This window comes from Aplidium turbinatum, chromosome 13 (genome assembly GCF_918807975.1).
Source record: "Aplidium turbinatum chromosome 13, kaAplTurb1.1, whole genome shotgun sequence".
Taxonomy (NCBI): domain Eukaryota; kingdom Metazoa; phylum Chordata; class Ascidiacea; order Aplousobranchia; family Polyclinidae; genus Aplidium; species Aplidium turbinatum.
Window position 1 is genome coordinate 1,717,086 of NC_137484.1, and position 144,179 is coordinate 1,861,264.

At 39.5% G+C, this 144,179-nt stretch overlaps 2 protein-coding genes, 1 long non-coding RNA gene and 1 other non-coding gene across 4 annotated transcripts; all 4 read right to left on the minus strand.

The window, feature by feature from the left end:
• Window positions 1-16,844: 16,844 nt before the first annotated feature.
• LOC145781780 (uncharacterized) lies at window positions 16,845-29,379 on the minus strand. The gene is made up of 3 exons (XM_082593452.1): window positions 29,210-29,379; window positions 27,884-28,055; window positions 16,845-16,958 (listed from the first exon to the last, which is right to left on the minus strand). Exons 1-3 carry the CDS (start codon window positions 29,332-29,334, stop codon window positions 16,935-16,937), a joined length of 321 nt encoding a protein of 106 aa, XP_082449578.1. The 5' UTR covers window positions 29,335-29,379; the 3' UTR covers window positions 16,845-16,934.
• Window positions 29,380-37,838: 8,459 nt separating this feature from the next.
• LOC145782209 (acetyl-coenzyme A thioesterase-like) lies at window positions 37,839-107,257 on the minus strand. Its single transcript, XM_082593980.1, has 15 exons — window positions 107,033-107,257; window positions 104,347-104,460; window positions 92,203-92,290; window positions 88,213-88,343; window positions 83,025-83,126; window positions 78,132-78,206; window positions 68,302-68,516; window positions 68,084-68,191; window positions 59,727-59,846; window positions 52,236-52,377; window positions 51,790-51,993; window positions 45,065-45,201; window positions 43,075-43,203; window positions 41,138-41,264; window positions 37,839-38,833 (listed from the first exon to the last, which is right to left on the minus strand). The coding sequence occupies exons 1-15, from the start codon at window positions 107,078-107,080 to the stop codon at window positions 38,705-38,707; spliced, it is 1,869 nt and encodes a 622-aa protein (XP_082450106.1). The 5' UTR covers window positions 107,081-107,257; the 3' UTR covers window positions 37,839-38,704.
• On the minus strand, window positions 62,728-62,830 carry LOC145782636 (U6 spliceosomal RNA). The gene has a single exon (XR_014290864.1). It is a non-coding gene; the product is annotated as a U6 spliceosomal RNA (small nuclear RNA).
• A 15,281-nt stretch (window positions 107,258-122,538) lies between the features above and the next one.
• LOC145782574 (uncharacterized) lies at window positions 122,539-128,162 on the minus strand. Its single transcript, XR_014290847.1, has 4 exons — window positions 127,276-128,162; window positions 124,391-124,573; window positions 123,339-123,467; window positions 122,539-122,661 (listed from the first exon to the last, which is right to left on the minus strand). It is a non-coding gene; the product is annotated as an uncharacterized LOC145782574 (long non-coding RNA).
• Window positions 128,163-144,179: the final 16,017 nt, after the last annotated feature.

The window sequence follows — 144,179 nt, forward strand, 5'->3', positions numbered from 1 at the left end:
CTGATGTACAAGACATCTCTGCGGCTGCTTGGGCGGACCATAAATGGAGTTCTGAATGGAAGACAACCGCCACCAGACTTCATTCGTTCATCCCCGACGCCAACACACGCCCCATCGGCCTAACACTACCAAGACAGGCATGGGTGCGCCTCAACCGTCTCCGTACGGGCGTCGGGCTTTTCCGCTTAACTATGCACCAATGGGGAATGGCCTTTTCCTCCTCCTGTGAATGTGGTGCCGAGGAACAGACCGCAGACCACATCATCAATGACTGTTCTATCTTCAAGCCACCTAACGGAGTGGAAGGTCTGCGTGTCATGGATGATGAAACCAAAGACTGGCTGTTCTCTAGTAGCCTTCCAATGTAGTCCGGGAACATCTTGAATCTGGGGTGGTAAAAGGATAGACACTCGTCCCCAGAGGCTCACACGACGACGACGACGAGTGACAATGTCATTAAGGCCCTGACCTTCAACTATATAAATAGATTCACCGTAGGCTACTGCTTCTATAATTGGGTTTTCAGATATTTTGATCCATAAGGAAGGCAATCATCATTTGCTAAAAATTCCTTCATTTTATATTTGAGGTCTGATATCGTTAACTGTTCTTCGTCATTCTGTTCAAGATGGGTACACATCTTTAGAAATGCCTGATCCTGTTCCTCATCCTTCAGTCGCCTAGATTTTCGACGTTTGCCTCAGGTACTCTGCCGCATTGCAAGGGTACGTTAAATCCATATATAAAATTAACACCACAAGAATGATGGTATAAACAGTCTGCAACATGCAAATCGCCACCGTAATATTCAATACGACATTTCACGGCGAATGACCAATCGTCAGAACGTCTCGCACAACACTCTAATATAGCCTAACTAATATAGTCCTTGCAAAAACATCTGTTTTAACAAAACTAAAGCCAGGTCTGTCCGTGAGAACTCGAGTCCCACAAAACAAACAATGAGTCTTACCGTCGAAATTGCAATCAAGAAGCCTCTGGGGACGAGGGTCTATCCTTTTACCACCCCAGATTCAAGATGTTCCCGGACGCATATTTACAAAAGGTTCCCTATTTTCTGCCTATCTCGAAAACTGACCAATCAGAAGCCGTATCGCTTTCTTACGTCAACTCATTTGCAAAGTTTCTTTGCGTGATTGCGTCGAGTTCGTAGGTTTTCTCCAGGATTGCCAGTTCTGCGGTTTTCTCCTGAAGTTAGGCTAGTTTTATTTCAAAGTCGCGGAAAAATGTTAGCAGTGGCGTTTTTTCTTGTTTTTTTTATATTCACAAAAAAGCTTTGACTATATTCTGGACTTGTTTCATCACTTTCGACGACTGGGCTACTTTTCAGTAGCAGTTGGGCTATAAATTTTAAAAACATCTGGCAACCTTAGTTTGCTCTGGCAGGCTAATCGCTAGGCTAGTACTGTGGCAGACTATATCTCGTAATATTTTTGTATATATCAAATAATCACTGAATATACAATGTGCAGTAATGAACCGTGATGATTATCCAATTCTTACAATACATTTTATCTGCAACTTTAGATTTGGACTATCGGACAAAAAGAAAGCATTTCACCCCTACATCTCATTCCTATATATGATGCAAACATTTCACTGAAGTTGAAATCTTGACTTTATAATTTACAAATTTTGACTCATAACTTTCTGCGTTTGCAACCCAAATGCAAAATACAAAGCATATTAGAAATCAAACCGTTGGCGTTAAGTAAGGATATCTTTGTTTTTCTAATGAAATAAAAGAAAAATGTGGAAGACTCAACGACAAAATAAAAGACAAAAAATGGACAACAAATGTATTAGGCAAATAATAGATCAATAGCCGCCTCAAAATTGAATTTTTCGAGCTTTTGCCGAAGCAAAATCAGCGATAATATCTTCAAAATCAAGTTTTTGAACGTAATGAGCACAATACCATGCAATAGTGACAATCAAGGAAGCAAGTAAATGATAAGATTGATGATACAAGCAATTTGAACAACGTAATTAATGCTTCCAACACTTTGATCAAATTTACCCAAGTCAAATATTCTATAGTGTAAATATCTACTTTACATCGCCATTTAGATTACACTATGTTTCGTGATATACACAAGTAGACGTAAATATACTTAATCAATGACTAAGACAGTTAATCATGCAAACAGCTATAGGCCTATCCCTTCGTAGATAGGGTGATTACTTATTAAAAGTCAGCATTTTGTGTCTGCTTCGTAAAGATGACCTGTATTTAATAAAATATATCACATGTTAAAAAAAAGAAATAAAAAATAAGCAAATACTTCTTCGAGATATGGCCATCAAAAATAGTCCTGAATGACCTGGAGATTATGTAGTCAAATCACAACACACTGATAAACAATCTACCCTGCCACAATAAGGTATTGCTAATCAATGAAAATTTGATCTTATTCAATAAGAATACAACAGCAACTTCACCAATACTCACTTCATACGATTGGTTGTAAATAAATGTGAAGTAAGCACACAATAAACATTACAGTACAATACCAAGCATGCTTGAAAAAACTGTTAAGGTGTATATGAGTAGCAACTCCATTGGCTGTGAGGTATAACAAATAACATAGGTGAAATGATGGTTGGTTATCAATGTTGCGCAAACTCTGGAACCGCACCCATGGTCTGAATGCATGCAGTAAATGTCTGTGAAGTGAGCCCAGAAAGGTTTCTTTTTTTCCAAAGTATAAATAGATCTCTAGCTTTTCCCAAGAAGGTCAAACTCGGTTGTTGTTTGATTCCATCAGCTTCAATTGGAGAACACATCTCATCTCTTTTTCGAAAAGCTGAAAAAATACAGTGTACATTAGCAATTTCTGAGTAGTGTACACCCATTGGTACACAACATACAATTTAGACCTACTATCCTCGCCAAAACGAACCTTTTTTGCCTCGAATTAAAGTCAGAAGACGGTGAATAAATGAGCAAAACTTATTTGCTGGGCCGTAATAAGTACTGTTGTCCCTCTACACAATTTCAATCTAATTAATTAAATTTAACACTCAAACTAAAGCCATTCTTTTGATCTTATTCTTACCTTTTGTAGGTGTTGTAACAGACATGATTTTCCACACATTTGCAATTAAATTTATGAAACAGGCAGCATCTTTTTTTCATTTCTTCATCTTTCGGAAATTAAAACATTGGTACTTTCACTGCAGTCTTGTACCCACTTTTACAGCTTGTTACACAACACACAAACCCCATTTCACAAATATAGATTATTAAAGCACTGAATTAATCACAATAAAACGTAAATGAAAGATCCGACTAAAACCTTGGATTGCTACTAAAATTTAACATATGTATTAGGGTGCCACAGGCGCCCTCATGTGGCCGAAGTCACCTGAACTTTTTTTCTGGTGTGACATTTCACATATTAAGGCACTTTGCAAAGTTTGATTGAAATTGGACAAAAATTGGATGTGCAGATTGAAAACGAAAGTCTAAACTGAAATACAGTAAAATTAGGGGATTTCCCTAGTTTGAACATCAGTTTTTTTTGCTATTTCTCATCTTTTTCTCCACATTGAAACAAGGTAAATTGAAGAATTAGGTTAGGAGACCAGTGCCAGTATGTCAAGATCTCAATTGAGGTCAAGCATGACAGCTCCGCGCCTGTTACATTGATTCCCCATCTTGCAACATTGAATCAACATAGCTGGCTTGACCTCACCCAGGGTCTTGGAATAAAGGCTTCCGATATTACTATCAGGTATTGGAGGCTCAAAACTGCTTGGTGTTCCTTATTTGCCTGCACAAACATCCGATTCAAACGGAAAGCAAATAGCCAATGCAAGCATGGAATTGTTAAACAATTGGAACTGTACTGCATGTCTTGCTGCAATGGTGCTTGACACCACAAGTAGCAATACGGCCACAAAACTGCGGCTTGTATCCAGTGCTGTATTCGTAAAAAAAGCACAGGGTATACTGTCAGATTTTCCAAAATGATAAATAATACACAACTTACAAAATAGTCTTTATTTTACCATAACATGAATTATCAACATCAAAATTATACGAGTACGGAATTAAGTTCATGATACACCCAGGTACCATTGGTCCTCAAATGGTTAAGTAATTAGTTAGTAGTTGTCAAGAATCAGTAAGGATAGCATGAGCACTCTCTTTGGAAAACCAGAGGGTATACCATAATTGCTCAAAAAAGCAGAGAGATACTGCGTATACCGCCGTATACCCTCAAATACAGCACTGCCTGTATCCAAATACAAGATCATCTTGGAAAAGGCCTACTTTGGGCAGCATGCAGGCATCATATTGGGGAGATAATACTGACGCATGTTTGGGAAGAACTCAAAATAGAAAGCAGTAGTGGACCCAACATTTCCATATTTCAATGCTTTAAAAGCAATTTTCAAACTCTTTCTGATAGCGCATCAGGTTGTTTTCATACATCAAAATCGCACGAGGAAATTGATCTGCTTGCCAGCAAGCGGGAAGAATTGTCTGAACTGATAAATCAGATGAAGCTCCATCCAGAATCATCCAAATTTTTAAGAAGCGACTAATTAGAACTTTTGAATTTGTATCAATTGTACTTAAACATTGAGCCACCTACCAGCAAAGATGTGTCTCTCCAAAGACCTGGTGCATTACACAGAGCCAGGTGGATGAGCAAACTTATATATTCACTGAAAATTGTGCTCTTACAATACGAAATTCATAAATTGCCCCCAAAAAATGCCATCATGAAAGCATCTCAACTCGAAAAGTTAAAGAGGTTTCTACAATTTACTGTTTATTTCTATGTATCATGTTGGTTTACATATGTTGATGCGAAAAAGAAAGTTGATGCTTTCAGAGTCGTTAATGATGCCGCTGAGCGAGGCGTCAAGTTGGCCCATGACTTCTTGTCAACTTCAAACCTTGAAGAACGCTACCAAAACATTCTCCAAGTAGTCGAAAATGCGAGGAAGGTATTACCTAATCAACGTACTCGACAACTACAGTCTGAGGGCACATGGTTTTTAACCACGTAATTGTCAAAGTATTGACTGTATAACTCCATAAAGTGTTGTTAGCTTACACAACGTTGCAATCAGCATTATTTGCAGCCTGTCATAGCATACCAGTAGCCTATTATGCTGCATTTTACTTTGTAATTAGATACTAGATAGTTGTGTGTTATTAATTGCCATTTTACCTTACCATTTCACTATTATTGCAAGCGTTAAAGTAAATGTAGGCCTCCATAAATTTTACGCTATTGTGGTTTTGTTGTTAAGTAGTGGATGTCTGGACTCAGTGCCGGATTAACCATTAGGCAAAGTAGGCACGTGCCTACAAGGCCAGTCAAAAATCCAGGCCACTTTAAAATCAGTAGAAATTTGGTCATGTTTTCAAAATAATTATTTTCTAAAGTAAAAAGTATTTATCTTAATTGCTCTGTATTTCCAGATGAAGTAAAGGTCGCAAAAATCTTTAAAAAAAGACGAATTGAAACATGTTGTCACTTCAAAACAATATTTTGCAGCGCTTCAATACTAGTAGCAAGTTGCTTCAAAGTTCCACTATCGAACTGACACTAGCCATTGGTGGATAAATTCTTGGATGAGTGCAGAGAGAATTTTGACTGTTATTGGCAGCAGGCACGTGATTGCTGTGGCAGCAGCATATATAAATCTGAAAGTCGGCGAGCACCAAAGCGACAGAAGAATGTCAGTGATGGAGCTGCTACAGATGATGTGGACAGTGGAAGGAATGTCGGGCCAGCAAAAATTTAAAATCAACACGTTTTATGTGATCATCGACCAACTAAAGAGCGACTACAGAAACGTATCGATGCATATTCCATGGTGCTGCAGAGGTTTGGAGTTTTGACAGAGTACGACTCCATGTCTGTTAAAGACATCGATGTTGCTGTTGCAGGTCTGGTTGGTGTGTATTCAAAGGACCTTTCTTCCGGCTTCCCATCAGAATTTCGTCAGTTTATGTGCTGGTATAAAGACTATAAAGAGCAAAGACGCGATGAAACAGCAGCAACAGGAAGGGCCCAGAAGATGTTTAAAATGCTGCACACAACTGGTGTTTATAATTAGAATGTAATTAGAAGTAGCACTTAGAATGCACTTGTCTCTAATGGCTACGAATTGCTCGGGGGAACGCTCGTTTTCACAACTGAAACGAATTAAAGACGTCAAACGATCAACAATGTGTCAACAACGTCTTGGTACACTGGCACTTTTGTGTATCGAAAGCGATCTACTCCGTAAGATTGACCTCCAAAAACTAGTTAACGTGTTTTCAATTGCAAAAACGCGCTAAGTTGTTATTTAGTTAGGCATATGGCCAAGTTTTTGCACGGTACCCTGTGTTATAGTTGCAACAACGATCTTTGTGACAATGATTTGGCAACACTGATAATTTCAATATTTTAGTTGGCAACCCTGATTTTCGGGCCACTTATAAAATGTGCCTACAGGCCAGCAGACCCTTAATCCGGCACTGTCTGGACTCTAATCATTGTGCTTTGTGTTTATCTTTCTGTGTTACGTTGTTACTGACTATGTTTAGTGTGTAAAGATCCAAATTTTTGTTTTTGAGTCCAAGTTCCGTACAAACATAGCTGAGATTTTGATCTTCAAAGACCAAAAAGTTTTCAATAAACAAAAACGATTAGTTAATGATTTTACTTTTGATTTTTCAAATGCTGTAGTAATTTCATCTCAATAGGCATTTTCTTTACATGGATCCATTTTTATAATGCATGAAACCTCATATTTTTAGGCATTTTTCATAAATTGTTGAACATATACAATTGACACATGGTATGTACGACTGTAAATTAGTAAGTAAGTTCACCAGAAAGTGTTCGAAGTTCAAATACTCCGTAACTGAGAAGAAATGTCTGAGTTTTGATGATCTAGAGAGGGTTTTACTATTGAAATTGTGAAAATTTACCTTTAACAACTTTAAACCTAATCTGCACGTCCAAATTTTATCAAAACTTATTGAAATTTCTCACACATGCTTTTTTTACTAAGTGTCACATATAAAAAAAAGTTCAGGTGTATCGGACGCAATTTTAATTTTTGAGGGGCGCCTGTGGCACCCTAATATGTATGTATATACTTTTGTTTATAAATAACTTTCTGGACTACTAACAAGCTAGCCTTTTAGTTAGCCAATATTGATTTACTTCCTATTTTAGCCTAGGCTTACAGCTATAACCGTACGGAACCACTTTAGGGGGCAAAATGTGTGCAATTTTAATAAAACATTGCTTAATTCAGTGGCGTATTCTCCATACATGCACTGCATGCCTTACAATTCTGATGAAATCAGAAATCTTTCAAGGACAACGAATTTATGCGTAGAAATAGAAAATGTTAATAGCAGAACCTCCTCGCTCTCTTAATTTCAATATTCGAAACAGCTGTTCATTTTTAAACTTTGGCAACTTTGCTGCCCCTGGCAACCAGCCTAGACTATCTGTGGTTTTATTAGCCAGCTTGGAGAAAGATATTAATTGCACAGGCTTTCTCAAGTTTGCAACGTTCTAACCGCTTTACCAATTGCACAGGTGGTAGGCTACCTGAGAAGCCATGATGCCAGCAATTGCCTAGGTTAGGCTACCAAAAAAAAAAAAATTAACATTGCCAATTTGTCAGGCTCAACTTCACTTGCACCAGTAGGCTACCTAGGCTACAGTTAACTGACTAACTTGCCATAACTGCTACATCGAGTGCCAAGAAAATTACACTAACTCATTTTCCATTGATAATTATTTTATGCGCGCTTTCATTCATTTCAATTAACTGACTAACTTGCGAACTTAAACCTACCAGCTTGCTCCTGTACCAGAGATTAAGATGATGAACTGTTTTATTTTGGTCAACGACGCACGAGTACAAAATAATTGACACGGCGAGAAGAACACAATAAACATAGCCAGGTCAGAGACTTTAAAGAACCGGCCTGCCACGCTCCGTGGAGGCGGGGAGCGGCGTGATTATGGGGTGGCGATGCACCCGGAAGGGAAATCCACCAGCTTAGGTCGCGGGGGCCAGGCTGGGGAGTCTAGGTACCTGTGGAAGGAAAGTGTGGATCGAGATTTTTGTGCGACTCGTCCGCAAAAGTTAGAATGGCGGAACGGGCCAGGGAGACGGGATTTGCTTTCTGCAAACGCAAAAAGGTCAGCTGACGACGGGCCGGGCGACAGAAGTTTTATAAAGCCAGGCAGCGCCCACGTCTCCATCACGTGACCGTAACACAGGTACGTTTGACTCCTATACCCGGTCTGCCCGTAGGCAGAGCGGATAAACTTTGGGGTCTCCCACGAGGAAGAGAAGCTTAGCTACAAGGACGATTTGAATACTCGTGGGAGACGAAAATTATTTAAAATCTGGAGCAAAGGCTCAATTAATTGGTGTAAAAAAAAAGATGGTAAGTGGGAATATATTGTATGCTTTACCTACCGAAAAAGTGTTGACGTTGAACCAACGAGCACGGATGTGCACTGGCCAGACGTTGAGGCAGGTTCGCCCAGATGGGTCGGGGGGACTAGCGATCGAAGCGTAGATATGACTAGGCTACGTTACCAGGAAAAATATATAATAGTGGGATGAAACTTTGGAGGTTGCATCGAGTTGATCGGGAAATCATGATTATCGATGAGTTAAAAGCAACGCGAGGTTGATCCGAGCGGGAAAGAGCAGCATATCGGGAGAAGGTAGTGTGTGATAATCTAAAATATTGAAATATGAAAATACAGATCCAGTGTTGTTAATGATATTACGTCATTGATGATGATATGAGTCCATTCACGATATGCAATATATACTTAATTCATATATTGCTATTTTATTTTATTGATGATGATTGTATTCTTCATTGAGCTGCAGCATGCTGATGAAACGACAATTGTTTACAGGTAAATTGATAATGAAACAATGGATTTAACATACTATGACGTCACACAATTACTGGCGGGTTTTGAGGTTTGCTGTCTTGCGCGCTCGGATGCTTACTGCAGAGCTTCTGCTGTTGGGGAATTGAGCTTCTGATCGCTGGAATCGTCTTTTCTATGACGTAGCCCCTCCACGAGTGAGCCCGGCGTTCCAAGCTTTCCAGACACGGAGGGAACCTTCGATTGAGAGGGAGGCCACTTTTCTAGCCACCTCTGCTACCCCACGAGCAGGAACACCCAAGGCCGCCAAAGCCCGAGAGCTCAACGGAGCATAGCTCCCGAGGGAGCCTACGACGAACGGAAGTGACAGGACGTCCCTGCAAGGGCGCTTCCTGTCTTCCAATATGTTTACACATAACTCGCCGTACTTGTCGTGTTTCCTGTCGGCGGCTTTTCGAAGGGAATCCGCGCCGTAATCGAACGGGCAAGTGACGTCACATACAACCGTGACACCGTCAGGGCGTTGCAGGACAATGTCAGGGCGCAGATCAGCACCGCCCGCTTCCACGTGTTGTGGAACCGTACTATCTATGGTAAGCAAGGGTTGCCATTCGGCAGGTACATGCTTCACGATCTCCCACAATACCGAATTGTGTCGTTCCGTGACAACAGGCATCACGGTAGGGCAGTGATTCAATATATGAGGGAGAGTCTCTTCTGCTTTCCCACACGCGCGACATATGGCAGGTTTATATGGGTGGCCATGGCTTGGTTTTGATTTCAAGGGAAGTAGGTTTAGGCGGGCTTTATAAGCAAATGCACGGTTCGCGTGATCCAGGAGCTCCGGTCGCCGAGTCCAAGAATTCGAAAATCCGGACAGACAGTGGGCACTGACCGTCTTGCCTTGGTCAGGTTTGGATTCCCACTGTCTCCTCCACCACAAGTCATTGTGTTGGTGGAGGGTCGGAACCACTTTTTTTCTTAGGGGAGGGGTGATTTTGGAGCTCCCCGCGGTCAACTCGAGACCGCCATCCGGGCGTGCGGACCAACGTACATTTAGACGACGGGTAGCCGCCGGGACGCGGCCCCACAAGCTTTCGCCTGTTGGGCACGGTCGAGAATGGGCACCTTCAGGAGGGGGGTCCTTATTCAAGTAACTGGCTAGCTGGCACGGGGTAGGATCTGGAGTGCCGAACCTCAGACTGGCACAACGCCTAAGCTGCCCGAAAGCGATGGCAGAGACACGGTCGTCAGGAGACGTCAGCATCTTGAAGGCCTGGGCTATCGAAAGCGTGTCGCTTTCGCGACACAGATTCAACACACCAAAGCCCCCCAATGCAGGCTTACAGTAAAAGAAAGCGCTGCACGCCCACCTGGGAAGACGCCACGCCACCTTCAAACACTGCAATACCAGTCGATCGAGCTTTAGAAGCTCATACTGTCTGAAGCGCCGCACTCGCAGATGGTATGACGCGGACGGAAGAATGATAGAATTAAGTGCCAGAAGTTTCTGGCTTGGAGTAAGGAAAGATTTCATTAAAGAGGAAATGTGTTTCTCCAGGGTGGAGATGAAAGGTTGGGTAAGGGACGCATCCGAGGCGTAACCGGTTCGAGCGCCAAGATATTTGTACGTTTCGCCTTTGGGGATGACTCGGATTTCCTCCCCGGCTAGGGAGAAAGGTTCCGGGTCGACCCGCAGACGGGACGCCGACGCTTTCCTATAGGATAAGGTGCCACACTTGCGTGGGTTGAACCGTAGCCCGGACCAGGAAGAGAAGGGATCAGTAGTAGATAAGAGGGAGATCATCTGCTCGCGATCGGAAGAAACGAGACAGATGTCGTCCGCATATGCCATACAACGTACTTTGATGTCTTCTTTAGCAGGAAGGTTGTAGCCGCAATCCGTTTTGTCACGGACGCCCCTGAGGAGCACCTCGATGACCAAATTGAATAGCAGCCCAGACAACGGGCAGCCCTGACGGACTCCCCGCCCCACAGGGATACGGTCGGTTTCACCATTGCCGCAGCGGACGGTGCAGGTGTTAGCGACGTATATGTCGGAGATGCACTCAATAAGGTCTGTGGGGGCGTCGAAATGACGCAGGACCTCGGCTATGCATTCGTGCCGGACACTGCCAAAGGCGTTTCGAATGTCCAGAAACGCAACCGACACAGGCCTTTTGCGTGACTGTGCATCCGAGAGGATGGTGTCGAGCATGAACACATGCTCGTAGACGCCCTCCGTGGGCATGAATCCCTTTTGCTCTCGGCTGATAACATTCCCCTCCACCGCCCATCGCTGCAGGCGTCGGGCCAATATGGCGGCGTAAATCTTATATATGTTTCGGCAGATGGAGATGGGCCGCCAGTTGCTGACGTCGTGCAGATCACCCTCAGGGTCTTTGCATATGAGTGTGATCCTGCTGGTTCTCCACTGGTCCGGTACACGACGGTTGATCCGGCAGGTCTCGAAAAGGCTGGCCAAGAGTCCCCCTCTTGGGTCCAGGGTCTTCCAGAAACCGTAGGACAATCCGTCAGAACCAGGGGCGGAACCGACATCAAGCGACTGGAGGACCGCCTCCACCTCCCGGGCCGTAATGGGACCTTCACCGTCATCGATGAGGGAGAGGTTTACATTGCCATACTCGTAACGGTGGGCGTTCATCCACTCAGGCATCTGCGAGCAACTCCCAGCTTTAGGAGCGGCCATGTCACGTCGAAATCTCTCCTCAATTTCTTGAGGGGGAATTTCGCAGTGAAGGTCGCAGTTTTTTCCTTCAACGATCCGACGGACCGTTCCCTTCGCATCCCGCGAGAAGGCGGCTCGCAACTCCACTCCCCTACGATATCGGGCTCCGTTCCCGCGCGAACCCCCGCCGTCCGACCGAGGAGAACCCCCGTTCGAACGACGGCGAGCCGCGCGAGCCCGGGCGCCACGATTGAAGCGTGGTTTGCGAGGACGTGTCCTCTTGGGCGGCGAAGTGCCAGCGGTCCACTCTTCCAATTCAATGCAGAACTGGTCGAAATTTATGCCACCCGCTAAAGTAAGGTTCACTAAACTGCAAAGAGCCCGCCTGGAGCTCTTCGTCTTACTTTCCCTGACCGGTTCAACAGGGTCTTGGATGGATCGTTGAGTGTTGGGTGTGATGGACATCCCTGGGGTAGTCTGTGGGAGTCCGGGGTCATGCATGGCTTGGTTGCATGCCATGGTGTCGCTTCGGGGTCGAGTCAAGGTTTGGGAAGAGATAGTGGAATGGAATTCATTGTGGGTGGTTTGGGTAGGTGGGGTAAAGGGTCGGGCTTCGGCAGACAGCGTCGAGGTACAGGATTGTATAGGGCAGATGGAAACAGGATTAAAAGATAAGGAGGAGTGAGATGGGTGGTGTTGGAGAGACTTGGAAGAAGAGGTCTGCATGGGCGGCTTGGAAGAGCTGATTGAGTCCCCAGCTTCAGCTCCGGTGGTAGCCGTCCGAGGCAGAGAAGATGGGCGCGAAGCCGGCTTGGATAAACCGAGCGAGTCCACTGCCACGGCTCCGGTGGAGGTCGGCTTGCGTAGAGGTGCATATAGAAAAGGATTCGCACTGACAGTAGGGCCGTAACCGTTCGTGGTTGGGCTATCAGGCGAGGAAGTGGAGGAAGAGGAAAGAGATTTGCTGTTCGACGAGTCGGAAGAGTCCCCACTTTCCGACCCAGGTCCGGCCGAAGACAGGCGAGGAAGAAACAGCACATCTAGATCAGGCAAGCTGTCAGCATCAGCTGGGCTGAGCGAAGTCTTGCCTGAATGGGATAGAACAGTACGGAAAAGTTCTGGTATAAAGTCAGGTGGGGGGGGCAAAGTGGAAGTGCTTTCCAGGTCTTGGCGCCAGAAGACTTGAGAGCGGATGACAGAGGAAGAGGAAGGAAGGGATGACCCCTCGACCGATGCGCCTGCAGTCGAGGGCCGGCGCCTTTCATGCCTAACAACAGAGGCGTAGGAAGGCCCAGGCTTGGTCATCATAGGGGGCCTTGTTTGGCTCTCCGACGGCGTCGGGTCATTGCTCGGCCAGGGAAGGCAGGTTGGCAATTGAAGGCCCTTGGGGCAGGATCGCCAGTGCTCTAAGGCCCCATCCAGCTTGTAAGCTCGAGGGAGAACACGGCAGCACCTGCTACAGGTGATCAGGAACTCGGCGCGCGAACCATGGAATGCTCGCATATGGTCCTGATACGCCTGCACATCTCGGTAAGGTCGAGATGCCCTCCTGCAAGTGGAGAAAGGACAGAGAAGGGGGAATAGATTGGGGAGGGTGAGGCGAATAGGGCAGACGGACTGCAGTCTATTCGACCTCAGATATAGTGGAGCTGACTCGTGGCATGCGACAGGTAAGCCACTGTGTGGTGTGGGATCACGGATCGGACACTCGTCGCCACGACGAAGCAACGAGTTCGTGAAAGCAATAAAGTCTACCGGTGAGGCTTCACCATCTGGGTTGAGTGGGACTGAGTGCCCACTCACAGGAACCTGCTTCCTCGTCGGCCAGCCTAAACTAGTGGACTCAGCAGACGGGGAGGTAAAATCAACACCGGCCAGGTTATCTTGAAAAGTCTTTGAACCTGTGCGACTTAAATGGCGTGACATATTCAGTAGAAAATGTATAAATATAATATATAAAAAGTTGGTTAAGTTTAAGATGTTTCGGAATTTACAGCGACAGCTCAAAGTTTAGAAATTGAAAGTAACGGATTACAAAAACAAAGAACTACTGGCGGATTACAAGAGGGTTGAATCAGAGGTTACTACTTAAAATTTGATAATTATTTTTTTTTTTTTTACATAGACTCAACGTTACTAAATGCAATTAGAATTAGGCTTTGAATATCAGTTAATTACGGTACTGCAAATAAGTTTGATGAGCTAGGAGGTTAAAAAATGCTTTGAGAACAATTGACTAAAAAGTCAATTGTGACGTCACTACTGAAAACTTAAACCAACAAATAGGGTGACCCTTTGATTTGAAGTACGATTAGTTAGGATCGATATAAATAATTGTTCAAAAGACTTTAAAGATAAAGAGAGGAATATTGTTCAAATTATACGGTATAGAATATTAACAAGATAAGGTTATGATTCAAGTGAACACTTCAAGGAGAAAGGAAGTTATGGAAGATGCGTGTTTCAGATGCAAGAAAAGGAAGATTTGGCAGACAACTGGCAACACTAGATTACCAATGCAGGAGTTTGAATGCCGAGATTTCGAAAATTAACTGAACAAGGGTGTTTAAATTGGGAAAAAAAGGATTTTCGGATGGATTTATTATTGCAATAGAGGCACAAGTCTACGAATTAATTAATTTAAGTAGCAAGATACTAACTGATTAGAATTAAGGTTAAAAATGAAACAACAAAGTGAAATGGAAAAATAGGCTAGGAATTAATTTAAAACTCGATACAGCTAAATTTAGGTTAAATAATGAACATATAGCAATTACTGTAGTATACAATTAACACGACATCAATAATTACAGTTTTATATGATTCCTTTCTTGTGAAATGTTTTTCCTTTTCTTCTTAAACCTTGTTCTTCGGGGGAAAAGATAGGGATACCAAGCCCGGGCTGGAATTGCAGATCCCAGGGTTTGATTGGGGTGGAAATAGTTAACTAGGATGGGGGTGGGGATAAAAAAAAGGGGGGGTTTTCAGAACAACTCACTTTTTCTTTAAATTCTTTCTTTTCTTGACTGAGATTTGGAACTAAGCATCCGCACGACAGAACGGTGATCTGAATCTAACTTTACGCTTTCTTTGTAGCCTTTTCTTTATTTATTTCAGCACTTTCGCAATAAATCACCTGGCTCACTTACTAATCTCTTCACTTTTTCTTTAAATTCTTTCTTTAGTCATGACGCAATTGATTTGCAAGTATGCTACTAATTTATTCGACCACCGCTTTACCAGTCTGACTGATTTTCCCCAATTCAGAGCCAAAGACTTGAGGTTGACGAATTACCTTTCTTTAAATTTCCGAATGGTTCGAGACTGAGTAGGTTACGCGTCCGGGAACATCTTGAATCTGGGGTGGTAAAAGGATAGACCCTCGTCCCCAGAGGCTCACACGACGACGACGACGAGTGACAATGTCATGAAGGCCCTGACCTTCAACTATATAAAGACGAAAGAAAGAAAACGTAAATGACGCAATGACGTAAGAAAGCGATACGGCTTCTGATTGGTCAGTTTTCGAGATAGGCACAAAATAGGGAACCTTTTGTAAATATGCGTCCGGGAACATCTTGAATCTGGGGTGGTAAAAGGATAGACCCTCGTCCCCAGAGGCTCACACGACGACGACGACGAGTGACAATGTCATGAAGGCCCTGACCTTCAACTATATAAATAGATTCACCGTAGGCTACTGCTTCTGTAATTGGGTTTTCAGATATTTTGATCCATAAGGAAGGCAATCATCATTTGCTAAAAATTTCTTCATTTTATATTTGAGGTCTGATATCGTTAACTGTTCTTCATCATTCTGTTCAAGATGGGTACACATCTTTAGAAATGCCTGATCCTGTTCCTCATCCTTCAGTCGCCTAGATTTTCGACGTTTGCCTCAGGTACTCTGCCGCATTGCAAGGGTACGTTAAATCCATATATAAAATTAACACCACAAGAATGATGGTATAAACAGTCTGCAACATGCAAATCGCCACCGTAATATTCAATACGACATTTCACGGCGAATGACCAATCGTCAGAACGTCTCGCACAACACTCTAATATAGCCTAACTAATATAGTCCTTGCAAAAACATCTGTTTTAACAAAACTAAAGCCAGGTCTGTCCGTGAGAACTCGAGTCCCACAAAACAAACAATGAGTCTTACCGTCGAAATTGCAATCAAGAATTCGAACACTTCGTTTCCTCGTGACGCAGGACCCATTCCTCTCTGTTTTTCTTAAGCTGTATATCGATTGGGTTGGTGTAACGTTTATGACAGTCTATGTGTACTTTTCGACCAGCTGTCGCAACAATGTTGTCCCCTCTATTAGTACTGGCAGCATTAATCCTATCAGCACCCTTTTGATACAGTATACTGGAGGCTTCAGAAGCTTGAATTTCCTTGTCACAGATCGTAATTTCTTTGCAGGCATTTTCTCTGAACCCTTTACCGTGTATCCGTAAACTTCCTCCGAAAATCACGGTGGACCAAAACTTTGCCAATGTGAAATAATTGCATTATGAAATTTACTTTTAAATGAGCACCAACACAAACAATAATTTCATAAAAATTAAATAATTCAGTATTTGTACATCTCGAAATGAATTTGAATTTTTTGAATTTCGAAAATAGCGGATAACCTTTTTTCCCGAAAAAGTTTTCTCGGAGATTTTTTTTGGTCATGTACACAATGAACAGAACCAATGTGCAGAATTTCAGCTTTACACCAATTAAGTCACGGTAAAACCCTTCAACGACTGGACTATGGGATCAGAACACTCTGTTCTCCTTTATCACACCGAAGTTCGGTGGCTCTCTACGGGTCTTGTTTTGTCTCGAGTTTTTAACTACATGGTGAAATCGAGATTTTTGTTTGAGAACGCAAATCCCCGTTGAGTAGGCCAAGCACTTTGGCGACAACAAATTTATTGGTGCATTGGCTTACTTGACAGACATTTTTTCAAGTTTGAACCAGCTCAATATGCAAATGCAAGGAAAAAGTGATACCATTATAGATGTAGCCTACATGATAAAATTCAGGGCTTCTGACGTGGCTTGCGAACACATACCCGATCTGGCTTGCGAACACATACCCGACCTGGCTTGCGGGCACATACCCGACCTGACTTGCGGACACATACCCGACCTGGCTTGCCGACACATACCCGACCTGGCTTGCAGACACATACCCGAGGACACATACGTTGTTTACAACTGAACTAAAGACCTCAAGTTGAAACTGTGACTTCAAGTAAAATTTATTCATAACTTTTCATGGATGGAGTCGGCAGTGAAAGTTGGGTGAGGTCGTTCAAGAATATCATCAAGGATTGTAGTTTTGACCTTTCTGAAATAAAAAAAATCCATTACTTACTATTGAAAGGGCAGGGGGAGGCACGTACCCCCCAGTCATTTTGAAGTTGCAGTAAATTTTTACTTGAAAAAAAAATCATACCTAATGGTAGTTTAAAATTTTTCTGAATTATGAAGTATCGAATGTGTGAGGAGAGTCAGGGTTCCTGGTCACTTAAATTGCGCAGTCTATGCACTTGAAACTTGTCTGTTTGGAAAGTTCGAATGCAAGTTGGACCTAGCAGCAGTGGCGTAGCAGCCACTTGGCGGTTCTGGCTCTGCGCCAGGGGCGGCAGGCTGCAAGGGGGCGGCAAAATGAGGCTGCACAGTGCACACAGCACGAGAAATGAAGTAATGCAAAAATAAATAAAAAGTAAAACAAGAAAATGATCTATAAAGAGACAGCTAGCACACCTTAAAAAATTTAAGGATGGAACAACAGCTAAAAAGCTCGAGTTGCTTCTTGCGTGATGTTGGATAGCTGTAGCCTGTATTACGTCTGTTGTTCAATTCTTAGTAACATTTATTAGGTCATAAATCTGTTGTTATAATCACGATTCATTTTCTCTATCTCAGCAGTAGTTTCTGTAGTCAGACCTCGTGTGCTGTAAAGCTGACATACTGGTGTATTTTATTGTTTTAGCGTAGTTAGATGGGGAAGGCAAACATAGTGTTGAGAGTTGGCTGGCACTACAGATTCAGTTTAGTTAGGGCAGGATAGGTTTTCTGTGCCAGCATCATAATTTTAGCTAGATGTTTATTTAGGATTTGAGGTAGACTACCGGTGTGTCGTTGGGAAAGACTCTTCTGGTTACTTGGAAGACTTTTGGTGGCCAGGGGCTCTTATTGGCTTTTGCCACTAGCACGAAAAAGTTTTAGCGAGTCTCTCACGTTTGGCCCTATGAGAGGGGGGACGTTGTACCCGGGACTGAGGGGGGGCCGGAGAGATGGCTAATCACAAGCTTCTTCTTTCTTTCGTTTGAGACTAGATCAAATCAAATTTCAGGGCAGGTGATGGAGAGCCAGGTGAGTGTAGCTTCGTCCAGCGTTGCTATACCATGCGTTCCATTTGGTGCCTTATAGATCGGACATTCGAGAACGACATGGTCAGCAGTTTGTTCCTCCGCGCCGCATTCGCAGGATGGTGAGGGAGCCAAACCCCACTTGTGCATGTTGGAATGGAAGCGACCGACTCCGGTTCGGATTCTGTTGAGCTTGACCCAAGTCGGCCGAGGCAGGTCCATACCAGGGGGGCGCACCACCGGGTGAGGTATAAAACGATGTAGTTTCGTGTCGGCGGCACACCACGCTGCATTCCAATTGTCTTCCATGATGAAGGTGAACCAGTCCTGGCCATTTAAATGTTTAATTGTAAACGTTTAAGTTGTTATTAATTGTAAACGTTTAAATGACAGGTTGTGGTTAAATTTATACAAGTGTTAATTTAGACTCGAAAATGAAATGTGTCAAAGAGAGTGGAGCATTTTTTAAAACGAAGAAGAAAGCAAGAGAAGCAGAATTAAAAAAGAACGAGGGAGCTATGCTAAAATTTGTAACCTCTTTTGGTTCAAATGTTTCTTTAACATTACGGTACCAGAGAACGATTCAAATGAATTATCGCTGATTTTGCTTCGGCGAAAGCTCGAAAAGTTCAATTTTGAGGCGGTTATTAATCTTTTAATCGCCTAATGCATCTGTTGTCCATTTTTTGTCTTTTATTTTTGGCCTTAACGCTGAGACAGTGAGGTTTCTTTCTCAAGCAATATAGAACTTCTGAGACGCGCACATGATTTGTAATTATTTTTATTGAAAAGATTGCTTGAACATGAAACTATTTCAAATTTTGCTGCAGTCTACTTAGGGCGGCATTTTTCAACGAAAGCCAGGGGCGGCAGCATATGCTCCTACGCCACTGCGTAGCAGTGACATGCCAAGAATACGTCACTAATGAAATAAATGTTTTTAAAAACATTTTTACCAATCAAATATTTACAAACGCAACTATTTGTGACATCATTATCGGCTTTCCGTTAGGGGAAGGGCGGGACCTTCGAGCCGATTTTTAAAACACGTCACATATTTTTTGTTTGGTGTTTAAGATTTTTCTCAAAGCTTACATATATTTATCTATCCACAGTGTCTATGCCTAAACGAATTTTGAGCATGATCCAAGCGGAAAATCTCTCTGTAAAGAACACAAAAGCATCAATCATTTCATTTTCAGACTAATGAACAAGAAAACAGTTCATGCACAAGTTTGATTCACAATTTGCAAATTGGATGAACAAGACTGCACTTCATCACCAGAGGCTTAGCCAGCACAACATTTTTTTGGGAAGGGGCAAATAAGTGTTATTGCACATATCATTGAGCCCGGAAAGGAGCCACTGAAGGCGGAGCACTCACAATATTGGGTCTGGGGGGCTTTCGTGAACCCTTCCGTTACTGTAGAATCAAAATCATTTTTTTGTAAATAAACAAAGAAAAACAGGTTTCATACTCTGGGCAGTTGTTGTTACGTGACAAGTCATTCAAAAGGTGCAATAGGTTCATGACATTTGGTGTGATTGCTCAAATAGAGCACTTACAAGTTAAAATGTCCGCTTTGCCCCAAATTCCCCTAACTGACCACATTAGGGCCCTGAGTAATTAGGCTACGAGCCTACGACAAAAACCTCAACAAAAATCCTGCAAAAAAGATTACAGGCTACAAAGCCATTTAAGACAAAATAATAATAAGTTTACTTTGGTTTTGAATTTAAATATTTTACAATAAAATGTAGCAATGCGAGGCCTCTTCCTTCGGGTCCCGGTGCCTTTTACCGGCTGAACCGGTGGTAGTTAGCCTCAAACTGCTGCAAAAAGGTTCTGCAGATGTTGTAGCACTCAAAATTTCAAGTAAAATATAGCAATTCATTTGACCAGAATGAATTTACGTAAAAGCAAAGAACCCCTTTTGCAGTTCTGCCATTTACAATTTCGCAGTGACCCTCCTGCTGACCATATCGCAAAAAAATTAATAAAATTGGTCGTGCCGGATTCCACTGTCTCTAAGCCTAACTTATATCAGAAGCTTATATCAGAAGCCTAACTTATATCAGAAGTGTTATACTTCATGTGATAGGTTATGACTAGGGAGTGTCACGATTTCTTTCTATCTCTTACCAGGAAAAAGACTTGGAAAGGTTCAATGACGTAGTTTAATGGGTCAAACCGAAAAGCAGTCAATTAAATGTCGAATAATTCTACTAGTGAAATGATAATCTGACTTCTTGAAGAACTTTAACGAACGGCTTCTCAAATAACTCTAATTTCTGCATCAACTACCAATCCACAACTCATAGCACACCTCTCATAATCAACTCATAATAATCACCATAATAATAATCATTACACAAACTACACCACTATTTATATAGTTGGTTGTTCAGTCCAGTAACTTCGAGAAGGTGACGTAGTATTGCATCACACAAACTCATCGTCGGTCACGTAGCATTGAGATGTAAACAACAGAAGTCTCTAGAATGTCACGTAGGGCCGAAGGTTGTAGAAAACACGTTACATAATACAGATTTCGTCATCAGAGGTTACTTTAGGTCAATACCCGATAATAACACATCGCTCAAAATTCCATAATGAAAACAACACGCTCGTTGAAGATACAAAGCAAGCCATCGCGAGGCATTGCACCTTGATTGTGACAGGGAGATTTTTTGGTAACCTAAAAAACTCAAAAAGGTGACTTTAATTTTGCAAAAAAGTAACCAAAAAGTAACTTTATTCAACAAAAACAAGAAAGCGAAACAAATAACAGCAATTCAACATAAAAAGCATCTAAATTAGTTTCAATTTTAGCTCAAATTAGAATTACACATATGCAATGTTTTACATTCTCTGGCAGGAAGTTTCTGTCAATCAAACACTTTAGCTGTTGCAGGGAAAACAAGTGGTTAATATAGTTAACACAATTTGTTTCATCGAAAAAATTACTTTACGAGTTATCGGGAATACACGCGATACGAACAAGCATGGGCTCGTGCAAACCTAAAATCCGTATCATAGTAGAAGATATATTAATTTAAAAGTCTTACCCAGTCTTACCATTACATAGAATGTAAAATGTAAATTCATCTCTACAGTAGCGATGAAAGATAGATAAATAAGGGAATTAGGCAAAAAAAGTATGCAAAGTAAAGTGACCTAACAAATGAAAAGTAACCTAAAAACACAAAAAGTGACTTTTGGTAACTTTAGTGACAAAAGGTGCCCTAGTTATTACATTTCAACGTATTGTACACCCCAGAGCGTACCATAATCACTTGTGGAGAGCGCGTGGACGCGACTGCACGGCCGTATTGAAATGACGTCACTGGCAATGTCGTGGGGCACCATCTTAGCGGACATAAAAAGGTTCTTATTCAAATAGAATTATATTTAAGTCAGTAGCGTAGCCAGGAATTTTGAAAGGAGGGGGTTTTGTCGACCCAGCGGCGGGGGGTCTGGGGGGTCTTCCCCAGAAAATTTTGAAAAATTACTTTGAATTTGGTGCATTCTGAGAGCATTTTCAACAAAAATGTGGGTATGAATATTTCTGTAAAATGGTGCTGTCCGGTGGCATAGTAAAAGGGTAAGATCATGTTTTCTTTGGCATTTTTCGGAAATAAAGCCAAGTCTCTATGTTTTCTTGTTGCTAATTCCTGGCTGAGATGTTTGGTATTGGTAAAACTCGCTCTTTTAATGCAGTTTTTTCTTAAATTAGACAATTTTTTTAGACTGAAAGCATCATTCTCAAGCATAAAGAGACTGAAAGCATCATTCTCAATATCGTGACGTCACATGCGTGCCAAATGGGGGGTTGTAGCCCCCAACCCCCCCCCCCCTTTGGCTACGCCACTGATTCAAGTAGAGAAATACAATTAAGGAATTCTGTTTAGATCTGAACCTTCTGATCATCCCAATAAGGGTGGAACAGTCTGTTAAGGTTTTTAGATGAGTAGTCTCCAGTGACCTAGGCTATGCAGAAAAAATTTATTGGGAGGTTTGAAAAAATTGTATGAGACCATGTGAAACAATGGTGACCGACATTTACTTCGCAGCAGAATTGAAAGTATCCCTATGACAGGCCATACAACGTAGGAGCCCTGTAATTATGTTAATGATGAACACTATCGTAAGTTTCACTAGTTATACGTTTTTTCGTTAAAAATTGGTTGGTTTAATGAGCAATGCAAATTACAATGTGTCCTGAAGTTCTGTTCTGTTGCTTAAAGCTTTGTGTTGATTGCAGCGGCGCCGCTGACGTGTAAGGTCGCGTCTTCCTTTACACCTTTGTTGAGTTACCATTGACACGCTGTTTGGGTTGAAGTATAGTTTTCTGTTGCTGTTACGTGAAGGTATATTTATGTTCTGCTATGTTATGTTCTGCTATGTTTTTCAGACGCAGTGCCTATTTAGTTTATTAAAGCCATTAAATGGTGTCATCTACTTTTGTTACTTAATTCTATTCGTTACAATTTAATAAACTACATAGAAATCGAAGTTAAAAGAGTTGATAGAAAGTGCAAGTCTTGAAAGCAATCGGAGATGGCCAATAATAACTGGAAATGTCTTCAACCAGAAAAGCTATCCGTAGATCCAAATTCACCAACAGCAGAAGACGATTGGAAGTTTTGGTTCAAGACTTTTACAAACTTTCTGGGAGCCATGCCTCGTGCTGAAGGAGAGGAACCAGCCAACAAGCTCAACATATTGACAGCTTTCCTTACTGCAAACACTTACAAAACTGTGTCTGAAGCCGACAATTTTGACGATGCAATAACAGCTCTCAAAAACTTATACGTCAAGCCAAGGAACGAGATCTATTTGCGACATCTGCTTGCTACTGCACAACAAAAAGACGGTGAGTCAATTGACGAATTTGTTTCACGTCTAAATAATCTGAGTCGAAATTGCAACTTTGTCCCCGTCAATGCAGTAGCTTATAGAGACGACATGAAGAGAGACTCCTTAATCAGTGGGATTTCGTCCACACTCATAAGAGAGCGTCTTCTCGAAAATCGGACTTTAACGTTTGATCAAGCTTACGCCAAGGCTCGAGCTCTAGAATTGGCAAAAAGCACGTCCGAAACGTATTCTCACCACAACATGTGTGCTGTGCAAAGTTGCTCAACTGAGCTGCCGACAGTTCGACATGAGTACACTCAAAGTAAAAGCGAAGATTCGTCCAGCCAGGATCGCACAACCGCAGCAATAAGACAAACTAAAAAGCACATATCGAACAAGTTTACATCCTTTTTTTGTGGTAGTCGTAATTGGCACCGCAGAAATCAATGTCCTGCAAAAGACGAAAAATGTGATTATTGTGGCAAAACTGGCCATTATGCCAAGTGTTGCTTAAGTCGTAAGGGTGTTGTTACAAGCAATTGCATAAACTCACCTCGTCTAGCTTCAATGTCTACACTGCATTCTACATTTTCTAAACATGTTGTAAGTGAAGTGAAAATTAACGATGCCTTCGCTAACGCTTTAATCGATACTGGAAGTACAAACAGTTATTTAAGCAAGACCTTTGTGGACAAAAACCACATTAAATATACGTCTCTTCGTTTCGTTGCAAACATGGCTAACACTTCGTTAAAAACCGACATTTATGGTATTTGTAATGTTAAACTGAAATTTGCCAATCACTTTTGTGAACAGGCAGAATTTCTTATTATGCCTGAATTGGTTTCTGACGCAATCATAGGCGATGATTTACTCGAACGCCATAAAAGTGTAACTTTTCAATTTAATGGTAATTTGCCTGAACTTTTTGTGTCATCTGTTATGCCTGCAGCACAAGTCGAATATCCTGAGTTGTTTTCACACTTGCTACCTACATGCAAACCAATGGCTGTTAAAACTCGTAAATTCTCATCGGCTGACCAAGAACTAATTCGAATCGAAACGGAACGATTATTACGCGAAGGCCGCATAGAGAAAAGCAATTCCCCATGGAGGGCCCAGCCCTTAATCGTCGACAATGGTAATGGAAAGAAGAGGATGTGCATTGATTACAGCCAGACAATCAACTTGTATACCTTGCTAGACGCTTACCCTTTGCCATCCATTGAATCCATAGTAAATGAAGTTGCCAAGTGGAAGTATATATCCACATTAGACTTAAAATCTGCGTACCATCAAATACCAATTTGCCCCAAAGATCGCCGTTATACCGCATTTCAGTCGTCGCACGAGCTGTACCAATGGAAATACTTACCATTTGGATTGACAAACGCGGTACCCGCGTTTCAACGAGTAATTAACAACTTTATTGCAAAACACAAATTAAAATGCGTGAATGCCTACTTGGATAATATCACCGTGGGAGGAATGACACAACAAGAGCATGATAACAATCTTGCAGCACTACTCAAAGCTGCTAAAGAAGATCACTTTACATTTAATGAAGCAAAAAGTTTGTACAACCGCACTGAAGTTTGTTTGTTGGGTTACCAAGTTGGAGCTGGAATTATAAAACCAGATCTCCAACGTATCAAAGCATTGCAAGATTTGCCGGTACCAACAACAAAGAAAGAATTGCAGCGAATCATGGGATTGTTCGCCTACTACGCCAAATGGATCTCTAACTTCTCTGCAACAGTTAGGCCACTCATGCAAACAGAAAAATTGCCTTTAAGTTGTGAGGCTTTGGCTGCCTTGAACAAACTGAAAACGAAGTTAACCCATGCTTCTTTACAACCAATCGACGAATCTATTCCTTTTACTGTAGAAACAGATGCTTCAGACTTTGCCATTGCCGCAACATTAAATCAAAACGGCCGTCCTGTAGCATTTCACGCGCGAACCTTATCAACTTCGGAGCAAATGCATTCAGCAATTGAAAAGGAAGCCTACGCAATTGTAGAAGCATTAAGAAAGTGGAAGCATTTACTGCTGGGACGACACTTTAACTTGATTACGGACCAAAGAAGCGTTTCCTTTATGTTCGATTTAAAACATCCTTCCAAGGTAAAAAATGATAAAATACAACGTTGGCGTTTGGAACTTTCACCTTATAACTTCTCTACCGTTTACAGACCAGGAAATAAAAACACTGCACCTGACACCTTCTCTAGAGCAACATCGGCATCTGTGACAACAACATCAGAAGCCGCTTTAAAATTGCTACATGAATCACTTTGCCATCCTGGTATTACACGATTGTGGCATTATATAAAAACGAAAAACCTTCCTTATTCTTTGGAAGCCGTGAAAGCCGTCGCAATGCAATGCAAAGACTGCGCCGAAATTAAAGCAGCTTTTTATAAGCCCAAAGAGCAACAACACCTCATCAAAGCAACCCAACCTTTCGAAAGAATCAGTATGGATTTTAAAGGTCCTGTAGCATCTGCCACCAAGAACAGATACTTGTTGGTGATCGTGGACGAATTTTCTAAATTTCCCTTTGTATATCCGTGTGCCGACATGAAGACATCTACTGTTATCGAAAAATTATGTGATTTATTTTCCGTGTTTGGATTTCCGTCGTATGTCCACACCGACCAGGGTGCAAATTTTATGTCGAGCAAACTGAAAGAGTGGCTGCATGGAAAGGGTATTCCGACCAGTCGGTCGACTAGATACAACCCTCGAGGCAATAGCCAAGTGGAACGATATAACGGCATAGTGTGGAAAGCTATTCTTTTGGGACTGCGAGTCAAAAAAAACTACCCGAGACTTTGTGGGAAAACGTGTTACCCGATGTATTACATTCGTTACGTTCACTTTTATGTACTGCTACAAACTGCACTCCCCACGAGCGTATGTTTTATCATTCTCGTAAGTCTTCAAATGGGGTATCGATGCCTGCCTGGCTAAAACCAGGACCGGTGTATGTAAAACGTCATGTACGAAACAAGAGCGACTTATTTGTTGAAGATGCCGAGCTTATTGAAGCTAACCCCCAATACGCTCACGTACGCCTCAATGATGGACGTGAAACTACTGTATCATTGCGTGACTTAGCACCTAATCCGAAACAGATTACCACCACTCATGATGACGAAACGCTAACGGAGCCATTAGAAATTGATTTTGGAATGTTGGAATCAGCTCAACCTCGCTTGGATCATGCTCCAATTTTACAAAATGTCGAATCTTCAGAAGCTGGTCCTACCAATCCTGAACAAAACTCATCGTTACGTCGCTCCACACGAACACGCCGTCCTGTTGTGCGCTATGGCTTTGATACGTGACTTAGTTTTTGCAATTTATGTATTTATTTACTGGGTTTGGCTTGAATCCTTGTACTTGTTATAATGCCGTGATGTAATTTATGTAGTGTCGAGTTTTCAATTTAACCGGGGGTGAATGTCGTGAAGTTCTGTTCTGTTGCTTAAAGCTTTGTGTTGATTGCAGCGGCGCCGCTCACGTGTAAGGTCGCGTCTTCCTTTACACCATTGTTGAGTTACCATTAACACGTTGCTTGTGTTGAAGTAGGGTGGTGCTAGTATAGTTTTCTGTTGCTGTTGCGTGAAGGTATATTTATGTTCTGCTATGTTTTTCAGACGCAGTGCCTATTTAGTTTATTAAAGCCATTAAATGGTGTCATCTACTTTTGTTACTTAATTCTATTCGTTACACAATGTATGTTACAAAGCAATCCACTGGCCACAAATATTGCATGTAACTTTTGAACGGTCTTTCCTGTGGAGTGCGAAGACATTTTACTAGTAAGTTACGTTAAAATTGCATCTCGTAGCCAAAGGGTAATTTGAATGCTCGTTGTAGTGGTTTGATTTTACTCTAGAACAGAAAAAGTAGGTCTAGCAGACTAAGGGTTTCAAACTCAAATTGTTCTGAGGGCCAAATAAATACTTGTAAATCAACCCGAGAGCCGCAATACATGATAAGAAGTCAAATAACAAAATAACACAATAAAAATGCAATAAAAAGAGATAGTAAGAACGTAAGATCATAATGAAAAAGTGGTAAACAAAGAGATGGAAAAACATTGTACCAACGCAAAAATACGCAAACAAAAAAGGGCGCAAACGAAGCGACAGACTTGGAGAGTAATATTCTTGCTATCAACTTTCAAAAGTGAGGAAAAAACGAATTTCGAAGACTAATTTGTTTCTTGGCAACCACATAACACTTTAGTCATTTTCTAAAGTGAACTGCTATAAATTTTACTGTACTATACTGTTTATAAAGTTGTGCTGAAGAGGGTTCAATACCTGAAATTGCGATCTGCAACAGAAGAATTTGAAATTGGACTTGGTCGTAGATTTATTTTGAACAAAAAACTAAACCTTTAAAAAACTGACTTTAGCAAATACCAAGATTACTATTGCGATAACGATCCAAGAAGGAAATAGACAATGTGATTGTGATGTGATTGTGATGTGATTGTGATGTAACAATACGAATTTCTTGCTCGCAATAAAATGGCGCGACAATAGCGCTAAATAGTTGTGTGAAATTTGATGGGCATTTTCAGACTGAGTACTTTGAGAGTGCATTTTATCTTTGTAAATCTATAGAAAAAATATGAACTGTAATTGTTAGTTATTTTAAAGTTTAAAAATGCATTGCGGCCGCACCAAAAGTCCTCGCGGGTCGCGTGTTTGAAATTCTGTCTAGACTCCGCTACAAGGACAGAAATCTCTACAATACATTGAGTGAGGTAACAAAAGAAATGGACCATGAGAAAACAGCTTATGGGTGGTACCTCTAATGCAGCGCTGTCTGCATGTTAATACTGTAGTTCTTATATAGAAAATGAAAGAGTAGATTTCATACTGTAATTGTAACCAAAACTTGAAAAGTAACAATTTATCTCGATTGAGGGAATCAACTTTTCAAGTGAATCTACTATGAACAATGTGGACACGATATTAACTTATGATCGCTCGTCATGACGTCATTTCATAATACCTTTAAGGTTTTGACAAGTTGTTCCAACAAAGGTGTGTCGTCATCACTCCATCTTTTTATCAGCTCAGGTTTTAGCATGACGTCATTAAGTTGTGACGGCCGGTGCAAACGATAATTGGTCGCAAGCCCAATGTTGTTCCCTTCGAGGCCCAAAAAATCGCTTTCGGAACTTCTAAAAAGTATGGAACAACTATTGAAGAACAAAAATTAAAGATTTGTTCCCTTTGCAATACAAGTTGTGGCAAAAGTTTTAAAGATGAAATTGAAAGATGACAAAAATACTCGACTTTTGATAGCCTTGTCCCATTGTCGGAAGGTGCTATCAGTGCCGGTCTTAGGGGTGTGCAAACCTTGCGATCGCACAGGGCCCGCAAATTAGGGGGCCCGCAATTTACTCAGAAAATGCAGCAATTTTTGTCATTTCCAATGGAAAAATTCAATTCACAAGCAAGTATCGGTATCCTTGAAGTCAGTTTTTGATCAACCAAGGACAAAATTAATAAATAATAAAACTGTAACAACCGGTAAAAAAGCAATCAACCTATATCTCTAAAACAAAGTTTGCCTAATTTTAAATGAAACTGCATTAAAAGAGCGAGTTTTGCCAATACCAAACATTCCAATATCTCAGCGAGGAATTAGCAACAAGAAAACATAGAGACTCAGCTTTATTTCCGAAAAATGCCAAAGAAAACATGATCTTATCCTTTTGCTATGCCACCGGGCAGCACCATTTTACAGTAATATTTATACCCAAATTTTTGTTGAACACGCTCTCAGAATGCACCAAATTAAAGTAATTTTTTTAAATTTTCTGGGGAAGGTCCTCCCAGACCCCAGTCACTGGACGTCTCCTTCGGCAAACACGCCGTCAGGATTCGCCCACCGGCCGTCAAAACCCCCTCCCCTTTCAAAATACGCTACTCAATAATTGGTGAATTGGTGAATTTACTACGCTACTGAATTGGATCATTGTCATTGGGGCCCGCAAAGCATATTCCGCACAGGGCCCGAAATACCCTAAGACCGGCACTGGCGCTATGGAGCATTTATTTCATCAAATTAACTTCATCTGTGTAAAAATTAAATTCAAAATGAAATTTGAGATAAGCTATCGCAAAAAGTTGTTTTTTAGTTCACTTTTTAAACTATATTTTGCAATCTTGGAATAAGATTTTTGTAACACTAAATTTTTCAGTTTCGAATAAAAAAGTTCATCAACGCAGGTTGCTTCCAGATAGTACAAGACGTCGCTTATTATCTACATTGAGACCCATTGGTTAAATTACATGCGATGATTACTATGAAATACAAGCATGGACTGACCTTTTTCCTCCTTGCCGGGCCGGCCCAGGCCTCCACCAGTCCATCCAATGGTCAGCCTTGGTTGACCCTAGCAACATGAACCCAACCACAAGCAGATACATCGATAGACTTCGATCCAATTTCATTCCACCGGGTTTGTCTTGATACAATCTCGACTTTCTTTGAAGTGAAATCTCTCAAAATGTAATCGAGCAATGCCTTTCGAATATATAAGAAGCGACCTGAGTGCAATCTGTTGTTTAGCAAAACAATAATTAATCGGACAACAAAGGAACATTCTCAATAATGACGGTAATATTCCCACAAGTAGGCTTATGTATTGAAATTGTATTAACTTGGCGCCAAAATGGCGAGTACATGGCGAAGCGGGACGTTCCTGTTTGCTTTTGCGGCACTCACCGACGTTCGAATGCTGGCTTGAACGTAGCAGATGGCGCGGCCTTGGACAAGATGATTAACCTGCTGTAATTGAATTATTACGTCATATAAGCTCCCAATCAACTGAAGATCACCAGATAATTTACTTAAAACGTATTTTGATTGACATGTTATTGTGTTTGTTTATAAACGAAGCTGAAAAATGCTTTTATGGCGTCATTATGCATTGTCGCCTCTTGACTTTGAAATCAATGATATCGTTCATGACCTCGGGCTGTCCGTTTAGGTTTTAGTGACAGTGGTTCTCAACCTTTTCACACCAGGGGATCGGTAAAAATTAATAAAACGTTTGAGAACAAAAGATCGTTACGAATAGAACAAGTATTTGTAATCTTTTGTCACTCAAATTTCTAGTTGCGTATCATAGTGCAAGATTTTAGCATAAGCTTTTTATTTATGACAAAAAATTACATCAAAACGGCAATCAAATCAACTCAAAAAACGAAATATATCAATCCACTTACAAGCAAAATCAATTGCTGTTGCTGCCAGTAACCGAGCCAAACGAATTATGGTTCTGGAGTAGGAACCCTGCTTCGGCATCCAACCGATTTCTTTGCTTAGAGTCGAACCAGCACCGCTTGATCTTGAAGCTTTTTTGTTTACGTTGTCACGCGCCAACTGAGCTATCGGGGCTGGTTGAAACAATCACTATCAATTTGATGCTGTTAAGGTTAGACAAAAGTATTCGTTTCTAAGTGATATCCAGAATTCTGACAATGACTTTTTGTAGCTGACTTGCCTTCTTTGGTCCCTGCCTTCTTTACCTTCCCTGCCTTCTCTGCCTTCGGTTCTGGAAAATTCCCATGACAAGCCTCAATTCCTCTCCTTTTTTCAAAACTTCAATTTCTTTAATTCCAATTTTTTATCGCCATCAACCTTGACTTTTTCACCAATTAGGGACAAATTCCCCTATTTGTTAACACTGCACATGCATCAGGCCCGTAGCCAGACATTTTCAAGGGGGGGTTCCAAAATTCAAAAATATGGACCTTTTGATAACACTTTTTCTTGACGTGTCCACAAGTAAGCAATCAAAACATAGGAAGTGGCAGTACATAATAATTATATATATAGACCAGTGTTTCTCAACCTTTTTTGGGCCAACGCCCTCTTCATGAACTGGCAAAATTTTACCGCTCCCAACAAAAACGACTAATTACGAAAAGCGAAAAAAAATACCATTAATACTACAAAAAGTGCTCAATGCCAACCAAAAAGCCAAGCAGAGTGAATTACATCAAATATAGGCTAGTTACCAGTCTCTAAAACCTTACAGCCTGTTTTACTCTAAAAGGGGGATTGTCAGAAGGTCCTTATTCAAACTAGGCGTTACGTTACCAGTCCCAGGTATACAAGTCCCCTCCCACCCCCCTTCTTCGTTATATGAGCTGTCTTCGGACTATATGTTTGGGCATGATGTCATCAGCCACTCGACAGTCTCATCATCCAGGGCCTTCAGTCCAAGCGTTCCATGTGGTGGTTGATGGATTGGGCAGTCATGGACGACATGATCTACTGTCTGGTCTGTGGCGCCACACTCGCATCCCGGTGAGGGAGCCAGGCCCCATCTGCACATGTCTGAACGAAAGCGACCGACGCCGGTTCGTAGGCGGTTAAGCCGGACCCACGCAAGTCTTGCGAGGGGCATTCCCGGAGGGTGGGGATCGACGTCGGGTAGGAAATCACGGAGTCGAAAGGTGTTGTTTTGCCACTCCATGTTCCATGTGTAGTTCGTCCAGTGTGCCGTACTTATTCCAAGATCTTCAACGTTGTTCAGAAGCTGTCGTGCGGCGGGCGCAAATAGGCGTCTTGATTTCAGTCGCTGCTGTTCTCCATGTAGGCGCTGGAATGTACTGTGGAGGAGGTGGTCGGGTTCCAGTGCGCGACGAGCAAGGGAAATCATGGCTCCTTTACGGCAAAGCTCAGCAGGTTGGATGCCTGCAAGGATGGGAAGGCATTCCGTTGGAGTGGGACGCAGGCATCCAGTCACAGTGCGTAGTGCGTCATTGATGGCGGTGTCAATGTGGCGGGTGTGAGAGCTGCGGCACTACACTGGTGCGCAGTACTCAGCGGTAGAATGGACGAGGGCCAAGGTAGCTGTGCGAAGGGTTTTCGCATCAGCTCCCCAGCTGGAACCCGCCAGCCGCCTCAAAAGTGCAACGCGCGCAGATCGTTTTTTGCGCAGTGACTCCAGGTGTCGTCGGTACGTGAGTGACCTATTCAGGGTTACGCCGAGGTAGGTGGGTTCGGCGCAGTATGGCAGGCGTTCGTCATCGGTGGTAATGTTGATCTCACGTTTTGCTTCCTTGTTGTTTAGATGGAAGGCCGCCGACACTGTCTTTGCCTTGCTGAGCTGTAGCTTCCATTTCTGGAGATATGTTAATATAGTTGACATGTCCTGGCTTAGGTTCCTCTCCATTGACTGCTAATCTCCGGCTGGATGTAGGAGAGCCAGGTCGTCTGCGTAAGCATACTTCCTGGAGATGGTGTCAGGCAGGTCATAGATGTAAGTGTTAAAAAGGAGGGGGGCCAGGACAGAGCCCTGTGGGACGCCGTTCCTGAGTCGACGTAGTCTACTTCGTCGGCCGCTACCGGTGGAAAGGGTAAAGCTGCGGTTTTGCACAAGTTCCATAATCATATGGACCATGTGCCTGTCAGGAAAGAGACGGAGTAGTTTGCAGGTAAGGCCGCTGTGCCATACAGTGTCGTAGGCAGCCGTGAGACCGACAAACACGGTGCCAGCCTTCTTTTTTGCCGAGAAGCTATCCTCGATGTCTTGGGTCATCAGAGTGACCTGGTCTACGGTTGATCTTCCGTGGCGAAAGCCGGCTTGTTCCCGAGGGAGCTGAGGGTCTATTATCGGTTCGACACGGGCGTAGATGAGTCTTTCGAGTATCTTGAAGGGGATACAGAGCAGAGAGATGGGTAAGCTCTTCGGATCCCCTGGGGGCTTCTTCGGCTTTGAGACTGCAACCACTAGGGCTCTTCTCCAGATTCTTGGGATGCGCAGGTGACGCAAGCAGCAGGAAAGGAAGTCTTTTAACCAGGACCTCATAGTGGGGGCAGCTTGGAGTATTAGTTCCGGGCATAGGTGGTCAAGGCCCCCCTTGGTAACTCATGACAAAGACAGGACTCAATGGACATGGCTCTTTCGCCTTAGTTGTGTGATGTTTTAGGCGTTACCAAACTTATTTGCAGCCCGAGATTCTGGATTTCAAGCGCTCTGATTGGCTAAAAATTATCCTTGAAGCTCCACCTCTTTTAGTATTTTACAGCAATTTTTGAATCTGTTGGGACTGCATAGAAAATAAAACAGCCCCACCTAACCGAATAACTTCACAGACTTTTTAAAGTTATACTAGTAAAGTTTGTCTCCAAAGCAATACTGTTAGTTTTTTTAAAATACAGCTTAGGAATATCATCAACTTTTCAACAAAGTTAGAATTCCTTTTTTTCAAAATTTAGGATAAAAACATGCTCAGAACGCACCAAATTTAATGTGATTTTTCAAGTTTTTCTGGAAGGACCCCCCAGACCCCATGCGAAGTCGTTTGCAGCCCCACTGCTCACAAACAGCACCAGCCGCCACTGCTAGTAACTATATTTGATGAAAAGCAAATATATATTTATGAGCATGAAAACAGTAGCCTATAGGCCTACTGGTATTCAGTGTGAACCTTGGGCTTGGTGAGAAAGTGCCAGTTTCTTCACATTCGGTGTAAAGCCAGTGAGAAACATTCGAAGATCACCTCTTATGGATATGTCAAGTGGGCTTTGCTGTTTGGTATGTAGCAGAACAACACAGCTGAATCCCTTTTCCACCAGGTATGAGGTAAGAAATGCTACCACGAAGATACCAGCTCTGACGACATCGTTACGCTGGGCGGTGGATGGGTTAAACCAGAATGTCTCCTAATAATCAAAACGCCCCGTTAAGCCGAGGTAATCATACCGCCCCCTGCAAAATCAATACGCCCCCCCCCTCCCGGGGGAGGTACCGCCCCCGTTGAGAACCACTGATATAGACCAATAAACAAAACAAACTTCAAATTGTCAACATTACAAAAACGAAATAAATAGGCTACATTTTGCAATAAGCTTATAACAATTTCTGTTATTCGCTTTTAGTAGGGGGGGGGGGCTTAAAATATACTTTGGTATAAGTACACCTTAATTTTGTGCAATGAGACATACTTAGGGCACTAAGAAAAAACATTGAAATTGGTTTGAAAAATCCCCCGGATAATGGGATTTTAAAAAATCCGGGGGAGTAGCGCTGGCAAAAATGTGGTTTTCAGACATTATTCAACAACCACTTGTCAGAAACTGTTCAAATTGGTCTCAAAAGATGCAGAAAAATTAGGTGAATGGTTAACAACCACTTTTGGAGCTCCAACCAAAGAACATTATTCTAAAATTGCCCACCTAGTCCCTTTGCTTGCCCACCTAGCCCTTTCTTTGCCTCCCTAGTTTGAAACTAGGTGGGCAATTTTTAATACTTAATTTTTGTTTAAGTTAGATCCAAGTTAAAGAATGAACAGCTAAATGGAAAGCTTTAGCATGCATTTAGAACTTATGAGCCTACCTTTGACCTTACGGTACTTATAATATCCTTAATGTTCCACTCAAGCAGATTAATTAGCAATTTGTGTTGTGAGTAGCCTACCTCAAATTTTGTGTGAGATTCTAAATTAAGTTTATTTCCTGATTTTCATCAAAATAAAATACCAGCTCTTTAGAATCATCTAATTCTGCAAAAATTCAACTCATTATAATATCTTAGCAGTTGTGTTTCATAGATTATCGCAGTGGCGTAGCCAAGGGGGGGGGGGGGGGGTTGGGGGTTACAACCCCTCCCCCTTTGGCACGCTTGTGACGTCACGACATTGAGAATGATGCTTTCAGTCTCTATGTCTCTAAAACAAAAGTTTGCCTAATTTTAAACGAAACTGCATTAAAAGAGCGAGCTTTGCCAATACCAAACATTCAAATATCTCAGCCAGGAATTAGCAACAAGAAAACATAGAGACTTAGCTTTATTATCGAAAAATGCCCAAGAAAACACCATCTTATCCTTTTGTTATGCCACCGGACAGCACCAATTTACAGGAATATTTATACCCACATTTTTGTTGAAAATGCTCTCAGAATGCACCAAATTCAAAGTAATTTTCCAAAATTTTCTGGGGAGGCCCCCCGCCGCTGGGTGTCGCCTTTGGCGAAGACGCCGTCAAAATTCCTGGCTACGCCACTGGATTGTCGCAGTTGTTTCTTTCTACTTTAGTACAAGAGACCTCTGCAACTAAATGTTGCTAGATTAAATTTTAAGCTTATTACATTATTATTTATAAAATATTGTGGGCGGGGATGAATATAGGAAACAATTATGGATCTCAAAAGTTTAGTCTAGGTATACCGTATAATATGCCTTTTTACCCACAATTTGTCTGAGAAATCTACATTTTCAAGCTTAGGCTACCTGTTTTACGCTCGGGAAAAAAATGCCTTTTTTCCCATCATTTACGCGCGAAAAGTGCCCCTTTTAACATAACTCTCGCACTAAGGGTGCCCTTTTTTGAAAATTTGCCCACCTAGTCTCAATTTGTGAAAAGATGCTATGTAAGCGGGGACGACCGTATTGAAATTGATATTGAATTCAAAGTATTTTGCGCAAAATTATATGATTCTGAAACGTTTTGGCTGCGAAGATTTCGAACGATTGTTTTTTGGGTCGCGCCAACAAGTATTTACGGACCCCTGTTCTAAACAAGCAGCAAAGACATATCATTCGGAAATACAGAAACTTTTGTGCATTTATCGAACAATCGCGCTCATCTCGGTCAATGCTGAACGCAGTTTTATAGCCATGAGGCGAGTAAAAAGGTATTACGACAATTAAAAGCCGATGATCCAAAAACGAAATTTTAAGACAGGGATCTCTGAATAAAATATCTCTGTTCTTTAGACTCAGAGATCCCTGGGTTAAGGTTAGTGTTAGGTTTATTGTCTTTATCGTAAATAAATCATCGGCTTTGAATCGACCGCTTTGAATTGACGCATAACCGAGTAAAATCGTTGCTTCGTAGGCTACCACAATGACAGACCACCGAATGTTTTCGACTACCGTATTCACAAACAGGTGATGCCGAGGTATGTAGGTTTGGCACAGTAGGGCAGGCGTTCCCCATCAATCTTGATGTTTATCTCACGCTGTGCCTCCCGGTTGTTAAGGTTGAAGGCCGCCGACACTGCCTTTGACTTGCTGAGCTGTAGCTTCCATTTCTGGAGGTATGCTGATGGTGTTTGCATGTCTTGGCTGAGGTTCCTCTCCACTGACTGCCAGTTTCCTGCTGAGTGCCAGGTCGTCTGCGTAAGCATATTTCCTGGAGATGGTGGGGGGAAAGTCGTACCGGTAGGTGTATATGTTGAACAGGAGAGGAGCCAAGACTGAGCCCTGTGGGACGCCGTTTTTAAGTCGGCGTAGCCTGCTTCGACGACCGCTACCGGTTGTGAGGGTAAAACTGCGGTTTTGCACAAGTTCCATCATCATCATATGGACCATGCGCCTGTCAGGGAGCAGACGGAGTAACTTGCAGGTAAGGCCGCTATGCCATACGGTATCATAGGCAGCCGTGAGATCAACAAACACGGCGCCAGCCTTCTTCTTAGCCGAGAAGCTGTCCCCAATGTCTTGGGTCATAAGTGTGACCTGATCTACGGTTGATCGTCCGTGTCGGAAACAAGCTTGTTCACGGGGGAGCTGCGGATCTATTATTGCTTCGACACGGGCGTAGATGAGTCTCTCGAGGATCTTGAAGGGGATGCAGAGCAGTGAGATTGGACGGTAACTCTTCGGGTCCCCTGGGGGCTTCTTCGGCTTAGGGACTGCAACCACAAGGGCTCTTCTCCAGATTCTGGGAATTCTCAGGTGGCGCAAACAGCAGGAAAGGAAGTCTTTTAACCAGGACTTTAAGGAGGCAGCAGCATGGAGTATCAACTGCGAGCATAGGTGGTCAGGGCCCGGGGCTTTACCTGGCTTTATGTGCTGGAGGGCGGCGGAAAATTCTTCCGGGGTGAACTCACCCGAGATGTTGTCCCCGTCTGGGGTTGTTACCCTCCAGAGGTCTGTCATTTCTTGCAAGACGGATCTATCTGATTCGTGGTCTCTCGATTTGTATTTCCCGTTCTCCACAAGTTGTGAGGCCATGGAATTTGCTGAAACGGGACATTGTTGACGAGAGGCACGTGATCTGCCAGTTAGGTTGTTCAGTGTACTCCATGCTATGCGGCTGGAGTGCGTGAAGTCGATTGATTCAACGGCTTCTGTCCAGCGCTTCTTCCTCTTTAAGTCCAGCCTTGCCAGCAGAGCTGTTGGTGTCATTGCCCTGAGGGGCGTGGAGGAAGTCGGAGTAGAGGCTTTCGCACTCCTTATCCCAGCACGGTATGTAGGTCTTCCGTCGGCCGCGGGGGATGGATTGTTTTGCCGCTGATGTTATTGCATCACAAAAGTCCTGGTAGGCTTCTTCCACGTTCTTGGTGTGTGGTGATGGGAGATACTGTGTGGCTTCATTGGTGAGGAAGCTATAGTACTCCCAGTTAGCCATTCTGAAGTTCCATAGCTTAACATAGTGAACCATTGTCTTGCAAGATCTCCACCATGAGATGGAACATGTTTGGACACATTCTGAGATTTCACCAGGACTCACCTCCTCAGAAAGCCCTTGAATTTGCGATAATTGGCAGCAAAAAGTACCAAGGCCGAACCGGACGTCACCGTACCAATTTATTACAACTGCTGAGATCTGACATCAGAAAAGCTGGCCTGGGATCCCTGCTCAGCACACCACATCTCCATCGATTGCAAAACATCGCAAAGGACAAAACAGAATGGAGATCCTATCAACATTGTTGAAAGACTGATCGAAGCCAGCGGATGCCAAACGATTTGGCTACACTGGCGGCGGAGACAGTTACAATAATAATAATAGCTTAACAGGCTTGCTCGGGACAGGCATTATGAGCGTTGGAGCCGTGATAATCGAGGGTCGATGTTGGGACCTGGGGAACTTCTCTAGCACACATCTGTCCGGTTGGCAATTATCGGGGTCATCACTTGCGAAAGCCATAACTTTAAATCCAAATGGACACCATTGACATTGCAACACAAGGCATTATGATTAAAGTTTAATACTTTACTATTGTACAATGTATAATCTTCCATTTATCTTATTAATATTTAAGGAACAAGAGATGGTCAAGTTATGAAGTTTATTGGTCCACCAATAAAAATCATCTAGTTGCCTCCTCCGACCATTGCTTGAAATACGCTAACCAGGAACAAGAGATGGTCATTGGTCAAGTTATGAATTGGAGCAGCCTCACATCGTTATCCAGACAACACACGAGATCTACTCGTTCTAAGGAGGCTGTTCAATATCGCTAAGTAGGCTACCATGTTCGTTATTTCCCACATGAAGTTTGCCACAACCATAGGTATCATATGCTTATTCATCAGCTACAAACCCAGGTGGTGGACTACAAAGCTCGAACATTCACAAAGCTAAAACTAAGTCAGTTAATAGGCATAACTTTAAATTCATTAACTAAGTCATTTACTCAGCGGACTGTGAATTGAGTGGCGAGAATAATCAGTTTCATATTTTTTATTGTAAAAACCAAGCTACATGGAATTCTTGCATTGTTTAAACATCAGATTACAGCACAATAACGTTTGAGAATTGCCGGTCTTGAAGCTTTTTTTCCGAGTATGAAATAAAGGATTAGTTTAATCAGGCGGCAAATATTAAACTAACCCCGTCTGGGTGGTGGAGGGCGACGAGAAATGACAAGTTGGCCATCTCAATACCTGACTAAGTGTTGAGGTCGATGCAACCTCACACTGCGGAACACCGAAACGTCATTACAAGCAAACCATGGATGGCTACAATAGATAAACGAATATACAATTTAAAGAACAACAGCGCAGATCTCTCAAAACGACTACAATTGCACTGAATAAAGCAGCGACAGTATGTAGGAAGCACAATTGTGAGATCACTGAGGATGGGCGGTCGTAGCAATGGCAGCCTTGATGAGAAACTGTGAGAGGTGGTCCAGCACATCGCAATGCAAAGTATCGGTGTCGGAAACTGCCCGTTCATTCGTCTCGTTGTAGTAGGCGATCTGAAAATATACTTTGACGTCACAATCATCTTTCGTCACAATGCTCAACATTTTTTGGAAACTTTAATTTCTGGACCTTAAATATAACCGTCAAAATAGTCTGGTTTGAAAGATAGGGCCTACAAGGCCCACATAGCTAGCCATTCTGATGAGATGATGCACTCTCGGTCTCCTACACTTTTGTTTGTCGTATCCAGGCTTACACCCGGTGGTTGAAGATTTAGATTAAGTGGACGGGAAGGCAAAGAAGCCAATCTTCTTGTTCATCTTCAGGCATACCTTTAAGTGTCTTGCCAAAGACACAGCCAGTTCGCAAGCGATTGGGCTTCACCCATTTCTTACGTGATAGTTCTGCTCCTGGTAGAGCATTGGTTTCGGGAAGGACTGTGAATTGAACTGGTCAGTGGTGACGTGACTATTTTCCATTCACAGTTCATAACTTTGGAAATATGGAAGTTGGGAGTTGCAGATAGCTGCAGAATAGCGGGAAAAGGAGCATCGAGACTTCAAGCGCTGGGGCGTTTGGAAGTACAATTTTATCTGTAATCATAGCTTGTAAAACCAGCCTACGTACGTGATTTTCCCTACGAAGTCTACCTGGAGCAATGCCTGATAGTATCGGCAGAAAGTCAGTGGGAGCTGGAAGCAGGCAACCGGTGATTATTCTCATGGTGGTGTTGAGGACAGTGTCAATTTTGCTAATATGTATGCTGCGGCACTAATTGGGAAAAGCATATTCGGAGGTGCTGTAAACAAGTGCAAGCGGAGTGTGGAGGCACTAGCAAGTTGTTGCGTGCTGATAGCTTAGCATGGAGAACTAGCTTTACTAGGTAAGTGGGGCATGGGTTGTGTGGTAGGGGTTTCCATTAAGAAAGACCGACAATTGGCGCGGTTTATACACGTTCATCACAGATGTGCCTTCAATTTCAGTGGCCATCCATTAAACTTCACAGTCATTGTTAAATGAAGCAATCGATTTCCACTTAGCAGGTTCCTAACATATGTTGCTATTCCATGCTATTGGTGCAAGCTGCCATGGTATATCCACTGTTTTTTTTGTCGTATCCAGGCTTACACCCGGTGGTTGAAGATTTAGATTAAGTGGACGGGAAGGCAAGGAAGCCAATCTTCGTGTCCACCTTCAGGCATGCCTTTAAGTGTCCTGCCAGACACAGCCGCATGCTCTTGAGCGGTGTCGAACCGGCGCCCTTTCGATTGCCGTTTCAGTGTTCTCCCCACTCGGCTATGCAGCCGACATAATATATCCACTAATCTTTAACTTCGATACTACCATGGTGTGGGTTTCTTGTAGAAAGATTGCTGTTATGTACTCAGTTGCGCCTCTATACGGCTGCATTGACACTTTCTGCTTTGTAAAGCGCTGAGGAGCAACGCATTCTGCGATGGATACAGCGCTATATAAAAACTAACATTATTATTATTATTATGTTGTGCTCTTGTGTTAGGTGTTTCAAGATGTTGTATTTGACATTGGTAAGGCCTTCCAGGTTTAACTGCAACAGTGTTACTCCGACCCTTACAAAAGGTGAAGCTTCCTTCACTGAGAAGTGCACTTGCTCAGGATTAGGAAGACGAGTTCCACTCGTTGGACACCGGGTGGCAACTTTCTAAAAGATACCATTAAAAAATCCCCTTTGAGCAACAAAGGAAAAAGGCGAAAAATAGCTAAATTAAGTCATCGGTTTGCCACCGGCTGACTTGGCGCAGAGGATTAGAGCGATGATAGTCGTTTCATTGACGTGGGTTTTATTCCCACCACTGCTATGCTCCGTTTACTTACGTAATTACCAAACAAAGTTCGAATGGGATTTTTTTAATGGTACCTTTTCGAAACTTGCTACCGGGGCCGAGGGTTTATCCTTTTACCGCCCCGGGTTCCCTGTGAGTTGAGAACTTTGGTTGCTGCCATTCTCTTCACAAACGTGAATTACCGAGACTCATCACGAGGAGGTTGTCTACATCTGGTGGTTAACCAATGTGATGACTAATGCGGAGGCTAACTAATACACTCATACAGAATGAAAGGTACCAAACAAACAAACATGCGCCGGCTTCTAACAATTATGCAAAACACGTCATGGCGTCATATCTCGAAAACAAGAGTAAATCAAGTTCAAGCTGATGTTTGCGTTCAGTGGCCAGGAATTATTCACGATAGACGTCATTTGTTTTCGAAGCAAATTGGCTGCTGATAATAAACCGGGATTTTCACTCGAGGCAAGAATTAATTAACCGACTTTGCGATGGTTCACATTTCAACGAAAATTGCAGTGGCATACCAACCTCAGTGCAAATACCGCTGTATTGCTTGATGACAAATCCGGCGCAGGCTATCTCCGTCCGAGAGCAACCGTCCATCTCAGGCACGTGGTCGAGCGTCACAGATCGGATCGCCACCAGATACGGCTCGCTGCAACAAACGATGATAGAAACTCAGGAAAGAAACGGGAGATTGAATGTCAGAATGTTTATCCTCAGACTGAGAACCTCTTTTTATGCTTAATCCTGGACTGGATGCTTTTGAAAGAGTGGTGGAAAGTTTAAAAGCTTTTGTCTAAAAGCGGTTTTGCACAGCAGAGGATGAAAAGGCGCCAATCAGCGGACAATGTGTTTGTTTGCACATCCACTCCATTCTCTTATTCGTAACTGAGAGGTGTGTCAATTTAAAAAAAAAAACATATTTTTTCTCGAAAAGAAAAAAAAGAAATAAAAAACAGTCGTTTTTCTCTGCGCAAGCAATCTGCCTAAAATTTAAATTCTACAACAAAATTTGCATTTTTACTTCTATAAAATAATCAAGACATCGATGAGTTACAAAAATAAAACTTTGTCAATAAACTATTCATTAAAATCTCCTTTTGACTTCATCAATAATCCAAAATGGCGTGTAGTGTGATAAAGTAGAGAACACCACAATAAATTGGCAAATTGAAGTTTAATAAATTAGAATTGAAAAAAAAAATTGAATTTGCCAATTTACTGAGGGACTCTATAGTGTTGTATCCATATTAACTTGTATCAGTCGACTAGATTCACCAACTGGACTACAAAGAAATTAAGACAACCAACAAAGGAGATTGACTGTTTAACATTGTAACTAAAGGGACCACTTTCCAGGATTCATCACCCGCACAGTCCTCATCCTCAACATTGGTAGCACTTGAAGTTGGGTGGTTCATGGATACCACATGCGGTCGCACTTCTGACTTACAGAACTTAGTCAAAACTGCAGTGAACTAAGTTATCATAAGTTATTCAGCAGCTATAATTTTACAATTTCTTGTGCAGTTCTTTGTTATGAAAACAGTTGTTACTTGAAAATATGTATGAAACGAATGGAAATAGTATAAAAACCGAAAAAAAAAAATTTTAACCATCCCTATTCGTAACTTATGTGTTATAATAGGGTGTCGTGTTATAATAACAAATGACACATTTAGTTTAATTTGGATAACTACAGTCAGGGTTGCCGGTATTTTACCCAACCCAAAAAAACCGGATGTTTTTTTTTTTAAAAACCCACTTAAAAAAACCCAAAAAAACCATAAAAAACCCAGAGCATCATATTTGTCCAATTTTTATCCAAAAATTGAAAAAATGAACCAAATTACTACAAGGTACTTAAAACAAACTTCAAATTAGGACTTAAGGATGTGATTGTGAAGGAAATTTCCAAGGATGAATTGAAAACACAGTGGATATTTCTGTACACAAAAATCATGCAACGCCACTTTGTACTACACTAAAACTCATTTATGCAAGAAGGCCTTATAGTTAAACAGCCCCAGTGCATTATTTTATTGAGTTATGCCAGCATGTACTGTGAGTGAGGCACTTCATTGGTAAATAGTAGTATGTGAGGTGAAATAAGCATGAATCTACCTTTTTTGCATCTTTTTTTAATAAAACCCAAAAAACCGGGATTTTTTACAAAAACCCGGGTTTTTCTCAACTCTGACTACAGTAACTTATATAATAAAGTGTGACAACTGGTGGTAGCCTATCCACAAAACAACTCAGTACACATTTTGCATTCCTACAATATGGTACAATGGGGTGTGCAACCCAACCTATTAGTAAGCAAGGGAGAGTTTTTAAAAATAATATGTTTAAGTAACATTTGTGTCATAATCAGCGTTGGCTACTTCAAGCTTGCCAAGCCTTTAATTAAACCAAGAATCAAGAAAGTGAAGGAACAGAGAAGGCATCAGCGCAAGTACTTGGTGGAGGTAGGTCGGCGATCGGAGATGAGGAGCAGGAAATCCTTGGGAGGTCCGGATGGCACAGAATGCATGATCATATGGCAGATTGAATCCTCTTTTCCGATCACTTGAACGACTTCACATGAGCTGCAATAACAACGTTTGTTGACGTCAATAAAATACATGAGTTAAGAATCTTGCCGAGTCATTATTTCTGGATTCACCACACCGGCAGTCTTCACTTTCTTAACCACATGTTTCATGTCAATACTTGTGAGGCTTGTACCTTTGTACTCTGGACACTGGACAGTCGCCATAGATTTTTAAACAATGAGTCTTGGGGACTCTAGTCTTGGAGCTTGTTAGAGAGTTTGTCTTGTTGAACTATAGGCACACGAAGCCCAGCAACATAAACAAATTTAACATATTTAAGTTTATTACAATAATAGTTACACAAGTCAAAAAATTTTTTGAAATTTTTTTTTATTTCTATGTAGTTTTATTTTTTGAACATGAAGTTCTACGACGAATATAAATTGCAAGAACTATATTTGGAAAAATGAAAAATGTTTTAATCAATCAAAGTTTAAATTTATCAATTCGTCAAAGGATATTAAAATGCTATGTCTGGTCAACCCTTTTATACAACTCTGAAACTTGGACAGTGTCACAAAAAATGGAAAAACGGATCGATGCCTTCGAGCTCTGGACATACAGGCAAATTTTAAAAATTTCATGGAAACAAAAAATCACTAACGATGAAGTATTATTCAAATTCAATTCAAGCAAAATTCTCTTACAAATAGTCAAAAGAAGAAAATTGAAGTATTTCGGACACACAATAAGGCAAAACGCGTTACAAAGATCTTTAATAGAAGGGAAGATAAACGGTAAAAGAAACAAAGGCGCAGACCAAGAATGATTTGGACATCAAACATCACCAAATGGACAAAATTAAGTTATGAAAATGCAGTACGCACAGCTCATGGTCGAGAACAATGGCGCATTGCATCCAACCCTCAGTACGAGGAAGGAACGTAATGATGATTATTTTTAGACTTGTGTAAATATTATTGCAATAAACTGAAATATGTTAAATTTGTTTACTTTTCTGGGCTTCGTGTGCCTATAGTTCCACTCTAGTCTTGATAACACACCAAGCTAACAAGTGGATCCACGTCCCACCGCACGGTCAAAAGCCTTGACTGGCTGGCTAAAACTTGTTAGACATCCTGCTGCCTTGTAGGAAATACCTTTTTAGGTAAAGATAACCACTAACCACCACCTATGTCCTATATCTGTGGTTAGCGTCGGGAAGGGCACCCATTGGTGGCAAATTTATGCTGTAAGTGCTTAATGATGCTACAAAAACAAAAAAGTGGCTCTTAGATGGGCAAAGGGTGCGAAGAATCTCTAAGTTCCGAAAAAATGTTCATAAAATACGCGAAAAAACTTGTAAAGTGCAGATTGTATGCTAACATGTGGGAAGTTTATGTGGGAAAGGAATGAAATATGTGAAGAACTAAGAAAAAGGAGCTTAGAAAAAAGTGAGATACATATAAAGCACTTTTAATGTTGTGTATTTGACGTCGTGTATTTTAATGTCGTGTATTTTAATGTAGTGTATTTGACGTCGTGTATTTGTAGATCTTACCAAAGTTGTTGAAAAATAATTTCTATTTTGTTTTTTTATTGTGACAACACACAGAACAATGAAATAGTCAAGCAACAGATGCAGCGCAACAGACAGCTGGCGGCAACGTTAATGCAACAAAACCGTAAAGCAACGCTGTTGCCATGTTTGTCCTAATAGTCTTACAAACACACGGAAGCGTGATCTCGGCAGGATTCGAACCAACATGAGGCGGCCAAACCCGAGTCGGCTCAACCTGAGCACGGATGGTGAACTTCATACGTAGCTCATATTTGTTGAAGTGTTGTGCAGCACAATTTTCTGTCGGCAACCAGGCCGGAGCAAGAACAATTGAAAGAACGAAATGTCACTTACAGCACAAGCGGATCCCACGTGGGGCGCAAATAAGGATCCTTGAGAATGTTGAAGACGCGTGCAGCCTTCAACGACGTTTTCATGCACAGACTCGCACGGAATGATGAGTGCTCGCTCTCGCGAGTGCTCAGTGCCACCTAATGGAAATACAATGAGCTCGTAAAGCACAGTGCAGCCACATCGCAAAAAGATCATAAAATCAATGCATATGAAATTACAACTGATAAACAAAAGTAATAACAAACGTGACTGTAAGAGTTTAGCTCCTTACGAAATCTTAAAAGCTATGATCAGAGGTAGGCAGTAGCGCACTACTTCTCTGATAGTGGTAGCGCCGCTATATTTTTGTTGGAGTAGCGCCGCTACATTTTTCCTACAATGCAGCGGTGGCGCGTTACATTTGTTGTTACTCCAGTTACTTTTCAACTTAAAGTGAAAAAAATGATTTGTTTTGGGAGATTTTTTATGGAAACAATGGATGAAAATATCAAAGTAGAAATCATTCGACAATTGCCATTCGCCATTCCTTCCAGTGTTCCGGTGGAGAGACTTTTGTTCGTTGGAAAAGACGTGCTGAAGACAAAGTGGGCAGGACTCAGCGGCTTGCATTTTAAAATGCTCGTGTTTTTGAAGGAAATAACGACGTTGAAATGACAGTGTATACGAATGATATCTTTCGTTTTCAAGGTTATTTTGACGTCACAAAGTGCTTCTTGTGTCAGTTTAAGACAAAAGTAACGGGAAAAGTAGCAGCAGCGCCCGCTACTTTAGCCCGAGTAGTAGTAGCGGGTAGCTACAGCATGCGCTACTTTAGCCCAAGTAACGGCGGCGCGCTACGTTTAAAGAAGCGGATGCCCAGTTGCCCACTTTTCGCTGCGACGAAATTTGAACAAATCTTCAAATTATGACAAACAATAACTTTTCCATTATTTTCATAATTCTCTCGATTTCCGCTGAAAAGAGCTAAACATCCACAGTCACGTTCACTTTTATGTATTTCCATTTATACTGTACGTAGAGTCTCCTATAAGTCAGCAGTTGTGAACTGAGTAAGCGGCTGAAGTTGATAAATGATGAAACTGAGCAGAGTTGAATATTTTTAGCGATCCGGTAAATAAGTTATTTCACACGCAACCACACACGTACAATCAGTACCAGTACCAAACCGTATTTTTTTAGGTAAAACGTAACTCGACTTGGATCAGCTACTAGGATAATCACAGAAAAAATTGCTTCCTCCCAGTAGAAATCTATTTAAAGAGGCCCCGAAACGTTGCAATGAGGTTATTCTTCCAGAAGTCCGAGGTCCACCATTATCACCCAGAAGGTCCTGATTCGGACCGCGGTCGGCTAGTTGAGTGGCCTTGGGCTATATAGTTAGTTATATAAAAAGTGCTCAATGCTAAGCAAAGCAAACTAAATCAAATATAGTTATGAGTCTCTAAACCCTTGACAGCCTGTTTCATCCTAAAAGGAGGATCACCAGAAGGTCCTGGAAAATAGATCCTCCTTTTAGGATGGAACAAGCTGTCAAGGGTTTGAGAGTAATAACTATATTTGATTTAGTTCATCATCAGTCGTTATTTCCGCCTGCGGCAGATTGCGCATCAACATGGCTTATTTGCTTCCAAGAGTGGCGATTTTGAGCCAACTCGCCCAGTGTCGTCAAGTGGAGTCCGGTCCATGATTGAATGTTATCTTGCCATCGTTTTGGTTGTCTGCCACGTTTTCTTTTTCCTTCTACTTTGCCTTCTGTGCAAACTTTGCTGATTCCGAATTGTGATCTTTTAGTGTGGCCGAACAGTTTTAAAACTTTTGATTTTATTATTGCTGCAATTGGATGTAGTTTTGTCATAGTTAGAAGATCTTCTATTTTTGTGTGATCAAGTAACCTTTTGTTGGTCATGCTTCTCATGATGTGATTTTGAAGGTTAGTGAGGTTTTTCATTGTTGATGATGTCCAATTTACGCATTCTAGACCGTACAGCACGACTGGTAAAACGTAGGTGTTGAAACTTTTTGCTTTCAGTTTGACTGGGAGTCTATTGGATGTTAGAATCTTTTTGTTCTTTTCAAATGCTGCCCAGCCTAAGCCAATTCGGTGTTGCACTACAGTCTTTCCATCGTTGGTTGCGGATAGTCGGTGGCCAAGATATTTGTCATACTTTAAGTTGCTTATAGCATTAGATATTTCGCTTCTTAAAATAGATGGGATTTCATCAGAGGCAGAGTCATCGATGAGTATCTGTTGCGGATTGTCGTGATAAAGTTCTTCATAGAATTTTGCCCATCGTTCGAGGATACAGCTTTTGCTCGTGAGGATGTTTCCTTTTGCATCTTTAATTCCCCAACTGATGTTTTTAGGTTTTGTTTTAAGTTTCTTTATGGCAGCATAATAGATTTTGTGTGGAGGTAGGGTGTTGAGTTCATCGATTTTATCTTCTAATTGCTTCATTTGGTCTTTTTTCACGAGCTTCTTCGACTCAGATTTAGCGATTTTGTATTGAGTAGATGAGGATCCATGTTGTTTTCTAATTTTATGTTTAGATTGGATGGCTTTTTTAGTTTGTTGCGACATCCAGTTCGGATGGTCTTGGTGCATTTTTCTGCGAAGAACAACTTCTGATTCTTCCCGTAGTCCTGCGGTTATAGCTTCTTGTATGGACTCTGGGTCTGTCATTTGCTGTAAAGTGGCATATCTGTTTTGTAAATTTACTTGGAAGTGTTCAGCGACTTCTTGTTGTTTCATAAGGTGGGGTCTCTGGATTGGTTTCCGCTTCTGCTTCTGAGGCCATGAGAAGCTTATTCTGAATTTTGTACGTATCATTCTGTGGTCTGATATGTCGGGAGTGTTCAAGGTAGAGCTGTTCAGGACGTTTAGTCTAGAATACGAGGTGCGTGATAGGATAAAGTCTATTTGATTTTTTGTCTTCCCATCAGGAGAGGTCCAAGTAAACAACATTTTCTTTTTCTTTTGGAACCATGTGTTAGTGACTTGGAGGTTGTTTTTTACGCAGAACTGGCCCAGTAGTTCGCCTCTTGTATTTCCGGTCGCCAGAGTGTGTTTTCCAATTGATGACGGGAATGTTTTATGTAGTTGACCTAGTTTGCAGTTGAAGTCTCCCATAATGAAGAGGTGATCTCTTTTTGGTACGTTGTCAATGATAGCTTGGATTTTGTCATATAGTTCTTGGACTTCCTCATCGCGGTGGGATGAGGTAGGGAAATAGCACTGTATGAGAACTAGTTTTGAGAATATTCCTTGAAGACGTAACACAGCAAGTCTGTCAGATATTGGTTGGTATCCTTCCACAAAGGGAGCATAGGATTTGTGTACCAGGAAGCCGACTCCGTTAGATCGAGAGGTTTCATTACTTGATAGGAACAGTTTGTGATTAGAGGTGTTATGAGTTGTAATTTGGCTTTTCATAACTTTGGTTTCAGCTAGGCCGACCACATCCCAATTCACATTTTCGAGCTCATGGAACATTGTTTCAAGTGCGTGACTGTTTAAGTCATTGATTGTCCTTGGGTTGTATGTGCATAGGTTGAAAATTTGTTTATTTTTATTCTTGTTGTTTCCTCTGTTCACTTGTCTTACATCAGTCCGAGGCTGCTGATGCAAACCCCTGGTCGTAACTGTCACATCAGTCCGGGGCTGCTGATGTGTCCTCCTGGTCGACATGCGAGGATCCGGAGGTAGCCTCCTCTTAGTTGCGATACTATTGGTTGACATATTATTCCATGTGATTTCACGAGCCGTACTGCTTCCATGCTGGCTCATGGCAGGTTGGAAGAGAGTGGTTTGATTTTGTGACACCATCACTAGGAGATAGTCTTACTGGACTAGAGGGCTCTCCTGCCCTGGTCGAGGGACTACGTCTTGTCTGGCCTCTACCTTTCGACCAACCTGGCATGGGTGACCCTACCAGGAGCAGATGCTCCTGCCAGTACAGCTCTAGAGGTCATCGAGGCACTGAAGTGATTTAGTTAGTTATATATATAGATATAACCAAAAAACATTAAAATAATTTGTGAAAAAGGGAGCAAAAGGCTTGAAAGAGTCATTTCCTTAACCCTAACACAATGCTGCACAACGTACCCCAACAAGAGTGTTTGATATTTTTATCTTGACAAAATTAGTGTCAAAATATGCAAAAGATCACTTTTGTGTTTTAAAAGACGTCTGTGCAGCAATGTGGCGTCAGACAAGGATGTGTCCTATCTCCCGACCTTTTCAACGTTTACAGTGAGATGATTTTGAGAGACATCGAATATATGAATGGAGTAAAGGTTTCAGGACAAAATATAACAAACTTGAGATACGCTGATGAATGTGATGATACAGTCTTGACAGGAGAATCTTGATAGCAATGCTGTTGTCAGTAAAAGTAAAGCAATGGGTTTAGTTACATTCAAGAAAAACAGAATGCATGGCGGTATCAAAAAAGAAAACTTATCCAAATTGCAGCATTACACTCAATGGTGTTACAGTGAAACAAGTTGACAAATTTAAATATCGTGGGTACATTATAACTTTCGATGGCAAAAGTGACACTGAAATTGAAAAGGGAATCGCTATAGCAAAGAATACTTTCAGTAAAATGAACATAGTCTTCAGGAATCGCAACATGACAATAAAGACCAAAATTAAAGTTTTAAAAGCATATGTAGAATAAATTCCAACCTACGGATGTGAATGCTGGACAATAAGTAAAGATATGAAGAAAAGACTAGAGGCTGCTGAGATGTAGTTTCTCAGAAAAATGTTGAGGATATCTTGGATTGAAAAAAAGAGTAATGACGAAGTTATAAAACTAGTAGAAAGGAGATTAATAACAACAGTTACAAGGCGCCAGATGCAATTTGTAGGTCATATTCACAGACATGGAGATTTAGAAAGATTAGCACTATTGGGGATGATGCAAGGGAAAAAGAAGCAGAGATCGACAAAGATTAACTTATTTAAACAGCTTGAATCAATGGGCCACAAACAAAACAGTCAAAACGAACGATTTTATAGATATGGAAAATGACATAGAAGTTTGGAAGACCATGATCGCCAACGTCTGTATCAGATCAGGCACATAATCATCATCATGTGCAGCAAAAAAAGTAATTTGAAAAAAATTATTTTTAAAGAAACTGTTTGATTCCATTGTTAGTTAGGGATGGCGCAGCGGATAAGGCATTAGTTTTTCAGTAATGCAAATCTAGTTCGATACCCGGCGTATGCTGGTTACTGATAAACACGCTCATCCAGGATATAATAATTCGGGTGGTCATGTAAAGGCGGCCGAGAGAAAGGAAATGGCCACCCTAATCTCGTTAGTGCCAAATGTTCAGTGTGGTAAGAATCTTATCTTCTCATCTCGAGAAGCTCAGGAACTGAGTAGGGGTTCAACCTTGTTGTTACGATTTTCGACCAATCATGTTTTTCAACAATTGGTAACATGAGATGCGTATTTGCTTGAAGACAAATCAAATCAACATAAAAATGCAAACAAATCGGAGCGATTCCGATGCGCAAGGTTTTCGAGGGTTTTGCCTTTTAGTTTTCCTTTCCGTGTAGGCTACCGGTTTTTGTTACCTATTGATTTCAACAATGTAGTTTGGGTGGATGCCAGCGTGCTTCAAATTTGACTGAGGCCGATCTGCTCTGGCTGATAAAAATCAGTAGGGCTAGTACAAGTAGTAGGAATAAACTGTTACTAACCAAATAGTGAACTTGATTTTGCAGTGACGAGAATTCAAAATCAGTGAACAGTTAAAGCAGCATTCCTCCGAGGAAAGCATTGCGAGGCATATTCAAGATAACGTCAACCATCTTAGAATCAATATCAGGAAATGCAGATCTCGTTGAAACAACGTGAGAAAGAGTCTTTCTAGAGAAGAAGATCTTAACCTATTTTGGCCCTGGCCCAACTTTTGTCTGAGAAATCTTAGCCCTCACCAAAACCACTATGCCTATATCTTGTAAAAGCATCTGTTTTTTTGCTAAGCCACTGCAATGCTTACTATGTGATATGAACCATAAATGCACAAAAATTATTGAAATTTGTTGCTGTACTCATTAATAATTGCCAATGGGAGCTCGCGCTTGATGCAGGTTACATATTTGCTTGATTCGATGTTTCAGTTTAGTCAGTTTCAGTCTGAAATCACCACGTTCGGTCCTTCCTAATCCGTCTATCCTAATCTGTCTATCCTAATCCGTCTATCCAAATCCGTCTATCCTAATCCGTCTATCCTAATCTGTCCATCCTAATCCGTCTATCCTAATCCGTCTATCCTAATCCGTCTATCTTAATCCGTCTATCCTAATCCGTCTATCCTAATCCAAACAACATTAAACCCACATTTGACTTAAAAAGATGAAGTTCTTTGGATTTGCTGATATGTTTGTGATGGCATAACCAGCTAAGACTAGCATGAACAACTGATCTGTCCTAAAACAATGATCTTTTATTCCATCACATTTTTGTTTAATTGATTGATTGAATCTTTATCCTCGGACTGGGAAAGGAAAGCTTCTTGCAGAGCTTAAACCAGGCATTTTCGCTTACTTGTAGAGGCTTTGAACAGCTGACGCAGGCCTGGTCACCGAGATTAATAGAGCGAAGTTTCAGATATTTTAAGTCTTGTTGAAATTGAAATGTTGTTGAAATGCAATACTGAAAAACAAACTGAACTGCAACGGCCGAGAAAACGAGCCAAGCACTTACGTTGTTGGACCATGAGAGCAGTCGCCATCCGGTGAAGGACGACAGATTGGACAGTGCCTTGACATTCCCGTAACAGAGGTAGAGGGAGTTAGTTTGGTTCCAAGGCACCGCAATCGCTTCCTCGAAGCGCTGGGAGAGGATGGAGCGACGATCTAGACGCATCTTCCTCCGAGCAATGGCCTCCATCACTCTCCGGTCTCCTTCCTGAAAAAAACACATGATGGTGATATTGAGAAATTACTGAAGAAAAACATGTCAACTAACCTACAGATGCCATGCAATGATGATGCACAGTTGGCTTAGATGGCTAATCAAACCCAAATTTATTCTGGAGACAACGACATAAATCGCCATTCGACAGTACAAGGCGAAATGTAGACAAATGCGCTGACATCGCAGGAAAACTGTTTTCAAACATACAAACAGCAATTCGCAGTGGCGATTACCAGCAATTCCGGAATGAATCCAGGCAGTCTTGCTGATTCTCCTTGTACGTCATAAGTGAGGAAGGCGCTGTTGATATGGCGACGCGGGCCGATCCTACCCACTTCGTACCGGTAAGCCTCCACACGAACGCCAACCTCCACACTGACAAGACAAATCAATATAATACATCTTTGATACATCTTTTGCGTTTAGAACGAACAGAAGCTTTATAGTGGCGGTTTGTAAATGTAGGTGATGTTGACATGAGTGAGCTCAACAGACAGCGCTTCGATGTCCTTCAGATTGAGCTTTGATGTCCTTCAGATTGAGCTTTGATGTTGATTGCACAATCAGTCCTTCTCTGACAAACATGGCGCTGCCATGTTTTTCATGCGGCCTTTCAATAACATTTTTCATGCCGTCCACCTGAGGTCTTGGATCGTTTTCCCCTCGGTGAGTTTCTTGAAGGCAGAGAACATCACAGTGGTGATCTCTGCACAATTTGGAAATTAGAGCTTGCTTGGGTGCGAATACCCCTTCAGCATTGAGAGATATTATGGTCAACAGCTTTATAGTAACATGCAGTAACTTACTGTAAAAGCAAATTGAATGCACGTAGATTGTATGTACGTTGAGCACAATTTACGCAATAATAATGTAAAATATGTAACTCTTTCCAACTGCATCCCGGAGGTAGTCTCACCATGCAGTCATAATCTTGGCGAAAAATAAACAGAACTAAAATGAGTAAAATCTAAGTTCGTAGATCACAAAAATCCTTGCTATTTTAAATTGAACATGAAATATTGCACCAAAAGTGATATACCAAATGGAGGGACTACCTCCAGGATGCAGTTGGAAAATCTTACATATATTGCATTATTATTGCCGAAATTGTGCTAAAAGAGTCGTAAACAAAAATTCAGTCAACAGAAAAACCACAGATACAATCTAGACTTCTAGAGTCTCATGTTGCCCTAATGCACTGTCCCACTTTGCCCCTAATACAGCTGTCCCACTTTGCCCCAAAGTATAGCCTTTAGAAAATAACATCTCTGCTGAAACCTGTAAAGTTTTAGGTAAAAGTTGATTTTGTTACAAACAAATACTGTCTCAATGTCTAAGATAAAAACAAAGCTACCAACAAATTCGCTTATGCTAACGAATGTGGTAGCTACTTTTCCATCTCTTTCTTATAACAAACCACATTTTACTTCCCCACGACACGCATTGTGCTCTGCTAGTCGCCATTTTTCCACAGCAAATACAGTTTATAGTTGCCTAACTAGTGCTTCCAGTTCAGTAGCGCACCCAGAAGTTTTTTTAGGGGGGGGGCTAATTCAGAAATGTCGGCCGAGTGATTTGCGACAATGGTACTGTAACAGTGACAATAGGGCAATGCCTATCCCTTTGATTACCATTTAAAGGCACTCACGGCTCACAACCCACCGGCTGCCGATACATCAAGATTCGTTCTCTCAATCAGATTAGAAGTTGGCCTAGTGAACCCCATGCTACTAGCACCATCAGCATCCTCATCCCTACATCCACTCTCGCAACCTTCTATAGATCTCGACTTTTTCGTCATGTATGACAAAATAGAATTAGCTTTCCGTTTGCCAACACAAATAAGTGCGAAAACAACAACTAGCACGAAAACAGTTTGAAACAAAACACTAATTTTGTAAACAGTAAATTTAATGTGGACATTTTTCCTACTTAAAAAACATTCAAAATTAGTTCGTATTTTCAATTAAAGTCCCAGACGCTTTCGTCTCTCTGCTCAAATGTCGTATAGGCCTACAGTTTTACACCATTACGGGAGCATCTGAATTTTAGAGAGTTAACCCTATTGTAGCGACACGGGGTTTAATGAGGACGCCCCACTTTAGTAGTGAAATATTTCTCAAAAGGAAATATGCTGGAATTTCTTAAGTTTTAGTTTTTGTTCTTTTCGAATTTTTTAAACCTACACTGGTCATTTTTTTACCTTCCTGCCCTTCACAATAAAGCATTTCGTCTCAGGTGGCTAGACATTTTCGTGCAATGCTAGGTATATATAATTTAATGTAAAACAATGAAAACTGTTAATACTACAAAAAGTGCTCAATGCTAAGCAAAGCAGAGCGAATTAAATCAAATATAGTAATAACTATGTTTAATTTAATGTAAATGCAATATAAATGTTACTGCAATTACTTTGAAATGTAAAAACGCCCAAAAATGCCTTATATTTATGAGCAAAAGTAATTTTTTGTTTAGTTTAGCATTACTTTATGCTATAATTGAAAACTTTCAATTTTGAAGCTATTTTTGGGAAAGCAGAATAAAAACCGACTTTCTGACGTCTTTTCATCTCAAACACTTTATTTCAATAAATTTGTTGGGTAAAAGTTTAATTTCTATACGCACAATACACATTGCTATTATCTTGTAAAATATTTTGGCTCTCTGATTTTCATAGCTCCCGTTATTAGCGATTAATTAGCCCGGAGGCTAAAATAGCCCGCCCGTGACGTGCTTTCCGCGTACGAAAACAGCTCGTATTATAATAGGGTTGAAAAAAGGTAGGCTACCATCAAAGACCATGCCATGGAGTGTCCTTTTTGCATAGATCAAAAATTCTCTGCTGACTCATTTAAAATTTTACGCAAAGGCAAATCCCAATTTGACACCAAAATTCAAGAAGCACTGTTAACGCTACAACCCAAATTCAAACAAACATTTATTTGCTGGAGGCGCATCCATTCTGCTTAACATTTACTTGATATATCACGTTCCCTGTGGTGCATATGTGCATATTTTTTTGTAGTTATTTAGCCTACAGTATGTTGTTGCCTTTTCCTAATGTAAATTTACCTTCAAGAAGTTGAAATTTATTGCATTTTTTAATTAACTTATTTTCAGATTTCTGATGAAGGCTTAAAGTTAAGCCGTAAACGTTCGACTGTTAAAACTATTTGTGAATATGTAAAATATATTGCTATAATGCTCAACCCTGTTGTATTGTTGTGTCTTATTCATATCTAACCTGTAAGCAAATGGTATAGCTTAAATGGGGAACATAGAAAAACTTCATTTTTTGTGGCGGGTTTGGGGGGGGCTTGAGCCCCTTAGCCCCATGCTGGGTGCGCTACTGTTCCAGTTAGAGGTAGCCAAAGAGTACAAAACGTGAGAAATCGTAATGTCCCGCTTTGCCCGGTCTTCCCCTACGCTCTCTTAAAACTAATTTGATACTTCGCAGGTTTACGGTTGGAACATTCACATAACCTTCTAAGCTTTCGTGCCACACAGTTTGGAAACCTCTGGACTAGACCAAAGTTGAATTAATTACAGTTTTCAGTTCAGTTACATTACAATCACATTTTTCTGAAATATTTGAATTATAATGCGGAAGCTTCAGTGTGCCAATCTCGGTGTCCAGCCCTGGACCAAGAGCGTCTACAAGTACATGAAACTACCAGGAATAACCAATCAAAGGCTTTGTCAATTCGAGGATAAAGATTCAAAACCAACCAAACATTCTTTGCAGAAAGGCATTTAGTTTTTTGATACAATTTCCTTCAACTTATTACTGTGAAGTAGCATTTTTGCTGATATTTATGAAAACTAATGTCATTTATAAGTTTAGTTGTTTGCGTAACGCAAACCAGACATACCTACATTAGTAAGCTACGTCAACGAATTAACTAAAGCCGAGGAGCATCTAACATAAATTCAACAACCAAAAGCGAAATTAAAGAACACATTGCCTCTTGTGTAGTGTGTACCAATAATGTTTCAATAAACCACTTTAAAATCATCTCTCAAAGCAGAACGGAATACCAAATGAAAATTATAGAGGCCCTGAGTATCAAGCGGAATAATCCGTCTGCAAACGGTAGCCACTCTAACATGACAAAATTCTGCCACAGCCACTGAAAAATCGAACCAACCACCCAATCGTATGCTACGTTTTCCGTGACGTGAAAAAGCGCAGAAAGCAGATGATACAAAGCAAATTAAGAGATGGTTTCGCCGTCAGATGCTTGGCTTAAGGTTAGGGAGTAGTTATTTCGATGATAACGGTTCAATTTCCACACCTACTATTACTATTTTTTCTTCTGTAATTACCAAAAGCCTCTTTCCAGCAAATGAAAGCAATATTATGCAACAAGAACATATCTTTCGCAACCAGATTCAGAGTTTTGAAGTGTTACATTTATCCAATTTTTTAAATATAATTTAGAAACCTGGACAGTGGACGTTTACCAAATCCATTAATAAAAGAATAAATGGGTTTGAAATGTGGGCAACCAACAACCAAAATAACAACCAACAACCAAAAGTGCAATTAAAGAGCACATCGCCTCTTGTGAAACGTGCACTGACAATGTCTCGATCGACCAATTTAAAATCATCTCTCGAGGCAAATCTGAATTTCAGACTAAGATCATGGAAGCCTTAAGAATCAAACGTAATAATCCGTCTCTCAACCGGCGGTTATTCGCCTGTGGCTCATCGTTCCTCTTGTGTGTGTTCTAATTGTTTGTCAAATGCCTGTAGTTTACACCTCATGTGATCTGTTTCCATCGTATAATTTACTTGTAATTCCTGTGTCACTCGTTCAGTTTGTGCTTTTCAGTCTGGAGTGTCGTTAGTATACATAGTTACAGTTATAATGCAAAGTCAAATTTACCTTACAATTTTCATTTTAAACAAATCAACAGCTTTTTTTCCCTAAAGTCTGAACCTTAATTCATTTGTCCAGGCAAACACTCACAATAATATTTCAATAAATTTAAAATTTAATTTATGTCGTGGAACCGGTTTTCGTTCATTAGAACTCTTCAGCACAACTGGATCGAAACAAAATTACTTGAAACAAAAATTAGCCTACAAAATTAATAGATGTCACTGTCAGCATAACTGTACCAAAACGAACGAAAATTTACATACGGTATTAATTAGATAAAATGTTCATGTCTTCCATGTCTTCCAATGAACATTTTATCTAATTAATACCGTATGTAAATTTTCGTTCGTTTTGGTACAGTTATGCTGACAGTGACATCTATTAATTTTGTAGGCTAATTTTTGTTTCAAGTAATTTTGTTTCGATCCAGTTGTGCTGAAGAGTTCTAATGAACGAAAACCGGTTCCACGACATAAATTAAATTTTAAATTTATTGAAATATTATTGTGAGTGTTTGCCTGGACAAATGAATTAAGGTTCAGACTTTAGGGAAAAAAAGCTGTTGATTTGTTTTCTTAGTGATATGCTTTCTGTATTAGGTAGATCGCCCATTTGAGGAAGTGTCATAGTACCAGATCACCTTTTCCAGTTAGTTCTTCCCACTTTTGAATTTTCATTTTATTTATATTGCAGATATGTAATTCCTGATGAGGACACATGTACGTGTCGAAAACGTTTGAGTTTATTTTAATTATGTTATATTTGTGTATGTAATACATCATGTTAAACCCGCTGAAGTTACTTTGTTTTATTTCTCTATGGTTAAACCAACAAACCGACAAAACTAACACCAACATACGCCTAATGCACAAAGCAAATAACAGAGAATCTTGGAAACTTTTCATGCAAGAGGCAGTCAATGCTTGTAATTAAATGCAACAATAAAAGAAGAATTACCAAACAAAGTTCAAACCAAGAATCAATTCTCTGACAGAGTGCTAGAAGGATGACAATTGGACAGTACCAGTGGCGTATTCTCCATGCATGCAAGGCATGCACTGCATGCCTTACAAATTCTCATGAAATCAAAAATCTTTCAGAAACAACGAATTTATGCGTAGAAATTTAAAATGTTAATAGCAGAACCACCTCGCTTTCTTAATGTTAATATTCGAAACAACTGCTCGTTTTCAAAATTTGGCAACTTTGCTGACCTTGGCAACCCTGCATGCTGAGAAGAGCTCAGCATGCGTTGATAATACAATTTGCCTATTCGCCACTCTTTTACAGCACCGTCGCGCAAGTGGAACCAAGGCATGCAGATTTGAAATTGCATGCAAAACAAAAATCACGATCTCAAGACCAGGGTTGCCAGATTGGTCTTTTCAAGGCCAAAGTTCAGAAATTCCGGGTTTTTAAAAAGTGTTTGGCCGGACTATTTTTGTTTGGACGCTTGGTCTTTTTTAGTTTTCCGATTGGCATTTGTTTGGCCTTTTTTCTTTTGGTCCTCATAGTTTAAGTCCTTGCGGTTTTCTACTGTAAATAGTATGATATAGCCTACTTGAGACCTAAGCACAGTAGTTTAAAAGATCATCAAGAAAATGGGTCGGGTGTATGCTGAAGGCCATACACCACTGCATAGCGCTTCAAGTCTGCCTTCCTGCAATGCAGAATAAAGATATAAAATTAAGACATTGGATTCATGGTGCGTTCCAAACCTCATTTTTTGCAAAACAGCTCAAACAATTATCAGCTAAGTAAGGCTCAGATTGCAAGAAAAGCTATAAAACCTAAGGCAAATTTTCAAAAATTTCCTGGGGGGGCATGCCCCCAGACCCCCCTACACTGGCTATGACCCTCCTTCCACTGCATGCTTACGAAAATCAACCAGAATACGCCACTGGACAGTAGCCTCTTATAACATGTTCTGATTGGTTGGCGGTCTCATTGCAATCATTGGGGTCTGGCAAGAAGTTCATCATGTTAAAGTAGTTTCCCTTCAAACAGGCAATTGTTGGCCTTGTTGTCTTTTTCTATGCGGTTTGCTTCTATTTCATTTGCTTCCCGCAGCACATGTATCTTACATCTCATGGGACCTGTTTCTGGCTCTGTTTTACTTGTTATTATTCTTGTAGGCCTACCACTTGTTGAGTTTCTGCTGTTCGGTTTTGAACTATCGTTTGTAGTTAATGCCTTGAACCATGGCTACCTGGGGCCTGATTTGTCATATTTTAATTATCCTTACCGTACCGAGATTGACAAAGTGAAATTTTCGGATTGTTAAAGTCTTATTGCTGGGGAATTATTCCATCCACTAGGTGCCGCTTAATAGAGAGCAGTCCTGAAACGCGTTGCTCATGCGCACACCTCGAGAGTCGAACCAGCACCGCTTGATCTTGAAGCTTCTTCGTTCACGAAGTCACGCGCTAACCAGCTGAGCTATCGGGGCAAATTTTTAGTAAAATTATTAGGGCGTGCCTAAATTATAAACGACCAATTGCTATACTACAGTGGCTTAATAAAGGGCCACTGGTTTATTAGGAAGCGGAAGTGACACAAAATTACAATATCCTTTAAGCACGAGGCCCAGGACCAATGGACCATGCAAAAGTATCTATACATCAAAACTAAACAACATACAACAGGCAGCACAAATATATTTTAACAAGTATTTTTCTATATTAATAGAGCAGAGATGAGCCACCTTAATGGGCGGGTACAAATGGGCTGATAAATTTTACAGTATGCTTTCTCTGTTTGCGTCAAAAAGTACAGCCAGTACGCTCACAATACACCTGTGTGTAGCACAAACCTCTAGCTAGGTTACTGCACTGACCTGTTTTGAAAAACGTTGTTAACGATTGACTGTAATATAATCCGGTCACCGACTGTGCTTGAAGCTCGAAAGTAAACCATGTCGACGGATCGCAATGTCGCCACCCCGTGGCAGAAGTGACTAAAAGTGAATTTAAAGAATAAAATTTCAGCTAATTATCAGCAATGCCAACAAAATGTGGTTAAATGTTAGTATGTGTACACTGTCAAGTGAGTTTCAATAATTAAATGGGAAGTTCATTACTAGTGACACAGAATCACAGACCTACTGCCCCCACAATATCCTGGCAGCGTAAACTGTCTAACACCGAATCGTTTATTCTTTTGTGATGATGATCACCATAGGCGTCGATTTTTTTCTTAGAAGAGAGAAATTCTGGGTGGGCGAGACTTTTCAAACAGATTTCATTGAATGTGTATGTTTGCAAATTCGCAATGGTTCAGTCTTCAAAATGAGCATATTTTTACTTCGGCAAAAACGTTGCCGAGGCCAAACGGCAAAATTTGAAATTGCCTCGGCAATTACTGTGAATATTTAGTAGGAAAAGATTGTACTAAAACATGTAAAACGAGAAGCGAAAAATATACTCGAGTAGTCTATTACGAACGCATTGTTTGATTTGTTGTGATGTAATAATACCAAAAGTAGTGATAAAGCGAGCAGCGCGATACGCACGCTGTTATGGTAATTCACGTTAAAAAACTCACGGGGAGGGGAAAGTAAGTTAATTTTGGGTTGATTCAACGTTCGAGTCAGCACAAGTCGATTTAATTTTTCCGGCGGGTTATATTGCGTAACAACAATGCCCAATAAGAAATTTACGTTTGTTTTACGCTAATTCGACATGTAGCGACGTTGAATTATCATAAAATAACGTTAATTGCTCAACCAGGTACAGGTGACATATTAATAGCTCCCTGCGAGATCGCCTCGATTTATGTAAGCTTGTTATAAGCCAACATAATTTCGGCACAATTGGGACACTGCGAGCAACACAAAGCCTGTTTGATAAAGAACTAGTCAGAATCGGTATCATCAGATGCTGTATCAGCTGGACGAGATAACGGAAAGCGAGGCGCAACAAGGAGTAGATGCTTACAATAAATTGACGTCTATTGGGAGTTAAATCAATGCAAATAGGGTGATATTTTTATAAAAGATTCTCCCAGCTGGGCACGTGTCTAAGCGCGGGCAAAGTAGGAAGTAACCCAAACAAAACATCCAGCAATAGTAAGATTGAATCAAATTCCTAGTCTGGTGTAGTCTAAGAAAATTAGTTTTTTCTTGTAATCTTGTGGTCCTTACAATCACCTCGGCAATTGCCTACGCTAATTTCGAAAAGTGTGGTTAGTCTTTCTCACAAAGACTGCGTTTAGCCTCACTGCAGCAATTAAGCTTTAATAGGTTGGATGTTTTCTTTCTTGCATCTTGCGATCTTATGAGCGCTGCTAAACTAAACAAACTTCTTTTATGTTTTGCTTTGCGACCTAAAAAGCGCGTAACTCGTGATTTGTTATCTTTAAAGTGGCGCCTTCGGATTTGCCGCATTTTGATTTGTAAAAGTGATTGTTTTAGTACGTCTTTAGTTTGTATCGGTTATTTTATTGTCATGTTCATTATGATGTCATATTCACATTCCCTTACGCTGACCGGGAACTGAAGTTTGATTGTGACGTAACGAAACTGAGACCATTCGGAGAAAAAATCAAACGTGGCTTTCGCTCACCAGGAATTGCCAGCTGTGGCAGTTGCCGTAGCAACAACAATGCAGTGAGTACCGCATTTTTTCCACGCAGCGTTGTTGCGGAATTGCTTTGTTCTGTCGGATACCTAGCGAGAGACATAGCGTAAAACAAGAAGTTGCGCTGCAGTTGGTTGGATAGTCCAGCGTTTAAGAAAAACGGAAATAATTGTAACGAACACTTCATAAGTGTCATGAAAACAGGGTGGGCGAAACATATTTTGCCCACCCTCGTTTCACGGCAGGGTGGGCGTCGCCCACCCGGCCCACCCTATTTCGACGCCTATGATGATCACTGATTAATTGTCACAATTGTTTCTATCTTTTACATGTAAAAAGACTAGAAAGATTGATGACTTAGTTTATTGAGATATTGTTGTGTTTTATATAATAAAAATGAAGTAAGTAAGGTTTGCACTGACCAATAAACGATCGACATACAAAGCGTAGTGAAAATAATTATAGCTAACCAAGTAAGTGAAAATCCATTTACCTCTTGATACTTACTGAGTGTACAAAAACAACGCAATATATAGCAAGAAATTCAAGGCATGTAACTAAAAAACGTGGTACAGAACGCTAATTGATTACGACAAACGCTGAAGGTGATTATGCAGTGACGCTGGTCACGAGTTACATGATATCAACGTAAATTAAATGGCGACTATAACAGATATCAAATGTTAAACAGTCAAATAGTTCTATTTGTGAGATAACAGGTCGTCAGCTTGAACTGACGAATGGTTTACTACATGATGTCACCAAATGGCGGCCCGCGGGCCGCATGCGGCCCGCGGAAGGTATCAGCGTACAAGTATAACCAAAAATACTTTTCTTGAGGAGTTAATGAGCACGAAGGCAAAAATACTTTCCGAGAAGCATATTTTCGGTTTGCATACGATTCCACCAACCGACCAATCAGATTATAGTTCTAGGTGGGGGTTGCTTAAAGTTATTCCAATGCGATGTCCAGCCACATTGTCCCAGTGGTTGATTAAAACGTCTGTTTTCGAATTTCAAAATTGTCTGTGAGCATAGGGTTGCTTATTTTATGTTTGCAAATGTCATGCGTTTCACCGTTATTGTGTTTCACGAGCAGTGTTCTCTTTATGCAAGTTTTTGTTGGAAAATTAGGTCGGTGTGCCAACTCAATTTATAATAGATTGGCAAAATATTATATATAAATTTAAGGACTTTTTCCGATTGTATTATGAAAATATTTAGCTTAGTAGGCTACTGCAAAAGTTTTTTTTTTTTAAAAGAAATATGGAACGCTTCACGATTTTGCGTGTCATCCTTGCGCAGGGGCCATGCTAATCTTCTCTGTATCGTTCCAATTTTAGTATTGCCGAAGCATATACTGCCGAAGCAAGTCCTCCAAAATGTTGTTAATCAAAAATTCTTGACACGCTGATAAGCACCGCAAGTGACAGTTAACAATAATCAAAGAAAAACGGTGTTATAGACTCTCACAAAAAGGATGAAAACCAGCTCATTGCTTTTTTAGAGGGAAGACTGTTCAAGAATTACGATTTTTCGGTGATTTCGACAAGCGTTTGTTTCATGGTGCCTAGTTTCTTTTTCCCTGTTATTGGAGCCCATTTTTCGCTGATATGTTTGCAGGTCACTATTGTTGCCTATGTTGCGATGTGTCAAACATTTCCTTGTTTACTGAAATTGTTAATTGCAAGATATCTTTTGTGAAGCGAAGTGACAACTCCACTCTTGCTTGGCGATGAATATGCTGATTGTTTTGTTTGTTGTATCCAGGTTTACACCTGGTAGGCCTAGTTGAAGATTTAGATTAAGCGGACGGGAAGGCAAGGAAGCCAATCTGGGTACGAAATGCGTTCTTTTCTAGCATAAGAGTCAACCTACCTAACATTTTATTAGTGCGGCCCGCCACAGCTTTCCTTAGTGCCAAAGTGGCCCGCATGCAAAAAAGGTTGGTGACCCCTGGTTTACTACTTCCAACACGGAAAGAAATCAAATTCTTGATCTTCATCCCGAAACATAGAGTCGACCAGTTGTCTGCAGCGACTCTTTCATATCTCTCTATTGTTGGCATCTTCAATTTTTAGGCTTCTTTAGTCATGTCATCTTTCACTGTGTCATCTCACGTTTTCTTCGGTCTTTGTTTTCTCATTTTTCCTGTCGCTACCTTATTCCAAACTCGCTTTGTGAGGTTGTTCTCATTCATTGGTTCAAGATGTCCAACCCATCTCTGACGGTGACCACGCAAGTACTCTTCAATATTCTCAACATCAGTCCACTCTCTCAATACATCATTTTTAATTTTGTCAAGAAGTGTCTTGCCACACATCATACGAACCATCCTCATCTCTGTCGTTTGCATTCCCCTAATATCTGTCCTCTTCATCGCCCAACGTTCACTTCCATAACACATCACGCTTGCTACACACGCCTTGTATAACCTTTCTTTTAATCTGCGAGAAAGCATTCTGCTACAAAGTGTGCCTGACAAACCTTAAAACTTTTTCCAACCCGCACGTATCTTTGATTGGACAAAGCTGTACACTTACCTGGCTATCCATCACCTGTCCTGAAATCTGAACACTCTTGTCTCACACGAAAGAAGAAAAATGAGCATTTAATGTGGTTGTCGGAAAGCTGCAAGATAAGATAAGAGAGACGCCTTAAATCTGGGCTTCCCGATTGGGGGTGCTCGCACCCCCTGGGGGTGCGAGAATCCACCGAGGAAGAAGAGCTATACCGTATATAGAGATGGATTTTGTTTAACGAGGGAGATGGTGATCATCTCTCAGAGCATTGTATGTTGGCCTATACAGCACAATGCACAACAACAAGAAACTACCACCCGACAAGTTGCTGATTACAAAAAGGCTGTGGTCCGAACGTCACGTGATTTGTAGCGGGAGAATGCGATAATATTGTGTCAGCAATTTGCTCATTATATGCAATTGTTGCTCATTGTTGGCAATTGACATTCCAGAGGTGATGAATACTCATTGTATTCTTCGTCGTCAAGCTCTTGTACCAAAGACTTTGCCCGTTACTCTGAAAAATGTGATGGATTCGTGTGTTAAAATTGTAAATTATACTCGAGGAAGAGCTTTGAATCACAGTTTGTTTAAAGCATTTTGCAGTGATCTTGATGATGGTGCTTATGTTCTGCTGTTTCATATAGAAGTCAGGTGGCTCTCCAGAGGTAAGGTTTTGAAAAGGTTTTTTGAGCGCAGTATGGAAATTGAACAGTTTCTGCGAAAACGAAAAAATGCTCTTGTGCATACTTTTGAATATCCTAACTTTGCTCCTATGTTGGCATACCTGGCGGATGCTTTCCAACATCTAAATCAGTGCTCTTCAACCTTTTTTGGTTTGGTGAACCCTTAAATTTGTTGTGACGAACTCATGCACCCTGTTTACTTAAAAGGTAAACTGAGGTAAAAGCGATATAAAAAAATCATTATTTAATGACTGTTTTGTTGTTGCACATTATTAACTAACAACTCAAACCGAGGTATGATATCTTTTTCAATTGCTCCCCTCATCTTGGCGGTTGCATTCACTGTTTTATGTGAAATATCAGCAAATCTACATAACACAATGAGTTGAGCTTCTAAAGATATATCAGTTGTTTCGTCTAACTGGATGGCAAACGAAGGCGCTTCCTTCAACTTTTGTATCAACTGATCCTCCAAGTCTGTTGATATACTTTGACATCGGCGGTAAACTGTGGTATCATACAGAGAAATTTTTGAAACTCTATCAACTGCTTCTTTACCACCATGAATCAAATCTGCTGCTACTTTAAGACATGGTAATACTACTGATTCTAGCTCTGTATAAGGACGTTTGCTTTTAAGAACAACATGAGCCATCTTGAACGAAGCTAACACAATGTTTTACTCTGTTTGCCTATCATTTGCAATTCAAAGGATCTTTGTTGCTTACGAATTGATGATAACTGTGACTCAAAAAACTCCTTGGACTTGTACTGGTGTTCATCATCATCATCATAATCCATCGTCGGTTTGTTCCCCACTAGTGGGGGTGGCCGATTGTTTCCGCGCAGCAATTGTCTTAACCCTTTTCTCCATTTCACCCTGTCCCTTGCATCTTCCTCCTTCAGTCCGACTTTTTTAGGATGTTGTTTTTGAAGATGCAGCTCGAGTTTGGAAGGAACAAGATTGCAGTTGGCATACTTGACTGCACAAAACAGACAACTAGCCGATGGATACTGATTGTGTTTATCATCTGTTGAAAGATGGAAACCGTACTTCACATAATCCTCATTCCATCTTCTTCGTTTTGGCGTGGACACTGTTTGACTTTTGCGTTTCACATTTCTCCCGCCTTTGCAAGCAATAGACGTCAGAGGAGTTTCAGTTTCCGTTGCACAGCTTTGGCTATCTTCATGCCTTGCACTGCCTTCGTTTTGCTGAAAGACACTACCCTCGCTCGTTGATACAGAAGTTGAAGTTTTCGTAAAATATTTGAATAGAGACATCACAGACAAAATAGTTAACTAAATAATAATATTATACCTAAAAAACAAACATCAAATTAGACATCAACATTTAAAAAAATACAGAGGATTGTAGTAGCATTGCGGTCTATAAATACACAGTCAATATAGTCCTTCAGTTGCTGCAAAATGACTTGAAACCTACATCTTTTTTCTAATATCCTGAAAGTCAAATATTAATGGTTCATTTTTGCTCACAGAAAGTTTTTGTAAAAAGTATCTGTTTAGTGTGACAAGTTTGTGATGCACCCATGTATACCTTTTCGTACTGGTGCACCCCATGCATATTTTGGTGCACCCTAGGGTGCACCGTGCACACCGGTTGAAGAGCACTGATCTAAATGACCTAAATTGTTCGATACCAGGAAAGAATGTGAATATTGTGATTGCTTGTGGCTTGTTGCGTGCTGGAAGATCGTGGAGTGGAGATCTGGAAGAACCGGAAACTTGGATCATCAACTCCTTTGCCTTCAAATTAGAGAAGATGGGAAATGAGAATGAAGATAAGGAACATCTGATAGATATGCAAGTATGCCAATCGACAAAGCTGCTTTATGAGTCCAGCTCACTCGAAACTTTCTGGTGCAGCGTTCAAACTGGGTATCCAACTCTGGCTAAGAAAGCATTGCAAGTTTTGGTTCCATTTGCTACCACTTGGCTGTGTGAATCGGGATTTTCATCTCTACTTTACATGAAAAATAAATACCGCAACGCCCTGGAGCCCGAAAATGATCTGCGCATTGCATTGTCTCACAAGGTTCCACGTTTCGAACAGATAATTGCAAAGAAGAGACAGGAGATCATGATCAAAGATCTTGATTAACGCCATTATGTTCTCAGTCTGTGTTATTTCTATATTTATTCGCTTTTGCATTTTATGAGATTGCGTTGTTGAAGGCTGCCCTTTTTCCTATTCATCAGCCATATGAAGACCGGTGAGCTGCTTTTCTGCGTTGTTTTCGTACGTATTTTGAATTTTTGTCACAGAACCACTCCGCTTCAAAACAGAGGGTGCGAGATTGACTTCATCAAGGAAAAGATTGACTTCATCAATCCCATGGGGTGTGGGGTGATAAACGAACCTGGAAGCCCTGCCTTAAATGGTTGGGTAACATCGCTAAGAGAGACGAAGATTATGTCGAAAGAAGGATAAGACAACTGGGAGTTGGTAACAGAAAACGAGGAGGGCCGAGAATAAAATGGAGAGTTTATGTGACAGAAGATATGGAAGTAGTGGGAGTGTAGGGAAGATGCTGCAGACAGAGTGATGTGGAGGACTGCAATCTGCACTGGCAACACCACTTGAAATGGGAATAAAGTCAGAAGAATATAATCAAGTCAACAAACGAGAACAATAGACCAAGCAACAATATTTTAAACTCTTCCTTTTGATTAATTTGTCACTTTGTATCGAATGCTTGATTATTGAAAAACTTATTGAAAGCTTGATTTATTTAGGATAAAACTAAATTTAAAAATGTTTTCAGTTTCCTTTTGATTAATTTGTCACTTTGTATTGACCAAACGATTTTTTTTTTTCATGATTTCAAAGTTTTGACGCACATTTTAGTCACAATGCTGCAAAACGGATCAGTAAACAGGTTTAAAATTCTTCACCATGAAAATTTTATAGCCGTTGTTGTACTAAATACACACAAAGTGACAAAGGCTATGGCTAGTTTAGTTACATTATCAATGTTATGATAATGCTCCAGAGAAGGTTTTAAACCAAATACAACATAAGCAATATTTCAAACAACCAAAATTCACATATAAGCAAACAAGAAGTCAGTATTCTTGTCAGTGTATTTTTATCTATAACACGAGGACGTCCAAAAAGACCATGGAAAGAACAGGTAAAGAAGAAGATTCAATGGATAGAATGAGATGGAGAATAGGAGAGAAGGCAATTGCCGCAAGGAAGGAATCGGCCACCCCCACTAGTGGGAACACAACCTAATTTGAATGATGATGAACAGTTCCTCAAATGAGTACGCCTACAGGGCAACCGAAACTAACTTTTACAGTATAACACAAAGAAGTGCTGCAAAAAGCTTTGACTGTGTTGACTTTCCTACTGATTTTCAGAAATATCTTGTCACGTACCTTGCCGATATCGAAGCTACGTTCTCCATCCACGCCATAATTTGTCCTCCAAATGTGTTGCCATGGTGATTGGCATGAGGGGGAAGAACCAGCTCGACACTTTCCACTCTGAAAAAAAAAAAAACTACCCCAGTGGTTTTAAATAGACAACTAGTCTACAGTTACTGTATAAAGTACAAGTGAACAACAGAAGGAAACCAACATGCTACAGGTTCTACCTTGTGCTTTCGCCGTCCACCATGTCAATGGATGAAATATTCAATTTGGAGCAGCGCACGGACGGTTCAGCAACCTCCCTAGGGCTCACTGTGTTCTTTGAGCATATGGAAGATTTTTTGGATGCCCCAGATTTCATTGAAGCTTTCTTGGCGGAATGGGCACTTGGTTGTTCATCCATCAGCAACTTCAAAGTCTTAGCGTAACCAATCCGAACCTGCACACCGGCGTTGCAGTCACAACAAGCCACGACAACAGTGAACTCAAAACACTGCAACAGTCTGTTGCAGCATAACAATGCAGGCAGTTGCCACAACAACAAAGGATTGAACAACAGACCAACATTTTAAAAACTTTTTTCGTCACAAAACACCAAACATAATGCCAGTGTAGGCTAAGTACGATATCGCTTTATTCTGAAATATAAACACACTGTATTTTCTTCACTTTTGCTACAGAAACTTGAGAATTAAAGCTCAATAGCCTAAACAATGTCGGTCCATACAACTACGACATTTTCTTTGCTTTATAACAGTGGTCCTTAACCTTTTATTAGACAAGCCTCCCTTTAGTAACAATAATTATTACATGCTTTACTTGGCAGTGGGGTCAAAGTTCAAAATAGATTGGATTTCCAGGTTTTCCTCTACATCTGGAAACTATTTCATCATTTTGGCTTTCAAGACATTCAGATGAGTTGTTGCATAATCTGTGCGCTCAAACTTATCATCTGCGAGTGTAGCATCTAACCTCGTTACTAAGTTAAGTTACTGACCTAAGTTAAGTTACTAAGTTAAGTTACTGACCATCTAACCTAAGTTACTGAAGCTCACTGAATTTCTTTGTTCAACTTGACTCTTCCAGAGGTAGAGCTTAAATAGCAAAGTTTTAAGTTGCATGTTTCTTTGGACAACCTTCGAACACTCGTGTGAAAAAGCGAGGTAGACTAATTAGGTTGCGATCAGATTTCATGTCTTCACACTTACATAGACGATTGAAAAGACGACTGCAAAGAGCTCCAGCTTTATGAACTCACATCGTAAAAAAATGGTAGGCTACAGAACATCTAACCACTGCAAACCGCAAAAAGACTAAATTTGTTGCAGAGCACGCGCTTCTCATGAGAAGTGACTGATGCCCCCAAAAGGACGTGTCCCCCGGTTAAGAACCACTCCTCTATAATTTAAGAGATTGGAAAAAGCTGGCAACGATAAACCTTTTTGTAGAATGATGTTCCCATTTTTATTATAAATGTGGTTCCCAAAATAAAACTTTAGATATCGTGCGAATAAGTGAATTCCAGACTAGTTTAAAAATTTTTTTTTTTAAAGTTTGAAGTCTTACCCTGCCAAAGAGTTCTATTTACTATAAGAAAACATTATCTAAAATAGTTCTAAAAATGTTAACGTGTAGAAGTGCCACAAACCCACAAAAGTCTTCCCATTTTGAGAAAAATATCGAGAGTTTCAAATGCTAATACAGTATTTTCAAAACCACTCAAGCAAACCCATTCATGTTTGGGTTAATCGTGATAGGAAAGAGGAGCATAAAGTTGTAAAGTTACAAAGTAAATATGATGTGGTGTTGTAGATGTCTTGTCGTCACGACATACTTGGATTGAATGATTAAAAGGTGATCATATTATATGTGCAACACAAGTCTAATTAGTCCAGTTCTCCAAATGTTTACAAGCATTATTGGGAATTCATCGAGCAAGACACGTTGAAAGATCTTTCAACAGATGTGGCAGCAGCAAGCTGAACAGATGGCATCAAGGTATGATTAAATATGTTCCAAACATTTTCTTCCTATGGTTCTGGAATTGTTTCTTGGAATATCTTTTTCTCTAAACATCTGAGTGCTTGACAGAGTTAGGCTACAATATCTCTTGCAATTTGTTTCCTGACATTGCAAAAACTTCCCAGAGACACTCAAGCCAAATATAACTAAACTGCAGCAATGAGTAGACACCTACCATAAACCTCTACTACCCACAAACTCCATAAATACTCACGATAGCTATACGTGCGATGATCGTTTGGTTCACTAACACTTTAACATCAAAATTAATCCGCATTTTTCTTGCGTGACGCACTGGGAAGCAAAATTCGTCCTTTTATATTGTTTCAACGTTTCTATACAGTAAATCAGTATAAAAACCAATACTGGTTGCATTGTTTCACTTAGTTTTAAATTCTTATCAGTAAGTGTCGCGCTGTTTATCGCCGGGGTATTGGAACAGCAACTGTATTGTATCAGTCTCCACATTGTTAGTTTACAGAGCTAACCACTATCAAATTGACATATCTTTTAATAGGAAAAGGTTTGGAAAGCTATAAACACTGCACGGCAATTATTTTACTTTTTAATGAGCAAAAATTGTGTCCAAAACAAAACCTTGATTTTATTTAGCGTCTGCTTTATTTTTATTTTGGCAGCAATATAACGGATTCAATATAATTATTCTAGAATAGATTCGAATCCTCAACTATTCGAAAATACCCATCCCCAGGCACAAACAAATCGCAGATCTGGTTCGCTGGTTCGACTCTCGGGGTGTGGGCTTGAGCAACGCATTTTAAGAACAACACCTACGTATAGTAGCACCTAGTGGATGGATTAATTTACAGTCAACCAATGTAAATAAGCCTGCGTCTGTGGTTTGAAGTCTTTACAAGTGTGCAAAACTTCCAGAAATAACCCATCAGAGGCTCTCTCAATCCGCGTATAAAAATTTAAACCAATCAAATTTTTCCTATCAAAAGGAACCTAAACGTAAAACAGAAATATCGGCATTTGAAATTATAGACATTTTCATCAAAATTAGGAAAAGGAATTAAGGCCCCGATCGAGCGAAAATGGAAGACGAGATACTCTAGTTTCACTGTTGTTTGGGATCATCAGTAGTGCATATGCAAGACAAAATGAAAATATAAAGTCGATTTTCACTTGCCATGCGTTTACAGGTCGCTTCATTTCATTTAACACCATGCTTTCTTTGACATCTACAAAGCACTAAATGAAATACATGGCATAGCAGCACTGAATGAAGCTACCCTGACCCAGTTTCTCGCCGCCAGGCTCTAAAGTTTGAATAAACCGTTTTATAGGAGTGGAGAAGATGTTATCTTTGGCTCTTAAGATAGACCAGTATAATAAACTGTCAGTATAATAAATAGTCATTAGCATCGCAGAACGCAATGGCATTAACAAGGATTTCTCAGGCTATTTGTAAATTCTTTTTTTTCGTGGACAGTCTGGACACCAATCATCTTCCACATTAATTTTTTTCGTTCAACCAGTTTTGATTGATTGATTGAATCTTTATCCTCGGACTTGGAAAGCTTCTTGCAGAGCTTAATCCTGGCAGTTTCCCATACTTGTAGAGGCTTTGAACCACTGACGCAGGCCCGGTGACCGAGATTGACAGAGTGAAGTTTCCGATTGTTGAAGTCTTGTTGCTAGGGAATTATTCCATCCATTAGATGCCGCTGAATGGAGAGCAGTCCTTAACGTGCGTTGCTCAAGCGCACAATAGTAGTAATATCCAGTTATGAAAAGCAAAGATTACTCGGAACGTCGTCATTTTTATCCAAGTGAATACAATTATCGCTGTAAACGCACTTTTAAAGAACTGTTTTTTGATTAAGATATTTTTCAACTTAATGGTATCTATGAATAATAATCGTGTTTTTATTTGCGCCCATTGCGATAACATACAGTAGGCCTACACTGCGATCACAGATGCGATACAACAGATAGCGCAGGCCCTTAGGGGAATCTTTAGGCTAAACGTGTTACACGTTGTTTTTTTTGCATATTTTTGCGGTTGGTCAACCCAAGTTTGATTTTAGTGGGTGCCGCAACTTTTTGGGTCACGTGATCACCACCAAATCGGGGATTTTCCCAGAAATCACGTTTCAGCTCTTTTTACGGCATTTTTGTGCAATTACATATTTGATTTTTTCACATTTTAACTTAAAAAGCACATACAAATAAGTGAGACAAAATAAACACAAAATAACTTGATTTATGACGTCATTATGACGTCATCACATTTTTTGCTTTTTTAATCTATTTTGGTCGTTTGCTGTTGGTTTGAAGTAGTTTGGAGTACCGGTTACTAAAACCATTTCAAAATTCCTAAAAGTAGTTTCGTCATGATTGCATCTTTTATGACGTCATCATTACATTATTAAGACTAGACAACTTGAAATTCAGAAACCAAAAGTAAGTTTATTCCGAAAAAAGCGATCAAATACTCTCATTATTGGCCTAAGTTTTGCAAATGTTTAAAATTTTACAATTGCAAGCAATAACAATAATTCCAGTACAGTATGACGCAATAACGACGTCATCAAGGGTAAGCTTATAACCAGAAGAGCAGCTACCAGGGGTGAGTTTCCCTTTTAGTCATGCCATTTTAAAATTTAAAATAATAGGTAATTATGATCTACAAATCAAATTAATACACGACACCAGATGATGCAATGTCAGAGTTCTTTTTCTAAAGACGAAACAGTATCACAGATTGTGATAGCATAAAACAAAGGTAAAGAAGTGCAAATCATCAGAGATTGAGGTAAAGATGAAACAATGTCATGGATTGGAATGAAGTGAGTTTTTTCTCCACCTCCAAATTCAACTCATAGTTTACAGAGTTCTAACTTGTCAAAACACGAAATTGAAATAATTACCACATCAGTATCTACTGTTTTGACTATGGCATCGGATTCATGTTTCACATGGAGGAATATACGGGTTCTTCGTGAACACACGAGGAAATCTCAGACATGTCCAATGTTTGATTGCTAAGAGCTGTATCTAACGATGTAACAACAATCGTAGACAAGTTTGGATCGGCTGAAGTTATCACAGCTTGTTGAACCAGTTGATATAACGCAGTTTTGTTGCTGTCATTTCTCAAAAACTCAGACCAGTTGAGAGGAAGACGAGTATTACTTGTGACAGCCACGTAACATCTCTAGACCCTCGCCTGTTTCTTGCAGAAGATAAGCCTCAAATAGCTACCGCCATCACAGAACATGCCAGCAGTGTGATGTCAGGCGATTATGAAGTAGTGAAAGAATCTACCTTGAAAACCGATCATTACGTCCTTGATGGAGGGTTCTTGTTGCATCGAGTGCCATGGGAAGCTGGAGACAGTTATGGGTCTATTGCGCAGTCGTATGCAGATTTTACCATTCGTCATTATCGCTTAGCAACGGTGGTCTTTGATGGATATGGCGGTCCGTCTATCAAAGACAATACCCATCAAAGACGCGGCATGAACGTTCACCCGGTTGTTCACTTTACTGTAGACACCGAGTTCATTGGAAAGAAGGAGCAGTTCTTATCTCGAGCTTCCAACAAAGAAAGATTAATTTCTGCTCAACTGAGGAATAGAAGCTGCAATGTGATCAACGCACCAAGTGATGCAGATGTGGACATCGTCAAGACGGCAGATGGACTGCTCTCATCAACATAGCACGACTTTAATTGGTGAACCCACAGACCTTTTAATATTGTTACTATACACTATGCTGACACTGACCCAGACATTAAAGACCTTTACTTCCGCTCCGACAAAGCTTACGCAACCAAGATACACGACATCAACAAACTTAAAGCAATCATCGAACCAGACATATGCTCACAGCTCCTCTTCATTCATGCATTCACCGGTTGTGATTCAACGTCAAGGATATTTGGTATCGGGAAGAAGACGCTTTCAAGAAACTGGTGAAAGGTCAACCAATAATCAAAGAATGTGCAAATTGCTTTATTCTCCCAAATCAGACAGACCACATCATTAAGGATCTTGGAAACATAGCTATGACCGTTATGTTTGGCAACGTTGGCATTAGTAACCTTGAAACACAGCGCTACAATACATTGGTCAAGAAAATTAAAACAGCCAAATCCTTTGTTCACCCTGAACGTTTGCCACCTACATCATCCTTTACCAAATTCCACTGCCTCAGAGTTTACTACCAGATTATGGTCAGGATGGGTAAGCTACTGACGATGGTATGGATGCTCTAGACTGGGGATGGAAAGTAGACAATAATCAGATGGTTCCAATCATGACGGACATGAAAGCTGCCCCGGATAACCTACTAAAAATGATACACTGCAATTGGGAATCGTGTCCACCTCACTACAGTTGCCGGAGATATGTGCTACCATACCCTGCTGGATGTGGACCATGACAAAGTGGTTCATGTGTCCATACAGCAATCACATAATTACAGACGATGACATTGAGAGTGACAGCGATGAGCATTAGTAATACTTGATCCATTTGCTTTCTTTACGCTGATTATGTCAAGAGTCTACATGACCACATCGTATAAACTCTTTATGCCTGCTCAGTTTACCCAAATATATATAGAAATTTACCGGGTTTTTTAATAAACAATACATTGCTATTGTACATTTTTAATTGTTTTGGCAGCCATCTTGGATTGCCATATTGAATTTATAGGCTATCAGATAATTTAACAACTCTGAGAATGGTCTCATTGACTTTACAGGGTATAAGAACCTAGATATAGACACCAAAACTACATGTTTTGGTCATATGATGACCGAGTTATAGTCAATTTACTATGTTATTTTAATGGTTTGGTGACCATCTTGGATTGCCATATTGAATTTATAGGCTATCAGATAATTTAATAATTCTGAGAATAGTCTCATTGACTTCACAGGGTATAAAAACTTAGATATAGACACCAAAACTACATGTTTTGGTCATATCATGACCGAGTTGTGGTCAATTTACTGTTATTTTAATGGTTTGGTGGCCATCTTGGATTGCCATATTGAATTTATAGGCTATCAGATAATTTAACAATTCTGAGAATAGTCTTATTGACTTCACAGGGTATAAAAACCTAGATATAGACACCAAAACTACATGTTTTGGTCATATGATGACCGAGTTGTGGTCAATTTACTGTTATTTTAATGGTTTGGTGGCCATCTTGGATTGCCATATTGAATTTATAGGCTATCAGATAATTTCATAATTCTGAGAATAGTCTCATTGACTTCACAGGGTATAAAAACCTAGATATAGACATCAAAACTACATGTTTTGGTCACATGATGACCGAGTTACTGGTCAATTTACTATGTTATTTTAATGGTTTGGCGGCCATCTTAGATTGCCATATTGAATTTATAGGCTATCAGATAATTTAACAATTCTGAGAATAGTCTCATTGACTTCACAGAGTATAAAAACCTAGATATAAACATCAAAACTACATGTTTTGGTCATATGATGACCGAGTTACTGGTCAACTTACTATTATTTCAATGGTTTGGCGGCCATCTTGGAAGCTATCTTGAAAATAACCACTTTCCGGAAGTTGGATTCCTTAAGATTTTGAATATGTTAGTACTGACACCCAATACTAATCAAATCAGTTGAAAAACCTTTTGTTGCAATTTTTTTGGGGTCAAACCATATATGCTCTTACCTATAGTTATTGCCTACCTACCATACTAACCTATAAGAAAAACATCTGGAAAAAAAATCACATAACAAAATTGTGACGTCATTCATGATGCAATGCTGACGTCATATTTGAAGGGGTAATTATTTTAGCATTGTTAACTTATTGTAACCAAAAAAGTAACACCAACAACAAACAAGCCACTACAATAAGAAAAAAACAAGCAAAAAATTAATATATAACGTCAAAATGACGTCATTAATAACATAATTTTGTGTGATTTTTATCTCGTGTATTTTGTAGTGGCAGTCAGTCCAAATGTAAAAAACAGCGTATCTAATTGCATAAAAATGGGCCGTAAAAAGAGCTCAAAATTGATTTGGGGGAATCCCCGATTTGGGGGTAATCACGTGACCCAAAAAGTTGCGGCACCCACTAAAATTGAAGTTAGATTCATCAACTACCAAAAAACAACGTGTAACACGTTTAGCCTAAAGATGCTCATTTTTGCCCCCAAGGGCCTGCACTAAGACAGGAAGCAGCGAAGTGACATATTAGTCTTCGAGTCAGCTGCTCCTCTTATTTTGGCTTGTCATTAAGTGTTTTCGCCGACACACAGTCACGTGCTCTGGAGCGGTGTCGAACCCACGTCCTTTCGAACGTCGCGCAGACGTTCTCACCACTCGGCTAACGAGTGGTGAAAACGAAACAATACAATTTTGGTAAAGAGGTGACTTTCTTCAACCATAAACAGATGAAACCAAGCAACCACACGGCATTTAACATAATATATTAAACTTAACATAAACTATCTACGAACGTTTTTGGCCATACTCATGTTAGCCCTTTTCAAGTAACGAAAAAATAACTGATTTTACATCTACATTGAAATAAATAACTGATCTTCACACTAAATTGAAAACGAAATGCATAAGAATGAAACGGCAAAGCAGAGGAGAAAGGCACATCACATGGCGGATAATTCCGCGAGGCAAACACGCATCATAATTATGATGAATTAAGAAAAGACGTTAAGCAAATAAGAAGCACCTGCGGCAAACAACTGCGTATTGAGGCTAGGATTGCATGATTTTATTAGCAAAGCCTCGTGGATTTTAGTGTCAAGTTCGGTGAAACATTTACGCAAAACTACAAATCTGGATTAATCAAGTGCCTGCTCAAGCGAGCACAAGATATTTGTTCTAATGTTGATAGTTTTAATAATGATGTCAATCGTTTACGTTCTTATTTTAATGCGAACAACTACCCCACATGGTTTTTTTAATAAGGTGCTCAGTAGGTTTTTGGATTCACGTTCTACGCACTCTCAAACGGACGAACGTGAATTGAAAAACTTTCGAATAGCTCCCTTTATCGGTAAAGCATCGAAACGTTTTGTCAATAACATGCCAAGTTTTAGTAAAATGAAGTTCAACGTGAATATTATTCCCGTATATAAAACATTTAAAGTGGGTTATTATTTTCAGCTTAAATCTGGGACTCCCTCCTGCTTGTGTTCAAATGTCGTGTACAAGTTCACTTGTTCGCACGACGCGAACTGTAGCCCACATACATTGGTATGTCCACGCGGCATGTGGCCACGAGAGTGAGGGAGCACTTAGATACTAATTTGAACAGAAGTGCCATTAAAGACCATATATTCCATTGCCAATCATGTTTAAACAACAAACCATCCTTGAAATCTCTTAGAGTTTTGCGTAAATGTTTCACCGAACTTGACACTAAAATCCACGAGGCTTTGCTAATAAAATCATGTAATCCTAGCCTCAATACGCAGTTGTTTGCCGCAGGTGCTTCTTATTTGCTTAACGTCTTTTCTTAATTCATCATTTAAGATGCGTGTTTGCCTCGCGGAATTAACCGCCATGTGATGTGCCTTTCTCCCCAGCGTTGCCGTTTCATTCTTATGCATTTCGTTTTCAATTTAGTGTGAAGATCAGTTATTTATTTCAATGTAGATGTAAAATCAGTTATTTTTTCGTTACTTGAAAAGGACTAACATGTGTATTGTGTATGGCCGAAAACGTTCGTAGATAGTTTATGTTCAGTTTAATATATTATGTTAAATGCCGAGTGGTTGCTTGGTTTCATCTGTTTATGGTTGAAAAACGAAACAAATTTAACAACTAATTGGAATAATTAACAACTGAAATCAAACTAAAACGTCAATTTCGTGTTGTCTTAAAAGCATGGTGTCATCACTTTTGGAAGAGGTTAACTGAAGTCTACCAGGCTCTTTTCAGGGTAACGCTATTAAAAAGGTTAAGAACCCCTGGACTAAACTGATATAAACTAAATCACTTAACTATTAGTATTATTATTGCTATTAGTAACCAGAAACTTACCTTTCTCCGTTCATTGGCTAGCGAAAACACAAGTTGTTCATCAGCAGTACGGCAGGAGACTTGTGGGAGATTAACCTGATGAAACATCAAATCAAGCAAGAAGCACTCCCAAACAAATTACGTAAAAAACATTTCTTTGACCTGACCACAAAATGTCAAGGATTACATACCCACGTAGCTCCAAAGTCTCTTGATTGATTGGATTCAGTAACAAATTCTAACCCTAAAAATTGGATTAATTTTTCTTCGTTTGAGTTTCACCGTGCAATTTGGAGCTAAGGGGATACTATTAAAACTCCAAAGTGGACGTGTTACTGAAAAGCTATTCGCAAAGCAAATTGACTTCACGATGGGAAGACCTTCTTGCGCGAGGCAGCTCCAGTCATTGTCTTCCTTGCCACATCGAGTTCGGTAACTTTCCTTGGCTGGTTTTAAAACAGAAAACGTTGTTGCCTTCCTGGCTTTGGGACTTTGATTTCTTAATGTTCATAGATTTAAATTACGCATGATTTGCTAAATTTTGCAAGACTCTTCTAGACTTTGCCAATTGTCTGAATAAAATTTCTAAAAATATTATTTTAACGTCTTTTTACTGCCTTCCCCGAGTGACGAACTGGGTTTTAACAGCACCAGGCTTTTAAAAACAAGGACAATTTGATACATAAAAAATTTCAGTCCGACTGTTAGCCGTTCGCTAACAATCCGATTGAACGTTTTTTAACTTACTTTTTGAAATTTTTTAGTGCTTCCCTCAGGCAACAACAGCTTTTATATGATTGTAAGTCAGAAAAAGAAACAAAATCTTAGAAAAGTTCAGTGAGACAGTAGACACTCAGGCAACTGAGCTGTAGCCACCAGCTCAGTTGCCGAGTGGTTTCGTCTTCGACTCTGGTAGATTTGAGATCGATTTCAGGTCGGGTCAAACCGAAGACTTTAAAAGCTGTAACGATTGTGTTCTTTCTTGCATAACGTGATGACACGTCGTAAACCTGAAATAAATTAAAAAATGAGCCATGTCGCTACAGGACTTTATTATTAACATTATTATTCACAGTAGATGAAGTCAAAATCTATAAAATGTGACAAATTAGGTCGCGTCTCGATGCAATCCACAATTTTCCACCACTTGATCAAGAATTTCATCATCATCTTCGACACTGTACGTTTCAGGTTACTGTGGCAATAACGTTACGAATTGTTCCACTGCTTCTCCATCCCTTTGAAACAAAAATCCAAAATGATGCAGCTTCATACGCAGTCAATTCTTCTTCCATTGGACAAAAGATGTCTCACTGCTCACAGTGCTCAGTCATTCCAACACAAAGCGATAGCAAAGTTCGCTTTCTCGATGGAATCCAAATGTTCTTGTCTTCAGCGTACAACTCAAACGCGCATTTCTATCGGGTCCATCGCATGCTCTGACCAGAACTTTTACAACCAAAAGGTTCCAATTAATACATAGGCCTAGGTAGGCTACGTCCATTATTTGTTTGGTTTGAATCGTTATCCTCGGACTGACAGAGCCTCTGATAGTTTCGCATACTCTATCTCTGATAGTTTCGCATACTCTAATGTACGCACTGCAATCCGCCCCGTTAGCTCAGTAGTTACGCGATCGACTCAAGATCAAGCGACGCTAGTTCGACTCTCGGGGTGTGCGCTTGAGCAACGCATTTCTGAATTGCTCTCCATTCAGCAGCAACTACTGAATGGAATATTTCCCGCAAAATCATTTTCAACAAACGGAAACTTCGCTCTGTCAATCTCGGTAACCGGTCCTGCGTCAAAAGCGAAACTACCAGGTATAACCTATCAAGGCTTTGTCAGTCCGAAAATAAAACTTGCAGAGGCTTTGAACCAGGTCGGTCACGGAGATTGGCAGAGTAAAGTTTTCGATTGTTCAAGTGTTCTTGTCTGTGAATTATGCCATCCACTAAGTGCCGCTGAATGGAAAGCAGTCCTGAAATACGTTGCTCAACCCGAGAGCGGAACCAGAGCTGCTTCATATTGAGTCGAGGTATCTTTATGTGCAAAGTCGGGCGATTAACGACTGAGATAACGCGACTTGATGGTACTCTCGTCGCCAAAATTGTGTGCCTCCCTAGCTTAAAAATTTCACTGTTTGACACAAATGTACACTTTCCGAATTAACTTGCGTGCGTACATTTGTATTTTCAAGTTAGAAATGCACAGTGTGTTATCGCTAGACAGGAGCCCCGAGACACAAGCGTTGACGGATTTCCAACTAATGAAAATAAAAACGTAACAACGCAAGATCATAAAAGAATGACACTTTCTGAATAAAAGTAGTGAACAAAAATTTGTAATAAAAACAGAGAGAGACTGTTCACCAGGCATTTGGTAATAAAATTAGTTTGCGTTCTTCTGGTGACTATATGCTAGGTTACCTCGTGATGTTAAAGATGATAACTAGCTTTTGTATTTCCGACGTTTCGTCAGTCAGCACGACTGACTTTATCAAGGTGGCTAAAACAGGTTAACACAACCTGTTCAGCAACGATGGCACAACACAAAAACATACTGATAAAATGAGTAAAGTAAAGCAGCAAGAATCAGAATTAAAACACGCAATGATACCTAGAGGTTAAACTAAATGCAGTGAATGCCTAAAACCAGTAGGCTACTTTCCAACAGCGTAATTTTATCTATCTATTGGGCCACTGTCAAGAAACGTTGAAAAGACATCAGACAAGACAGAAAACAATGGGATTAGCAATAACAATGGTAGAGAAAACGCACTGAGAATGGAAAAGGTGAAGCTAAAGTTAAAGTAATTTTTTGTACACAGAGGGGAAATTCTGACCATCTTTTTGGTTAAGAGCATGTTGTGCCTTCTGGTTTATGTACCATTTTTCTGTGAACAATCTTTTTGTATAATCCTTTTCAGTTTTAAGAATGGTGGCGTTGGTCCAAGTAATTTTATGGTCTGAATTTATAGAGTGTTTTCAAAGAGCGGAATGCTCTGGACGTTGAAATTTAATAGCTCTTTGGTGCTCGTTGATTCTAGATTTAAGATCACGTTTTGTCTGTCCAATGTAGATTAAATCACAGTCATGACACGGAACTTGGTAGATCAATCCAGAAACTTCACCTTCTTTCATTTGTTCATTTGTAATTAAAAATTTGTAATTTGTAAAAATTTATAATTTTATTAACTGCTGTTTAACTTTTAATGATTTTTTTAGGTTTTGAGTGCAGTAACAATATTATAAAATTCTAGTTGACTACAATTTAGTATGAAGGGCTCAACGCCGAGCACGAACAAGATTACCTGAAAATAAACAAAATAGCTGAGGCAGCCAAAACATCTCAACTAGTCACGTGGGTGAATTGTATTAGTGACGATAACAATAATATTGTATCACGCAAAATCTCGATCACAAGATAATTTTTTTTACAGTTTTTGTAAAAGTTGCAGTAATGCCCATGAAGTTTCAATGGGTCTTTGCAATAAAGAGGACAAGCAGGACATCAGCATTAGAGAGATGGTACCTACTTTGATACTTGTTGACGTTTACAGTTTCAACGATAATAGCCTGCTGGTAAAAAAAAATTCCGAAGCTAATACGAATGATAGATGATTGCAGATATGATGTAAGCAGATATGATGCAAGCAGATATGATGATCCCATTATCGCAAACCCAAAGGTCAAGAAAGCAATTACTGCCACAGCTCCCAAACAACCTCAAAACCTCTTCTTAACGATTGTCTCCAAAACGATCGTTTGTTTTCAACAAGTTAATATCCGCATATTGCAACACAATTATGCCGTTTGGCTTCGATCACCGCAAGCCCGTGCAAGAAACTAAATTAGTCTCGCGCTTGCCTTCAGATGTCTCACATTTTTTGTAAGTTACACGTTTCATTTTTTGACTACGTTGAGCAAAAATTCATCAGTTTTTTAGTTTTGGTTGAGAAAAGGTTGGTCGTTTGTTTGCTTGTCAATAGCGTTTTTTATGAGAACAGGAAGAAATAAAACAAAAGTTGTACGATTGTTTCTATATATTTTATAGCGTCAAAACTTAAAACAAAAAAGATAGAGAAGAACAAGCCGTTCGCGCACACAATCACATCTAAAGCTACAAAATTGTGGCTATGTTATTCGCCAAGCATGGACCGTGTTTACAACCAACACTGCTACTTATTTTATCTTGAAAATGCCTCTACTGGGACATCTAAGGCGAAATTCACACCGAACACACAAAGCTGTTTTTGGCATACAAAAACATCGCTGGCAAAATGGCACATGTTTGTTTCTTTTCACACTTGGGATACAATTTCTTGTGTGAATGGTGAAAGGAAACAAACATGCGCCATGTTTGGTGCGGCGTTTGTGTATGCTAAAGACAGTTTTGTGTGTTCTCACCTTCCACACTTCAAGATCCATAGACTACAATAGGTTTAAAGGATTGGGGACATTTATCGCAGCAAATTCGAGGTCATTCATTACGAGGGGTGTGTCATATATGAGCAACGGAGAAACGGTAAAATAATAGAAGCGTTGCTCGAGTTTCCACTGAAAAAAAGCATATAAAAAATTGGGAACCAATATTGGGTGTTTGCACCGAGGCCCCTCAACTGACCAAGTTACGGCCCTGCCTGAGGATATTGTTGATGCATCCCTGGGCAAACGCGGCTTCAGTTGAAAATCACAACTGATGATGTGCAGCTTTGTTGTTTTGAGACAGTGTGAAACCAGTATGCGCTCTGGGCTATTACATGTTAATGTTATGCAGAAAGAAACTATGATAGGCTCCGGCTTGTGAAACACAATAGGTTACTAATGATGACATCATCATTGAAGCAAGATTAATATAATTTGAACAATAAAAATATTCAAAGCACCACTCAGAAAATATTCACATGCTTACCTTCCTTCCGTTTGGGTGCAGAGCAACGAATGTAATGAAGGCCTCGCAAACTGAAAAAAGAAGTTTATCTTGAAGATCTTCGCACGTGACTTTCACTCCCACCTGAAATGCGGCTAGATTAAAGGAAAGACTTTCCAGAGTGAAAAGAATCGATAAAATGTCTGAGATAAATGAGAAGCATGATAGAACATGCACTACAATATGAGATGAGTATGAGAGAGAGCGACCATTGAGGGTCATTGGTAGGATGCAGGTCAAGACGCTACAAGCAGACAACTGATAAACTTCAAAATGAAATAATCTGGAGCAATTTTAAAGAATGTATCAAAAAAAAGAAAAGTAGCCTAACTCAAAAGCATTATTAACAGGGTTGTTGGTATTCTACCCGACCCAAAAAAACCCGGGTGGGTTTTTTTAATAAAACCCACTTAAAAAAACCCACAAAAACCCATAAAAAAACCCAGAGCATCATATTTGTCCAGTTTTTATTGGAAAATTAAAAAAATTTACAAAAACACAACAAGGCACTTACAACAAACTTTAAATTAGGACTTAAGGATGTGATTGTGAAGTAATTTTCAAGAATAAACTGAAAACGTAGAGGATATTGCACAGTACACAAAAATCAAGTAATGTCACTTTGTGTATATACATACTACACTAAAACTCATTTATGCAAGAAGGCCTTATAGTTAAATTGGTGAAAGTACTACTCTACTGTAGTCTGTATATATGATGTGAAATGCAATTTAGGAGGCTATTTACCAATTACAGATTCTGGATTCTAACGCATGGCTGTTTCAGAGCATTTGCCTAATTGGCCACGCAATCGCTCAATTGCTCATCCATTACTATATATAATATATATATAAATGATAAAAAATATTTAAACATGATGGCATAAATGCTCCTTGCCTTCAAATCTAAACAAATGATGCAATAATGTGATTTCTACCACGGTAGCATCAACTTGGTATAGAAATCAGTGGATGATGCAACATCCAACTTGATCTTGAAACTAATGGATGATGCAACATTCAAGCAACAACAGCCCTAGTGCATTATTTTATTGAGTTATGCAAGCATGGACTGTGAGTGAAAGGCACTTCACTCGTAAAAAGTAGTTTTGAGGTGAAATAAGCATGAATCTACTTTTTTTGCATCTTTTTTAAAAAAAACCAAAAAAACCCGGGTTTTTTTAAAAAAACCCGGGCGGGTTGGGCTTTTTTAAAAAAACCCGGGTTTTTCTCAACCCTGATTATTAAAAATATCAGTCAATGTTACCAATCTGCAAAGCTTGCAATGTGTTAAGCGCATTGAAAGTGTGTCGAACATGAAAACTGCACGTGCAACGCAAACAAGTCAAAAGAAATACGGTAACAAGAAGTTATCAGTAGAGACAATATCTATTTCACTATCAGCAAATGCTGAGCACTTCCAAGTACGGTACTATACATTGCGTAATGAGTGTTCCCTAGGGTGCGGCTGATGCCCCGTAAAATTTAAAACTTAATTGTAGCAACCCTAACTTTTTTTTGGAATTGAGGCTTGGTGTACAAAGCTTAAATATGAAGTTTCAGCAAAATTAAATAAAGTCTAGGGGGTCCAGATTGCAATCAAACGTTTATAGGATTATCAATTTTCCCAAATTTCAATTTTGACATTAAATTGAGTGATTTATGTTTATAAAAAAATTTGAGTGATTTTTATATGTTCATTGTTCATGTGATACCAGCTAATTTTTGTAAATTATTGCAAATTATAGTTTTTATGCTGTGAACAGCAGCTTAGATTTCACTTAGAACCAGTGTGTCAATTTAGGGGTAATTTTACATACTTCGTGCAATGGAATTTCTGAAATTTTTGCAGAATTTTGGCAAACTTTCTAAGTTTAGGCAAAATTTGTGAAGCATACTTTGCAAAAACTTTCAAAAATGGTGTCTTTGGATTGCAAATTCTTTGAATGGATACTCTGTTCAGAACAAACCATAACTGACACTAGAAAATCAGTGTTTTATACTTTTAATGCCATTTACCACAGCGCTGTGTAGGCTTTAACCATAATTTAATTTAATATAAGCACTCCTTTGTTGCTTTTGAGTTAAAATTTAGATATTACGAAGTGAAATTCTAACATTTGTGTTTCAGTACTCTATGATACATAATTGCATATCATTTCACCACAGGTTTTCACCTTAAAAAGAATTACTTCACCCACATGGTGCCTACATGCAGCCTAAAGTAAGGGGCGACCTATATCTTCTTGAAGTTGTATACAAGCACCAGTTTTAATGCCCTGTATTACAGCTTGTTGTGTAAAAAACAAGAGATGTAACAAAATCTTTGCAACGCTAATCTTCAAGCAACTGCATAGTAACTTTGGACACAAGTGCTCCAGCTGTTTCTGTTGAATGGGTTGAAATAATTACTGGAACACCCAACAATTTAATGCCACCGATGCCAGATATCAAAACTCGGAGCCTTTCATCTTGCTTTTACTTGCTGGTTAAAGTCTCCAGAAGTTTTCCATCCCAATGTAAAGCACCAACAGCAGATGGTGACCATGCGGAGAGAATTTTTTCTGAAATATGTTGCGCTGTTTCAACTCTGTGTCTGGGTGACTGAGATGGATGGAGATTTAGCTTCAAAGCATCTCCAGAACAGCCTTGAACCATAAAATGGAGAGTAAGAGATAAGGCAGTTGGTGTAATGCTGTTTCTGCAGAGACTAATCCTGGAGATTTCATTATGTCATAAGGAAAGAACATGGCTGTTCCTGTTTTTGATCTTCTTTCATGAGAGCGTTTTTCCTCTATCTCACAAATCATTGAAGATGTGCAATGTACATTGTGCATGGCTCGTTGTCCACGTCATCCTCAGCTTCTAAATCAATAGCATTATTTATGCCATTAACTCGGGTCTCCTCCTTAGCTACTCATCTATCTTGCTGTTGTCGCCTGGTACTGATCTTTTTAACTTTTGCTTCTAACACTCTATCTTTTCCAGCCATACTTGCTTCCCGTTGTCTTGTATAATGCATACTGATAAGGAATAGCATGTCTTCTTCATTGCTATTTTTTTCATTACATTGCGTGGCCAGAAAGGAAAGGTTTTGCTAAGCTTTTTCTGAAATTCCTGTATATATTTTAGTGGTTTGCTTTTGTCTCTCTTAATCTTCATTTGAAATTCTTGCTTGTAAAAAGAAATTATTTTTTCTGACATTTTTTGCTTTGCAACTGTAGAAATGTTAGCTCACAAGTAAAACGTAAAAACTTGTTCAACTTTACTGTAATTACCTGCCTTCCTGATAAAATTGTTTGAATTAATTTGAATATCACTTGCTTGTAGGTTGGTAACTTGCTACGTTTGATATCTTGATCTGCTTTTGTGGTAACCGTACCGAGTAGAACATACCGAGGGTCATGTTGTGCATGAGAAGACATACCGGTAGCCTAGCAAACTTTTTTCGATTAAATAGCCTACCAACTGAATACAAACTACACGTATTGATTCTGGACTGTATTCTGCAATTGATAAATACGATTCTATGAATATTTCATCACATAGCATACTAAATGTCTAAGGTAATTCACCATTCCTAAGTTATCACAATTAAAATGGTTAGGAGCCTTGTCTTGATATAGGAGAAGTGCTCTAGTTCAACCAATAATATAAGTCTGACTCTGCAACGACTCCTTACATTTAACTTTTTCTGAACCTGGGAACAATGCCTTAGAAATGATCTGCACTTACTAGACTGAAACTGGAGGTATTTGACTGAGCTAAACAGTGGAAGTCATTTTGAAGGTATTATGACATCACATAGGCATGTTTCCACTTTTAGCGATTCTCAAGGTAAAACTGACAAGTAGTGACCAGGAAGATTTCAGTCACTCACATTTAATAAAAGTTGTGTGTTGTACTGGTTAATACACAGGCTATGTTGTTCTACTGCTTAATACTTGCATTCTCTAGCAAATACATCAAGCATATTTTGCAATAGGTTGTCACATTACTTCTCAAAATAGTGTTTGGCTGTCTGCTTGCAAAACCTTACTTGTTAAAAAATAGTATGGAACATAATAATGGATGACCTTAAATACAGAATTTACCATGATAAATGAAGGACTATGTAGCAGTGTAAAACTACCCGATTATTGGCAATTAAGTACCCAATTTCTCAATTTTCAATTCAAATCTGGATCCCCTGAACATTTATAGATTGGTCTTAAACTTTATAAATATTGTTTTTGTACCAAGTGTCACCTATAAAAAAAGTTAGGGTGTTTTGCTTCAGGTCGGGGCATCAGCCGCACCCTAGTGTTCCCTTTTCATTAATGTTCGCTAGATGTCTTTTAAAAATAACGAAATGTAAACAAATATTCCACCACAGAATAACTGTTTCACTAAATATTTGCAAAAAAGGTACTACGGTATCTTATTTTAGTCTATAAACAGACATAACTCAGCAACAACACTACATTTAACATTATAAAAACAAAAAACAAAAAGCGAACGTTTTCGGCTAGTCATATAGCCCTTTTCAAGCCTATAAGAAAAATACATTTTTAAAAGAAATGCTAAAGAATCATATAGTATCACAGCAAAAATATGGTCAAATCTAAACATTTGAGGAACTGTCTCGCTCACACAAAATGATAACTGAAAATTGCACAGCACAACGGGTCAAGTATTTCAGAGGTAAAATTAATTGATTGTTCAGACAAGGACTCAGGCAGATTACGCAATAAGAACAGAAGCACAAGAGATAGTGGCACAAAACAAAGTAAATGCGAGAAGCACAAGACGTGATAATTCAATCAAAAAACTGCCAAAAGGTAAGAAGCTCCGCAAGCAAATAATTGCCTGTTTGAAAGTGGATGGGAAGAAACAGGGTTAGTTCAAAAAGAACCTGGAAGGAACAGGTTACGGATGAGGAAGACAAAGTCAGACTAAAAGAAGACGATGCGATGCACAAAATAAGATGGAGAATAGAAGTGAAGACAATCGCTGCAAGGATTAAATCGACCACTTCGACTAGAGAAGACAAAACCGAATTTGGATGGTGATAAAGATTTGAATTTTTCGGACAGCAGACAATTTTGCTAAATTGTGGCAACTAATCAAACTATGTCCTACAATAAACTCGTCAATAAAGTCTTCCATCTAAGATTTTACATTGGCATCACCTCCATGCTTGTCGTAAATGCCCTGTTCACTTGCGCACTGATGTTGATGACATGACCCAGTCGGACTTCTCCTTTGAAGTAGAGGTCATCAACGGACACGGTCACACACGGATATCCAGCTAATCTTTCAGCTAAAAACCAAGTCTATAGTTTAATCACGAATTGAAAACAATCGTTTTGTAAGAAGGTTGTTAAATGGACATTACTGGTTCAAGGTCGTAAACATAAAAACACGGGGTGTGGAAATAACCAAGTACCAAGTAGATACAGTAGAACTTGGATAACTCGTCATCCCAGGGGGAACAGAAAACGTGACGACTTACGCGAACTGACGACCAATGCAAACAGATAAATTTTGCCATTGTTTTGCGTCGCATTAATTTCATGGTGCTCCGCGACCTAATTAAATGCGATAGTGGTAAAGTGAGAGGAAGAGGAAAGTGAGAAAAGAATTCAATTACGGTGCACAATAAAGTACGGTACAGTAATAACGCACTTAAAGGGATACTAAAGGAAAACCTGACTTGGCGATTTTCCACGTTCTTTGTGTTTAACATGCTACCATAAAACGATTTTCAATAAAATTTTGCCCCATTGCGGTCTGACCACCATTGCGCGCGTGCTTTTGTCAGAGCTTTCAAAAAGAGATTGGGCTTGAGCAGCGAAGCGTGCGACTGTACAGTCTGCGTCACTAGAGACTAGCAATCAGCTGATCTCGCAATAATTGTTACTGCGGGCGATTTGACTGTAGGCTATGTATGTATGTACATCAAAACATCAGATTTCAACATCAAAACATCAGACAGTTTGCTCAAAACATCAGATGTGATAACGTGGCTTTTGTTATTGCTGTCTTTTGTGACGTATTTTCTAGCAGTGTTTGCACCTTTGGTTATTTTGAAAAAAATGAAAATAAGTGAAACATTGGACTTCGGGTCTTGCCAGCGCCATTGAAAACAATTTTTTTTCGGTAATTTTTCTTGAAATGTATTCTTGAATGTTCAGTTTACGCATTTTAATGCTTAATTCCCGTTTGAAATTTTCATTTAGTAGGCCTTTAACAGCTGAACTGAAGAACACAGATATTTTTGACTGCCTTTTGCTTGCAAGTGTCTTGTCAACCAAGTAGTCATGCATTTTTGATAGTGAGCTTGCGAATTCACCACTGTCTTTTTGGCATAACATATAGTGTTGGAGCTTTCCAACCATCTGCAAAGCTTCTTTTGCAAATGGAGGTGGCACATGCTCTTCATGAACCACGCATGTCATGTGCTGAACAGCGCTTCTCTTATCGGCAACAGAGCACGTGCGCGCACAACCGCAATCAACCAGACCAACATACTCCACGCATGTGCGTCTGGCCCCATAGAGTGTGTGCGTACACACGTCATAGTGCAGCACTTTCTTCTCGAAAGAGTCTGTAAAGGGTGTAACACTTTACACACTTTTTTTACAAATTGCTGCTGGCTAGTTATTGTGGTTTGCAAAATGACCTAACTTGATCAAGGGGGAAAAAAGTTTTGAAAAAAAAAAATCATTTAAGCAGGCCACGCTCCCCATTTTTGTGGCGAAACCCCAATAACCCCACTATTTCCTATATCTCATCCCGCGATGGAGGTAGAGAGCTAATTTTGCCACCAAAAGATGCAGAATATAAAAGTTTATATCCAACTTATAAATGTACCATAGCCCTAAATCCTTTAGTTTTTTCTATAATTGAGAATAACTGTTTTTGACAGTAAAATTTGCATCTTTCGTAACCAAATGCTTGTATTTCAGATCATGGCTCAGATCAATGTCATTAAGCTATTACATATAGCCTTTATTCAAACTCACAACTGTATAACCAGTACAGTCATTGAACAGAAGACAGTATTGTTGTTCTCAAACTTTTTCACAGAATTGAATCAGTATAATTTTACAAGTTTCCTTCACCAATATACAGCACTGTGCACTGGTACACAAAATTTTATGATGATTATCTCAAAATTGATTACAAAGATGTAAGAAGTCGAATAATGAATTTTCCCCAGGTCACCAAAATAATGCTTTTAAGCTGGTTAAGTAATTACCTCAGGTTTTAAAACTGCTGGCGTTAAACATCACATCAAAATATACTCAGCAATATGTCTGTGATAGAAACTCTTTCAACATTACTTAAATGTAGGCTATATCCTTTATTTTATAATAAAAAGCTATTACACAATAAATGTCACGTCAGAGTATTCTGAGCAATGTATCTGTAATGCAAAAGCTTACAAAATTATGCTGTTTGCCAACACTTCATCATGTAATTAGGATATTTTTGGAGGCAGCATGAGTTAAAACTTGGAAAAGGTCCCAATTTTAAGCCTACTGTCTCTGATGTTGCAAGTTTTGTAGAAGACATTCGCCAAACTTGGGTTTTTGCAAACTTAGGAAGTGTCTTGTTATCATCTCAAAGAATTAAAGAAAAGATCAAAAGCAGTTTAAATCTTATTTCTAGTTTGAAGGCACTACCAAGAAAGAGACTCGCATCTCCAAGCTACTTGCAAAAAATTGCCAGTTTTGAAAAACAATGTAGGCTAATGAGCTATTTGACATTTGCTCGTGTAAATGCAAATTCGCATTTGACAGTAACATCAATGAAAAAGATATCCCCTGTACAGACCATTGGAGAACAATGGTTATTTGCTCTTGTCCAATGTCTTCAAGAGTTCATCCAAAAGAGCTAAAATTTCTTTTAGATCAGCGCTCAGAACGTAACATGGTGATTGGTGGTGTTGATGTGGCTGTCAGTCGCAAAAATTTGAAGCAAATGCAAGACAGAACTCTCAGAACTTGCCATAAACACGCTAGTGATGAGTTTGATCTTACTAGTAAGTAACAGTAATGAATTAGAGACATCTTCTGAAGAGGAAATGCCAAAGTCATCATCCAGTGAATTAAGTGTATGAGTGGCAGTGAAGAGAAAATTGCTTCAACATCATCAACTTCAACAAAAAATGAGAAGCTTCATGAAAGCATTGTAATGCTTCTGAGCCAGCAAAGAAATGCTTATTGACCACAGTGAGAAATGGCTGAACCCAAAGACAGCTGCGCTGGGTGCACTGCATGCCAACATTGATGTATCTAGGATTTCAACAGCAAAAAAAGCAGACACCAAAGCTCTGTTGTGGTCAAACCGTCCGCTGGCGGCATTTATGGATGCAACTTCTGCATTTTCACCATGTCTGACAGCAGGGAGTAAGAATGATTGGGAAGTGTTTCGAAACAACAATACTTCTTGTGAGCGATTGATAGGCCACGTAAAGGAAACAATTAATAGCCAAAAGATCCGTGACACAAGTGATGTTGACATAAAGACAAAGAGTTACGTTAACAATGCATATTATTCGCAATGAGAAATTAACAGGACAATGTAGTTTGTCTAGCATGTATTGTATAGTTTTGTGTTGATTGTTTCATGCCTCATTATTGAATAAAACATCACTGTCCTTATACAGCTTACAAGTTTGATTTAAAGGTTATGTTTAATGACTGAATGACAATCGTGCAAGCCAAGATCTGAAATACAAGCATTTTGTTTCAAAAATGACAGATTTTACTCTCAAAACAGTTTTTCTCAATTATAGAAAGAAGTAAAGGTTTTAGGGCTATAACATGTTTATAAGTCGGATAGAAACTTTGGTATTCTGCATCTTTTGGCGGCAAAATAAGCTCTCTATCTCCACCAGGATACGAGATATAGCAAATTGAGGGGTAATGGGGATTTTGCGACAAAAACGGGGAGCGTGGCCTGCTTAAACAATATTTTTTTTCCCATCATTTTTCTTTTTTATTTCATATTTAGAAAATTTCTAATTCCATATTAAAATTGCCCATATCCATTCTTCATCAAAGCATGGCATGAGGGTGCACCTTGATTTGTCACTTAACAATTAAACAATCGTAAGCAATGACGTCAGATGGAAATCAATTTGCAACAGTAAGATGGGAAGCAACAAGTACCTGACAAACAAGCACAGGTGTCGACCCACTTGAGCAGCTGACCACCATCAAGTATTTTGTCTTTGTTCACATGGTTGGAGTGGATTACCTACAAATAGTGTATTACAAACGCGATGAGATATCGTATTAATACTGTCTACTTAGATAGCTCAGCTGGCGAAGGGCCAGACTTTGATCGCGTAAAAATTGCAAGATCTAGCCACTCCCGAGGTGTGCGCTGGATGGAATAATTCACATGCAACAACACTTTAACAACAAATGGAAACCCCATTCTGTTTGTGACTGTCACAATCAATATGCGTAGTCCGCTGTAGGCTACGAGCCCAGCCTCATGGGCGAAACATGGTGTCTAATGTCTATCGCTGTCAATTTTGCTACAATCGTCTGCCGAGAAACATATAGTTGATTGGATGGTTTAAATGGCTAGCATACAGTAGAAGCTACATCGTTATCGTTAGCGAATCGCAATTGCTCGCTGTAATAGTAAGTGCTCAGCCTTGTGCTGGTAGCTAGGAAAAACACTCCCTTCTTCACAAATATTATAACTTTAATTTAATTTGCAAAAAAACCTCAGAATTACAAAGGGCTGCCTCCGTCAGTTACCACAAAAGCCTCAATTAAAACATCGGAATGGAAACCAAGCGGATTGATACCAGCACCTTTGACGTCACAAAAAAGCATAATGCAATAAAGTTACGGCAACCTGTACAAATTAAATTAATTTTGAAATTGTGACAGTGACCATGCCTGGTCATTGATGATTCTAACGATGCACGGGTTGCAACGAGATCACATGAAAGATGGTGATCAATGACGTGGATAGAACAAGACGATCTTAAATCGAAAGTTCTGATAAATCAGGTCTGGCGACAATGTCTGGCTTTTGCACAACATTGGACAAGGCGGAAGCGTCTTAAGCTTTGATTTCATGGAACCGTTTCAGCACTGATTGCGGTAAACGTCTGGTGGGAGGAGGTGTGTTGCTTATGAGTATGACAATTGACCGGTAATGAGGAGCAGCCTACGTTCTGGAAGTGGTGGACCATCACTGGGAACATTTTCTCATACATAAACTAGTTGTTTAGAAATAAACAAAACCACACTGCTTTGGTATTACTGTGTAGCTTTCGTATTACTGTGCAGCTTTCGTAATACTGTGCGGCTTTTGTATTACTGTGTAGCTTTCGTATTACTGTGTATCTTTCGTATTATACAGTATACTGTGTATCTTACTGTGTGCTATAATGCGTTCAGGTCAAAGGTCACCTTCTGAAACATTGTTACTTGTCATAAAATTTCTTTTTTGAAAAGGATTGTTCCGACCGCGCTATACATCACCGTTTCGTGCATATTTTCTATTTGCACTGTTCTTATTGGGCTTTTACGTAATCATGGCAGCACTCGTAGCGTCTTTTGCGCTGTTTTACCCCCCAAAATAAAAAAAAATAAAACGATGCAACATGTTCGACTCTCGGAGTCTCGGTGTGTGCGCTTGAGCAACGCATTTCGGGACCGCTGTCCATTCAGCAGCACCTAGTGGAAGGAATAATTTTTCGGCAACAACATTTTAACAACAATCGGAAAACTTCACTCTGCCTATCTCGGTAACCGGCCCTGCGTCAAGAGGCCCAATGGAAATCTTAATGTATATTATAATTCCAAAACTGGAATAAAGTTTTCAAAAGAAAAGAGATTAAGTTCAATCAATGCTGATGATTTCTAATTTGGCGTTTCCCGACGATTGTTATTGCATTGTACTTTTTTTGTTACGTACGTTTATTACGTCACTTTCCACATTGTTGTTTTTGCCGCTATTTGAACATGGCAAAATTTTATCAGTTGCTGATAATAATGGCAAAGTAAGCAATGATAAAATGGCAATTTGTAATTGCTTACATTTAATAAAACATAAATTTTGTTACCTCAAATCAAATATAGTTTCTATTGGCTACTCTCTCAACCCTTGACAGCCTGTTTCACCCTAAAGGACTGTTTCACCCATCAGAAGGTCCTTATTCAAATAGAAATAAATTTTATTACCAATTCATTTTAATTCTATTGCGTTATGTCTAATTCATGCTGATCAAAAAAGTTGCTCGAATTAGACCATAAAGGGGGTCCACGCAAACCAAACTTTTTTTTGAGGGGTTTGCGTTAAAAAAAGTTTTAAGAACCCCTGCAGTCTACAAGTATGCAAAAATACCAAGAATAACCTATCAAAGCTTTGTCAGTCTGAGGATAAAGATTCAAAACCAACCAACAAATTTTAATCAACAAACCACTTTGCACCGGCAAGCGTTGATGGACGCTGCGTGTTTGCGTGCCCAGTATCGACAAGCGTGAATAGACGCAACTTTTTGTTGCTTAACGTCGGAACAGCGTGTATGGTCGCATACAGCTTGCATTGCTTGGGTGATTTCCCTAAAGCTTCTGTTATCTATCAGAAATAGTTTGGCTTCAATAAATCATCGTTCTGGTGCTGCTTTCTCAGCGAAAAGTAGGTCTGCTTACAAGCAGTTTTATGAAAATTCTGTTCAAACTAGCTATTCGATGAGTCTTTTCACATTAATTCAAGGCCTGAACACGTTCAACCGATGTAAAAGAAGCTGTTGATTACTCGATGCCTGCTGAATTGCCGAGCTGAATTCATTTCACATCAGTTCTCACTCCTTGAAGAAGTCTCAAAAGCGGGCAAAAACTTGTTTGTTTACAACTAGTTTTTAAAATACCGCAGTTGTTTTCCATTGATTGAAGGCCTGAATATGTTGAATCTATGTAAAAGAGGCTGATTTACTGTTTGAAGTAGTTTCACATGAGTTTACAAGCCCATAGCAAGGCCAAAAAGACGACAAAAAAACTTCCAAAAAAAGCCGATGGCACGTCACGATGCGGTAAGCGCAAAAGCCGATGCAGAGTGGAACTTTCACACATTTTTGTTTTGGTCTAAAGCTCTAAGCTGTGTTGCCAGATTGGGCTACTTATCGCAAATTGGGCTACTTTCCATATGTGATTTGCGACAAAAAATTGAGCTTGGCGACTTGCGACTTTTTGGGCTACTTTTAAATTTAGATTGGCGACAATATAACAAGATTCCGACTTTTTTACATTGGAAATTTCTTACTAAAGTAAGTTTTGCTTGCAGTCTACTGACAGTTTATTTGTAGTTTACAAATTTTACAGCCCATTCTCATGTTTCCAAGACGTAGCAAGGGACATGGTTGAGTGAGTTTCTAGTCTATTCTAGCGTTACGTTATCTCCGTTCTATGTCTTTACAGTTTACTCTTACTGTAGAAGTCAGAACGCAGAAGTGCTTGAAAAGTAGTGTGCTGAAAAAGTAGTGAGAATCTAATCTGTACCCGATAGAGCCTGATGTGAACGTGCCTTACTGTACCGGTAACTCTGTTGCTATTTAGCAGAGTAATTTGTGCAATTTCACTGGGTTTGTTAAGCTGATTTTTCATATGTGTGTTTTTTAGCTGTACATTCAAGAGCATTTGACGGCTTGTATGTTATTAATTAACATTTTTTTTCAGGTTCTTCCACTGACTGGCATGCAGTTTTTACATAGTTACGGTAACTAATCAATGTAGTAATAATTGGAATAAGAATGAATGGCTTGATGAAAATGTATGTTTGTTGAATTTGTGTAATGATGATTGTCCACCTTGTCCTTCAGTGAAAAAAAAACCCCAACACATGCAGGTGTCCCACTCCACAAATCTTAATTTTTGTTATGATTTTATGAGAAAAATTGGCCTTTTTTATGCTTTTTTTTATGATCTTTTTGCTGATTTTATGCTGATTTTATGCTGTTTTTATGCTTTTGCACCGGCCACATTATATTGCTTAACTGAAGTTACATTCGCTAAAAAAGTTTGGAAGCAATCCACACTACTGACAAGATACCAGCGACTTAAGGGAGGGATTTCAAGCAATTTTGATTATTAACTAATATACCATAAGCAAACGAAACCAAGCAACAACATGGAGTTTATCATGATACACAGGAAAAATAACTAAAAATTGCAAACGTTTTCAATCAAATGTGTTCAACCTTCAAATGTGTGAGACGAACAATCAAATGAGCTGCAATTTTTATGATTTTTTATGACTGAGGTAAAATTTTATGACTATTTTATGTTTTTTTTCAAAAAATGATAAATTTGATGATTTTTTCTGATTTTATGCCGAGTGGGACCCATGCACATGACAAAACTAAGACTAAGCAGTTCTGTCATGAAGTATGCCTAACAGAGACATCCAAAAGATTGTGGCTGTGTCAGTGTTAGAACGCTTCACGGGGGTCTGGGGGGCGAAGCCCCCCAGAAGTTGGAAAACATAGTTTCCGCGCCCCCTGCTATAAATTGGGCTACTTTGGGAGCAAATTTGCTACTTTTTTTTTCAAAATCTGGCAACTTTGGCTAAGTCAGGGGTCACCAACTGGCGGCCCGCAGAAGGTATCAGCGAACAAGTATAACCAAAAATACTTTTCTTGAGGAGTTAAACAGCACGAAGGCAAAAAATACTTTCCGGTAAGCATATTTTCGCTTTGCATACGATTCCACCGACCGATTAATCAGATTGTAGTTCTAGGTAGGGTTCGTTTAAAGTTATTCCAATGCGATGTCCAGCCACACTGTCCCAATGGCTGATTAAAACGTCTGTTTTCGAATTTCGAAAATGTCTGTGAGCATAGGCTTGCTCATTTTAAGTTTTTAAATGTCCTGTAAAGTTTAACACTAGTGTGCGTTTCACCGTTATTGGGTTTCACGAGCAGTGTTCCTTTCATACATTTATGCAAGTTTTTGTTGGCAAAATAGGTCGGTGTGCCTACTCAATTTATAATAAATTGGAAAAATATTATATATAAATTTAAAGACTTTTTCTGGTATTATGAAAATATTTAGCTTAGTACTGCAAAATGTGGTTAATCAACAATTCTTGCCATGCTAATAAGCACCGTAAGTGACATTTGTCTAATAATCAAGGAAAGACGGTTTTATAGACTATCACAAAAAAGATGAAAAACCAACTCATTGCTTTTTTAGAGGGAACACTGTTCATGAGTTACGATAGAAACGTTTTTTCGGTGATTTCCACAAGCGTTTGCTTCATGGTGCTTGGTTTCTTTCTCCCTGTTATTGAAGCCTTTTTTTCGCTGATATGTTTGCAGGTCACTGTTGTTGCCTGTATTGCGACGTGTCAAACATTTCCATGTTTACTGAAACTGTTAATGGCAAGATATCTTTTGTGAAGCGAAGTGACAACACCACTCTTGCTTAGCGATGAACAGTCTGATGAAACCGCTTGCCTCGCTATAAGTGCGCAAAACAAGTGGCCTCGTTTATTAGGCAATGTTAAAGAAGTCAAAAGTGTTGAGGAGCTTGACCTGACAGTAGCGTTGTTCGACTAATTTTGTTGCTGCGTATTCTAAGATAAATATTAACAACATGTAACGCTGGATACTGGGTATGAAATGCATTCTTTTCTAGCATAAGAATCAATCTACCTAAAATTTTATTAGTGCGGCCCGCCACAGCTCTCCTAAGTGCCAAAGTGGCCCGCATGCAAAAAAGGTTGGTGACCCCTGCTCTAAGTAAAATATCGTATCAACCGTTGCCTTATTATGCGCATGACTAGAAGCAAGAGTGAAAAAAGCAAAGTAACCACAAAAATTTAGAAGGGAGCAGTGTTTGTACAGCGAATAAATATAGCCATTTTCTATTTAATTGATTTTGTCAATTTTTCTTGCGTTTTGGAAATTTTGTTTTCACCAATCGTTACATTTAGCAGCGTACGCGAATTCGTAAATTACAGGTGGATAGTGACAGTGAGAAAAAATTGAGCAACAAATTCTCTATTTTTCTCTAAAAAACTTCTTTTCATACTCTTGTTTTCAGCGGCAAACTAAACCAGTTCTTTTCATGACATAACATGAATTACGTAACAAATGCGGTATTGTGACATGCTTACGTCACAAACAAGTATCCTAACAGCTTGACTTTACACAATTTCAATTAGACACATTGGTGCCATTACTAGTGTTTTTCCACTAGATCTAGTGTTTTTGGATTGTATCTAGTGTTCTAGCGTTTTTTAGCGCTTTAGCGCTATGTTGGTGTGCATCACTTTAGACAGTGTTCAAAGCAGCCCTACCGATTGTTTTGTTTGGCTGCATCAATGTGTTTGTAGTAATTTTGAAAGTAGACAACGAGTTTTTTGTCTGGTTGCACCCAATGATGACCAAATTTAAAATATTTAGCATATATAATTTAAAAAAAATACACGCAAATAACTGTGAAAAGTGTTTAAGTAGCCCCACCTTATGGTACGCTTAGTCGCTTACATTTCAGCTGTGGATTATATTGGTAAACGACGAGGGACCATTTTATTTTGCTCCTGCAACATTTCCACTCGGGCTTTGAAGGTAAAAACACAAGGGCCTTATCCAAACAGGTTATTTGTGCATTAAATTGCCATGAATTTGACTTGCTGCACTTGTTTATTACAGTATAGCCTAACTACAAAGAGCTTGATCAAAGATGTTGGTTGGTTTTGAATCAGGGATATCTAAAGAAGGGGATACGAAGGCTTTTATTACGTCTGACAATAGAAGGGCTTTTGTTTATCGTAAATAATCTGTATTTATCGTAAAATGACAATTGGCACCGATAGTAGTTTAATAAATCTTGTTATGATAACTTGCATTGCGCTATTAGCATCAGGCCTGGATATTTACAGCATGCTCATGATTGCTTGTTAATTCAACTACCCATATACTTGCTTTACATCTAGCCTACTGCGAAGGCTTTGTTCAAAAAAACAGCTTACTGGTAACTTTTCAACTGTCTTTGTAAGCAAGTATTCTTTAAAAATGCTCTAAGTAACATTTGCTAACTGTCTCCTATAGCTCACTGTACCAGCTGCACTACAAAACTTTCTACGATTTTAAAAAGAACCACATGTTTAAAGCACTACAAACTACCGCCCTGGTAGTGTCACGAGAATAAGGCAATCGCTGCGAGCCTTCATATCCCCTTCTCTAGATATCCCTGTTTTGAATCTTTATCCTCAGCCTGACAAAGCTTTGATAGGTTATTCCTGGTAGTTTCGCATACTTGTAGAGGCTTTTGACGCAGGGCTGGTTACCGAGATTGGCAGAGTGAAGTTTTCCGCTTGTTGAAGTGTTGTTGCAGGGAAATTATTCCATTCACTAGGTTCCGCTAAACGGAGAGCAGCCCTGAAATGTGTTGCTGCTGCTCAAGCGCACACTCCGAGAGTCGTACTTGCGCCGTGTGATCTTGAGCCGGGCGCGTAAACACTGAGCTAACGGGGCGAGCTAACGTTATACTTATGGACAAAGCTCCGCGCAAAAGATGTAGGCTAGTACTGGTACTTCAACAATGTAAAACAAAGAAGCCATTCACATGGCATTCCTCATGACTTTCTTACAGACACAACACACATCTGAAATTTGTATCAACTTCAAAGCTCTCACTTTCAAGGAAATTTCCTCATTTTATGGAAATTTAGTTCTATTTTGAACTTTTAACACTCACTGACGCCATTGGCTGTCATTTTTGTACATTTTGCATGTAAATGATCGTGTATTTATCATACTAGAGTTTTTTGTGAATAGTGTGTTTTTTTCCAGTCAAATCTAGTACTTTTCCACAACAAGAGAGTGGCAACATTGATTCAGACCTGCGCTTCACTCAGTACCAAGCATCGCTTACGCAATAAAGTGAAAATATTTCACATTCTGAGCGATTAGTTCAGAGTTGTTTTTTGTTGAATGCAACGACAAGGGAAAAACAAGCTGTTTTAAGTTTTCTTTTCCAAATTTTACAAACAATTTAATTCAATTTCATTTTTCATTGCTGGCACGAGCATAAAAAGAACAAAAAAATAAACACACGCCTTTGGCACCAACAAAAGGAAAAGATGGCAAACCAAAAGGTTTAAAATATGCATTGATTAAACAGTGTTTGAAAATTAATATTTTTAATTGCACATTTTGTACAACTACCAAAAACCAAATTGATATTGCTTCGTTACTCGATTTATGATAAAAGCAATAGAGATGTTCAAAGCACTGCTAAAGTTGCTAAACTCCATTTTGACATCGTTTCAACAACATCCTAGCGTTGATGTAATGACATCCAACAATGGTTGTCATTACCCTTGGTGTGCAAGACTGCCTAAAGTTTTCTCCATATTTAAAAAACTTCTACTAAAAAGCACGCACGTTGCTATGTTCTACCTTCTGTTTTTCCATTATCCATGTGCTGTCATTGGCTTCTAGTACGCAGCCTATTCCTTATGTCTTTCAAAATCCATTGTCAAGGTCCTTGATTTTTTGCAGTGCAACACCCATTAATTTTTTTCAGAAAACTACTCGTAGGCTATACACAAATATATGTTGTTCAGATTCTTATGAAGTAATAGGTCAGGAGCAGTGTTCCCTCTAAGAAAATTTTACGCTGAGCAAATATTTGATTTAGTGAGCATGAGCATTTTAATGCTGAGTTATAATGAATTACCAACTTTGTGAACCGAGTTTGGGAACCACTGGTCTAGAAGAAGTTTAAAAAAAAACGAACAAATTACACATTTTCTACAAGTCAAAGACATATTTTTAATAGAAGTATGTAAGTTTGTTTATAAAAGCAATAAAGGACATCTACCAGCAATTTTTTTTGAGTACTTTCGTCCTAGTAATGAAACTCATAACTATAATACCAGAGGCGGTAAGAAAGAGTTACTTTTTAAACCAACTAGTATATAATACCATCAAACTGTTTCTACGTATTCTCACCGTATCTCGCTAATTACTGTATACTAGCGGAATGGCCCGTTTCGGTGAGTCCGATTCGGTGAGTCCGATCCCTTAACGGGGGATTTTTTCAATTTTTTTTTAAAATTATTGGGTACCATAGCCTAATTATTATTGCCGTTTTAGGGTTAGGGGTTAGAGGTTAGGGTTAGGGGTTAGAGGTTAGGAACTCACCGAATCAGACTCACCGAATCGGACTCACCGAATAGTAGCAGACCCGTATACTAGGGTGGAGTGAATTTCACTTAATGTTTTGGATTTTGATTAAAGGTGTTGTAATGTTGTCTTTAGGCCTAAAAAATAACCCCAAACAAAATTTTGGTTTTCTTACCCCTAAATTGACCCTCCTACCTGAGGTCAAAGGTCACGCGAGGTCAAAATTGCTCTATCTCCACTTCTGCTGGTGCTAGAAATCTGTTTATAGGCTTAAAAGATTCAGAAGACCCATGTTTATCTGTTCTAAGAGAACTTTTTCTTCTATTGCTAGTAGAATTTGACTAAACAGCAAAAATATAGTTTTTGTGGTATTTTTGCTTATACAACATTACAGTTAACGAACTTCAACAGCCAAAATAGTAAATTTCAGCAATTGGTTGGATTGTTATTTGAGAATCACAAAGCTATCCACAAATCACTGGAAAATACCAACCTGCAGAACAATTTGTCAATTATAGGCTCAGATGGAACCGCAATTATGACACTATGACAGGCAAACACCATTGCAGCATTGCCACATTAGAAGAGTTGCTGCAAAGACCTTCGCAATAGGTCATCTGTCTCCTGCATACCAACGAACTACCTCTCAGGCATGTCTTTAAGCACTTGGATGGAGTCTCTTTAAACTCCGACTCGTTTTCAGGCCCACTTGGCAAAGAGCTAAATGTTTTAGTGTCTGATTGGCATGTGGTTAAGTTTAAGCCATTATCTTCTATTGAATTTCCTCAATTGCCAAAAGAAGTCATGGAAAGTTTGAGTCCCGATCAATTTTATGCATACCAAATTTGTTTGACTGTCATTTCTGGAAAACTTGAGAATGACTTAGCACAGTTTGAAGTAGGTGGCTTGTCACATGCAAGATGATTGACACTTGCATGTCGCATTTTGAGATAGCCTACTACACTTCCCAAACAAATCCGAGCAAAATTTGGGAATTCTGGTAGAATTTTGTTTAAAAGTCTACTTCCTAAGTTGGTTTGATGTCAGGCTTAACTCCAAAATAAATAAAGTAGCTGTCAACTATTTTCGCATGCTCAAACGAATCAACCAATTTCCCTAGAAGCAAGCAAGAGACATTGCATCAAAAACTTTGATACGTAATGGCTTATCAGCTCACCCCGAAAACATTCTTTTTTCGATGATGGCTGACGATGATGATACAATTCGATCGCAAGCTGTCAATATTGTGCTATCGCTACGCAGAAGCAAAGATGTTGAAATGACCCAGATGATAAAAGTGCAAAGGTGAAATCTATTGCAGAGAGGAGAGTAACTGTTCGAAATTTTATCATACCGAAGATCAATATCAACGCCGAGTACTACCACAACATGGTAAATTTTGATGAAATTCATGTCACAGAACCTCCCGCAACCCAAGTCAAGAATGATGATACAATACAAAATTTCAAAACAAACAAGCTTGAACTTGATCACCTATGCCACAATCAAGCTGTAGAGCGTCATGTGAAGCTCGTAACAGAAGCTTCCATGCATGTGGCTACTGGCTAGGTTCGAAAGATGGGATGGTGTGATCAGGAAAAAGGTCAAATGACGGAAGTTGATGCCCTCTTTCAACACCAAAAAGCAATTTTACTGCTGAATACGATTACATAAAAACCACTTGTTTTTTCGTTATAGTTACCAGGGGCATAGCCGGGACCTAAATATGAGGGAGGCAATATGTTTTGTGACATTTTTGAGTGTTTAAAAGTGCAATTGGATTTTCATTTTCAATCAATGGGATTTTCATTAGGTGCTGCTTGACTTGAAGACCTGTCGGTGGTCCCTTCGCAGCCTTTCCGTTGTTGCTTATTAGTTCATGCTCAATTTAAATTTTGATTGTTTGTGTAATAATTATTATTGTGCGTAGTGTGACTTGTTGGAAAAAACTTTATCATAGTGTATCTCTCTCTCAATAATTTCATGCCTTTCAACCATTAAAATGTCATCTTAAATGCATCAAAACATTAATTTCATACTTAGTTCAAACTTAAGTTCCTCATCAATGCTTCAGATAAGAATATTTCGATGTTCGATGCACTTATTCTCAAACAACAATCCAACCAATTGCTGAAATTTACTATTTTGGCTGTTGAAGTTCATTAACTATACTGTAATTGTATATATATGCAAAAATACCACAAAAACTATATTTTTGCTGTTTAGTTAAATTCTACTAGCAATATAAGAAAAAGTTCTAGAGCTTAGAACAGATAAATATGGGTCTTCTGAATCTTTTAAGCCCTTAAACAGATTTCTAGCACCAGCAGAAGTGGAGATAGAGCAATTTTGACCTCACATGACCTTTGACCTCAGGTAGGAGGGTCAATTTAGGGGTAGGAGAACCAAAATTATGTTCGGGGTTATTTTTTAGGCCCAAAGACAACATTACAACACCTTAAATCAAAATCCAAAACATTAAGTGAAATTCACTCCACCCTACTGTTCAGTATACTATATTCGCTTTTGTCTTACCAGTATGCTGTGTTGTGTGTTGTATGTATCATATATGCCATTTTGTATTTCTGCATCATGTCTGTATTCCTGTTTTCATATTGTACTGTTAAATTTCGTATGTATATTGTTTTTTATGTTGTACATTTCAACTCCGTCACCATTCCATGTCAAATAAGCTATGACACCACACGATTGTGGCAGACTTGATGACCAGTTCGGTCCTTCTGCCACTCCCATCATCATCAGCAAACAACCTAGCTCCCATTATAATCTTGTATTGTTTTTTTTCACATGTGCTGATGATGCAAAATAAAAGAACTTCTTCTTCTTCATTTACTTCAAATAGTTTCTTCTTGTTTTCGTGGTTTTCCAATGTGGCAAAGACAAAGGGTTGTGATGTAACAATCAGCACACGGTATAAATGCGATAAGCGCAGAAGCGTTCTGTCCAAAAATAATGTTGAAGATCATTTTACTTTTAAATTTGGAAATTGCAAGTGCGCAAGAATGAGATTTTACTGCGCAAATAGTCTGGTGGTACTGCGCATTTCTCAGTTGCGCACCTTAGAGGGAACACTGGTCAGGAGTATCTAAATATTACCTAACTGTGCTAATTCACATCAAAACTGACTGACCTGGCTTGTATTTATAGACGTCATCTCAGGAGTGGGAATTCCACATGCATCAGTTTCTTCATTGTAATGAGATATAATAATCGGTTCACTGTCACTGAAGCTGAACCTTTTGATCTGAAATAAAGAGCAACCTTAATAACAACAGTGACAAAAATAACACTATGTAACACAATTTTTGATTGGCTACTTTTTTTAGTGTCCCTATATGTATTTTTGGGTGCTCAATTCAAAAATCCAGTTACTTTTTTCGTACTATCGTTACTACTTACTTTTAGAGATAGTCATTTTTTTTATTTCATCTGATGTAGCTGTAAGTAGCAAATTGCGTGAAACTCTTGCAGTTGATTTCAACTCGAGATCATGATCCCGTTTGGTTTTTTATTACAAAAGGTATATTATTATTAAACACAAAAGCCAGTTAAAGTTCATAAAGAAGGCTTGAAGATAAAAGAAACATAGTTTTGCAAACAGTGAGTGCATTTAGAAATTTACTTTTGAGGGAGCTTTTCTTTTATGACCACTCCAGTCTTGCTTTACTAAAAACCAAATGTAATCTCCCGTCATTGCATTGTCCCAGGCTCCCAGCGGCCTTTATATCGTTTTTACATTGGCACAATATCTTGGTGAAATCTCTCACCATGCTCCTAACCGAAGTCACCAAGATTTTCTTAAAAAACATCCAAATGATAGTAGTTTTTCAGACTAGTAAAACATGGTTTTTCAGACATGAGACAAGCCATGTTTTGGTAATATTTGATTAGTTTTTCTACCAACTCTTTGTAATTTCGGTCCCCTTTATTTATCAAAACTCCATTAACCACACTTCAAGATACTTGACACTCTTCCTTTTCTAGTTCATTCATTCTTTCTTCCAAGCCCTTGCACTTTAGCATTGTACTTATTTGGGGACCCACAACTACTTCTCCTTTTGTTTTGCCAACCGATACTCTGGGAAACATTGAGCCGATTTCTTGAAACAATTGTCCTTGAAAATCCAAAGCTTTTCCAAACTGTTTTACCAGACCTCAGTTGATACAGTAGATGAAGTGACCGCAGTAAATGTTTTTCCCTGCTTAGATGAAGTTCCTTAGTAACGTACATTTCTGGAGTTAGCTTTTCCCATGTAGGCCAATGAATTTTCTCATAGTGCTTACCGTCAGCTCTACTCCGCCACAAACACAAAAGCAAGAGTATTTTATGTAACTACTTTGGTGACCAAGCAAAAATCCATTTAAAGTTACCACAAACATACCACTTAAACTGGGCGAGTGAGCGTAAGTGATTTTAATGAGTAGTTGCTTGACATTTTCATAATCTTCTTTCGTCTGCATTGAATAAGCAAGTGAAATTGATGGATATATGTTGCCATTGTGAAGTAACACCGCTTTGTGACTTTTGGTAGAACTGTAATGTCACTGAGTAGGATCCTGATATATTCCAAATCCCTATTCCTGTAAGCATTACTATTAGTTATCACTTATCACCAAGCACTTATCACTTGTCACCACTCATTTAGCCTGAATATCAATAACTCTGCTCCAGATTTGTTAAGATCCAGATCACGTATTAATTCATACAATTCTTTTGAGCTGGAAAATGAGGTTCTAAGATTGTTGGTGCATATTCCCCTTCAGTGTCTGCATTTTTGCTTGTTGCTGAGTCTTCACTGAAGTATATTAATTTTCTATATAAAATAATGAAGAATAAGTACACAGCATACAGAAATAAAATCCAGTTTCTGAACATATAAATAACTGTTAGTGATTCACAGAAAAAAACTAACATTTGATGATTGGTTTGGAACTGGTAAGGTTGAATTGTGAGAAACAGGTGCAATGAATAAGGTTTACTTGGATATGTCATAGTTGTTCTCCCTCTGATTTTGCGATACTTCGATATGTTTATTATGCTAAATCATCATAATGATGTCACGGGTCTCTCAAACTCACGGAACAGCAAATGACATAACTTTTCCGAAGCTCACTCAAACATCCTTTAAGATTATATCGACATCTGCCGCAGAGTCCATGTTGTGCTCATGACTAATCCTGATTACCAATGTCCATCCCAAAATATAGTTCAGATGCTGTCCAAAAGCCTACTTTGTTCCTTTCACAATTTTATATGCGATGTGTTTACTGATGTAATATCCATATACATAACAAAAGCAATCCGGTATGGAATGAAAGGGGCTGACTAGTTTGTGTGATTTTGAGATACTTTTGTGCTAATGTTAGCACAGAAATAATGGTGCCTGGCAACACCGGTATTAGGAAAAGGTTTATCATTTTTTTAAAGTAAAATTAGGAGTTTTGTAGAGATTTGAAATTCAATGATGAGCACACCACAACAGAAACTTGTTACTTCAATATTTCATCTGAAAATAGTAGCCTATGTGCTTAACTGTAACTATGGAAATCTCCAACTAAAATCACATGCAGTCAAATCATTGTTGTCATGATTGGCAGGCTTCGAGGTTAAATTTTTTCTTTGCCATCTCCTCTAAAGAAATAATCTATAAATTTTTAAATTGTACTTCATTCACTCCAGAAATATGCATTGTTATGTGCATGAAATGTCACTGAATAGTAAAACAATTTATGAATGTGTGGTGATCTTTCTTTCTGGTTGGATGAATATTTTAAACATTGCTAGAACCAATGCAAAATTATTGTAAAGTATTCACCTTTGAGACAATATCGGTACTTTTGCACATGCAACAATTTCCAAACATTTTGTAGCAAGTTGACAAAAATCAACATCAAAACATCAACAAAGCTGATTTGTCTAATTTGGGAAGATTCCTGCTGTTTAAAATGACAATTGGACCAATGCGTTGGACATTATCCATTGTTACGACAAACATTTCAAGGACCTGCACTAATATTACACAACTCACAGTTTTAAAGTTTCATCTGTGAAAGTTCTTCAATTAACAAAATTAATTGCAATGTTAAAACCTAACCACACTTAGTAAGGTAAGCGATGAATTAAGTATGATAAAAAGTATCTGAGATTGAAGAACACCAAACAATTATATTTGGTGGTTAAATACACATTAAACGTTCGATCCGATTACATCACGACACATCAATCATCCATTTAACCAATTTTGTAACATGCTTTTGCTTGAACCATTGCATAATAGTAGGTGGTGGTCCCATACTCAGTTACTTAGCCATGGAGAATAAGATGAGCTTCTTTTTATACTTAGCCTTTGTTACTGATGAAACTGGGGTGGCTAGTTCTTTTTTCTGAAACACCTTGGTTTTATTTATTATATATAATTTAAAAAATATATATATATTAGGGTAGCTCTTATTTGGGAAAAAATGAAAAAAATTTGAATTTTGTGTGGGACACCCTTTTAAAAGGTGAGGTTGTCAGAACTCTTGCAAAAAAATTTTGAATTTGAAATTGATTTAGAGGTGGCCCTCCCCCCCTAAAGTTTTGCGCCCTCCTCCAAAATACCAAATCTGCATATCTCAAAAACTGCTTGAGCTAGAGATATGGTTTTTGTGTCAAAAGATGCAGAAAGCATGATTTCCTATCTGCTTTCTGAACAGTGATTGCGTCTATCTTGAGTAGAAAAGCAGTTATTTAGAAAAAAACTGTTTTCGGTATTCTAGCACAAAGCAGTGCTAAACAAGTATTGTGGCCCAAGCTATTCAATAAACAAAGTTCATAAACTAACCTGTAAAACTGGTAAATCAATAAACGAAATAAGTATTCCTAAACTTTTATGCATTCATGCATAGCTAAAATGCCCGTATTTTATCATATTCCTTGGAGAAACTCCTGAGCGTGGAATCCGCTTTCAAGCTTCAGGTGCTATGCATCGCACTTGTTGGATGGCGAAGGCGATTTATGCAAAAAACTTGGTCTGCATTTATGGTATCTGTCCGAAGAAATAATTGGACTAGCCTTGTTTGACTCTCGATTGTCTGTGGAAAGTAAAAAGCCAATGGTGGCAACCATGAAGAAGGGGTGTTCTTCCCGGCCATCAGCACAAGGCTGATCACTCGCTAGTACAGCGAGCAGCAGTAACGCTTCGCTAACCATAACGGTGTAGCTTCCACGCTAGCCATTAAGACCTCCAATAAACGATAAGTTTCTGGGCAGCCGATTGTAGCATCAAATAGACAGCGATAGACACGTGTTTCGCCCATGAGGCTGGGCTCATCAGTATTGCACCGTATTCTTGCCACTTCGGTAATCGACCGCCGCTTTACCAGTCAGTTTAACTCTTCTCTTTGTGGAAAGAAAAGAGCCAACAAAACCAGCAGGTGCCAGGGGTAGGACATGAAGAAGGGGTGTTCTTCCCGGCCATCAGCACAAGGCCCAGAAACTTATCGTTTATTGGAGGTCTTAATGGCTAGCGTGGAAGCTACACCGTTATGGTTAGCGAAGCATTACTGCAGCTCGCTGCACTAGCGAGTGATCAGCCTTGTGCTGATGGCCGAGAAGAACACCCCTTCTTCATGTCCTACCCCTGGCACCTGCTGGTTTTGTTGGCTCTTTTCTTTCCACAAAGATAAGAGTTAAACTGACTGGTAAAGCGGCGGTCGATTACCGAAGTGGCAAGAATACGGTGCGATACTGATGAGCCCAGCCTCATGGGCGAAACATGTGTACTGTCTATCGCTGTCTATTCGATGCTACAATCGGCTGCCCAGAAACTTATGGTGGCAACCATGTTAGATGAAACAGGAGAACGTACACCAAGGAGACCAAGCATCAAAGTAGATGCGTTTCTTAGCAATAAGGGTCTAGAACAGTATTGCACCTCTAATTCAAAATGGCTTCTTCAGCTGTTGGATGAAGATGAAGAAATAATTATACTTTCAAAGGATCCTGCTCATTGGACTGAAGATGGTGCATTTATTCAAGCTTTACACATGGTGGACTTTTAGTAGTCAATGACAAAGCAGAGAGAGGAGTTGCTCTAAGTCTAATCCAGGATTTTAACAAAATCTTTACTGAAGATGAGTACCAACTTCAGTTTCTTTTCCAAAGTTGTTACTGAACACAGGAAACTGTTTCCAAATTCCAACAAGAACAATATTGTCAATTCTTCTTCGTTTAAACCTTCTTTGTTACTCCAGGGGTCAAGGGCTCTGTCTTTTACCACTCTTGGGCAGTGGCGATGCGGTTTAGATACTTGAGCAGGTGTCGAGCAGCAATCCTTTGATTCGTCCATTGATTCGTCATCCAGTTCAAGCAGACCACGCACAGTCGCACACCATTTGGCGCAGTTACAGTTACAGATGGTGTGGTCTGTGGTTTGTTCCTCTTTGCCACACTCACAGATTGCGGATGGAGCCATTCCCCATTTGTGCATGTTGGAGCAGAATAGTCTGACTCCAGTAGGCTAGCCCAGTACGTAGGCGGTTGAGCCGCACCCAGGCCTTCCTTGGCAAATTATGCATTCCGGTTGGATGGGGGCTGGTGTCGGAGATACAACTTTAGAGTCTTGAGGAGTTCTTCTTCCACTCTGAGCTCCATTTGTTGTCCTCCCAGGTAGGCGCTGATGGATTGGTCTTCAGCGTTTTCATCAGGAGTTGTGCGTCACATACAAATGGGTGTCTCGATTTCAGTTGCCGAGGATGCTCGATTGCTCGCTCACAGACTCGTAGAGACTTGAGTAGAGCAAGTGGTTGGGGTTTGTAGTGCGACGAGAAAGAGACAGGATGGTTCTTTGCGCTGAAACTCAGCTGGTTGGTTGCCTGCAAGGACAGGAAAACTGTCCGATGGTGTAGGTCGCAGATATCCTGTCACGATACGCAAGGCAATATGTAAAATATTGTCGATAATATTGCTTCTTCCAGTACTGACCAGAATTACATTTTGAAATGAATATCGTTACCAGTGTTCCCTCTAAGGTGCAAAAATTAAGACAAAAAAACGAAATTTTGTAGACGGTTTTGTGGTCACAAAAAAGGTTGTAAAATCAAGATTTAGTCAAATGAGTTTTTTTCTAAATAACTGCTTTTCTACTCAAGATGGATGCATTCAATGCTCAGAAAGCAGATAGAAAACCATGTTTTCTGCATCTTTTAACACAAAAACTGTATCTCTAGCTCAAGTGGTTTTCGAGATACGCAGATTTGGTATTTCGAGGGAGGGCACAGAACTTTAGGGGGGGAGGGCCACCTCTAAATCAACTTCAAATTAAAAAAAATTTTGCAAGAGTTATTTTTTCTGACCACCTCACCACTTGAAAGGGTGTCCCAAGCAAAATTCAAAAACTCAATTTTAAGAGCCACCCTAATATATATATATATATATATATAATGATAATCACCCACTTATGATGTTTAACAACTTTCAAAATGACAAGGGGGCGACTTATTCGCTGTGTCAAGCGCAATATCGAACGTAAATGCATTAATCTAAGTTTATTATGGAAAGAAACCAAACATGTCTGTATGCAATCAATCTTAACATTAGTCTTTACCAGTACATAACTATACACTGAATAATTATAAATGGGCATAATTATATTGGGGAGTAAAGTGGAATATCTATTCATTTTTACATTACTGTTTAGGCAATGTAGCAACATGTAATAACCTAATACAGTTAGAAGCAAATCATAACAACCTTAAAACTTTTGTTGTTATTGCTATGTTGTGCAGGAAATCATACAAACACTTAGGCCCGAACAGTGGTTCTTTACCTGTATGATTATGACATTACAAAGGAAATTTCTAAGCAGTTTTTAAAGTTAAGGCTATTTACTTTTCCAAAGAAGCATTAATTGCTATGGTTCTGAACTGGGGGTCCACAAATCTTTTTGAAAAGGCCTAGGCCTGTAATAAATGAAAACCGCATTGTGATGTGATGTAGATTGCCGGAATGTGACTTAACATAATGATAATGTGTACTTTCAGTTTTGATTGATGGTGGGAATTTTCATCCTTGGAGTGAGAAAGTTTCTTTGATAGCTTAATCTTGGCAACTTGTGCATGCTTGTAGATGCTTTAAAACACTGATGCAGTTTGCATTTGTTGAAGTATTGTTGTCTGTGAATTTTTCCATCCAGTAAGTGCCGCTAGATAACTGTCTTTTAATGCATTGCTTAAGCACACACACACACACACACCGAGAGTCAAACCAGTAAGTACTGCTTGATCTTGATGTTATAGCACCTCACTCACCACAGTGAGTTTCTCTCAGTGTTCTACAAAGCAGACAGTGTCAGCACAGCCATGGAAGTGCAGCGGAGTACATAATATGAGACAGCAGCCAAATATAGTTAATTTCCTAATAAGCCAACTGTTCTCTTTTTCAGTTGATGGTGCTCTACTTGACATCAAAGCTATCCTCAGCAACATACTTCAACATCCTGCAATTCACAAGAGTGTGTGATTGTTTGGTCATGCAGTTTGCCTGGTGGGGGTCCACGTCTTGCAGACGCAGACAGTTAGATGTCGGTCAAATAAGCGTGCACACTGTGGCGCCAGGATATTTTGGTGCGGAGCACTGTGGCGCCAGTCATTTAAGTGCTATTCCTAGTAAAGTCTGCAGACTGTATCAGCTCAGCTTTGGCAAAAGCTAGTTGGGGTTTTGACGGAAAACTAAATTACTCTTCACTCAAGCCTACCACCCACTTGAATATAGGGCTATAGGCTACGCTACGGTATATTTTTTACTGATGTTTAGTGTAGTTATTATTTGACTTATATAACTAAAAGTGAACTCAGTCATGTTCGGAAACTTGAATAATTTATTGATAAATCTTTCGCTGACGCAAACCTGGACTGACAACAAACAAATGCTGAACACGTCCATTAAAAAAACAATACATTTTTCTGTTCAATATAACATTTTGTGTGAAAAGCATTGCCGGTTTAAGCAGCTTTCACTCACGGAAGCCATGACATATTTTTTTCTGTTTAATGTAACATTTTATGTAAAAAGCATTTTCGGATAAAGCAGCTTCACTTACTGAAGCCATGACTATTGACTAACAACAAATAAATACACGTGCATTAACAAAACAACATATTTTTCTGTTTAATATAACATTTTGTGTGAAAAGATTTACCCTACCTACCAAGCTGATACGATCTGCAGACTTTACTAGGAATAGCACCTAAATGAACGGGCGCCACACTGCTCCGCACCTAAATATCCTGACGCCACAGTGTGCGAGCCTATTTAACCGTCCCCTAACTGTCTGCGCCTAAACGACTTGCTCCCTCTGGTGGATAGGCACAGTGACTACTGACTAAAGATCTTACAATCAATAACATCATATCCATTGTTAGCTGAGTGTCCGAGTGGTGAGAACTTCTAACCATGACATTCAAAAGGGCATCATTTCCATATCGCTCTAGAGCAATGGTTTCCAACTTGGGGTTCACGGATCCCTTGAGGGTCCATAAAATAGTGTAAAGGGGTCTGTAAGTGCCTAGATATTGGTTGCATGTTGGCTACTTTTAATCTCAATTGTTTGTGCAATGAATGAAGAAAACAATAAAAAAAAAAGAATCACAACAAACTGCCATCATGATTGACAAACTATTATCATTTCTATTTCGTTTGTTTTCACATGCTACAGACCTTTTCCTTGGACGTTCAACTCTAGCATGTTTTATTTAAGACACTTTACTTCATTAAACTATCCAGCAATTGTCATGTACATGCAGAGACTCACATTTGAAAATGTTCATATTTTTAAAAGATGCGTCACAATAAATTTCACCTAGAACGTGTTTTCTAACGTTGCAATGGCATTGTTAACAAATGATATCATTTTATTCGTTTTCAAGGTCATTTTGATGTCACAAAGCACTTCCTGTGTCAGGTTAATTTAAGACAAAAGTAGCACTGGGAGAAGTAACGGTAGCGTATGCTACTTTAGCTGAGTACCAAATATAATAGACCACAAGCAATATTGTTTGCAGTAAGTTGGTAATAACGGTATTAACGTCAGTGGTAGCATACCACTTTTATCTATTCGTAGTGGAAACGCGCTACCGGCATAGGCGCCGGGTTTTGAAAATCGCCGGGGGGGCAAACTTTCTAGCCGACTGATTGCTTACATTCAAAATGCTGATGTTTGTTTGTGTCTATATGCCATTGCATATCACCAAGCTTTGTAATTTAGGCTCAGGCCTCGAAATTCACGGCAAACATCGGACATGTCCACCGTCACAGCATGTGATGTCCGCGAGAAGTACCATCTAGATCAGTCATATTTGTCCGCCGAGAAACAACACAGGAACTAGCGATACAAATCGTCATTGCATAGCATGAACAATTGTTGCGATAATAAAATTTCCAGCGCGCATCTAGAAAATGTGAATACTGTATCCCTTAGCTTCCATTCAAGGAGGAAAACTTTCGATTTTTACATTGCTTCAACGATTGATGACATTGATCAGCGTAACAAAGGTGAATTCTTCGCTAAGAATCGATAGGAGTCCATGTACTTCTACACCAGGGGTCACCAAACTTTTTTCTCTGAGGGCCAGATTGCTGCGAGATTACAGCTGCGGGCCGGATGCAAATTGCGAAAAGATATACAACTATTTAGAATCTCCATTGACTTAAATTGCCCAAATCCTTCTGCTTATGATGTCTAGTCTGGCTGGTATGATTTGCCTAAACAGAGATATCGCACTGATCAAACATTAGTGTTTTGAACAACAAAGTTTGTGATGTCATAAAAAGAAACAATATGGAAAAATCATTATTTAGCACTTAGCAGGACAAGCAAGTTGCGTGTAGCTCAACAGCAACGTCAGCCCTTTACAAAAAGTTTGGTAACTTTTTTCCTTAACAGTTGTAGTGCAGCTGTTATTTCCGCAGCACGTAATGGGCTGGATGGAATCAGTTCACGGGCCGTAGTTTGGTGACCCCTGTTCTACACTAATCACGCGCAATTTAATTTAAGTTTTACGTCACAATGTCTGGCTTTGATCTCCGAGTAATAATGATACGGCAAGGTTGGTTACTAAATTAGATTATACGAGTAGGCTATTACAGCAAGATGCAACAAAATTTGTGAAGTTTTGGTATCACAGTAAGAAAGAAAAGACCCAAGGAAAATTCACTTTCGCTCACATGACACGCAAAAATAAACTTAAAGAAAAAAGCCTGTGAAACTTTGCACAGCAGAAAATAGTAGCGTTAGTGTAGAAATTTTCCAACTCCTGCCCAGAGCATTGTGACGCGATAAGCCACACGACCTCGTTCGGTGGAAGTTAATCAGTTATGTGACGTAATGACCAGCTACACGGCGCTTTGACTCTGCAAGCGCAAGTCGTTGGTCTAATGAAAGCCGTTTAAGCCGTTGGTCTAATGAAAGCCGGTCTAATGAAAGCCGTTTCAGAGTGACTTTACTGAATTTTTAAAAAGCCTTCCAAAACCGTAGTTATAGTTCTGAAACTGCAAAGAATTATTATCAAGATAAAGTGTGCTCAGACCGGACATGTTTGCCTGCCGTCAACAAAAATGCATTTCGAAGCCTGTAGGCTACTTCGAATTATATGCTGGTCACTTTGAATTTTTGCTCTTAATACGCGTAGATACTAAACTGAGCAAACAGCAAACCGCACCTCGTTATTGACACTCCCAAGAAAAAACAAAGCAGAAGAAATCAAGAAAAATATTTTTCAGTCATTGTTTCTATGCTTCAACGGCACCATGCTGGCGTTTATCAGCTACCGTACTTCTGTTTCTTTTATCTTAGGAGCAGCGCTCTTGTTGCAATAAGTAGATCTTTTAATTGAGATCGATCCGCAATGAAGGTCAAACTAATGCAAATCTGAACTTAGAAACATTTGATTTAGGATTTTTTTTTAAATAATTTGCGGGGGTGCAGCCACCCTGAGCTAAATTCACGGAGGGGCGCTGCCCCCCCCATCCCCTGGAGTCGGCGCCTATGGCTGCCGGTATACTTTAGCTCGAGTAGTGGTACTGGTAGTGCCCTACTTTTCAAGTAGCGGATGCTCACCTCTGATGTTGTGTTGTCGTAAATAAAACATTACAATATATATTATTATTAATGGGTTGCTCTTATTGAAATCTTATCAATGATTATGTTGTGTGAAAGGGAACAAGCAATCATTTGTGTGAATTAGAACAATTCTTGTGCAAATTGAGTTATTTATTAGTTTCAGTAATGATTGTGTTTTATCAGCAAAACAAATAAAACTGATCTGAAAGTTAAAGTGAAGTGTCTAATATTCATAACCTATATATAACTTTTTGGGTTGCTTTCTGCTTAGTTCAGCATAGTATAGACCAAGGGTCTCAAACACGCGGAGTCGAGGGCTGGGAGGACTATTGGTGGGGCCCGCAATGCATTTTCAAACTTTAAAAAATTAACAATTATACGTACATATTTTTTCCATAGGTTTAGAAAGGTAAAATTCACTTTAAAATTGCTTAAAAAATTTGAAAATGGCCATTAAACTTTACAGCTTTTTCAGCACTATTGTCACACCATTTTTTTATGTATGAGAAACTCGTATTGTTACATTTTCTATTCACTTATTGTGTCGTTATTGCAGTAGTAACCTTGGTATTTGCTGGTCAGTTCTTCAAGGTTTTAGTTTTTTTTTCTGAAATTTGATTGCAACATTTTTACTCTCCAGGTCCATCATTTCATTGGCGTTTTTTGTTTGCATATAGTGTTTCTCTATCTCTTTGTTCTTACTACTTTTTCTTATGATCTAATGTTCTTACTACCTTAATTTTTAATTGCGTTTTAACTGTGTTGTTTTGTTTGTTGACTTCTTACTGTGTTTTGCGGCCCTCGGGATAATTTATAAGTGTTCATTTGGCCCTCAGAACAATTTGAGACCCTTGGTATAGACCTACCAGTCAAAAATCCATAACTATCAAAGCAATTGTCCAAAACCTTAAGTTTGAGAATTGCAAAGATATGACGCTTTCTCTTTGAAGTTAGAACAAGCATCACTATAGCCTAAGATATTTCTATCAAAGAAGAAAACATCCAGGGTTTTTAGCTTTACTATACCGGTACGGTAATTCTCTTATTTTAATCACATTATATACTTCCACACAAACTTCCTCTTTCACAAATTTGTCCGCCCAATTAGCTCAGTGATTACGCGCCAGACTCAAGATCACACGGGGCTGGTTCGACTCTCGGGGTGTGCACTTGAGCAATGCATTTCAGGACTGCTCTCCATTCAGCGGCACTTAGTAAATGGAATAATTCCCCGCTAACAACACTTCAACAATCAGAAAACTTCACTCTGCCAATCTCGGTAACCGGCCCTGCATCATGAGCCTCTACAACAGGGGTTCTTAAACTGGGGTCGGTGGACCCCCAAGGGGTACGCGGACTAGTTTTAGGGGGTCCATAAAGGCCTAATGGAAATCTTGGTGTATAATTTCAAAAACGGAATAAATTTTTCAGAAGAAAAAAGATTAAGTTCGAACAACAATCTTGTCATGGCTATCAGCCCTATTAAACACGAAGCCACAATTTCATGTTCTTGTTGAAGACAAACAGCAACATTCTTCACATTAATGAAATTAAATCAAAGATACTGAAAAACAATCTGCATTCGCTAGCCTATTTCTTAAATTAATAAAACATAAATTTTGTTACCAATTCATTTTAATTTTATTTGTCCAATTCATTCTCATCTAAAAAGTTTCTCGGACTAGACCACAAAGGGGGTCCACGCAAACCAATTTTTTTTTTTAAAGTTAGAGTTTTAAAGTTTAAAAAAAAAGTTTAAGAACTCCTGCTCTACAAGTATGCGAAACTACCAGGTTCCAGAAATAACCTACCGGTATCAAGGCTTTGTCAGTCCGAGGATAAAGATTCAAAACCAAACCAATTTTGAAGTTACATTTTGAGTCATAGACACCTTGAGTAGAAGTCTATGTAAGGTGTCTATTTAAGGTGTTTATGTTTTGAGTAGATTTCCTCACAACCAGAAGCCTGACCTGAATCTGAATGTACATCTTAGCGTTGCCAAATGCAAATGACGTTGTCAGACGCCGCTGCATGGATTTCCTCACTATTGCTTGGTAAAATCAGTGATATGTAAAATCTCCAAATCTGCTAATTTGTGATTTTGTGTGTGTAGGCTACTATCTCAAAATGAATAAGAAAAAATCTTCATCTTCTGAAACTCCGCTTTTGCCAGGCTTCTTGCGTGGATTGCAAGTGTTGATTGTAGGATTATTTTTACAACTGAGAAAATAAAATTATTCTTTTTATCTCTTTCTTTTCCAGGCTTGGTGAATGTGCACTTTCGAGATAATGTTTCCAAAGGCTGGTTTATCAAAGCATATTTTAAACCTTTCGGGTTTGTTATCTCTTTCTTTTATTGGTGCCAGATTTGGGTGTTTATTTCATCGTTCTCTACGTGTTCGCGCCAGGAATGAAAAATAAAATTGAATTGATTGCACTATTTAACCAAATGAATTTTCCAAACCCCTTCGAAAAAAATTTTTGCAATACCATTTTACCAACAATCTTCCATCGCAAGCGTCTTTAAAACACGTTTCCACTTCCCTTGAATTTTGAATTTATATTTTTGCCAACCTTTAGTTTTATTTTTTTTAAATGAAGTTTTAACCCCTTTAACGTTGGTGCTAGTAGGCTTCCAATCCACATAGATTTTGCTCCCAAATCTTCAAATTTTTGGAATCACATTTTTTTTGTTTTCAACACCGAAGCTTTCCTAACTTAGATGCAGATTTAAGATAACTAATTGGTAACTTTTTTACAACTTCAGCGTCTGCAACCAGCGTTGCCAAACGAAAGAAAATACTTGTTATTCAAAAAATTAATGCTATTAATACTACAAAAAGTGCTCAATGCCAAGCGAAAAACCAAGCTAAGCGAATTGCATCTACTAAAAGTCTTAACAGAATGTTTCACCTCAATAGGATCATCAGAAGGGAGTAAAAATCTTGCAAAAATAAGAAATCAATAATACTTGAAAAGGTATAGAATATAAATATACAAGGTAAATACAAGAATATAAATATACAAGTAAATGTCGTCATCGCAATAAATATAAACTCAAATAGACCTAATTTGAAATAATATAAACAATATCAACTTAATTTTTTTTTTTTGCAAAATTCCTCAGTGGTGTGCATTTTTCTTTTCTATGATGTCATAAATATTGTTGTATTTTAAGAGATGTATTACTGTAGTTAAGGCACAGTCTCTATTACTAAATATTTGTGGAAGCTTTAAGCTGAAGTAGGCTTGAAATTAGTACCATAATTGGCAGATGCTACTTAGCCAGCATCATTTCCAAAAACATTGATTGATCAACTAATTCAGTTGACACTTATTTTAAAAAAGTATATAAAGTTGTTTTATTTAGTGATACAACAAAAAGTTGATAGGTTTCAATCTGTGGCACTCAAAATAGCCACTCCCAAAAATAATTTGTAAACAAAGAGCATTGTACCGACTGCTGTCTCGTATTCGTCATCAGCCATATCTGCAGTGCAGTTATCATAATTCTACTGTTTAGTCTACTTTCAAGTTTTAATATTATTAGCATAATTCAACTGTTTCAAGTTTTATTAATTCATTTCCAATGCGCCTGGCAGCACTCCGGCGTATGAATATTTTGGTGATAAAACACGCTAGCATGGCAATATTCGTCCTTTTCAAATTGACACAACTTGGGATAGCACGTCCTTGTCTCGGCTATCTGATGACATCGACTTGTATGCTGGGTAATCAATAAAGAAACCCTTTTGGAGAAACAACAGTAGTGCTCTATCTATGTATACAGAAGGTTAGCTTAGCCACTTCTGTCACAATGACATCTGCTTTCATCACTTCTGTTACAATGGTGACCCCGAGTACATCTTCAGAACTCACGACCTGCAACAAAGGCATCCACGCCACCTGGTAATGTACCACGTTTTTTCAAATATTTTTTTAACTTTCTGAAATTATCTCTAACTGTAGTCTACATGCATAGTTTCTAATTTCTATTTCTACGGTACCTTAACCTTGTGGTTGCCGTAGCAACCACTGCATGCTAAAATTTTTTTTAATTTTTTGAAATTATCTCCTGTAGTCTACATGCATAGTTTCTAACTTCTATTTGTACGGTACCTTAACCTTGTGGTTGCCATACAAACCACTGCATGCTAAAATTTTTAACCTTATGTAATTATCTCCTACTCTAGTCTACATGCATAGTTTCTAACTTCTATTTCTACGGTACCTTAACCTTGTGGTTGCCATACAAACCACTGCATGCTAAAATTTTTAACCTTATGTAATTATCTACGGTAGTCTTTATGCTTTGTTTATAACTTCCATTTTTTTCTACGGTACCTTATCTCTACTGTTGCTATAGAAACCACTGCATAAACAATCTTTTTTAACACTTCTTGTAATCAACCATTACCCACTGTACCCTACAGGCAGTTGCCAGCCATACTTTTTACTAATCTCCCCACTATGCCTCGATTCGTTTCAGTTCTTACTGACATACCGGTAACTCAACATTCCACTCCTGCTTGCGCTGCGGCCACACATTCCACCAATCTTTTTTCAAACTCTCAAATACCAATGCATTCCAACAATTCCTTTTACACTTTAGATAGTACAGCCTCCACCACCCCCATTATGACGTCCCACACAGACGCAACCTTCACCACACCCATGCGCTCCTCTGCAACTGCGCCACACGATATCACTACAATAGGCTCCACTTCTACGCCTACCTACTATTCCCCCGTCAATATTAAACTTCCTGAATTCTGGACGGAGAATGTGCCCCTCTGGTTCAGCATGTGCGAATCTCTATTTAGGTCGCACAACCTCAACAATGAACAGATCCAGTTCGATCTTGTTCTAAATATTTTGTCCTATGCTCAATTGTGTGATGTTGACCACGCCATAATCACCAGTCAACACACTCATCAGCCTTATTCTACACTCAAACAGGCTCTCATCTCAGCCAATCAGCAGAGCTTTTCCGCACGTCTATCCACCCTTTTCCACAAATGCACTCTAAGTGATAAAAGACCTACTGTCCTCCTAAATGAGATGCGTAAGCTGCTGGGCCATGACAATGCTCACAATCCCACGGCTAATGCCATTCTAAAAAATTTATTTCTGGAGCGCATGCCGTCACAAATACGACCCATCTTGGCTGCCTCCACGCATCTAGATCTTGACGCCCTGGCCCTTCAGGCCAACAACATTATAGACCCTCCACTTCACAACATGACCTTCTCACATCCAACGATCATTCCTCTCAATCTATCATCAATCAGCTTTTAGAACAAAAAATTACTTCACTTACGCATTCTCTCGAAACCTTCATGTCGCTGCCCAATCAACAATCTGCACCTCTTCCAACGCAAAGTCATGGTCCACGATCACCCTCGCGCCCACGCTCTTATCCTCAGGCCATGCCGCCCTTCAACCCTCATCGTCGCACCGATAACAGCACACGCTTCACCCCCCACCTATCTGTTATTACCATCACAGGTTTGGCCACCAGGCACGCAACTGCTCCCCTTTTTGCGCATTCTCCGGTCCACCAAAAAACGGCGCCGCCCCGCTGCCTCGTCAATAGGACTCACAGCGGGGCTATCCACACAGTTATATCCTTCATCGCCTCAACCTTTTTACATTTACGATTCTATTACTCAGCTTAAATGGCTTATCGACACAGGTAGTCCTTATTTCATTTTTCCCGTGCAACATGCACCTTCTCAACGTAGTACATCCCATCTATATGCTATCAACAATACCAAAGTCCCCACCTTTGGCTACACTAAACTGCATCTCTCTCTAGGGTTCGACAAATCATTTTCATGGCGTTTCCTCATCGCAGATGTTCTTCATCACATTCTAGGAATGGATTTTCTTGAACATTTCAAAATTTCACTTGACATCCCCAAGCGTAAATTAATTCTACCACCTGATAAGCATCCTACATGTTCAAACGACGTTCGCTCTTCCACTAATGTTAATATGTGTCCCAGTAAATTGCCTTCAGCAAAGTCCATTCATGCAAGTCGCGATACTAATCACAGTTCTACGGCGTCACTACGTAAACCTGCCTCTCATAACATCTCTAGTACACTTCCTGCGCCATCTTCCATTGATTCTCTCCTCGACTCATTCGCTGACGTTTTTGATCAATCGTCTTTCACTAAATCTATTTCTCACCACGTACAACATCACATTATCACCTCAGGGCCACCAGTCCGCTCACCCAAACGGCGCATGTCCCCAGAAATGCTCGACACATTGTCCAAGGAACTGAATACTCTTTTTGATCTGGGTGTAATTGAGTATTCTAATTCGCCTTACGCTTCATCCATACACATGGTTAAAAAAAAGGACGGAATGTCCCATCGCATCACGGTTGATTATCGCAAACTTAACCTCCAAACTCAACCGGACCGCTACTCCCCAGCAAACATTGTACTTCGGCCCAACGTAGTGTGACAGTTGGTAAAATAATGCTCCTCCGTTGGCACTACGTTGTGGCCGAAGTTGACCCAACGTATCTTGCACCATTCGTCGCAGTTGGGACAACTTCTTTAAAATGTTTGGGCCACCGTTATCCCAACTCTGCACCCAACGTAGTTCATCGTTGGTACCCTACGATGGCCCAACGTATTTTGCACCATTCATCGCAGTTGGGACAACTTCTTTAAAATGTTTGGGCCAACGTTATCCCAACTCTGCACCCAACGTAGTTCATCGTTGGTACCCTACGATGGCCCAACGTATTTTGCACCATTCATCGCAGTTGGGACAACTTCTTTAAAATGTTTGGGCCAACGTTATCCCAACTCTGCACCCAACGTAGTTCATTGTCGGTACCCTACGATGGCCCAACGTATTTTGCACCATTCGTCGCAGTTGAGCCGACTTATTTTAAAATCTTTGGGCCTACGTAATCCCAACTCTACTGCCAACGTAGTTCATCGTTGGTACCTACGCTGGCCAAACGCACTTTGCACTTTTCGTCGCAGTTAGCCATACATATTTTGCACTAATCGTTGTAGATGAGCAACGTTGGTTAGACTTAACCTGCAATTTCAAATTGACACTGTCCTGATGATCCATATGCCAATACGATGACCACCTTCTTATACTGAGCAAATTTAAGTCAATTATGTAAACAAACGTAAAGTTGTTGAAAAATACATTTATTCGAATGGAAAATGCACCACCCATGCACAATTCACAGCTACGACAAGACATGCATAAAAGTCTAAAAACACAGTGGACTGAGGTACTTCATGCCTCATCAGAAGACTGCGCCTGGATGTAACAACGTGATCTGTGGCGGCCTCAAACGCAAGTACCTATAAAACAATATGCAACATTTGTAAAGAAAACAGGGATGAAAGAAAATATACTGTACAGTGCAAATTAGGTCGTGTTTACAGCACCGTGAAAGAACAGACTCTAATTGCTACATATCCCATGGATATGTGTATGCAACACCCGGTTATGTTACAATAACAAGCATTTTTTTAATACATCCTCACATTCCTCAGTATGTTTTAATTCTGTAATTCGTAGCCTATACGATGGGGTGGGGAATGGGTATACCGTTATGTTCTATCAACCTCTAACATTAATGGCCATTCGTTAATCGTGTTTTTAAACTCATCCTTCACAACAAGTGAAGGATGAGTTTAAAAAAGTCGGACTGAAGGAGGAAGATGCAAGGGACAGGGTGAAATGGAGAAAAGGGATTAAGACAATTGCTGCGCGGAAACAATCGGCCACCCCCACTAGTGGGGAACAAACCGACAATGGATTATGATGATGCGGTTTGCCTTCTCTAACCAGTGCAAATTATTATTGTTATCGTTTGATAGATCTTCAAAGTCAAGTCTTAAAATGTGTGTATATTTCTTGAAGTTCTGCTCCAGCAATAAACTAATCGCTGGTTAAGTAAATAAAAATGCTTTTATTGCCCTTATTGAGAGAATAGTAACGATTTGTCAGTGACGGAGAGAACAAATGAACATACCCGCAGTACTTTTTGTAGCAAGACGTTTAAGCCGGCCCCCATCGCGGTCTTCCCACGTCATAAACCAGTCGCCCAGTTTGTGGTCGATTTCTTGTAGAGTGCATGATTTCGTATTGCTCTGGACAACATCTATAAGTAAAGCAGTTTTGTAAACAAATAATGTTACATCGATTTTTATTTTTACACAATCATCTACAGCAGTGGCCAGCGGCTCTTAACCTGTGGGTAATTACTCAATCTGGGGAAGTTTGAGGTCTTCCAGAGGGCAATGAGCAGGACAGTGCAAATTATTACCAATTTTTAATCAAACTTAAATCATTGTTGGGTTTGGCTTTGGCTATTCCATTCAATTGATTGCCAAAGACTAATAAAATTGGTACGAATGGAATTAATTTTATGCTGCTGTTTGGAAGTCTTCACGAGAAGATGCAGAACAACGTGTTCTTGTCGAAGGTTGCTTATTTGTGCGACTTTTTCTCTGACATAAACGCCTTGAACTGCTTGCAGGGCAAATGGACAAGGTTATGGGATTTAATAGACAAATAATAGATTTAAGATGCCCAACATGCTTAATTGCTTAAAGTGGGGTAACGGGTCAGAAAAGGTTAAGAACGTTGCTCTACAGAGTCCACAGTCTGTTTCACGTGCGTGGCACGATCATCAGGAGAGCTGTAATGAAAATAAAAGCGAGGACATCACCATAAGCATAGCCGCCGAACCCAGGAAGGTCGGCCTTCCCGACCTTTTCGCAGAGAAGGCCACCCTTCCCTGCGAAATCGGCCAGATCAACTTTCTAATCTCATCTTTTTTATTGCACACGAGTAAACAGCAGGTGTTTTTCAACTAGATCTAGACTGAGGCATTAATCAGGGATAGTAAACAGCAAATTGACAAAAAAGATTACGAAAAAGGTAAACTTCAGATGCTGCAAAACTTATGATATATCCAAGGTTGTTATTTCATTGAAAATTAATCATGAACAGTAAGTATTCTTTCTGGAGACGATATCATACCAACAAAAGGTGAATACAAAACTTAAACAAACTACTTACCTACGACCATGTTCTTTAAGTTTTGCATGGAATCAAAATAAAACTTTTTCTCTGCACTTAATTTATTTTCCCCTTCCCGGTCCGCGAGACGTAATTTGCGACTTCGTTTAACATCACCTGAGGCATCAATCGATTAACCGTGTCGTATAGGCTTTTTCCTCCTATACGACACAGTTGTTTGAACTGCAATAGAACAGATGGATGTTGAAATGCATAAGCCGAGATCGTTAAAACATCATAGAAAGCAGTCCCATCAAACAGTCGCGGTGCGTACCAGGCTACCAGCGTACATAGGCGTCGAAATAGGGTGGGCCGGGTGGGCTTTATTTTAACAAAATATGTTTTGCCCACCCTGTTTTCATGACACCTATGAAGTGTTCGTTACAATTATTTCCGTTTTTGTTTTTAGCTGAATTATCCAACCAACTGCAGTGCAACGTCCGATGACTTGCAATAAACAAGATCACAGATATGCGTAAATCAAACGCACAATACCACATTTCAGTTGACAACTTTGAAGGTGGGTATGTAAATGAACCCAAACCTCCAAACAGCAACATTGATACCAACATCAGATTGTTCCAAATTCCAGCTATTAACATCAAGGCTAAATATTTTCACCAAGTTGTCTACTTAAACCTCAAAGATATCAAGCATCTGCTCATGTATTTGGATTAAAACGTAGAGATGGCCTCATCACTATCAGACAAAAACTAAAGTCCCGAAAGCTGACGAAATTCTTCAATACCAAACATGATTTTAATGTTTGTGCAGACTAATACTGTGTGATGCTGAAACCAGCTTTGAAATTTTTGTGTTTTCAATATGGAGTTGTGTGATACAAACCATACAACAGCATGTCTGTAAGAATGTGAAGGACTGATTCACACTAAGCGTTTTGACTCCAATATGACATTTGAAATACAAATTAAATATGCACACAATGAATTCAGTTTATTTAAGAATTTCTAAAACAAAACTATATTCTGCCTCATTGAAGCCGAACTGTGACAGTGTGAATCAGCCATAAAAATAGTGGGTTACTCGAAGTCCACTTTGAAACTAGACTGTTTTATTGATTCTTTGATTGCTAAGATCAAGTGTATTTATACTAGAAGAGGACTTCATTTGTTTAAGTTTTTAAAAGTAGTTCTACTTGATGGGGTATGTTTCACAGTCATAAGATCAATCATTGTACACTTTTGACATCGCACCCACTGCATCAGTGCTTGATTTTACTTTAAAAAATCAGTAATTTGCTTGTAACTTTTTTTCTGTAGATTTTTAAGAGAAAGTTCTTTGGAAATAAGATAGAAACATGTTACTTCTGCAGCATTTAAGCCAAAAACTAACTTTCTAGTATAAGCGGTTATCAAGATATGGCAAAATTAGCTATTTTCAGCTTGTTTGGTGAAATTGCACGGCCACTAGAGGGTGCAAGAACCCAAAATTATGATAGAAGTATTTCATTTGATATTTGGGGCCATATATCAAGACCACTTTTTGAAATTCAATTTTTTTTATTTTTCACTCCACCCTTATAATGAACAATTCGTACCTTCAGTTACCTTGAAAAGATCAAGAGAAAAAATTAGAGTAATCTATGCTCTAACCATCGCTGATCGTAGTTTCCGCAAACATTTTAAAAGGATTAGATATCGATTAGCTAGGCATCGGTATCCACAAACAAACAAACTGAAAAGATCGAGAGAAAAAAATAAAACATTGCTGATCGCAGTTTCCGTTTTTCCGCAAACATTTTAAAATTTCCGGTAATGCAAACATTTTAAAGTTTCCGGTAATGATTCTAAGAGTTTGCCGAAGTCGCTGAACGCAGTTTCCGCAAACATTTTAAAAGGGTTAAGGTTTAGGGTGTTTCCGCAAACAAACAAACTGAAAAGGTCGAGTGAAAAAAACTAGAACAAAGCCGAAGTTGCTGATCGCAGTTTCCATTTTTCCGCAGTTTTTGCAAACATTTTAAAATTTCTGGTAATGATCCTAAGAGTTTGCTGAAGTCGCCGATCGCACTCGCAGTTTCCGCAAACATTTAAAAAGGGGTACCTCTAAATACCCATTGTCATGCATTGTCGGGCATTAGACAAATCCTAGACAATGCCTTGAAATTACCGACAATGCCTGAAAGTAGCTACTTAACAATGCCTGACAACCCCTGAAAATGCTATAATGCCTAACAAACCCGTCAACCACTGATAATGATCGACAATGCCTGGAAATTCCCAACAATGCCTGAAAGTAGTTAGCCTACTCCACAATACCTGATAACCCCTGAAAATGCTCCACAAACCCCCAATACCCGACAATGCCTGACAATGGGTATTTAGAGGTACCGTTTTAAAAGGGTTAGGCTTGATTAGAGTTTCCGCAAACATTTTAAAAGGGTTCGGGATTAGGGTTGATCAAAGTTTCTGCAAACATTTAAAAATTTCTTTAAATGATCCCAAGAGTTTTTGTTTGTTTGCGGAAAAATTTTAAAATGTTTGCAGAAACTGTGATCAGCGACTTCGGCTTTTTATAATTTTTTTTCTCGATCTTTTCAACGGTACGAATTGTTCATGGTACTAACTAGGTTGCTTCCGATGCTGCGCAATCTACTTCATAAAACAATCTGCAAAAAACTTGTGGTATAGCCTATACATAATGCGGTGATAGTAGCAACACTCGAATCCTGATAAAAGCACTTCTCGTTGACATAATAGTCATTTTTATGCCACTTGAAAGTGAAGATACCACTTTTTGAAAAAATCGAGTAGGCTACTTCTAAAAATGTTACTTCAAAACCAATAAACAGGTCACGTAATTGCCGTAAAAAGTATTAAATAGTTTACCCTGAAGAATAGATATGAGTCAACTGAAATAAACCTTACCTGAGTTTCATGATGATCATTCACAGGCCCGTAACTAGGGGGGGGCGCAGGGGGGACGAAGCCCCCACCTGCAAAAATGTTGGCACCCCCTGGAAAAAATTATGTTAATTAGCTCTGTTCGCTGACTTTTCAGTTTTATACTCAATTTTCTTGTGTTATTTAATTGTAAACATTGTGTGTTTAAGGGTGTGGTAGAATGTTGTCTCTAAAACAAAGTTTGCCTAATTTTAAACGAAACTGCATTAAAAGAGCGAGTTTTGCCAATACCAAACATTCAAATATCTCAGCCAGGAATTAGCAACAAGAAAACATAGAGACTTAGCTTTATTACCGAAAAATGCCCTAGAAAACATGATCTTATCCTTTTGCTATGCCATCGGACAGCACCATTTTACAGGAATATTTATACCCACATGTTTGTTGAAAATGCTTTCAGAATGCACCAAATTCAAAGTAATTTTTCAAAATTTTCTGGGGGAGGCCCCTCAAAACCCCCTCTGCTGGGTGTCGCCTTCGGCGAAGACACCGTCGGTCTTTGCCCGTCGGCCGTCAACCCCCACCCCCTTTCAAAATTCCTGGCTACGCCACTGACTGGTTCTATGATAAACTAGTTTAATGTAAACGTTGTATTAGGCCTACGATTAATGTTCTTGCGTAAATATACCCACATTGTGTACAAACGTCGTTTTCGTACATGATACGGAAAGTAAAAGTTGGGCCCCCTCTAGAATACTTTTTGCCCCCCCCTGCTGCTCCAAGCTAGTTACGGGCCTGATCATTCATTTGGGCAGTGCTCTCATAAATGAAAACCTGAAAGTCCCCAAAGCTACGTCTAAAAATTCCTAGATTACATCAAAGTTCCCTAAATCATTATTACATTCGAACAGTTTCACGTTCTGAAACAAAAAGCAAGAGTTAAGCGGTTTAAACAACAACACTAGCAAAAACCATTCCACATAACTTTGTTGTATTAGTGGGCAAAGTCTCACAGCAAAAAGCAGTACGGTATGTTAAATTACAGTGATGTTTAACATTACAGGGATACAGTGAAGATTTCCCAATGCTTACGGTATCACATGCTAAAAATGACATAAACTGTGCACGACTATCGACTTATTCATGAGAGCTATTTCGACTAGTAATTAGTTGATTAGTTCATGTGCTTCAGCATCTGTAGCTGAACTCTTCATGAGCCCTTGCCAACTGCAACAATTTAGCTCGATCCCTTAATCCCAGTTTGTCAGCTGACTTCATACCTTGGGTGTGTAGCAAACCAACTAAACTTTCTAACTTTAAACTGTTCCTGTAGTCAATTTTAATGTTCTTCAAGCTATCCGTACTAAAAAGTCATTCAACTGGGGCATTTAAACATGGTAGGGACATTAGGCAAGTGACTACTTTGCTATGAACTCAAATACGGAAGAAAACTTGACAAATAAACTTCCATTTATTCTGTAAGCGAACAAGACAAAACAGCAAATGCCGTCCAACTCCATTTGGGTTTTCGCGCGTTTTTTACGATTCACGTCACAGACAATTGTAGTTTCTGACTGCGCATGCGCATCGTCATCTCTTTTTAGCGAATTTTGAAAAAGCACGTTCAGATGTCCGCCATTTTTTACAATGTACCAATTACTCGCGTTTGTCAATGCTTTAGATATGGCGTGCTGTGCATATGGATGTAGAAAACGAAGAAAACACAATTCAGATGATGAAAGGAGTAAATATTATTCCAAGATATTTACTAATCTCTTTTATCATGTGTTTGAATGCACCAATAATCATATTTTTACACTAGTCAAAACTGTGTCCAAATGTTATTTAAAAATTAGGTTTTACTGCATTGGTAAGAAAACCTGCAAGCAAATACAAGCTAAATTGGTTCGTAAAACGCTTAACAAAAATTTTGTCTTAACAAACGTCTGTAGACGTTGAATCAGTGTAAAAATGACAGATTTTGTTGTATGGCTTGGCTGTAACAGCGCAGCTTTCACGCAAATTTGAGACAGTAACAATGGCGAATGCCTTTTTTTAATTCTTCAATCGAGATGCGCTGTCTAGTTGTTATAAGATGTTTATGGTTTTTTTAAAGTGCTTGCCTGAAACACATGGTACGGGAAACTGTGGTCCAATTATTCAGTTCAGTGTCGTCATAATTTGTTTCGAAAATAAAATGAAAACTTCGAAAACAAAAATGAACGGAGCACGTAAAAATTGCGAGATGAAACTACAACCCTGATCAATTTTAAGAAGGCAGAGTATAGTTATATAGAGCCATAGTGGAACACTAAAAAAACTAGCTGCTGCTAACAAACTTGAAAAACTGCAGCTAAATTTGCAAATTAGTGTTGTTTTTTTCAGAATTAGTGATCCTCATAGTGATGCATGATTTAGAAAAACATTTCAAATTTTTTTTTTACTTATAGCAATAACGTAAAAAAATTGAGGGGTTACCGTAGTTCGCCCGCAAATAATGACGTTGGTCCAACGTTCTGTACAACTGCACACCAACATTGGAAAAACCGACTTCCTAATTCTAAGTTTTTTTGCATTTTCATTGTCCCATTACAATTGTAAAAGGAATACGATGAAGCAAACTTAAACAATTCTTCGAAGGTATCTTCAATTAAAATATTTCAAAAGTTGGCAAAGTTGGCAAAACTACACTACCCTCAGCCAACCCGAACAACCGTCAGCCAACGTTGGGCCAAGGAAACATGTTTACTGGGTCACTTCCCTTCCTTCACGATTTTGCTAACCGCATTAATGGCTGCAACGTTTTTTCTAGTTTAGACTTACTCAAGAGCTTTCATCAAATTCCTGTAGCACCTGAAGACATTCCCAAAACTGCTGCCATCTCGCCGCTTGGCTCCATTCAATTCCGTTTCATGCCCATGGGCCTATCGAACTCTAGTCAAACCTTTCAGCGCCTCATGGATGAAGTTTTACGCGACTTACCCTTTATTTTTTGCTACATTGACAATATACTCATTTTTTTAAAAGCCCAGGAAGAGCATTTATTTCACCTGCAAGAAGTCTTTTCACGACTTGCCAACTTTGGCCTAACCCTTAACAAAAACAAATGCACATTCGCAGTACTCCAAATCACCTTTTTAGGTCACTTTCTCTCATCGCAAGGTATTCAACCCAATCCTGAAAAGGTAGACGCAATTCAATCGTTTCCTCAACCAATTACGATGAAACAACTACGCAGTTTTGTAGGTATGATCGCTTTTTATTCCAAATTCATTCCCAACTGTGCTGACACTCTGCGACCGCTGCATGCTTTGCTCACACATAACAAAGCCAGTCGCAAACGTCTCACGCGGACTCCTAAAGCCGAAGCAGCGTTTGTTCAAGCTAAATCATCCTTATCCAAGGAGTGTCTTCTCGCATTTCCCGCGCACGAAGCTCCCACTTTTCTTGCGGTAGATGCATCCGCCACTCACATAGGTTGCGCACTGCAACAAACCGTACACGGCCAATTCCGGCCCGTAGCGTTCTTCTCAAAATCTCTAACTCCTGCACAACGCAATTACTCAACGTTCGATCGTGAACTTTTAGCCGTTTACCTCGGTATACAACATTTTCGTTATTTTTTAGAAGGTCGTACCTTCACCGTCCTCACGGACCACAAGCCGCTAATCAGCGCTCTCCACCGTCCTACCGCATCACATTCGCCGCGACAGATTCGCCACTTGTCGTACATAGCTCAATTCACTAAGAATCTTCAGCATCTCGCCGGTGAAGACAACGTAACTGCTGATTGTCTCTCCCGCCCTCCCATAGCCGCTATTTTTGAGGACGTTCCGTCCCTTGATTATAATCGTATGGCTATCCTGCAGAATCAAGAAACTACGCTTCCGCCTCTCCATGACAATTCATCGCTGAATCTGACCACTCGACCTGCCCCGAATGGCCTCTCCTTGTTAGGCGAGACATCTACCGGCCGTTTTCGCCCTTATGTTCCTCCGCTCATGCGCAGACAGGTATTCGACATTATCCACTCTCTGGCTCATCCAGGCATCAAACAAACACAGCGTTTACTATCTGACCGTTTTTTTTGGCCTAAGCTTAAAATAGATGTTCGCGACTGGTGCCGCACCTGCTTACACTGTCAGCAAACTAAAATCTTTCGTCACAATATCTCACCCTTACAGCAGTTTCAACCGCCAGCTGGTCGTTTCGCTCACATTCACCTGGACCTCATTGGCCCGCTGCCATCTTCCCTGGGCTTCTCCTACATTCTCACCATTGTGGATCGGTTCACTCGTTGGGTCGAGGCCATTCCATTACGTGACATAACTGCAAAATCATGTGCAAACGCTTTTCTCATGCACTGGGTCAGCCGATTCGGCGTGCCTGCCCGAATTACCACTGACCGGGGCGCTCAATTCACTTTCACTCTATGGAAAGATATGCCCAATTTCTTGGATCTCAGCTCTCACATTCCACTAGCTATCATCCTCAATGCCAGGGCGCCGTCGAAGAATATAACCGCGTGATTAAATGGGCTTTAAAAGCACAAACTACCTCTACAGACTGGGTCTTCAACCTTCTGTAACAGAAGTGGCTAAACTAACATTCTGTATACATAGATAGAGCACTACTGTTGTTTCTCCAAAAGGGTTTCTTTATTGATTACCCAGCATACAAGTCGATGTCATCAGATAGCCGAGACAAGGACGTGCTATCCCAAGTTGTGTCAATTTGAAAAGGACGAATATTGCCATGCTAGCGTGTTTTATCACCAAAATATTCATACGCCGGAGTGCTGCCAGGCGCATTGGAAATGAATTAATAAAACTTGAAACAGTTGAATTATGCTAATAATATTAAAACTTGAGAGTAGACGAAACAGTAGAATTATAAGAACGTTGGACTGCACTGCAGAATAATGGCTGGTGACGAATATAAGGCAGCAGTCGGTACATACGTTGGCCCCAGTCAAAACGACGTTGAACCGTAGATGAAACGTCGTGAATGACGAATAATTAGGTTATGATGTGGGTGAAATTGAATGCTGGGGCGCAACTGTAAAATCAGCCATTAGAAAAAAATTTACAAGCGTTTTTAGAGAAAAAAATTAAGCATGTATACAAACAGGTAAGCGTCCATGGCTGTCCATGTCCTGACTCCGAAGAGATAGGACCTGACACCCATGGAAGCAAACCAGAATAGTAAAAAAATGTATGTAGCCTAACGGTGTGCGCGCGGTTGTGCGAGAAGGATGTTCTAAAGTCATACTATTAGTTCGAGTATTTTGGTGAGGGAGTATGAGACAGCAGTTGATGTGAAAGTTCGATGATATATGATGAGCACGACAGCAGGTGATAAGCAGTTCAGTTCAGTTAGTAGTCCATTGAAGGATGACGAGCACGACAGCTGTTGAGTTGTGAGTCCGTTGATGTGTGCCGAATATGACACGAAAGAGGCCAGCTTGTATAGTTGCAAGCTGTGTGACATGCAGCCATTGCATGTCGAAAGTGGCGCAAAATAGCGGCACTGGTTGGGTTGACGTCGCGGTGTGCTTTTGACGTGGAGAAGGCTTGAATGATGAACGATGCAGCAATTGCACGTCGAAGGTGTGTCGCAGGGAGTAGCGACAGATATGGGGTTAACCATATTGGTTGCGTCGGTGGCTGTGGATAGCCGTGTTGAAGGTCATCTCCGTGGAGGCATCTCGTGGTTGAGGTATGTGATGAGGGACTGTTCAACTCAGTGCAAGTCGTGGAGAACATGGGGTGCTGTGGTGCCATGTTGAAGTGGTCTCATCAGTGGGCTTGTCGTGACATCATCGTGGTGCTGTATTGAAGTTCCTTGAAGTCTCGCATCAACCTCTCGCAGCAACTGTGTTGATAGGCAGGTCTGAAACAAAATTGATACAAAGTAGCGACCGCTAGAAAGTTACACATAAGCAGTTCAGACACATTAAAAAAAACGATGCATGCGGGGATACAAGTAGTTGCAATATGTTGCATGGCAGTGCCATGGCGGCAGACGTCGGCTGATGATGGGACACATAATGAAAAAAGAATAGCGATACATGCTGGCCTACAAGTTATTAAATTGGCAAGGCAACGCCGGCTGATGATAGGTAGGAAACGAGACAAGAAACTATGAGAGTCGCAGTAAGGTACTGAGTAGGCTCAGCACTCATCAAAAAAAACAAACACGAGCATAAAAAGTTGTTGTAACGTCACATGACTGTAGAATGGAGAAATGGATGCAGTTTTGACGTCTTGTCCAGGACGTAAGCTACAGAATGTATGCAGTTTTGACGTCTTGCTCAGGACGGTAAATTGCTGTAGATTGGATGCAGTTTTGACGTCTTGCCCAGGACAGTAAATTGCTGTAGAATGGATGCAGTTTTGACGTCTTGCCCAGGACAGTAAATTGCTGTAGAATAAATTGGTTGAGTGGAGGTTAGTCTGTAAACCTGGAAGGTTGTACGATGATGCGTTCACTTCGAGTCGCTTTGGGCTGAAAGTGAATGAATGAAGGTTCGCGCACGATGGATACTGATTGGGGGAAAGGTAATTGAGACAAGGTAGAACAGTTGTCTTTAATATTAGATACGGACGGTGGACGAGGTGTGTTTGTAGGTGAAAGGGTGACGTCAGGTGGTGCAAGCGGGTAGAATGGTTTAAGTCTATCTATGGAAACGTTGGAAATGCGCGAACCGAGGTCTAAAGTGAAAAATTTGTCAGAACGTGATTGAACACGAAAAGGCCCTTGATACGGACGGTGAAGTGGAGATCTAACTGCATCGTCGCGAATGAAGACATGGGAGCTCGAGAATAAGGCATCGTCAATGTGAGTTTGACGGTTGCGCTTTACGCGGGTAGGAGCATAACGCAACGCGGCCATAAACTTGATGAAGTCATTGACGAGTGGAGTGTGAGATGAAGGTGTGTCATCAGAAGGAGTAAAAAAATGGCCCGGCAGACGGAGTTGTGTGCCAAGGGTCAATTCTGCGGCAGAACAGTCGATTTGTTCTTTCAAAGCAGAGCGCAAACCTAATAAAACCCATGGAAGTGTACCGACTGCTGCCTTATATTCGTCACCAGCCATTATTCTGCAGTGCAGTCCAACGTTCTCATAATTCTACTGTTTCGTCTACTCTCAAGTTTTAATATTATTAGCATAATTCAACTGTTTCAAGTTTTATTAATTCATTTCCAATGCGCCTGGCAGCACTCCGGCGTATGAATATTTTGGTGATAAAACACGCTAGCATGGCAATATTCGTCCTTTTCAAATTGACACAACTTGGGATAGCACGTCCTTGTCTCGGCTATCTGATGACATCGACTTGTATGCTGGGTAATCAATAAAGAAACCCTTTTGGAGAAACAACAGTAGTGCTCTATCTATGTATACAGAATGTTAGTTTAGCCACTTTTGTTACAATGGTGACCCCGAGTACATCTTCAGAACTCACGACCTGCAACAAAGGCATCCACGCCACCTGGTAATGTACCACGTTTTTTCAAATATTTTTTTAACTTTCTGAAATTATCTCTAACTGTAGTCTACATGCATAGTTTCTAACTTCTATTCCTAGATACCTTATCCTTGTGGTTGCCATAGAAACCACTGCATGCTAAAAATTTTTTAATTTTCTGAAATTATCTCCTACTCTAGTCTACATGCATAGTTTCTAACTTCTATTTCTACGGTACCTTAACCTTGTGGTTGCCATACAAATCACTGCATGCTAAAATTTTTAACCTTATGTAATTATCTACGGTAGTCTTTATGCTTCGTTCATAACTTCCATTTTTTTTCTACGGTACCTTATCTTTACTGTTGCTATAGAAACCACTGCATAAACAATCTTTTTTAACACTTCTTGTAATCAACCATTACCCACTGTACCCTACAAGCAGTTGCCAGCCATACTTTTTACTAATCTCCCCACTATGCCTCGATTCGTTTCAGTTCTTACTGACATACCGGTAACACAACATTCCACTACCGCTTGCGCTGCGGCCACACATTCCACCAATCTTTTTTCAAACTCTCAAATACCAATGCATTCCAACAATTCCTTTTACACTTTAGATAGTACAGCCTCCACCACCCCCATTATGACGTCACCCTTTCACCTATAAACACACCTCGGCCATTTTAATTGATTATGTAGGCCTACAGACTGGAAATTTGATTGAATGGACCAGTTAAGGGACCGTTCAAATATTACGTAACGCTATTGAGGGGGAGGGGGGTTTATGAAAAGCGTTACGTTAGCGTCACATCGGGGGGAGGGGGTTCAAGCAAAACGTTACGTAACGCTTACGAGTACGGTACGGAAGTTTATTTGTGCTGGCTGGTATCGTCGTTTGGATACTAATTTAAGCTGAAATCATATCCAGTTCAGTTCAGTTGTTTTCATTTCTGACCATCATATCAAAAACAATACACGTCAACATAGCAAAGGTCGAGAAAAAGGTAGAAGCGACAAAACGCGAACGTTAAAACGTGCTTGTGACCAAAGTAAGTTATTGAGTTGAAAAAAATTTGGCACGGTCGCAACACCTTCAGAAAAATTTAAGATGTAAAGGGAAAATAAAAAAATAAAATGTTACAAAAAAATAAAATAAAAAACATAAGTTTAAGCTATAGCTTTATTAGCCCACATAGCTTTAGCTGATATTTTTAAGATTTGTATGTACAGTTGCTATGAAGACCGGCCATGTGCGTTATCAAGAGTGCTGATGGTCGTAAGGGGAACAAGTCTTGATGCGTTTAGCTCATAGCAAATAAGAGCAAGGCAGGCAAAAAAAACCCCACAAAGAAATCCTACCACTGGCAAAGCCATTTCAAGCGCAACGCACCATGCCTTGCACGAATCACAAAATAGATACGGTAGGCCATAACTTGACGACATGAAACAATGACAAAAACAAATAAAACAAACTAGCAAAAACAACATCATCATTTTGCGGAAATCCAATTATACCCAGGAAAGTACTTATGTCTTGAAGATATCAAGCGTGCTTTGTTACAAAGTTGCGTTGATAAAGCGATAATTTTAGACCCCAGTCAGCTAAACTCGTCACCTCCACACCGATCCAACGTTAGCAAATGTTGAAATAATGCAAAAATGACAGGCATCGCTAGCTGGGATGTAGTAGTGGCATGTCACAGTAATATGAGAAATTTGGCCTACCGTATGCTTTACACGTTAAACCAAAATAAAAGTAAAAAAAAATCCAATTCGGCATATTACGTAGAAAAAATTGCAGACAAACAGATAATAGCATGACGATCCAGTCCAAGACATTAATATAAAAGAAAAGAACTGGTTGAAGCACATGGCCACCGCTTCACCGAAAGATGGCGATTGGTCGAAGAGGATGGAAAAACTTCTGCAGATTCTGTAGAACTTCTGTGGACAATAAACACAAGAACAAGAAAGCCAGTATGAGTACCTACAACCTTACTATTTTGCTCGGAGATATAGTGAGCTTCGGGATACGAAATCACGTGACCTCGCGAGAGCACTTCTGCGCACAGTAGTGTCACTGTTTGGCAAGTATTCAAAGTTTAAACAAGGCTGTTGGTGGTTGGGCTGCACGTTGAAGACTAGTTAGTAATGAAGTTTAGTTGTGCAATAGGGACAGAAAGGCTAATGAACGTCTTTTGCATGCTTGTTTTCTGTAGGCTATCTGCAAATACACATTTAAATACTTAACAAGCGGATTTAGACTAGGTTTATAAGACATTACGGTATTTTGTATTACCCATTGAAGCAAATTTGTGTAATCAGTGTTGTTTTCTGTGCAAAGTGGAATAATAAGAAACAAAACAGGCAGTTCTGAGATTATTAAGGTTTATTTTTTGTATTAAAAACATGACTGAGGTCTGAGGATACTTTTTATACAAATGATTAGTTTGTGGGCCTACGGTACATTGGATATGTAGCCTTGTCATTGTAGTGAGAGCTTTCAAGAGTTAGTTTGTCAGAACAAGAGCTAGTATTAAGAGTATGGGTTACTTTCAATACATCACACCATCCATACGCTGACTAGTATCATTGACTAATCCAATGTAGCTATGTGCATATTAAATTGTGCTAGGCCATAGGCAGGTGAAGCAGTTGCCCAGGGCTCTATCATCAACAAAGTTACTAATTTTGGCAAAAATGTAGTATGTAATTAAGCAATGTTTGGGAAACTACAAAACTAGCACAATCTGATAAAGTAGGCTATGTTAATTTGTTGTTTGTAGGCTACAACTTCATAACAGGATAGCAATATTTACACCCACAGACATGAAATCATTTGTAAACCTTTGTGCATCTGCCCAAAATAGAAATTGCAAAAACCTGTAAACATACTGAATAGGCCTTCACTTTTTGCTACTTCATGTCCACCTGAAGAATTGTTTACTTGATTGTTATAACTTGAAATGTTAAAAACTTTAAATCACTCCTTTATGAAACAGAAACTTTTCTTCAGTTTAGGAATAAGAAATATATATTATGGAAAGACCTTGTTTTAGAGAAAATTGACATGCAGCTCTGCTCATCAGTTTTGAATACCATATATACTTTGTTTGTTTAATACTAGCTAATAGCCTACAATATGATACTTTGTTAATATCATACGGTACTGACCATAGTTATTTTTTTATTCTAAAGCACGAAGGTCTTAGTAGTCTACTGCATAACAGACAGAGCGAACGTAAAGTGCGGAGTTGGCCAGTTTCACAGTAGCCGTAGTTGTAATATACGCTAGGCCTATATATTCTTAAAGTCAGTCGATGGCTGTTTTGGTATTTGGGCACTTTCATTAAAATTGCACACATTTTTACCCCCTAAAGTGGCTCTGTACGGATATAGCTGTAGGCCTATGCTATAATATGAAGTACCGTACATCAGTATAGGCTAACTAAAGGGCTAGCTTTTAGTAGTCCAGAAAGTTATTTATAAACAAAAGTATACATATGTTAAATTTTAGTAGCAATCCAAGGTTTTAATCTGATCTTTCATTTAGGTTTTATTGTGATCAATTCAGTGCTTTAATAATCTATATTTGTGAAATGGGGTTTGTGTGTTGTGTAACAAGCTGTAAAAGTGGGTACAAGTCTTGCAAGACTGTAGTGAAAGTACCAATGTTTTGATTTCCGAAAGATGAAGAAATGAAAAAAAGATGCTGCTTGTTTCATAAATTTAATTGCAATGTGTGGAAAATTATGTCTGTTACAACACCTACAAAAGGTAAGAATAAGATCAAAAGAATGGCTTTAGTTTGGTTGTTAAATTTATTTAGTTAAGTTGAAATTGTGTAGAGTGACAACAGTACTTATTACGGCCCAGCAAATAAGTTTTTTTTCTCATTTATTCACCGTCTTCTGACTTTGATTCGAGGCAAAAAAGGTTCGTTCTGGCGAGGATAGTAGGTCTAAATTGTATGTTGTGTACCAATGGGTGTACAGTAGTACACTACTCAGAAATTACTAACGTGCACTGCATTTTTTCAGCTTTTCGAAAAAGAGATGAGATGTGTTCTCCAATTGAAGCTGATGGAATCAAACAGCAACCGAGTTTGACCTTCTTGGGAAAAGCTAGAGATCTACTTATACTTTGGAAAAAAAAGAAACCTTTCTGGGCTCACTTCACAGACATTTACTGCATGCATTTAGACCATGGGTGCGGTTTCGGAGTTGGCGCAACATTGATAATCAACCATCATTTCACCTATGTTCTCACTGGAAAATTTTTGTCCAATTCAATAGAAGGACGGTTTGGGTGGTATCAGCACAGTGCCGGTCTTTGGGGTGTGCAAACCGTGCGATCGCACAGGGCCCGCAAATTAGAGGGCCCGCAATTTACTCAGAAAATGCAGTAATTTTGTTATGTCCAATGGAAAAATTCAACAAAGGAATTAGCAACAAGAAAACATAGAAACTTAACGGGTGCAACCTATTTTGTCCCCTGAACATTTCGTACCCTGAAAAGATCGAGAAAAAAAACAACAGAGCCGAAGTCACTGATCGGAGTTGCTGCAAACATTTCAAATTTCTCTCGATCTTTTCAGGGGACGAATTAGGTCGAAATTTGATTTTCTTACTCCGATTTCAGGGTACGGAATCGGGGTAAGAATTTTTTAGGGGACAAAATAGGGTGCATCCAAATCAACATAGAGACATAGCTTTATATTCCCGAAAAATGCTGAGGAAAGCATGATCTTATCCTTTTGCTATGCCACCGAACAGCACCATTTTACAGTAATATTCATACCCAAATTTTTGTTGAACATGCTCTCAGAATGCCCCAAATTTAAAGTAATTTTTCAAATTTTCTGTGGGAGGGCCCCCAGACCCCCGCCACAGGGTGTTTCGCCGCCGACCGTAAGACCACCCCCCTCCCCTTTCAAAATAACCAGCTTGGCTACTGAATTGGATCATTGTCATTGGGGCCCGCAAAGTATATTCCGCACAGGGCCCGAAATACCCTAAGACCGGCACTGATCAGCAAGCCAATGGTGGTAATTTTTTCATGTTTGTAAAACAAGTTCTGGAAGCTGAAAAAAATTCGCACTCTTAGTTTGTTGCAGCAACATGATCTTCTTGCAGCAGGTAACCTCACAACCCTTTTTTTGTTTTGTTTTGTTTTGTTTGTTTATCTTTATCCTGCATTGCAGGAAAGCGGACTTGAGCGCTATGCATCGGTGTACGCCTTCCGACATACACCTGACCCACGCTGCAGCCGACGGCAATGTCAGTTTCCGATTGCTTTTGATGCTTTGTCCGATGTCAGTTTCCGATTCCCTTGATGCTTTTCCACTCGGCTTTGACGTTTCGATGTCAACTGTTCCGTTTACAGATGTTTGATGGTATACTAATTTTTTTCTGCGATTAATGTGAATGACCTCTCCGATGCTGATGCTAATGTGACGTATTTTGTGAGCGGATACATTGGCCACAGTATCTCTCGAGTGCTTGTAAGATGTTATTGGTAAAAATGTTGATGGGCCGAGTCTCCTTAAGTCGGTACCACATTATCGTGCACATCTTTTTGAAATAGCTGACCGTGGTGGTTTATCCGCTCCCACAGAATACTGCTTTGCAGTAACAGCGCTGGCTGTTCAATATTACACTGCTATATTGTGTGATGACTTGGCTAAGTCGAAACTGTTTAGTTTGTTGAATTAGCGTTTTATTTTTACTTCTTCAATCTTGAATGTCGAAGAGTCTCGTGGTATTGGCGATTTAGTTCAGCAAAAGTGTGATAATGGACATTCCGACGTTAACTTAATTGTGTGCACTGCATTTAACTGTTTCGCTAAAAATGAGCTGAAACGATTTAATGCCCCGGAGATTGCACCTTCCACAATGGTGACTAATCGAAAGGTTCGAAAACTTACTTTAAAAAGCAAACACAAAAGTTAGTTATATTTTGTTTACACGTTTTTATTGCTACTTTATTCTTATTTGTTATACCTCACAGCCAATAGAGTTGCTACTCTCATAAACACCTGAACAGTTTTTTCAAGCTTGCTTGGTATTGTAGCCTACTGTAATGTTTATTATGTGCTTACTTCACATTTATTTACAACCAATTGTATGAAGTGAGTATTGGTGAAGTTGCTGTTGTATATTTACGTCTACTTGTCTATATTACGAAACATAGTGTAATCTAAATGGCGATATAAAGTAGACATTTACACTGTGTAGAATATTTGACTTGGGTAAATTTGATCAAGGTGTTGGAAGCAATAATTACGTTGTTCAAATTGCTTGTATCATCAATCTTATCATTTACTTGCTTCCTTGATTGTCACTATTGCATGGTATTGTGCTCTGTCATGTTACACCATCTGATGTACCTTCTTGAAGAAGTCAATTAAATTGATTGACGAAACGTACGAAAATAGATGTTATCGTTTTCATTACTGTGTAGCTGTTAATAGTGTTAGGTAACATGCGTATTGCGTAACTATAATGTGTCAATGACAGTAGTCTATGTACGACTTGTACGTGCTTCAGTGCATTCAATGTTGTGCTGGACTAGTGCGCGTATATATTAACACCGTATAATAATGAATACCGTATAATATAATGTTTACAAACCTGCAATAAATTTATATTTTCAACTACAATAGTCATGTATGCTTTTCGCATTAAAATGCAGTGGAACGGCGGTTATGAGCAACCTATTTGTGCAAAAATAGTTGTTTGCTACAATCGCCCTTCTCCCAACAACGCCTGAAATCGCCTTCGCGTCCCGATACTCACTATGTCCCCGATTTTGCTAATAAATCTACACACATTGGCCTATCATTGCTGGGCAAAGAAATATTAGTATGTTTGGTGTATGTAATACTTAGATAGGATTATTTCAAGGAAGATTTAGCTTGTTCATTTTTGATTTAAAGCCTTTTACAGTTTTACATTCATTTCTTATGGTAGTTGGAAGCTTGTTCCAAACTGTTGGCCCCATGTAGCCTACCGTATTGATTGTTTGCAGGTGTCAATTCTGCAATATATAGGAATATATGGAGAGTTACTTCTTCTTGTTAGGCTACTGGATTGTTTACACATAATTATATCATTTTGAGGTGAAACAGACTGTTAAGGAATTCAGATAGTAATAACTATATTTTGATTTAATTCGCTCTGCTTTGCTTTTTTGCTTAGCATTGAGCACTTTTTGTAGTATTAATAGTTTTTATTGTTTTAATTATATCATTGAATGTTGTGGGAAGTAGCTTTTTTGAATATTTAAACATGAAAGTTGCAATCTCTGTATTTTTCATGTGGTAAATTGATTTTAAATTATTGAGTTCCATTACACCTTTTATGCTTTCTCTGCGGTCAATGTCAAATACAGTACGATACTACGAAGAAAGTTATTGCATGTACGTTGTAGCTTTTGCAATGTAGTTTTGTTTCCATGACACCATGTTGAGATACAATATAATATCTGACTCTCAACTAGAGAATGGTAAATGAAGAGAAGTGCTTGTTTGTTTAGGAAAGGTTTAATTTTTTTTGTCACGCAGAGTGTTGATCATATTTTTTGAAGCAAGACTTCCGTATGAGACTTCCATGACAAATGCTCGTTTACAATTATTCCCAGAAACTTTATTGAGGCAACTTGTTCTATGTTGTTTTTTCGAATATTCAAGGGTGGGTTGCATGATAGTCAGCAGCAATGGCGAGTGGTTAGCGCGTTGGGCTCACAGTCGAAAGCCTGCATGTTCGACTCCAGCCACCCGCACTTGCTGTTGTTTCTCTGGGCAAGAAACTTTACGATAATTGCCTCTACCCAGTGATCGATTTCGAGTAATGGGTAGTACCAAATTTAAGTCATAAGTAAAGTAGACAACCGGAAACAAACATTGCCGTCGGCTGCAGCGTGGGTCAGGTGTACGTCGGAAGGCGTACACCGATGCATAGCGCTCAAGTCCGCTTTCCCGCAATGCAGGATAAAGATAAACAAACAAACAAACAAATAGTGACTTGCTACCTTGACTTGAAAATAATATATGTTTGGTTTTGGTGACATTTAGAGACAATCAATTTGTTGATAGCCATTGATCTATGCATACAAGCTCTTGGTTTGCCAGATCATATACAGTAGAAATGGTTTTATTTTTATATATAATGGTGGTGTCATCTGCAAACATAATTGCAGTTCCGTGTTGAAGGCATTTACGAAAGTCATTTACATAAATCAGAAATAAAAGAGGGCCTAAGATAGACCCTTGTGGGACACCCAAAGATATGTTAACATTAGGGACACCCAAAGATATGTTAACATTAGAAGATAGTGTGCCATTGAAAACAACTCTTTGTTTTCTATTACTCAGGTAACTCATGAACCAATCATAGGCCACGTCTCTTATTCCGAAATGATATAATTTAGCTAGCAATATTTTATGGTCAATGGTGTCAAATGCTTTAGATAAATCAAGAAAGATTCCTAATGCAAGATGGTTGTCATTGAGTATACTGGTGATACTTTCTATTAGCATTGAAGCAGCATGGCTTGTGGAATGATTTTTTCTGAAACCAAATTGATTGTTATAGAAAAAATTGTGTCTAATTAAAAACGAGTATAATCTGTTGTACATGATTCTTTCTAATATTTTTGAAAAAACAGGTAGTAGGCTGACTGGTCTGTAGTTGTTTGAATCTTTGCAGCTACCCTTTTTAAAGATAGGTATCACCTTCCCCAACTTAAATGAATTTATGAATTTTCCACTTGTTAAAGATAAGTTAAATATATGAGTTAAAGCATGCAGTATATTGTTTGGGGTTGACTTTACAACTATGGATGGTATTTCATCGATACCACTGTTAGTTTTTGCTGGCATAGCATGAATAATATTGTTTATTTCATTTAAAGTAGTTTGATAAATATATATTGTCTCAGAGCATGGAGAATCAAGATATGTTGAAAATATTGTATTTGATTTGGGAATTTTTTTTGCAAGGGAATGGGCAGCACAGGAAAAGTGATCATTGAAGTGATTTGCAATAGTTAATCTGTCAGTGACTGTACTATCATTTATTTTGATGCCATGGTTAGTCTTAGACTGGGATTTACCTAATAGATTGTTGATTGTTTGCCAAGTAGCTTTCATATTAAATTTTTGCTTTTCAAATTTAGATTTATAAAGTTCCTTCTTTTTTTGCTGAACTGTATGGAAGTATAAGTTTCTTGCAGAGGTGTAGTTCTGTTTGGAGTGAATAGTTTTATTGGATATGTACTTTTTAAACAAACGCTCTTTTCTTCGTAATAGATGTAGTAGTTCTTTATCAAACCAAGAATTATTCTTTTTTAAAGGTGTTTTTTGTAAAGGAAAATGCTTATTAAATTGACTAGTATATTCTATGAATGACTCATAAGCTTCATCAGCATCAGTTTGATTTAAGCAACAAGTGAT

Coding starts and splice junctions, on each gene's coding strand:
- LOC145781780 (XM_082593452.1), bottom strand. CDS start 29,334: ATGAAATTGGATCGAAGTCTATCGATGTATCTGCTTGTGGTTGGGTTC. Junction 28,056..29,209: donor GCCCGGCAAGGAGGAAAAAG/GTCAGTCCATGC, acceptor CATACTTTTTAG/AAGTTCCGAAAGCGATTTTT. Junction 16,959..27,883: donor AACTTGTCAAAACCTTAAAG/GTATTATGAAAT, acceptor TTTTTATTTCAG/AAAGGTCAAAACTACAATCC.
- LOC145782209 (XM_082593980.1), bottom strand. CDS start 107,080: ATGTTTGGAAATTGTTGCATGTGCAAAAGTACCGATATTGTCTCAAAG. Junction 59,847..68,083: donor GTAGCTTCGATATCGGCAAG/GTACGTGACAAG, acceptor ATTCACTTTTAG/TCACTTCTGCCACGGGGTGG. Junction 43,204..45,064: donor ACGTGGGATCCGCTTGTGCT/GTAAGTGACATT, acceptor TTGTTATTGCAG/CTCATGTGAAGTCGTTCAAG.